We start from the raw sequence: 126585 nt of genomic DNA, 5'->3' as shown, positions 1-126585 counted from the left end.
CAAGGATAATTATTAATGATGTTCAACAGGGAGTCATTTTGATAGGCGGTAGTTGAGGATTCAATTTAATTGATGTACACATTAAATTTAAAGAATATAATTTATTTTTGTGACGTTCAGAAATGTCTTGAACATATCAAAACAGTAATTTTTAAATTTTTCCGTTCATTCAGTTATTATATGTCCATGAATCATTGTTTGCTGGACATATTATGGTAGATACGAACAACAGCTACAAGTGCCGCTTTAATGTTTTTATGAATTTTATATACATGTGTAAAAGTTTCAGAACCCAAATAAAATTGAGAATGGAAATGGGGAATGTGTCAAAGAGACAACAACCCGACCATAGAGCAGACAACAGCCGAAGGCCACCAATGGGTCTTCAATGTAGCGAGAAACTCCCACACCCGGAGGCGTCCTTCAGCTGGCCCCTAAACACATATGTATACTAGTTCAGTGAAAATGGACGTCATACTAAACTCCAAATTATACACAAGAAACTAAAATTAAAAATGATACAAGACTAACAAAGGCCAGCGGCTCCTTACTTGGGACAGGCGCAAAAATGCGGCAGGGTTAAACATGTTTTTTGAGATCAAACCCAAATGTTTTTAACATTAGCACAAGGAAATTAATAGAGTAGGGCAGTTATATTGCCTTATAGGATATCAGGTATGGACTCCTTAAAAAATTGTATCGAGTAGTCTTTTAAATGTAGATAGAGTTGTGCCTCTTACATAAGCATCTCAACTAAAATTTCATTTCTTCTGGGTTTGGCAGCGCTTGTATTCATACCACACAGCCAACAGCAAGAAGTCTAGTTATCATATTTTTGTAAACTACCTCAGTATTTAAAAGTGGCATCACACAATTGAATTACGTATCACCAGCGTAGTGGTTAGCACTTCCGTGTTGACATGAATTATCATTGATATAGTCATATTGATAAATCAACTGTTTGCAAAACTTTGAATTGTTAGATAAACTTAGGATTTTCTACCAAAGGAATAGATTATCTCAGCTATATTTTGGCAAAATTTTAGGTTCTTGATCGATGTTCTTTCACTTTCTTTTTTATTCGGCAATTATACTTTTTTTGGTTCGAGGGTAAGTGGTGAGTCTTTTTTTATACAAAACGCGCGTCTGGCGTACAAAATCGGTAACCTGGTATATTTCATGAGTTTTTTTTGCAACTAACAGGAGTATGCTACTGCTGGCGGAGATTTCCTCCCCGAGGGTATCACCAGCCTAGTAGTTAGCACTACGTGGTGACATGAACTATCATTGATATGGTCATAATTATAGATCAACTCTTTCCGAAAGTTTGAGTTGTTCGAAAAACTATGGTCTTTCTACCCCAAAAATAGATTACTGGGTCGATGCCACTGCTGGTGGAAGTTTCTCCCTGAGGGTATCCCCAGCCCAGTAGTCAGCATTTTTGTGTTGCCGTGATTTATCATTGATATTGTCATAATTATAAATTAACTGATTATAAAACTTTAAATTTTTCGAAATACTAAGGATTTTCACCACAGGAATAGATTACCATAGCTGTTTTTGACAAAACCTTACGGAATTTTGTGTCCTCAATGCTCTTCAACTTTGTACTTTATTTGACTTTTTTAATTTTTTTGCATTCGAGCGTCACTGATGAGTCTTTGATAGACGAAACGCACGTCTGGCGTAGAAATTTTTATCCTGGTATCTAGGATGAGATTATTATGAATTTTAAGTAAAAAGTCAGAAATGTAAGTCGCCGTATGAAACGGATACCATTTTCCCGTTCATTAGTGAACCTCGAAATTGACGCCAATTTGTGACTCTAATCCTCACACAGAAGTAGATGCACGGAATACGACTCCTTATCCCCACTCATGATTGAACTCACGAAATTAACGTCCGTATATACGCATTACGCATCGCATGAATGGGCTTACTTATTCCAACGCGGAATGGAAGACCCTATCTCCACGGATACAAATATCAAAAAAGGGAATACAGGAAGTATGTAACGGAGCAGTAAAGTTTTTCATATATTGGCTAATCAAAGTATCTAGATAAAAAAAATGGCGACGTAACTTTTCATTCAATCAAATCTTTTCACGTTTTATAGTCATACAAAAAATTAAAATAAAATAACTAAGTAAAATCTTAACACTCTAAGGAAATAGACCAATCGTGATTTTTTTATCAATGATATACATCGATTGACCCAATGTTCTAATTGTGACGTAATAACATTAACATCGTGACATTGGAAATGAGCAGGAAAATGCACGAATTTGAGAGTCGTCTTTATAGCAGTATGCACAATAAACAATATTTTTGCTGAACAAAATTTAGAAATGGCCTCAAAAAACTTGAAGTTGTTTATTATTGTTATCCTTTTGCTGCACACATTTTTACAAGTTTTCATCAAAACGAACATGTGTCTAAAGTTTTAGGTTGATATGACTAAAGAGACATGGTCAACTACATTAAACCAAAACTTTAATCTAGCTTAAACAAAACTCTAAACTGATCAGAAATTCATAAATTCATGATAAAATCTTTATTTGGGATATATTTCAAAAAGATAAACTCATATTAATAAAAATAAAATAAATAAGGAAATGTGGTATGATTGCCAAAGAGACAACTATCAACCAGAGTTCAAATGTAGTGGATGTAGGCAATTATAGATAACCGAAAATGAGAAAAACCTTAACCGTATAGTAGGCTATAAAATGAACCAACAAAATGTAATACAATTTAAACAAGAAAAACAAACTAACAAATAACAAAATAATTTACGAAAATAAAATATGACAGACATGAACCAACGATAACCACTAAGCTGAAAGCTCCTGACTTGGGACGGGCAAAAAAATGTGGCGGGGTTTAACTTATTTGTGAGCGCTCCACCCTTCCCTAAAACTAGGACAGTGGTGTAACAGAACAACATGAGAACAAACGATAGGTATGTAGCCAAAAATAACTAACATAAATACAAAAGAGGGACGAAAGATACCAGAGGGACAGTCAAACTCATAGATCGAAAACAAACTGACAACGCCATGGCCAAAAATAAAAAGACAAACAGACAAATAATAGTACAGATGACACAACATAGAAAACTAAAGACTTAGCAACACGAACCCTACCAAAAACTAGGGGTAATCTCAGGTGCTCCGGAAGGGTATGCAGATCCTGCTCCACATGTGGCACCCGTCGTGTTGCTTATGTTATAACAAATCCTGTAAATAGTCTAATTCGGTAAGTCACATTCGTGAAAAGGGAAGGGTATTGTAGTTACGACATAAGGAACATATCCGATATCATCTGTGAAACGGTTATTCCATAACGGTCAACCAACTCGTGATGGCGTCCGTAAAATTTACGAAGGGATGATTTCAACTTCACCATTTGGAACTCTTGGCTTAATAGCTTCCTTGTGACAAAAGCCACAAGCACTGAAATAAGAGTACTCACTGTCCCAGGTTAGGGGATGGTAAGGCGCCCTCAAATATGTTTAACCCCGCCGCATTCTGTATATACTTGTCCCAAGTCAGTAGCCTGTAATGCAGTGGTTGTCGTTTGTTGCTGTCTACCATATTTGTTTTTCGTTCATTGTTTAGTACATATATCAGGACGTAAGTTGTCTTGTTTGATTTGTTTGACATTTGTAATTTCGGGGCCTTTCATAGCTGACTACGCGGTATGGGTTTTGCTCATTGTTGAAGACCATACGGTGACATATAGATGTTAATTGCTATGTCATTTGGTCTCTGTTGGAGAGTTGTTTCATTGCCAATCATACCACATCTTCTTATTTTTATATTTGCAGTTACTAAAAGCTAGTTCAAAGCCAATTACAACTTATAAATTAATAATGTTTTCCAAGACTTTTATTATTGTCAATCAGTTGACATCCAACGAATTTTGTGTAAAGTATATAAAACAGTATGAGAACCGCATGACCTTGTCTTTGTTCTTTATTGTCCCTGTTGTATTCACGTTTCACGTTAGTTAAAGGCAACAGTAGTATACCGCTGTTCGAAATTCATAAATCGATTGAAAAAAAACAAATCCGGGTTACAAACTAAACTGAGGGAAACACATCAAATATTTTTCACGTAAATGTTACCAAATCTTTATAGACGGACGCACGCACTGATTTGAAAACATGATGTTCCTTTTCATAGGTAGGAATTTAGATATGCTATTTAAAATATACATGTATATGATTGCAATAATATATAGTTTGACCTCATCATTCTTCTATAGAATAAAATGGTGAGAGACAGAATCTTCCATTGGTGTAGTTTTTCTTTCAGGTTCTTATAATTTCGAAGTAAGAAACCAATTAATTAATTTTTTCTAAAAATAAAATGTACCCGTTTCCTCAGAAAAGTATAAGTTTCTGTTGCTGAACCACTTAATGCACTTGTATGAAGTTTTTTTAAAATGTATTTCATTCAGAATGCCAACGATGCTTCATATTACTGTTCAATAGGTTGTATTTCCGTTGTTTATCAATTGAATATTATTTTCCTGTTATCATCAGACTAACCATTTCTAAAAAAATATACAAGGAAATTATTAATTACATCAAATATATTACGACAGTTGAAAACTTTCTAACCACCATAAGGCTTGTTAATTTTTTGGCATTTTGAATATAATATAAGAATATTTTAGTAGAATAATAAGAATAAGAATATTTATTGAATCCAATTAAAGGGTGCAAATTTTTTCAGTACCCTTTGCATACCAGAACGTAGAAAATTTTCTAAATGAGACTAAATATAAATATATCAAAACCAACAAAACATAATTTTACAAACTATAGTTACATTTATTTTACTGCATTTTGGAGACGATAAATATTGTTCTCGCCTAATTTGTTGAGTGAAAAACCATAGTAGAAAAACTTGTTGAACATTAAAAATTGATATTTGATGTTCTTTACACGACTCCTGCTTGTGATTTTGTCATTATAACCACCAACACAAGAAATAGGTTATAAATAATTAAATGATATGGTTCCTAATTATTAACATGATAGCTTTCATTATGCAGGTATCAAAAGTATATACAGTTTTCGTTTCAGTTGATGAAAACTGTTCTTTTGCCTATGCCAAAAATATTTGTTTGCATATACTGGATCTCAAATACAGAACATTTTACCCTCTGAGATAGAGATTTGTAAAAATCTGGCGTCTTTTTTATATAAGTTGCTCTATTTGTTTTGGTAAAAAACAGATTTATATGTTATTTTATTTTTTGTTCACTGTAATATTTTGAGACAACTATTCATCAGAGTACAAACGAAGTGAATGTAAGCAATGATAGGCCGCACTAAGGCATTCAACAATTAGCAAAACGCATACCGTATAGTCCGCTATAAAAGGCCCCGACATGACAAAAGCAATCCAAACTACAACTGCCTGCTTTTGATAAAACAATGAACGATAAAACAACACAACATAAGAACAAACCATGCATACAAAATATAATTAACTTAACACATCATATCGGTACGAAGCACAAAAACAACTGACATAAAGACAAATCACACAAAGTACCGATTAATGTTTAATTGTTCAACTGAAAAACGAATAAATCAATGTGCAACTCCTTTGAACTAAATCAAATATGAAAATAAAAAGATGTGGTATAATTGCCAATGAGACAACTCTCCATCAGAGACCAAATGACATAGAAGTTAACAACTATAGATCATCATACGGCCTTCAACCATGAACAAAACCCATACCGCATAGTAACCTATAAAAGACCCTAAAATGACAAATGTAAAACAATTCTAACGAGAAAACTAACGGCCTAATTTATATGATACAGGGCAACAAACGACAACCGCTGAATTACAGGCTCCTGACTTGGAACAGACACACAGAATGTGGCTGGGTTTAAAATGTGTGTTGTTCTAATTTTTTTCATGATTTATACAGTCCAAACACCTCCATTAACTTTTGTAAGAAATTGAAGATATAACATTTATGTCTTTATCTTTAGATAATAAACTGGAATTTATCCATTAAAATGAGAATTTTGCTTACAACAGTATGGTGAAACTAAATTTGTCAATACCATGAAACTTCATTATAGATTCTTGAGATAAACCTTATTGTCAAATGTCTTTTCGGTAGAGGGTTGTCAATGTCAAGTTCGAAGTTTAATTTGCTGTGTAGCATGTTGATAACTTTCGATGGTTTTGTTTTTTTTTGTTCCCTACTATTCATATTGTTCCTTCTGTGATACACTACAATTGTGTGATCACGAATGGGGGACAGGTTTTACAGCACTAAGGGGGTGATGATTTAACTAAAAATGTTGCTATGAATGAATATTTGAGCTTACTGAACTGATAAACTTAGATAAAAATGATACGAATGATTTTTTTTATATAAAAAATGTATACACTAAAAACGTTTAATTAACTGAATAGAGAACAAAAAAAATTTAATTATAATATTGTAAAGACTGCACAGTACAGTCAAATGATTACTTAAATTAAGAATGTTTGTTTTAGATATATTTGGTGAAATTATCCGGTCCGATGTATCCACACATACATATATTGGAGAAACAGTTGTTTTGGTATGCAATTTTACATTTGGTGCTACAAATAACAGATGGCGTCGCTTGAGACAAATTATTGCAAAAGCATCGGACGTATATTTCGGACCTAACCACCGACGATACGATATTGTCGAACAACTAAAGAATGATGAATACAATCTTCAAATATCGGATGTGATACAATTTGATAGTGGTCTTTACTGGTGTGAAATGCAAATAGGTGAACAAATTACGCGGCAAAGGTTCACATTGTACATATCAAGCAAGTTAAACAGAAATATATTTTCCGAATGGTAGAATGTTTACCAAAATTTGAAAATCTAGGCTTCAATTTAAAATTTTCAAAGCGTTGGAATTGATATTTTCGATTTTGTTTTCATTTCTCATGGAAAAATATTCAACGAGTGATCGAACAACACATTAATTGCATAGCGCATAAGTTATGCAACAGTGTTGTTCGGTCACGAGTTGAATATTTTTCTATATTTCAATTCTTGGATTAGTTATTCTTTTTATTACATTGACTATGGTTTCAATGTATATTAATTGAAATTAGGTAGTATATGGAAGGAACTATATTTGTTTCGTTTGTACGCGTTCTCAATTCGTTTTGATGCAACGTCATTGACAATGTCTTAACGACGCCCATTGTTGCATGACGTCACATTAGTGAAATTGTCGGATTTATTTCATATGTGAAATTATTTGTTTTTGTTTCACTAGAAAATTATGGCATTTGATTGCAACCAATATAATGATTTGTTATAACTCACTCCTGATATTTCTCTTTCAAGGCAGTAGGTTCAGTTCTTCCATTCAGTATTTACTAAGATGTTGACATGCTATTAAAATTGCCATTCAAAATCAAAACTATTCTCAGATATGAATATAAAACTTTATTAATTTTGTGCGTCCGAAGCGCATCTCAAAGCCAAAGATGTATAAAATATATCCACACAATCTAATAAAGAAAAAGTTTTCATATTTAATAAAATGGTCTTTCGAAAAATCTCATTGTAAATTTATTTGCTGTAACTCGTTAAAAGCCTTTTTCTGTAACGAAAAAGGAGAGTATGCTAAATACACTCACTGGAAATGTGAGGATATGATTGAAGCTTTAAATTTTCTCCTAGATAACATATATAAAATTGAGAATGGAAATTGGGAATGTGTCAAATTTGTATACGTGTGCATGCAAAACAAATTTCTTGTGTTCTAAATACAGCACAAACAACATTTTCCAAAAGACCAAAAAAGTGAAAAAGTATATTTTAACAAAACGCATTTGACTAACAGGTCGAACAACAAATGTTCTTAAATCCTGCTGACTGCATTGGCGATTGCCAAATAAACGAATCACCGATGTAATAAATGGATCTTAATTATTAATTTAATACTAAACAGAAAACAATCAACTTGCGGAAAATTGTTTGTGCTGTATTTAGAACCCTCTAACAAGAAATTTGTTTTGCATGCACACGTATAAAAATTGCGGTTTTTATCCAACGCAATCATAGGTTTGAACGTTGTTTTCAATTTAGACTTGTTTATATTTTTTCGTTTGGGCTTGTACTATATTTGCCTTCGGGTTTATATGATCCGTTCATCTTATTTTGACTCCTCAAAATTCAAGAGTCTATCCTAAATTGAGGTAAATTGTATGGCTTTCCAAATACCGTTTCGATTCCTAACATCACTGAAGAGACATTAATTGTCGAAATCCGGATATGGTGTACAAAAACCTTTGCACCTTTTGTTTGCGGTATATCATCTTTTCCGCAAGTTTATTGTTTTCTGTTTAGTATCAAATTTATAATTAAGATCCATTTATTACATCAGTGATATATAACATTTTCAAAAAGATTAAATGAGTGAAAAAGTATATTTTAACAAAACGCATCTGACGAGCAGGTCGAACAACTGATGTTCTTAAACCCTGCTGACTGCCATTGGCGATTGCCAAATAAACGGATCACAAGATGTAACAAAATAGATCTTATCATTAATTAATTACCAAACAGAAAACAATAAACTTGCGGAAAAGATGGTATACCGCAAACATGAGGTGCAAAAATTTGTACACCATATCCGGATTTCGACAATTAATGTCTCTTCAGTGATGTTAGGAATCGAAACGGTATTTGGAAGGCCATATATTTTACCTCAATTTAGGATAGACTCTTCAATTTTGAAAGAGTCAAAATAGGATGAACGGGTCATATAAACCCGAAGGCAAATATAATACAAGCCCAAACGAAAAAATATAAACAAGTCTAAATTGAAAACAACGTTCAAACCTATGATTGCGTTGGAAAAAACCGCAATTTGTATACGTGTGCATGTATTTAGACCCCTCTAACAGGAAATTTGTTTTGCATGCACACGTATAAAAATTGCGGTTTTTATCCAACGCAATCATAGGTTTGAACGTTGTTTTCAATTTAGACTATATATATATATATATATATACAAATCTAAATTGAAAACAACGTTCAAACCTATGATTGCGTTGGATAAAAACTGCAATTTTTATACGTGTGCATGCAAAACAAATTTCTTGGTAGAGGGGTCTAAATACAGCACAAACAACATTTTCAAAAGACCAAATGAGTGCAAAACTATATTTTAACAAAACGCATTTGACTAGCAGGTCGAACAACTAATGTCTTAAACCCTGCTGACTGCCATTGGCGATTGCCAAATAAACGGATCACAAGATGTAACAAAATAGATCTTATCATTATTTATTACCAAACAGAAAACAATAAACTTGCGGAAAAGATGGACTACCGCAAACATGAGGTGCAAAAATTTGTACACCATATCTTGATTTCGACAATTAATGTCTCTTCAGTGATGTTAGGAATCGAAACGGTATTTGGAAGGCCATATAATTTACCTCAATTTAGGATAGACTCTTGAATTTTGAAAGAGTCAAAATAGGATGAACGGACCATATAAGCCCGAAGGCAAATATAAAACAAGCCCAAACGAAAAAATATAAACAAGTCTAAATTGAAAACAACGTTCAAACCTATGATTGCGTTGGAAAAAACCGCAATTTGTATACGTGTGCATGTATTTAGACCCCTCTAACAAGAAATTTGTTTTGCATGCACACGTATAAAAATTGCGGTTTTTATCCAACGCAATCATAGGTTTGAACGTTGTTTTCAATTTAGACTATATATATATATATACGCATTTGACTAGCAGGTCGAACAACTGATGTTCTTAAACCCTGCTGACTGCCATTGGCGATTGCCAAATAAACGGATCACAAGATGTAACAAAATAGATCTTATCATTATTTATTACCAAACAGAAAACAATAAACTTGCGGAATAGATGGACTACCGCAAACATGAGGTGCAAAAATGTGTACACCATATCCGGATTTCGACAATTAATGTCTCTTCAGTGATGTTAGGAATCGAAACGGTATTTGGAAGGCCATATAATTTACCTCAATTTAGGATAGACTCTTGAATTTTGAAAGAGTCAAAATAGGATGAACGGATCATATAAGCCCGAAGGCAAATATAATTCAAGCCCAAACGAAAAAATATAAACAAGTCTAAATTGAAAACAACGTTCAAACCTATGATTGCGTTGGATAAAAACCGCAATTTTTATACGTGTGCATGTAAAACAAATTTCTTGGTAGAGGGGTCTAAATACAGCACAAACAACATTTTCAAAAGACCAAATGAGTGAAAAAGTATATTTTATCAAACGCATTTGACTAGCAGGTCGAACAACTGATGTTCTTAAACCCTGCTGACTGCCATTGGCGATTGCCAAATAAACGGATCAAAAGATGTAACAAAATAGATCTTATCATTATTTATTACCAAACAGAAAACAATAAACTTGCAGATAAGATTGTATACCGCAAACGTGAGGTGCAAACATTTGTACACCATATCCGGATATATATAGGTAAAACTCGGTTTTATAACTAGATAAATTTCCCATTTGTACGACAGTTGTTTAAAGTTCCGTTGTATTAACAATATTAACAAAATTGGGTGAGAAACCATTCGAGCGTTCTTGGTGAGTCTTATGGAGATGAAATGCACGTCTGACGTACAAATTATCAGCCTTGTATCTTCAATGAGAAATTGTTACAACCACTAAGTTGATGCCACTTCTGGTGGAGGTTTCCTCTCCGATGTAACCACTAGCCCAGCGTTATCAGTAGTCAGCGTTTCTGTGTGGAGGTATTTGGCAGTGTTTGTAGCTTTGCATTGTATGCAAGAGGCGACAAGCCCAAATAGAGTTATGTAAATCAAAATTAGGTGAAATCTGAAAAACGAATGTGTTTTGGGCAGAATATCATTTGATAGATTGAAAGAAGTTTTTGATTTTCGAAACAAAATACAAGTCCTGTATAAAATAGAGGTTCATAACATGCATAGTTGTGGTCACACAAAAAGAATGATTTTAAGTCTGCACATTACTGACCACAAAATATTCACACATAACTGGACGCAGACAATGGGTGTCCTTATCCTTGCACATCAAGTCATTGTACTTTAAGTGCGGCCTTATCCTCCACATAAATTGTGATGAAATAGATATACTTATCTCCGCATGAGTGGTCGCACGTAAATGCAAACACAAAATGAACTGATGCCAACACAAAAGGACATCCCTTTCCCCGGGTGCTCAAGTTTGGAAATAAAAAGTGAAAACAATGGACCAATAGGTTGAACTGTGAGCTACTACAATTTGCAAATCTCTTAGTTTGGGTCTTTTTTATAAGTATCATTTTTGAAATTATCATATTCAATAACATCTACAATTAAAATAACAAGGTGATGTGGTATAACTGCCAATGAGACAACTATTCACTAGAGTTCAAATGAAGTGGATGTAAGCAATTGCAGACAAATGTACGGCCTTCAACAATAAGACAACCCATACCATATACTCGGCTATAAAAGGCCCCGACATGAAAAATGTGAAACAATTCAAACAAAAAAACTAACGGCCTAATTAACAACAAAACAATTCACGAAAAACAGAAATGAGACAAAAACCAGCGACTACCACTGAACCATAGACTCCTGACTTGAGACAGGCACATAAAGAATGTGGCGGGGTTAAACATGTTTGTGGGCGCTCAACTCTACCCTTACGTGAAACAGTTGTATACTAGAAATGGAAGCACTAAATGATAGTCTTTATGCAAGCACGAAAGGACATCTCTATCCCCGTTGGTTCAAATTTTGATCTGAAAAGGGAATACAGGGAGGACATACGAACAAACCTTAAACATCAAATGCAGTTAACACAAAAGATCGGTACAAGACACAAAAACAATTAACATAAAAACAATAGACACAAAGCCCCGAAATAAGAGAACTCTCTGTTACTTAAAGCTAAACGTTTGTGATAACATGCTGTCATATTCTTGAGAGTCATAAAATAAAATTTATTTCACATACAAGTGCAAGCACAAGAATGGTCTAACTAAATCTAAAAATGAATCAAGATAAAGAGTAACTTAAAATTGTCTGGTGATCGCATAGTGTGGTCCGTGAACGGTATTGTTTATACAGGCACATAATGAGTTACTGGTGAAATATATCATAAGTTTATAGATACGAAGGTATACATATCATTACAGGTCGTCTGGCATCTTGGTTATCTATACCCTTCCCTTTTTACGAATGTGACCTACCGAATAAGACTATTTACCGGATTTGTAATAACATAAGCAACACGACGGGTGCCACATGTGGAGCAGGATCTGCTTACCCTTCCGGAGCACCTGAGATCACACCCAGTTTTTGGTGGGGTTCGTGTTGCTTAGTCCTTAGTTTTCTATGTTGTGTCATCTGTACTATTATTTGTCTGTTTGTCTTTTTATTTTTGGTCATGGCGTTGTCAGTTTGTTTTCGATCTATGAGTTTGACTGTCCCTCTGGTATCCTTCGTCCCTCTTTTGGTTCGTCTGATAACGGGTTTATAACATTTATATATTATTAAGTGCAACATAGATATATATATATATATTCAACTATGTAACATTGTGCCACTGAGGAAATGCAATTGCCTAAGTAGTCTTATGTGGTCAAATTGATGAACTGTTTGGCCTAAATGATGCGTGTGTTTCTCAACAAACATAGTTTTTTTGCGGTCGTAGATCTTTAATTTATCAAAAAGTTGAGTTTGTAAAAACGTTTTGCCAAAATAGGTAAAATCATCATTTAAAAGGCCAATAATTTATAATTTCGGCCATGACAAAATTGTGACCTTTTTTCCTTTGCTTTATTAACAAAGCCATATTCTAATTCCCATAGAAAATGGTCTTCACATGATTGAAAAATTAAAAGTGCCACGTCAGTAGTATTATACACAACGCCGTGTATCAAAATGGACACTCCTATTGGTGTTGCTCGCTAGGAAAGGCAATACCGTCCTTCTAAAAGAAATTTTACGTGTATCTGTTTATTTATATAAAGGAAAAACTCATCAAAATTGCCAGGCTTACAATTTTGTACTCCAGACGAGTGTTTCTTCTTCATAAGACTAATCAGTGACGTTCTGATGAAAAAAGGTGGAAGGCCAATACAAACGATTTGAAAACAAATGAATAGGTTGGTTTTCTCTAACGTTGCTTCTTCATTAAATCAAAATGATTGCCTTTCGAATGTGCCTCATAGATCCGTTTCGAAACACAAAAGTTCTAAATTTTCCTATTAGAATCGAAATATTTCATCATGCTATGCTCTATTCTTATTTTAATATGGGAAGGCATTATATTTGTCAACCTTTGGTATAAAGATATTGACAAAAATAATACCTAACCATTAGCATAGAGCATAACATGAAAGAACTATTTTCTTAACTATATGCTATTAACCTAATGACACAAAAATCAAATTAAAAGACACCTACATAACCCATGACACAATCGGTTTAGTGTATTTGATATTCCATACTTTTCCTTTAAGGATGTTCGTTACTCTGTTCCAAAATAACATGCTTTTTAAAAGACTGTTATAGATTGATAGTATATAAATAAAAGAAACTAAAACAGTAGAAAAAATGAAGGATCCGTGTGCTTGTTTTCGAGCTATAAGCCATTGAAAATTTTGCGGGAAATGATTCTCTCTATATTTTTCATACATTTAACATTGGCACCTTTTTTCTTTCAAAAAACAATTAGAAAATAACAAGGACTTTATAAGATTTTCAAATATGGCTTTTTAAACTATGTATAATAACATTATGAAAAAAAGTAGGGGTTAGCGGGAAAAATGTACAATGGCACTACATGGATAGAACCAGAGGATTCCAAATATCTGGCAAAAATTCAAAAACAAGAGGAGCGAACATCTTTAAATGAGTGTCAGTTCTTTATTGGTCCTGTCGTATTCCCTTACACTTTTCAATATTAAGTTTATTCATATACAAATAATGTCTTCTTTTCTTCTTTATATAATATAATAAGGCATCACACAACAGCGGATTGATAATCGACTCTTATCTAACCATAAGTCATCGATTTATTTTTTAACATTTTTTCTTTGTTTTTTGATATTTGTGGGACATTGCAAAAAAGATGTTCATTTTCACTTACTTGTTCGTCTTTCATTACTGACAATAAATATTAAATTTCTAATAAAATAATTGCTGTCGGAAATAAGATCTATGCTTACAAATTGTCTCGATTGAAGGAAATTGCAATGTTTACATTTTAATTGTTGTGAAGTTATGACACTATTAAACAGATAAACGATTATCAAAGGTGTGCCATAAATATGTCACGTAAAGAAAATGATTACATAAAAAAATGCTACAAATGTACTTCGAATGAATTACCTCTTATAAAATCAAAAAATAGCAAGCCTAATATGACTTTTTTTCGAATGAGAATTATGAGGAGATAAAATGAACACTTCATAATCACATATCAACCGGAAGTCTATCTTTCATTGATTTAAACTATTTTTTCGTGAGAATTAAAAGGTTAAATGTCGTAGAGTTTGGATTTTTTAAAATTAAATTGGTAAAATCCTGCCTGAAGTTGTATATATAGTTAATAGTGTGCTTGCTGATATTCGATGTATTTTCTAGATTATATGCTCGTATCCACGTATCAAGCCGACATGGGGATCTTTCCATGTCTTGATTTGGACAACAGTTGTTACCTTTCGTTGGACAATTAAATTCGAGTATAAAGCCATCCATGAAAACTAAGAAATTGTGTACCGCACGAATGCAAGTTCTGTCACAGTAATATTGAAATTTTAAAATGAAAATAAAAAGAAATAATGTGACATTTATGAAGTTGAAAAGGAATTTGTTTCTGGTTTTATTGTATCACACTATTTGAAATGGTTATTTTCACCAACCACGAGATCCTGTAATCTGGGTTTGGGGTAAGCGGTTAAGTTAATTTTTATGTTATGTTTCATTTATGAGATTTTTTCTTTTTTCTTTTTGCTTTTGTTTTATTATATATAGTCATTTTGAGGTTACCGGAGTAATTAGTATTCCTTTTAACTTCAACCTATGTTGATCTTTTGTTTGTTTCAAAATGCAATCTGAAATCATACCTAGCTGAAGTACTGCCCCTAATATTCATTTTAAGTATACATTCACGTTAGTGATTTTAAACGTAGACGTCGTTTTATTTATTTCAAAATATTTGTTATAATTTACGGAACTTTTGGTTTAATAGCTTCCTTGTGAAAAGTAACCCTCTATCAAGAAAATCATGATAGGAAATACAAGCTCTGGAATATCGTATCAACTAGTAGACATATACTCCGTATGCAGGCGCTGCTGGAATGTTGCTACATTGAAATGGAAAGTTCACAATTGGAAATTGGAAAAACCCGCCCACCTCCCCATCCGGTTTTGAAGTTACCCTGACCTGAGTAAGAAATGGTAGGTCTTTCATTTCTTTGTATCTGGTAATTCGTAACCTCTAGATAACTTTAAGTTAAAATGATAGCAAATTACGGAGTTATCTCTACTTAGTTGTTAATTTCTAGTGCATTTGAATCAAATTATATCTGAAATAACAGTACAGGAAAAGGAAACGAATGTTATATACGTGTACAATTATACTATTGAACTTAGATTAATGTACAATTGGGCGGGTTTTTGTTTGTCATGTTCACCACTGTCTGATTCTTAGGCAGATTGACACTTAAGAATGAAATTATAAATTCTTCTACATTCAGGTCCATATGCCCCACATCAAGTGTCAAATAGTGAACAATCATATCATCAGCACATCTCAGCTTATGACCTCTTCGGAACATTTGAAGGTCCCTACTATGCATTGGGCATCTACAAAAAAAAAAACCGTAAAATATCATTTCATATCGGCAACAAAGAAGTGTTCTACAACAAATCTTTCAGTACTTTTATCTAGTTCCCTAAGTTCTATCAAAGAACTTATCATTAACATTTGTAATAAAACATATGAAAAAAGTAGAATTAACTATTATTGGAGTGTAAAATAAATCTTTGGATGTTTCAAATATATTACATGCTTTTGATGGCCCTTCGATTGACAGTTTTTACTTTTCAGCTCTTTACACTTCCCTTTCACATTATCTTTTCAATGACAAGTTGTGACGTCAGCCTATTAACCGTGGATTCTTTTTCTAAAATCAACGCTTCCTAAATCTGTCGCTCAAATGGACTTACAAAATTATATTCAATTGTTTCCTTTTGCCTAATTTCATTAAGTTAAGTAGCTAATTTACTGATTTCTGTTCACTAATGGAATTAATTTTAAAGCTTACCTTTAATTTTTGTCATTTTTATATGCCTTCACTGGGAATCGAACCCTCTATGTTAATATGTTATGTATGACTGACATCAACACATCGACGAAACCTCTCGGCTACTAATGAGTTGCAAGTTAAATGTCTATTATATATATATAAATGAACATATGATACACATCGGTACAACGGACACACCGTGCGTGTACCTTTATGTATACATAATAGATAATCGTATAGTATAAGTTGGTAGCCGCGAGGTTAACACGGTTAAGATCAATGAGTTATAGGGTCAAGTTAAAGGTAGAGCTTTGTCGGTTTAGGTTCAAATCCCTGTGTTCTTTTTGTTGTCCCTATTTTTTAGTTTTTCTTATTTTGTATGTTACTGTGGATATTTTTGTAATAATAGCGGGTTTTACCGTTTATTTTTGGATTATTATTGGCTATTTCACTTATATAAATAGAAAATGTTTACATTCAATTTGTCCATTTTTGTTTCATAAATATAGTATGCTTTCATCTGTTTTACTACATATCTTTATAAATGTTTTTTCTCAAATACCTTTGCAAGTAAATCGTGATGTGCCTAAAATTATGCTTCTTGATAGAATTTTTTGTAGCATAAATTTAAGAATGGAAATGGGGAATGTGTCAAAGAGACAACAACCCGACCATAGAGCAGACAACAGCCGAAGGCCACCAATGGGTCTTCAATGCAGCGAGAAACTTCCGCACTCAGAAATAAGCTTGAATGTATCTTATTTTGTGATATTCAGATGCCTGATAATTTAAAGACAGACGTTTTATGTTATAATTGTGTTTCTCTAACCAATTAATTGTGAACTAAGATTTAATAATGCACCGTTGAACATGATTACATGGTTATCTAAACTCCTTTATAACACCTTATAATTAAGAAAAGGCTTTTCGGTGTGAGCCAATGCTCCGTGTTGAAGGCCGTACCTTGACCTATAATGATTTACTTTTATAAATTGTAACTTGGATGGAGAGTTGTCTCATTGGCACTCATACTACATCTTCCTATATCTATTTAATTTTGAAAAGACATCAACACAATAGTTCAAGTTAGAGATACAATGAATAAGCGTTGATTTATGAAAAACAAACCGGGCTCATGGTTTCTTTTTCAAGAATCAACGCTTATTCATTGTATCTATAATACATTTCTTACACTGTAAATGAGTTTTGATGATAGTTAGTTTTGTAAACAAGTGGCTAATCAACAGAATCATTTGATAGCTTTATGACCACTGACAAGCTATCAAAATGGCAGTAATGGAGAGAGAGGTGGTTTAAGGGTAATAGAAAAGAGAAGATAAAGAACTGCAATTAAAAAAAAATTATACATCAGGGCTGCCAGGAGAAAAAGAAAGAAACAATATGTAGCTATGTAGGGAATCAAGATAAAGATAAATGTAAAAGTATTAAACAAATAAAATTATACAACAGATAATGTTGCTGTTGTGTTTATGATGATTTTAATATCAAATTTTCTAGAGTGGAATGTTTAAATTTGAATTCCTTTTTAAAAACAAAACACAAATTATGTTTTTTTTTTCAAACTACAAAAATATGAAAATTCCAGTTTGTTTAAACTACCGCATTTTCTTTGTTAGCAATTTTTATAATTCTTTCAGATAAAATAAAAAATTACAAAAAGACATATTATAATTCTAAAAAGTCCCATATGTGAATCCTGTAGACTGACCAACTGATCATTTTATGTACACAATCAAAACTTACTTTTTGGGGAAATGTTAAAAACAAAATACATGGTTTTATGTACTTAATAAATATATTCCGATTGAAAAAAACCAACTGCAATGTGTAAATTAACGTCTGAGATCATTCATAGTTAATGTTTATTAAGGTGGGCGGAGGGTTGACCATATCAGTAGCAACTGACTTACAGAAAGGTCAAATGTGATATAACTTATACCGCCAGATCTGATTTTGATGGACATGGTGTGCATTTCCTTTAAATATTTAGAATTGCTGAGATGGTTAAAAACCTAATTGATTGATGATTAATTACTAATCCTGAAGTATCCCCATGGTACATATGTAAATTATATTTATGTTTGTTTGTACTGTATTCCTGTCACGTAGTGTTGTCATTTTAATATTCTTTAACATTGCCATATAAGCGGGAGGTTTGGCTAGCAATAAAACCAGGTTCAACCCACCATTTTTTCTTAAAATGTCCGGTACCAAGTCAGGAATATGGCAGTTGTTATCAAATAGTCCGTTTCTATGTATGTTGGCGTTTGTTTTTTGTTGCAGTTCAGTGTTTCTGTTGTTCCTTTGTTTTCCTCTTATAGTTGATGTGTTTCCCTCGGTTTTAGTTTGTAACCCGAATTTATTTTCTCTTAATCGATTCATGATTTTTGAACAGCGGTATACTACTGTTGCCTTTATTTATACCCAATTGAATTTAGTGATTTCTTTGGATTAAATCTTGCATACTTAATTAAAGGTGTATGAGAGAATGAAATACAATAGGAAAAATATGAGACATCTTTTTATGAGGTTACACCGTGTTACACAAGAATCTATCAACTGGTGTGGGATGCTATGAATAACAAAGAAGCTTATTTTATTCAAACCTGAACACCACAATCTGAAACTAATTACATAATAACTGATTATGTAATAATTATGCAATAATGATTATAACCATTTGGAAGAAAAAAAATTTCTTCTTTCTATTGGTTCTTCATTGATGAATATTGTATAGCTGTATTTACGAATTGCATCAGTTTAAAGTTGTCTGATTGGGGTTGAAAAAATCTTTGTATTGTGCAACCTTAATCTACGTGAATAATTTATCAATATACGTGGTGATTAATGGCAGATCTAATTTAAACTGAAAAGTATTGACTTTTATTTTACAAATGGGAATATATGAACTAATTGATTGATTGATTGATGTTAGTGTCTAACGCCACTTTCAGCACTGTGAGATGTAAAATAACACTTCAAAAGATAAAAATGAAAACAGGTTAGGCAGATTTGGTTTCCGGTTCATATTTCTCGAATGTAGTGAACTGTTTCGATTGACATGCATTAAAGATAGACACTAGAAATCTACACAAAAGTACGTGATTTAAACGGTGTAACTTGATGTTTATTTACTTTGCCATACTGTGCAGACTTGAAAAAAACACATCAAAATTCAGGTAGGTTTTTATATTTTCTGAAAATTAAAATGAATATAACTTTTCTATGTCTAGGTTCAGCTATGCCTTAAAACTTTCCTAGATAAACCGGTTTGTTTGTACTCATCAAGATTCTGTCATGTAAAACACGACCATATTTGTAAACTCCTTTTGATGAACTTTAACGAAGGTTCTTGTTTGTTTTCTTGATTTGTTTCTACTTATCAATTAACGAAATTAGAACTTCGGTAAACTACAGTCGCCCTAATTGAGCGACAATGTAGCACACAAAAAGTTTATTTTTTTCACTTCTTGGCTTAAGTAATTTTTTGTGTAAATGAATGTGTGTTTTCAAGCTATTCTTATCAAGGAAATGTGATCCTTACTTTCGTTGAAAGGAATTAATTATTTGCATTGGCGGCAACAGTAAAATTTTGGTATCCACGTTTTCGTTAAAAAATGTCAAATAAGGAATTTTTAACACCTTTTGGTTTGAATAAATCTGAAAATAACATATGTTGCCGCAGCTTTTTTTTTATTGAAAAATACCTTCCAAGGTAATCTAGTTTCGGTATTAGTATGAACGAAAAACATCCCTTGCATAACTTTAGGCATATAACACCCCCAGTTTTTGGTGGGGTTCGTGTTGCTTAGTCTTTATTTTTCTATGTTGTGTCATCAGTACTATTATTTGTCTATTTGTCTTTTTATTTTTGGCCATGGCGTTTTCAGTTTGTTTTCGATCTATGAGTTTGACCGTCCCTCTGGTATCTTTTGTCCCTCTTTTTTGCTCATCACAAAGCGTTTTCTGCTAACCACCTCGCTATATTTACACCACCAATAGCCGACATTCATTTGTCAATATTTTAATTTTCTTTTCTTATTTATAGGGAAACAGAAAAGAAATTTACCTCTAGTTATTTTGTGGTCGTGAAATCTAGGCGGCACCCGTCATCCTTATTTACTTCCTTTTATGAGTTTAAACTTCTGCTAGATCAGCATTTATCTATTTACAGGATAAATGTTTAAACCAATTGATTAGCTCTCAGAATAAAATTGTAGAGTATTTATTTGAAATATATCGTACGTTTTCAAAAGAAGTGGCTTCCATTGATGATAATTTATCACTAAAATTAATATTGTTACAGGACCAAGTGATTTTTAAACAGAATATATTTAAGACAGGAAGTTTGTTGTTTGGTGATATGTAAGCATAAATTTACATGGTATATATAATTACTTTACGTTCACATTTATTTTTCGTTGTGGCAATTTGCAATAATAGTATATGTTCACGTTACAATTTATTGTTAATTTGAATTTGGAATCGAAAAATGTGAAAAATATCGAATTTAGATTTCGTTTTCAAATAACTGATACATGCATGTAATTTACCCGGTAGACATTTTTGTTGTACTCTCAAAAACTTTCATTTGGTCTTTCAACTATTTAACCACTAATGAGGCTTACATATATGTAGACGAAACGCGCATCTGATTTTGCTATTTGTTTATGGATTTTACATTTTGAATTTTCCTTGGAGTTCGGTATTTTTGTTATTTTACTATTTCCTGATAAAGGTATATCCACTAAACAGCTTCGGACACACGAAATTTATCAAGTGTAATTTAAATTTACACAGTTAACCGATCATACTACAACTTTTGAAATCAATTTGATGTCTAGATAACAAGTTTTGTATTGATATTATTGAGGTAACAGTAATCTTCTGCTTCTGCTTCTGCTTCTGTCAGATAATGGCCACAATTAACGAACTGATTATACTGCCATGGTTTGGTGCGCATATAAGACTGTGTAATCACTGATGTAACTGATGCATATTGATTAAACAACTAGAAACAAACAATTAGGGATTGGCATCGACGGAAAGAGAATTGGTGCATCTACATCACTAGAAGCGTCGAATGCTATGCATGCATAAACCGCCATGTGAATCATAATCATCTCCCTCATGCAAAGCTCTGATTCCTTGCCCGGCTTTGGCTATACTAGTTTGTTCTTTTTGGTTTGTAGCTCTTCATCTTTCTAATAAGCTTTGGATTTTCAAATATTTTGGCCTCGAGCATCACTAAAGAGACATCGATTGTCGAAATGCGCATCTGGTGCAGAAAAAATGGTACCGTTTATGTTATTACTAGTAGTCAAAATGTCAAGATAGGAAATAGGACATAATCGGTAAATATACAGATCACAAGACCTCTCTTATCTTAAGGTGTAAGTCAAAAAACATATTTCTATTGAGTCGAGACACAGACAGAGTCAATAGAAATATATATACAAGTGTGGTGAAATTGATCTCAATAACACTGTGAACGGCTATTCAATCAGACAATGAAAACCGTTTGTATGTTAATGTGCTTCCATAAAAAAGTTTCTTATTTTTTAATATACGGTGATATTTCAATAATCAATGAGATTCAAATTTTTGGGGCAAAAGTTTTTTAGAAGGAATTTTAAATTACCACATAATAATTGTTTTGGGAGAAAGAAGAATAATACATAGCAATATCAAACACGAGGTCAAAATTTAAAAACAAAAACGTGGACAACGTTTATCTATATATGTCCTGGTTGGCTAAAACAAAACAAAAATAATTGTATGATAACTGCAGGGGTGTTCCGGGTTAAGTGGGTGTTGTTCTATTGCCAACTATATAACTTTTACTCTGTTGTAGTATTAAAAGCGATATGGCCGAGGCAGAAGAAAGGAAAGAAGAGTATTACCTAAGACTTTTAACCTTTGTCATTGGACCAGCTACAGAAGTTCTCCAACTCTATTTCGAGATAAAAGTGTTAAACTCGTTGGATTTTTTTATATTCTTGGAAAATCACAAGCATGTCTTATTTCATGAATTATATCCATCTATTCCATGTTGTGAATGTAAACAACTTTCATTAGCGGCTCCAAGAAAAAAATGTCGTCTTACTGATACTCAGTTTGATACATTGTTTGAAACAGACGAAGGACAAGAAGTTCAAGATCATAAAAGAAAGCATGGACATACGATAAAACAATTATGTCTTTGCAGTGTTTCAGCAAAACGAACGACTTCTGTAGACTTAATGGATATCACACTTTTGGCTTCTGTTGTTAAGTCGTGTTGCAAACCTGGGTCAATTTCTGGAAACCCAATTTGGATAACGGATATTAAAAAGACAAGAAATTTCATAGCTCATTCGCCAAAAAATAAAATAACAAAGTCCGAATTCGATCAAAAGTTTGGGTTAGTAGAACAATCAGTGTTGAATATTGCAAGTGTAGTAGGTCCTGTATTTCTGAAAATGATCAAAGATCAAATTTCTATTTTTAAAAATAGCAATCTGTCGACAATTATCGACAAAGATCTAAAAAGAAATATCAACGACAGTATCTATAAGGTAAGTCAATGATAGGTACTCCTTAGTTTTGATAGTAATTTATTTTGTAAACAGATGCATGTGGATGACTTATAGAAGATTATAACATGTGGGCAGTCCTTAGTGGCAAAACAAAAGAATAATAAAAGATAAACTATAAAAATAACAGTTATGGAAAAGACGTGAAATAAAGGTTTTTTTAATAATTGATAATAAATTTCAAATAAAAATACATTTAAAAGAGCAGGTGAAAAACAAGAGAACACTGTTGAGCTTGAGAGGGAATCAAACTATAATTGTACAAGCATTGAACAGATATAATTGTACAAGCATTGAACAGATATAATTGTACAAGCATTGAACAGATATAATTGTACAAGCATTGAACAGATATAATTGTACAAGCATTGAACAGATATAATTGTACAAGCATAAAACAAATATAATTGTACACCAGTTCATGTTGTGGAAGTTACTTATGATTCGTGTACAAGATTTTCTCTGGAGAAATGTTTAAATGTGATTTCTTTTTTAAATATAAAACATATCTTTTCTAGATTATAAAAAGACACAAGATTTTTTGTGTTATATATCTGTGAGGTATGCAGCTATAATATCAGGAACCCGCTTTTTCTTCGGAAAATGCCGGTTCCAAGTCCGGAAATATGTTTTTCAGATTACGTCGGTTGATAACGTTTGATTTTGTCAGTTTTTAAAGACTTCCTCTTTTTGAATGTACCGTGGAGCTCGGTAATTTTGTCATATTTTGTTTAATGTCTATATAAATGTAGTAAAACCTGACATGAATCCTCTTAGCTGACCAATTGATCTCAGACCTGATTTTTGATGCAGATAGTGTATATGTTCATAATATATTTGAAATTAAGCTCTATTTTATTGTACGATAAGAGACGTATATCAGGAATGAAAACCTCCAACCTCTCTATGCGTTATTCAATATACGAACTATGTTAAATGTAATGTTCTCGCGTGAACAGCCTTAAAAATCGAAGTACGCCCATTTGATTTTCTTGGACGGCAAAAGCTAGAAGATTATGTAACTACTATTCCACTCTTTCTTGAGGGGAAATGAATACTGTCAAACAACTTATGCTCCTGGAGACGTTAATTCACGTTTAGCTGATTTCGATTGATTACCCCGATTTTCCAATATAATGTATTTACATATTCGATATGTTTCCTCGCTCGCGTAAATTAGTTAAATTGCAGTTATCCTTCATAAGATATTTTTAAAATAATACCCAACCAAAAATATTGACCATAATTGCAAAAGAAATGAAAAGAATATGCATTTGCATTGACCTCAATAAATAAATAATTTTAGCTGCAAAGAATGAGAAAAAGTCCTGCTTTGAAAAAACGTCGGTGTTCCCTTTCCAAATCAAATAAATATTAATAAAGGAAAACTAAAGGGTACTTGTTGCACTCCATCATGCAATGATTATCATAAATTGGCAATTTGTTTGTCTTTTCGTGACGTTGTTCAAGTTTTATCTTAATATTGTTTGTCTCTCCTGTGACATATGTTGCAGAATGTGAGATATAGGGGTGTTTTTCTAGCGATGGTGTGAACTATGTGTATCAAAAATGAAAATCACACTTTATAAATGTTATGCGTTCTAAGCGCTTTTCTGAATTAACCTTCATCAGGAACGCTCAATCCAAATATTTGCAGGCTAAAGATTAATGGTACAACAACACGTGAAGAGCTATTTGACAAAAAAAAGCTTTTTATTGCAGCTGGATAATTCATACCTTGTACACAGTTTAAGTCTGGCATATGTCTGGTGTCCGTGACTTCATTGTGATGGTTCAATAACTGCTTAAACAATATCGTTTTTATAAGTTAAAATGATTTATATGACAATAGTATTTGGTATATAGTATCTCCACAAGGTCCGTCAGACAATGTTCACTTCGTTTCATGGTACAGCGATCAGCGTAAGTGTTTCGTGATTAAGTCCGTTTTTTTTCAAATATAATAAGCAATAGGTCTATTATATATGGTATATAAAATAATTGTAGGTGTTCAAATCCGTATGGTAAGGTTCATCTGACCATGACCCGATGTCACAGAAATATTGGTTCGTATTCCGCTGACAAGAGAACAAAAATTTCATAACGCAAATTTGCAGAAATAACATTGTTATGCCAAATTTGAGACGCAATATATATAAATTATGGTGTTAGACCTGTATAACAACGGGTAATCAAATGGAGAATACCTGCCGTAAAGTTATCACATGTTTAGACGTGTATAATCAGCAAATTAATTAAATACCGGATCGTCTGAAATTCAAAATCCCGGACAAACAGAACAAATATAGAATATGAAAATAAGAAGATTTGGTATGATGGCCAATGAGACAACTCTCAAGCAGAGACCAAATGACGTAAAAGTTAAAAAAAATATAGGTCACCGTACTGCTTTTAACAATGACCAAACCCATACCGCATAGTAAGCTAAAAAGGTCAAAATTGACAGATGTAAAACAATCCAAACAAGGATACAAACGGCCTGATTAATGTACAAATCAATAAACGAAAAACAAATATGATATACATCAACACACGACAGCCATTGAATTAAAGGCTCCTGACTTGGAACAGGCACATACATAATCTGGCAGGTTTAAACATATTTGCTTGCGCCAACCCCTCCCCTAACCTGGGACAGTTGTGTAACAGTATAACATAACAACAAACTATAAAAATCAGGTGGAAAGGGTTTAACTCATCATATCGATACAAAGCAGAAAACACTTAACAAAAACACAGACCTCGCAGGAAATTTAAACATCCCCCACAACAAAAAAGACACAAAAAAACAGATCTTAGAGTACTCGCGGTTACTGGAAGCTAGTTCAAAGCCAATGACAGTCTAAAGATTTGTGCAAAGATACCGATAAAAGATAGAAATATATCACCAATATGAAATTAACTTAAATTGATAAATATTTCTATTGAACATGTTGCAGATTCTTGAAATTTTCGTAGAAGAGCAAAAAAGCACTCTTGAATCATTGGCACATCAAACAAGGAATTTGGTAGAGAATACTGAGGCAATAAAAACCGAGGTATTTAGCCGACTTGATGAACAAAAAGGTAATTCAAAGTTTGTAATCTCCAATATAGAAAGAAAATTCAGTTTGAAGAACGAGACAGCTCCACCAAATACTTTTGCAATAATAAATGTATTAGATTAATAAAGCAACAGTGACGACATATATTATATTTATATATTCAATGTATCGCACACAACCATTATACGAAACTTGAGTTTACAATATTGTCAACTGTTCTCACTTGTACATATTATAATGTAATACGAATATTTTATCAAACCAATCATCGGCCCATATAGCCACATATCTTTATTATCGAGTTTGTACTCCTAGGTGTCCTATTTTTGTTTTTGTTTAAGTTGATTTTTTGTTTGTTTTGGTTTTGTCTAACAATGTGTCATGTAATGTTTAAGAAATAATTCATGGGGGCTTGAATATATCGTGATTTTACCACGGGTTGGCCCTTTATGACAAATGTTTTACCCTGAGCGATAGTGGTAAAATCACGATATATTCAAGCCCCCATGAATTATTTCGATTCTAATAGGACAAATACGGCAATTGTTTTGGATCGAAGCGCTCTAGATGAAGGCATTATTTGCCGTTCCCATAAATAATCGCACTATTAAATTGACGTAACAGACCGGATCAAACTGAATAAATGACATGCTTAAACTAATTACAATAACATATTTAGATAGGTTTGGATGAATCTAATTATAATTGTACTTATATGTCTTATATGTATACAAAAAATGGCTTATATAACACATTTTAGCATCATTTGTTTACGTTTTCTTGTTATGATGATTTTCGGTTTCACAAGCGTGTATTTTCCTGTAAAATGCTTATATTCTTACGTCATCGTTCTATGACGCGGGAGTACGATCGGAACAGCCAAAACAATATATTCATATTTTACCACAGGTGTGTACTCAAAGCGTTTGAAGAACGTCATGTTAGAATTTTTTTTAGAATTTATATAATAGATAAATGTGAATCAAGTATCAAAGAAAAGAACCTACTTACAAAGTCGTAGTAAATATGACCACTGTTCTTTGAACAATTCAAACACCTAATACTCGGATTAATGTAGAGAGGAATATATGAAAACGAATATATTTACCTTCTTCTTTCATACCGATATAGTTTGTTGTTCTCTTGGTTGTCACTTCTACACATTGCTATACTACTTTTATTATTACAAAGTTGTTGTGTACATAAAATGCACAAAGTAATTGGTTTAATTATCTTAAACTAATTCATCCTCATGAAACGAAAAATTTGCCAAACAGTAATACCCGAAAGCCCAAATCACTAAACAATTTATAAATGATATATGGCGAAAGAAATATGCGAGTTAGAAGATGTAACGTCGTTAAATCCATGAAATAAAGGAAAAAGATAGCAGGAATCACCATAATTAAAAAAAAGTACAACGGACCACAATGATACGACTCCGCCGAACAAAAAAAACGTATAAAGAACAAAGACAAATTACAAAGTACAACATATTCCTTTTATTAGTTAGTTTCTAACAAATTCTTAATAAAATGAAGAGGCAGAAGTTTCCAAAGGGACCACCAAAACTTATAAGTGGAACGGGGACCCAATTATTTCCCCCATTACTTTAATGCAATTTTATTCAAATTAAGGGGCAGATTTTTCATACCCTATCTTCGACTGTAAAATTTCAGTTACTTTCTCATACTATTATCCCCCTTCCTGGTTTCTTGGAGAATTATTAGGGGGTCATGACCGGCATTTAAGAGAGCAATACTGTTTTGAGTATTAATAGGGTCATTTTATTAACTTCCTGGTTAAAATTGAAAATTAAATTTGGACCTTTTACTCAGACAATCATCCACCCTATACATTTCAGAACCTCTTAAAATTTAACAGACGTTGAAAGTTTAATATATACCCTTTAGATATTACAATTTTAAGCATCTTTACATAATTTTCTTCTCGGTACAATATCCCATTTAAAAGATGGTAGATTTATTAAGGGACTTCATTCGTGTGGTACTGGACTGGTATCCTGTAACTGGGATCCTATTCCAAGTGGAAGAGAGGAAGAGACGCTATTGAAATCATTGCAAAAAAAAAAAAAAAAAAAACAAAAAAAAAAACAGAAGACGACGAATTTAGAAACAACAGTCCTACAAATACTATATAAAATAAAGATTAATCATCACAAAACTCACTACAAACAGAATAGAATTAGAATCAATGAAATTAAGGAAACTAAAGAGGATTAGCATAAACCTATGGTGATGATCCCCGTCATACAGATGAAGCTTATTTCGTGTTTTATCATTATATAAATACTAAAATATATAGAAAATACCTAATGTATGTGAGGTTTTATTTTTATGATTATTTTTTTTTATATACCTGTACAAGCAGATTTAGATTTCTAAACATTTAATTATCTTTTCAAAGAGCTCACTGTTGGCATACGCAATGTTGTATTTGAGGTTAAAACATTGTGGAAAGATGAGATATCTAAGGCAACAGATCCCCCCAAAAAAGGACTTTCGCACGGTATGTGCTTTGTGTTTTAAGTTAACTGTGTAATATTAAAACTTCGTATTTGTTTAACTATGATGTTGCTATACATATATAATATCTCATACGTATATAACGTATGAAACAAACATTTTCAAGTGAACAAATAAAGACATAAAAGGACAGATTTTATTCTTAAACATTATTGTATTCCTTGGAGAATTGGCAGTGTACAACATGTGTAACCTAAAGTATGTGTCCTATGCTGGTTTGGATTATTGTATTGGTTGAATTTTGAATAAAGATATTCTTGTTAAAACTCATTAAAGATACCAGGCTAAATAAAGGTAACAGTAGTATACCGTTGTTCGAAACTCATAAATCGATAGAGATAAAAAAAAATCCGGGTTACAAACTAAAACTGAGGGAAACGCATCAAATATAAGAGGAGAACAACGACACAACAAAAACACAACATTAAAAATGTAACACACACAGAAACGAACTATAATATAACAATGGCCATTTTCCTGACTTGGTATAGGACATTTTAAGAAAAAAATGGTGGGTTAAACCTGGTTTTGTGGCATGCCAAACCTCCCGCTTTAATGGTAACGTCAAACACAACACCAAAACGACAACATCACATGACAGGACCACAATACAAATAAATGGGAGAACATATAGGACAAAGAAACACACGAATAATAGCTAACAAAAGGTACTAGGCTTAAAATTCAATACGCAAGACGTGCGTCTCAGTTAGTAAAACCTAAAACAGTTAGTAAAACCTAAAACAATCAGATTATATGTTTGTGTATTTCAATGATTTAATCATTTTCTATTATATATTGGCTGTGATTCTGTTTCAGATTATGACGTTTGCTATGTAGAATGGACACTGGCAACACCAAGTAACTGGGATATAGATGAAATCAAGGAAACCTTGGAAAATTTTTCCTCTCTGATGGGAAAATTTTTCCGTATAGTGTTTGTTTACAAGGGATCACTCGTTATTCAGACATCAGCTCAAGTACGTTTTCTGCAAAGCGACGAAGAATTTCAACTAGCTGTAAAATCATTTTTAAAAGATTTACTTGACATTTGTGATCTTGATACGGAGACCAAAACCATTGTTCAAGTAGGAATAACGATATCCAATGAGAAATTCGAATCAAGTGAGTAATGTATGATAGCAGCTAACAACCCCTGCATTCAGATTCTAGAAATGTATCGTGTACACTGAAGTTGGTATGGTAAATTACTGAAATATGTTATATGCAAATAGATGGAATATGTTTTCCTGTTCGAAAATTCACACTGCACTGCTGTTGGTAAACTATGTATATCATGTACAAATACAATTCTGATTAATACATGTGTATCCCATTCATCGTTTCTCTCACAGCAGATTGTTTCAATATTGATCTGGAAACCCTTTGTTCGGACAGGAAATACATCTGTACCTTTCCTTTTATCCTTAACATCTGCAAACTGTCCACAGAAAAGACAGTTATCTCGATAGTTGTTCTTGTGATCTCAAAACCCAATTTTCAGTTTTCTTGTGATCTAGTTCTTTTTGTTTGACAGACTTAGCATTTGTGTAGTCCCTGCGACAATCATTGTGTTCTATGTACCCAGACTTAACAACGTTAGTATCATTTCGTAGCACTCATTGATATTTCTGGCTCCTTTTTCTCTTAAGGTTACAGTTGCTCTTCCGTCATTTATGGATAATTTGCAAATAAAGCACGCGTCCATTGGTACCTGCAAAAAAGAAAACAATTAACTACTATAACAAATGCTATAAAAAGCCATAACGCACAACAACGATTGCATGACATAGTCATGAACACATATTCAAAGATATAGAGAGACTTCGTGTGTTGGTGTGTCATATGTGAGACTATACTGAGTCGAATGCAACACTTTATGATTTTGTGAGTCAAAGCGTATATTTGGATTTACCTTCATTAGGAGCGCTTAATCCCAAACATCTGAAGTCAATAATGTATAAAAGAAGCTATATAACCAAAAAGGAACTGTATACTATAGCACATTTCGTCTGAGGTCTTTGCCTATTGGAGTGGGAACCATAGTTTCTTAATATTTTTTTTAATTTATCCACAGATAATTTAATTTAAAAAAGCATTCAGTGGGGATACTCCTTTAGAAAAGGTCCATACATATATATGTTTCCAATATTTTTTTTAAAGTTTTAGCAAGTTAAAAAGGAATGTGCGTTTTGGATCAAACCTATATATATATATATATAAAAACTCGTCTAAATTGAAAACAACGTTCAAACCTATGATTGCGTTGGATAAAAAACCGCAATTTTTGTACGTGTGCATGCAAAACAAATTTCTTGATAGAGGGGTCTAAATACAGCACTCACAACATTTTCCAAAAGACCAAAAAAGTGAAAAAGTATATTTTAACAAAACGCATTTGACTAACAGGTCGAACAACAGATGTTCTTTAACCCTGCTGACTGCCATTGGCGATTGCCAAATAAACGGATCACAAGATGTTACAAAATGGATCTTTTAAAATTATTAATTTAATACCAAACAGAAAACAATAAATTTGCGGAAAAGATGGTATATATATATATATATATATATATATAGATTGCCTAACAATGTAATTTTAACACACTATTTAGTATGTAAATATAAGAATGTTTAAAATATTTACAAAATGATGAAAATAAACGCAATATTTCGCTAGACTAACTAGCTTTATCAAGCGTGCATCTATCCAGGTGAAATCGGATGTAGATGATAAGAAACTTTTGCAGCTCAATGTATATGTTGAACCTGAATTTAGCTGCCTTGAAAATAATACATAATTTGGATGAAGTTCAAGATTTTTACAAAATTTGTAGTTGAAGTTAGCAACGTCCATTGGCCAATATTACAGGATGAAAATTTAGTACACAGCATCGTCTTTTTCATCCTGTAATATTGGCCAATGGACGTTGCTAACTTCAACTACAAATTTTGTAAAAATCTTGAACTTCATCCAAATTATGTATTATTTTCAAGGCAGCTAAATTCAGGTTCAACATATACATTGAGCTGCAAAAGTTTCTTATCATCTACATCCGATTTCACCTGGATAGATGCACGCTTGATAAAGCTAGTTAGTCTAGCGAAATATTGCGTTTATTTTCATCATTTTGTAAATATTTTAAACATTCTTATATTTACATACTAAATAGTGTGTTAAAATTACATTGTTAGGCAATCTATAATTTTATTTGTGTAATTGAATTAATCTCTGTACTGATTAATCCACACTCCCATAGATTTGTATGTCATGTGCTGCTATTTATAGGCACTTATATATATATATATATATATATATATATATATATATATATATATATACAAGTCTAAATTGAAAACAACGTTCAAACCTATGATTGCGTTGGATAAAAACCGCAATTTTTATACGTGTGCATGCAAAACAAATTTCTTGTTAGAGGGGTCTAAATTTACTATATATATATAGATAATTAAATGAACGTAGTCACCTTTCATATTGGCAAACTACAAAAAGATAACTAAATAACTAACTAGATAACTAATTATTTACAATAAATGAAGCATCCAATTAAATGAATCCTGGGAAACAGAGATTCGTAAATTTTTGAGTAGTGGTCCTGGGATACAGAGACCCACAATATCAAATGTTTTATATGCTAAATGAAATATGACACCAAATGACGCATATTTAAAGGAAACGCAGCGAAATGTGCCAAATTGACCAAGGCAGTCATACATGACTGTCGGGTCAACCGCCATTAAAAGCGGGTAGAGCTGCGTAGAAGCTGTGTGCCAAATACAAAAGAATAAACGAGATATAAAGGACTCATATATTTAAACCCTTACGATAACTGAATTCAAATGCATATCAAGCAATTTCTTAATACTCATTGTGGAAAGTATGTGGCAGAAAGGCCTCTACAGCGCCTTGAATTGTGATAATTAAAAATATTATTACCAATATTAGTCAAATGTACACCATCTTGGCATATAAATATGGAATTAGGAGATACATCGGGGTATCTTATGTATTGATTGTAATATCCCCTTTGACGAATGATAAAACTAGCCAGCGAGCTGATTATCCTTTTTCTGGCCTCATTGTTGCTTCTTAGTCTGCGGAATATCGTCATGTTAATTTGGCAAACTTAAGACCACAACAATTTGATATTCAGTAAAAGAAAAGAAAATAAATTCTATTATTGGAATTTCTTTGTTTTCGATTTCTGTGTGGAGCAAGGTAAGTGAATTCCTTGAATTTTTAGATATTCCTAATTGTGGCCGCCATCGGCTCTGCTTGTAAAATGTTTAGCACAGCCCTGACAGATTGATCTAAAATTGGGATATATCTTGATTGAAAACCATTAGTCATTAAACAAGTTTTAGCATTTTTTAGTAACATTTTAACCCATTCCCGAAAAAATTTCCCCAAATTGAAATTTTTCTAAATATGCATCTAACCATTCCCATTCTGCATGATCAAAAGCTTTTGTTTGGTCACAGAGATTTTTTCGTTGACATATTTTATACCTCAATTTGAGACACATTATGATTATGGATATCGACCCAGATGATCATTTCCACAATTAATATCTCTTCATTAAAATACACCTGTGACGTAAATTTTTTGTTCAAACTCTCCATTATTTTTTAGGAATGGAGAGTTATTTTCTATTGTTCGTCTTCATTCATCCGGACGTTTTGCCCTTTGGATATTTCCATGGGCACTTTCTTAAAAAGTGCTCACCCATGGGAATAATTCTAAGGGACGTAACGCGATATTGATTGAAGATGAAATCTTACTAAAACGACTGAAACTGGATTTTTTAAAATTGTGATCGTAGTAATACAATGAACACTAAATATCTCATTATTAACAAACAGCTTTTATTTGCGAGTCGTGATTCCATCGTGTAAAATATAGTATCGTATTCACTATGATTTAAAAATATAATCCAGTTTGTTTTCCGATGCAAATCTTGGCTGAATTTTTGTCACGGATAGTATCCAAGTGGGTAAAAACGAATATTTTCCATTGAGTCCCATTCCTCTTCTGTGCATCTACAAACTATTAAATGTGTTAACTGTGTTTGAGTCAGTGATTTCTATTGTAATATTGAACACATTAACATTATTCAACAATGAAAGTAAGAGAAAAATATATTTCACATAAAGATTTGATTGTAATTTTACCGTTTAAGATATCATTTCCTTGAAATATTTTGATTTTGTACACCAAAAATCGTTTGTTTCATTTTTATATATATATAAATTAAAAACACAAAAATTACTCGGATAGTTTCTATAATAATATTGTGGTTTAATAGAATAAATAGTCCAAGAAACTGAAATGGTCAAAATGGCGTATTCGGTATTTTATTTGATTGTTCGTTGTTATAATTTGAATATAGTACTAATGACTAAAATTTGAGGGGGTATGGATAACATTTGAATAAGGCTTGTGTTAAATATTGGGCGGGGTATTTATTCAATTTTCAACAGAAACGCGTAACATAATCGAATTCATTCACTGTTGTTATATGTCCAGTGGCAAATATATCAGTTATATCGGCAGTGCAAATAAACGGCGTTACTCTTGCAATAAATGTTTAAATGAAATTAAAAGGTAGTTGTCCACTTAAGTTAAATACATGCAAAACGGAATCCAAAAATGTTTTTAATCATGCGGATTTTTGTTTCTAAAACGTTTTTGCTTCCTTTCTAATAATAGGGAAGAAACAAACATACTTTCAGTTTGCTTGTATTTCCATTTAAAATAGATGCATACACGTTTTGTTCATTGTAATTAGCAAAGGGAAAGACAAAATGTTGGGTTGTGCATGAAATACTGTTTTCTTGTTTCATTTTATTTCATTTAATAAAATGGTTTGAAATATAGAATCACATTTTGTTTTCTATATCACTTAAAATCGAGCACACCATTATGCGTTAAATAACCAATACTAGAGTATTTCATACCTGGAAATTCATTCTAGTTGTACCATTTCACTTTTTTCAGACGATTCTACATCCAATATTTATCAAACGAAAAACACACATAATCCATAAACAAATATGCATAAATATAAGTTTTTTTTTACTCTCCCGAAATACCACTTATAGACAAAGACACAAATAAATATCCTTTCAATCCCACTACAAGAAAGACGTGCGTTTCCAATGACTTATAAACATAAATCTGATTGAACTTTATTCAAGATCTTTTTATAGTAATTATTCTACTGTTCATAAATACTTCGTTAAGCGAGTAGATGGTCAGCTTGATCTTAAATTTTGCCTTCTTGGGTACAACACGGGGAAAATGAAAAGAAAACCATTACAAAATTAAATAAAATTCTTTAAAAAGTTATAATCTGAAGATTCGTTTCTAATATCTAAGGTGTATTTTAAGTTAGAGGAAGTCCAAATAACTGTCCATTCCTGGGCAATAATGGGCGTCGGTCCTACGGGCCTCCGCTCCATTATTTCCCAGGAATGGACAGTTATTTGGACTTTCTCTATAAAGTACTGTTCGGGACCTAAATATCCGAAAATCCAAAAGTGATACGATGGTTGAAAGGCTATAAAACAAAAAAAAGGAATAAAAAGTAAAGCCAAACCTGGATAAATATTCTTGAGAGATATACGTACATTCTTTAGTTTTCAATTAAGCAATATCCGTATGCAATAAGTGCTCATGACTAGGAGATTATAATTCGTATAGACGATGTACATTCACCATGAGATTTGATGTCATTTAACTTTTTAATTAAAAAACCAAAGGTGAAAAGCTGCTCCATCAACGAACAAGTAGATTCATCTTCAAAAAAGTTTTGTATATACTTTTGGATTCTAGAGGACAAATGCTATCAATTAGTATAATTTTCAGTGTAATACATTTAATTTAGAAAATAAACTTTCTTTTGAAAAAAATCTGAAGAAATTTTTAGAATTCAAATGTTTGCGTGAACACCACAAGGGTTTCACGGCTATTACATTAGCGAGTTAATACTGTCAGCAATGGGTAAATTACCAAGGAATCCTGATACTCGAGATGCCTTCATTTTTAACTTGTCGTTAAATGTGTATTAGCTCAGGCGTTTGTTTGTTTCATACTCTACTTTGTATTTTACGAAATACTAAGTATCTCTTCTCTAGGAATATATTACCTTAGCTGTATTTGGCCAAACCTTTTTGAACCTTTGGTCCTAAATGCTCATCAACTTCGTGCGTCATTTAGACCTTTTAATTTGTTTGATTCGAGCGTCACTGATGAGTTTTTTGTAGACGAAACGCGCGTCTGGCGTACCAAAGTTTAATCCTGGTATCTATGATGAGTTTATTTAAGTTGCTAACGAATCAAAATTTTTTATGACAATGTTAGGAAGGAAAATAGATGATTAAAGATTTAGTATAATTTTGCGCTCAGTAGCGGTTGCGAATGTTGTCTACCTTTTCAAGTAAATAAGGAATGGACCTAACGTAAGTGTACCCAAATTGCACATAATAGAGATTTCCAATAAAATGACTTTACTCGACATAACCGACCTAACTCAACGTATTTCGTCCTATTGCATTGAAGCATGACGGAGGGGAGCATACGCTGCATGCACTTTTTGCTTTTTGAACACGCATTTTTTGTTGATATAGACTTAATGTAAAAATCGATCCCAACTACTTTTTTTAATCTTTAAATATTTTGTTATTAAATTTTGAATGATTTTATTGACAAAAATATTTTAATGGAATACTTAAGCTATCAACTTGTAATCAAATACACCCATCATTTCTTGTCATTTCGCTTGACCCACATTTCAGTTCTTCTCAAAATGTGAATTTTAAAAACTACCAAATAAAAATTTAGCATGAAAATATTAAAATAATGAAATCCGAAGCGAGAAGTTTATCTCTTTTTTTTGTTTTTTTAAGTTTTAACGTTTAAAAAGTAGATTCCAACATACCCGAAGGTAAAAGGTGTACGCGACTAACTTAAAAAAAAAATCTATAATTTAATTCAAGATAATTTGACAGAAATTTATATCATTGATACATTTATCAAATAGTATTTTTTAGTCTTCAACTATAATAATGCATGGGACGAGGTTTTTGTCCATGTATACCTAAACGTACATTCGCAGATACAGGGGTAGAGGGCGTACTCCCCCCTTTCGATCGCCAAATAATTTTGAAAATCTCACTTTTTCCACGTTATCTATACAAATGTTTAGTATAAAATCGTCTAATTTTTTTTTCGCGTTGCTCCGCTCGGCAGTAGAAATTCAATTATCGGGAACTATGCCCTCTTTCAAATATCTTGGATCCGGCCATAATCACAAATTGTATGGCACCTAAAAGAAAATAAATGATAGTCGTTTGACTTTGATAAATACGTTTTAAAAACAACAATGTTTGAACATTAATTTAGACATTTCGCACGAGATTTAAAAGTTTAAGACTACAAACTGAATTGGATTTTTTTCCCTGGATTTAGAGCTCACATAACACGGAAATGTGATACTGGCGGGTAATCTAATGGACACATATACCGTTTCTGATGTTTCTTTTAATATAAATATTCATTTATTTAGCTATGTATAATTCCACTAACAAATAATCACGTATCTTTTACTGATAAATTATCATTACATTTTATAGAAACTACATATAATCTGCTATAATACAGTTATGAACACTAATGGTCCTACAGATACTCTGTGCTTTTGACATGACACAAATCTTGCTTTTGTAGAGTGTTTTTGTACTTTTTTATTTAATTTGTGATATGTACAAAAAAAAGAAGATGTAGTATGATTACCAATTCGACAACTCTTCACAAGAGACCAAATGACAGAGAAATTAACAACTATAGGCCACCGTTCGACCTTAAACAATGAGCAAAGCCCATACCGAATAGTCAGCAATAAGAGGCCACAAAATGACAAATGTAAAACAACTGCAACTATAAAACTAACGGCCTAAATAATGTACAAAAAAATGAACGTACAGCAACAAACGATAACCACTGAGTTACAGGCTCCTTACTTGGGAGAGTCACATACATACATAATGTGGCGGCGTTAAACATGTTAACGGCCCACTTACCTCATACAGTGGTGTAACAGTAACAGTACGAAATAATTGATTAATATTAGATAGACTGGATAATTATTCTGTATTTATTAGTTGTGGTTGTTTTTAAGATAGTGTTCAGTAGCTGTGAATACTCTAAGATCGGTACATTGAGTTTATCACGAAATACTAGTAATTGCTGTTTTTGTGCTTCGTTTTAGTCGGACGAGTCAATCCCTTTCTAACTGTTTTAATTGTGAGTAGACATGATCATTTGATAAACATACTTCTATGATCTCTATTAGCTTTAACTTGGACATTCATAAAAACTATGTAGAAAAGAGATGCATGCGCAAAATAAGTTCTCGACATAAATTGGCTAAAATATCAGATAATAATTTAGCCTCAAGCTATGATACTTACAAGCTATAATAAATACGACGAATGTTTAGCCTCAAGCTATAATACTTATGATGATGATGATACTGATGTTTGTCTTATATCTAGCGACAAATATTACATATATATTAAGGATGATGAAATGATAATAATAAGTGATTATACCTTTTTGTACATGACTAACACTTACAGTCGCATTTTTATATGCTAGATAAATCAGCGTACCCGATACAAAGACACACTTGTCTTTCTTCGATTAATCCAACACCTGCTCTTACTCGTGAATGCATCACGCTTGGTGGTGAAGCCGAAAAATCCAGTCTTAAAATAATTCGATCAGGGGGTCCAACAAAATAATTGAACTCGTAATCGAGGCTAATCTGCTACCAGTCAATCCCATATTTAATAAAAACCTGTTTATATATTTTATGCTTTATGTGCATATATTACTATTCTAGCAACACTTGTTTTGTTGCATAATTTGTTTGGTTTTTCTCCTTGTTTCTTTGTATCAAAAAGCTTAGTTTTTATTGTAAAATGGTGTTTCACAGCTTCCATTATCCTTGTGACTTGCTATTGTATTAATATCCAGTAGGCATGCAACTATTATTCTAAATAGTATAAAATATTTTTTAACAAGTAAAGATTACCCCGTTTTGATCCAGACTTCCTTACAACTAGCATCTAAGATACATACACTGATAAAATATTGTACCTACACTCATATTGCAATCACTCTGTCTGTCCGTCCGCCATTCTGTCCCGGTTCAACACATATTTTCAATTTTCTCTTCAAAAGCATTAGTATGCTTAGCATGCATTCTTTTTTCGATTTATTCCTTACACTCCGACATGTATATACCTGGATCCGTTTGGAGCGTCCAACTATCAAAAAGAGTCCAAATAGCGACTACAGTGGCTCGTGCTGTCGTCAACAATAAGCAAACACTCATACCGTATTATCAGATACTATAGTATATAAGGTATTGACTTTGAAAAATGTAAACAGTTCAAACGAAAATAAACATTTTTACAAGAGTAAAATTAACCCAAAAATGACATGAGGTAACCAACGACATCCACTGAATTGAAAGCTCCTGACTTGGGGAAAGCCAATATAGAATTTGGCCTGATTAAACGCGTTTACCAGCGCTCAACACTCTGGTGTAACAGCACAATATAAATAGAAAAAAACCTGTAAAATTCAGTTGGAAACAGCTCAACTAATCAATATTGAATTAAGCCTACATGTAAAACAATTACATTTTTATAATGAAAGACAAAGAGTACCGATCTTAAAGTACCCACAGGTACTGAAAGCTAATTCTTACATGTTAAATTACCTGAGAATATTAAACATATTTAGTTAAAAAATAATAAAAAAATAAGGAGATATGGTATGATTGCCAATAAGAAATGAAGTGGATGTAAGCAATGACAGGCAAACGTACGGCCTTCATCAATGGAAAAAAAACAATACCATATAGTCGACTATAAAAGGAACCAACTTAAAAAATATGAAACAAGTCAATTGAGAAAACTACCGGCCTGATTTTAAACAAAACAATTTATGGAAAACAAATATAACAGATATGAACCAATGTCAACAAGTGAACCACAGGCTCCTGACATGGGACAGGCACATAAGGAATGAGTGTTCAACCTCCTCCCCCTAAGCCTGGGACAGTGTTGCAACAGCAAGACATAAGAACAACCTGGAAACACCTTCCTTCAGAGAGCTTGGTTTACATATGGAATTTTTGGTCCTCAATGCTCTTCAATTTTATACTTGTTTGGCTTTCTAACTATTTTGATCTGAGCGTCACTGATGAGTCTTATGTAGACGAAACGCGCGTCTGGCGTATCAAATTATAAGCCTGGTACCTTTGATAACTATATACATATTTAAAGTAATTATTAATATAAAATGTGTTTTCAGCCGTGTATCACCTTCACTGGTGATCCTATGCATGGATATGTCGTAGAGTTTAACTTTTATATATAAATATATACCTCTAAGGCGAGACAAAAATTGAAGATAAATTTTTTGCTTAACTCAATCAATGTGTGATAGTTTTAGAATCCACTTCTTATTGGATTAGTAAGAGTTGTCTTAATCCAAAAACAACTATGACAATTTCAAGCCTAACCAATTAAAAGTACATTTTAAAAAGAAAATTACTGTAAAGACTGAAGTGGCATTATAGTTGTTTTAAAAATGTAACAAGTATATAAATTGGCATTATCGTCCTTTTTTAATCAGAGATACTTGGGGACAGAACATTTTTTTAGCCAATTACTATGTACTATAAATTGATAGTTTACTATCCACAGCGGTCAATATTTATATGCAGATTAGTCATCAATTGCTAATCAAGTACACCTTCCAAATTACAATCTATATATAACGAATTGGTGTACACATTTATTTACATTATATCTTTATTAATTACAAAATTCTTTTTTTTAATGTTGACTTTCATTTGAAAGAAAAGTGTATGTCAACTATTAAAACTTAAAGAAGTACAAGAACTGTATTAATATTTTTTATACATACACATCCCTTTGTCGAACGATTTCCCTGGGAAAAAATCGGAGATTGTAAAAAGACAAGATTAACTGCAGAAGAAGAGAACGTTTGAAATGATGCTTAATAAAGTATGATGCAATCCCAGTCATCAACTTTAACAGAGACAAATTCTGACTAACACGTTGAATTCGATATTTCTGAAATTGCTGGAAAAATCTCTGTCTAATAATAAATACCCACGGAAATTAAATATTATAAAACATTAAGAGACGAAAGGAAAAAGGGACACCAATCTGATAACGAAAAACAAAAGCATGTCAAATATTAAATAATAAAAGGTTCATTTGCAAAGTATATCGAAAAACAAAGTCATGGTCAAAACCATGATAGACGACTCAAATCAATTGTATGATAGGTAAAGATACGTGTATATACGTGGTCTCATGACAGTGAAATTTTGGCGGGAATCTCAATAATCACGTGATATATAAAAATCATGATTTCTTTCGTTTTTCATCATCTTAGAAATACTTGATATTGATAACATTTATCATGAATGGGTTTAATAGTTTAGGAATACTTAGTTAAAACTTAAGTGACGCACTTAACAAAATTAATAGGTTAGCAATAACCGGTCCCGTTACGTGCGTACGTCGAGGTAGGTACGTATGTCATTTTATTGGAAATCTCTATTATGACAGTTTTTTCACCTTCAATTATTTAAGAAACAGAAGAAAGTTTCCATTCTCTATTTATTTTGTAACTGTATCCTTATTTACTATTTAGTCCCTCAAATGTAATTATGAATCCATACTAACTCATTAACGAATAAGTTTGAAGCAACCTCCAAACAATTCAATATTTTCTAGTGTGGAGTACCAAAATAGCCCTCATGCTTAACTACACATACGTACAAATCGAATAACTGATGTTTTGTTTATTTCTCCAAATTTTTTGAACAATCAGTCAATAGTTCATACTTGTTTATGCATTTTGTATGAAATGGATGTCTGTGACATGTATTTTTTATTTCTCATTTTTAAACGTCGACTTTTAGTTGACATTGCATGCAACGTTTCCATGAATTTTAACTGTTTTAACTCGACACTTCATCTGTTGATATATAATGTGACCGTTTAGTGTATATTAGAGAAGAGAATATCTAGCTATTTTGAAAGACGTGCATAGTGTACAAATTCTTGAGTCTCTAAGATATTCGTCACTATAGTACTTTTTTGCAAAATGGGTGTTAATTGGGTACTGTTACACATGTACGGTATATTCACAAAAATTACAATCACAAACTTACGATGTTAGAGTTTGTATTGATATTCTAATATTAACATTTATTGTCATAGTTCATATAACAGGACTTAATCGTGTAAATTTAAATCAAATTACTACAATTTACATTTTAGAATACTTCGTCTCTGAAAAGAAAATGGACACCTCATGGTTAACATGCGACCCATGTTCTAGTAAAAATGTTGTATTGGAGGCAATTCAGTTTTGCTCTGAATGTCAATATAAGCTTTGTCGGCAATGTATATCAAACCACAACACGAATGCAGTCTTTTGCAAGCACCATTTGACTGATATTGGAACATTATCCTTAGAGAACTTTTGTACAAACCACGAGGGCAGCATTCTCGATTTCTTCTGTGTTGTACATGATTGCTTATGTTGTCTATCTTGCAAGATCGAGGAACATAATTCGTGTCAAAATGTGCTTCCTTTAGAAGATGCAGCAAAAGATGTAAAACATTCAGTTATGTTTCAAGACGTATATAATGCTGTATCTAACATTAGAACGACATTAAATACAGCAATCACAAGTCAAGATGTAAATATAGAAAATCTTAATGATGATGAAGCTACGATTTCAAGTCAACTTGCGAGTTACAAAACTAAAATGATTAACCGATTAGACAAACTTGAAGGAATAATTATACATGAAACTAGTGCGTTAAATAATGAACAATGTGCTAGAATTGAATCACATAAAACCAGTTTATTGCAGATTAAAAGACCAATTAAAAAGATGTCAAGGAAAATAGATCAAGTATCCAAGTATGGTTCACAAAAACAATTGTTTATCCTGATTAATAAGTATAAACTTGAAATTACTGCCTTGGAGATCAAACTTCAAAACATCCTGCCAACACTTATGACAGGAAGAATGATATTTCAACCGCAAGAAGATGTTCAAAATACCATAACATCTTTGGCATCAACCAGAATAAATACCTTGCAATACAAGGCAGATTTTAAGCCACCGAAAATTCAACAAGTTCAAGTTCGATCAGTAGTTTCTCAAATGCCAACGAAGTTTACATTAGACCGTAAAATAGAAATCAAAAGACCTGATGATACAATTATTAGAAAAATTGATATAACAGATGATAATCGTCTCCTACTATGTAGTAACTTCCACCTATTGGTATACAGTGATCGGGGCGATTACTTACAGGATTGTGAGTTGTCTGGTAAATCATGGGATATAGCTGTTATACCCGGTGAAGACAAAGCTGTCGTTACTTTACCTAGTCTGAATTCAATACAATTTATCGACATTAAAACAATGAAAGCTGGTTCTTCACATTCCATACCTGTTGCTTGTTGGGATGTCACTATTGTCAACGATAAGATTTGTGTCGGTGGGTATTTTAGCCGTGAAAACTTATACATACTTGATAAGCAAGGGAAATGTATAAAAAAAGTGAATATACCGAAGGCTTGTTATATAACAAGTTTGTATCCAGGTCCTGATGAAAGTGTTTACTATACAGATAGCAAAGCTGTAGGTAATGTAACATTGGAAGGAGAACAACTATTTAGATACACTTCAGCCTATCTCAAAGAACCAATGGCTCTTACTACCGACAAAAAAGGTAATTTATACGTGGCGTATGAAAGTTCAAATACTATTCAACGAATTACATCTAATGGAAAATTCCTTGATATCATCCTGAATACAGAAAATGATATATACAGACCTACTGACATTATCTTCAGTAATGATTATCGAAAGCTATTTGTATTGAATTGCGTCGACGATAACACTTATGTCCTCGTTTTCTCATGTTCATAAATGAGTTAAAAAAACTGCGAAATAAGTTATTCAGTAAATGTTTTGTATCAAGAAAACAAAATAAATTTAGATTTTACAACTATTTGCTTGACATAATGTTTGAAAAATTCTTAATTGATGGCACCTTTTGGTTACCAACTTCTTGTAACTTGATTGTCCCTTTGGTAACTTTTGCCTCTTTTTATAAGCATGCAAGGCCTGTTGCACATGTACAAAACTTAATGCAAACGGAATAGCATATCATAATTTTACTGTGATGTTGTTTACCGAGCCCGGAAATTTAGATACGATCCGGGAAAACTTATCGATCCTTTTAATAAACTCATTATAAAAGGTTATCAATTCAACACGCTATTTAGATCTTTGAATATTGTTTAATTGGTATAAATATTGATTTTGTTATCAGTAAATTAAAATCAAACTAAATATTATTGTTATATACATATGCATATTCAAGTCGATACCTGTATCTTGGCATTGCACAAGGTCATGTTTTTTCTCTGACTATTAATGACGTCTTTACACTAAATCCATTGAACTATCTGTAAGACGCTGCGAGTACTCTCAGATCTGTTGTGGGGATGTATAAGTACCCTGTCACGTCCGTTCTGTACTTTTATTAGATGTTTTTCTGCTTCGTATCGATCTGATGAGTTAAGCCCTTTTCAACTGATTTTTATAGTTTGTTTTTATGTTGTACTCTCCCAGGTTAGGGGAAAGGTTTTGCACAAACAAACTAGTTTAACCCCGCGCATTATTATGTATGTGCCTGTCCCAAGTGAAGAGCATGTAATTCAGTGGCTGTCGTTTGTTTCTATTTATCATATTTGTTTTTCGTTCATTGTTTTGTACATAAATTTGGCTGTTAATTTTCTCATTTGAATTGTTTTACATTTTTTCAATTCGGGACCTTTAATATCTGACTATGCGGTATGGGTTTTGCTCATTCTTGAAGGCCGTACAGTGACCTATTGTTGTTAACTTCTATGTCATTAGCAATCATATCACATCTTCTTATTTTTATAAGACAGAAATTTAAAAAAAATAGATTATAGTGAATTATGTTATCATTGAATTCGTGTTATTATTTATCTTTCATCAATTTGATCCTTACAATACATATGTTCAAGTTGCCATTAAACGTTTAGCAAAGTTTACAACAATAAATCAATCATACAATACACATTTCTGGTAAATCCACCATTGCAACATTACAAAAGTATCATTGAAAAGACCACTTTATCAAAATCTACTATTCGAATGAAATTAAACTTAGATTTACAGAATAATTTTACTATTTCGAAACTATGAATAATGCCATTACCAAATTACGGACAACGCTCAAGTTGAAGGAGTTCGATCCAATAAAGTCAACAAGTACATTTTATTTTTACGGGTTTGTAGTTACTACCAGAGAAATCCGTTTCATGCATGTAGTATCCTTCTATTGATGATTTTTCACATAAAAGAAAAATCATAACAAGTGATCTATCTAATTACAACTAAATTTCAAGGTTAAATATTATTGTCGTAACCACATGTGGATCAGGATCTGCTTACCCTTCCGGAGCTCCTTTAGATCAACACCGTTTTTTTTTGGTGGGATTCGTGTTGCGCAGTCTTGAATTTTTCGTTTTTTCGTTTTTTCCATGGCGTTGTCAGTTTATCATCGACTTATGAGTTTTAATATCCCTTTAGTATCTTCCGCCTCTCTTTTAAACATTATTTTCGGCCCTTATATATGAGTTGGCAGAAACGCTGACTATTGCTTTAAATCAGAGGAACACATTTGTTAACTTTGGTGATTTTGGTAATTGGCCTTTGGCATTTTTTTTACTTTTAAAATACTAGGTATTGAATGCATAGCAGATTAAGTGTGACGTCCATTTTCACTGAACTATTTGTCTCATTTTTGTATTACCCTTTGACTCAAATTTCTTTAACCCTCATTCTTACATCATTGACTCGGTATTTATCCTTATGTTTTTCAAATACTAACGATGTTTACCTTAGATCTCAATATTACAGTCTAAGAACGTTTTGTTCAGTAGAAAATTAAATCTTCCAGTGTCAAATACCCAATCGACGAGTGTCTTGATGGAATGGACAAATAACTGTTTAACGCCACAAACATAATATGAGACAGAGTGTGTTGACTTTGCGCAGACTGCGTAAGACAAATTTCTGAATGTGAGGGGGAGTTGAACATAGTTGACATATGTTGTATCATTTGTATTACATACACACCAAAACACACATGCAAAATTGTGTTAATTTACTTCATCAGAATCTATATATTTGATCGCCATTAAATCATCGACAGGAAGTGCTACCTATTCTGCGTCAACTAGTTGTTACTTTTTTACTACTGTCAATGATAAGATTTGTGTTTAGTGGTAGATATGATATCTTTTAATAAAACTGCAAATATACTCAAGACACCATAAAAAATTGAGGTTCAAGATGGTGTTTAACAGTTACTTCATCAAGGTCCTTAGCTAAATATTAACTGTACCGAGCAACGATTTGAAGTCCAATATCAATCGTCTTGCCATACACTTTCTGTTCCATGTTGCAAAATGATAAGTGTATTAACGACATCTTCGTTTAAGTACTTTTCGTTTAAATCTGCGTTGATCCCGGGAAAGACATATCTAGATTTTCCTTTAATATAAAATGATATCTTTAGTCTTCGCTGCATGTATACCAAGGTGAATGCGAAATTAAATCAACGTTTTGCTATACAGTGACCTGGGCCTAAACAACACAGCTAAACTTTGATAAATGAACCACAAAAATAAGGTCAGAGTCATGTTAACTTTGTCAGACGGAAGATCGTAATAATTTTACCCTCCGACAACAGAGATTGATGGTATATATGAATCAGCCTGTCTATGCGTCCATCCGAACTTACATTTGATGATGATGCTAATGATCATGATGGGATGGCTGTTTATCGTCCAGCGGAAAATTAAATGCATATTCAAGACGGGATCATGTTAATGTAATATGAATATATAACTCTGTTTTGTACTAGACAGACACGCTGAAACGGATTATAATGTGCTAGTTCACACGGAAGACATGCCATCCTACCAGGACATATTATTCTGACTCCGAGCCAACCAGTCTTTGCTATTTCTCCTTAGTACCGCCTGATTAGCAGAGAAGCAACAAATACCAATTTTAAAGTCTATCGTTTGTCCGGTAGATGTTCGAATCAACGATCTCCCGCACTCGAGGCGAAAACGATACAACAATACCACCGAGGCAGCAACTATGTTTGTGTCCTTTGTCAAATTTAACCTTACTTTGTACAATTACAAAAGAGGATGTCTAATCTTTGCACGGCTTCATTTATTATTCCCGGAGTTATGCCCCCTGATCTTTGAAAAATTTAATACAATTCAGTATGCACTTTGGGGTAGAAAATTTCTCAAATCATAACCGTGTTAATTGTAAATAAAGTTCGGTGCCAGTGTAATTATTTTTTAATACGCACAAAAGCCTGGCAACTTTGAGTAAACACTGTGGATTATAGATATAAAAATGAGATGTGGTATGATAACCCATACCTCATATATATACTAAAATGTTACTGAAAGAAAAAAATATATCAACTTCTCGATGTACAAATATTTAGAAAGATGTATTTAAACAGATGAAATTGGCATAGACATTAAGTCAGCAATGTTTTAATTACATTTTAATTTACGTGAAAGTGTCGATAATTATCAAATTACAACAAATAGTTATCCATTCTTATCGCAAACAAATAAATGTTAACGCTAAATATAAGAAAAGAGGAAAAGGCCACACAGTGTTACTCATAAGTCAATTCTTCCACTCGTCATAATCTTGCGACTACCAACTTACAAACGTTCAAACGTCGTTTTGTATTATCTAAAATAATTGTTATCAATCATGACAGCGCCGAAGCACTGTCTACTAATGCATGAGCTGAAGATACCATCGGGGATTAACAGTCCACCAAAGCGGTATCGACTCGGTGCTAGTAAATGAAAATAGCACTTTTCTTGCAAGCGAAGCGTTTTTCTGGATTAACCTTCATAAGGAAAAAAAGCTAGGGATGTATAGATTCGTAGAAACGTTAGTAGCTAAAAGAACAAAAAGGACCTAAAAAGAATAGGCAAGTTTATCTAAAGTCAACACACATATAGGGACTTACAGTCCACCAGCAACAGTATTAACCCAGTGGTAGTAAATGAAATTAGTATTTCATTACATTCTTTAGTACAAAGCATTTTTTTGTATTTACCTTCACCAGGAACGCTCAAGCCTGAAAATTTCAAAGTCAGGTATGTATAAATACTCCAATTCAATTCAATAAGCCAAATCAAATATGATATGATTAGATAAGCAAAGGGAATAATTAAATATAATTGATGACACTATTTTAGCTTTTATTTTAAGAAGAGTCTTGCCTTACTAGATATTTTGTAATACATTATCTGTTTTAAGATAATTATGTTGGTGCGATTGGAATAACACTGGATTTCCTCAAATGTATATCTGATCACCATGGATGCATGATGGATGCATGCATCGACCACCATAGAAAATACTAACTCAGTCAGAACATCACAAAAGGGCATAAGACACAATAAACTTTATAGATAAAACGACTATTCGGTATGTAAAGATATCTGACCGCAAAAATATGTCTCCAATAAAACACAAACATAATATATCGGTCAACAAATTCGTGATGGTGACCATTCAACAAAGCAATTTAGTCGTTCTCCCTCCTAACACTATTGAGGAAGAAGATATTCCATAACGGCTAAGCAGATCAGATGACCTTTGAATTATATATCTAAGTATTAAAAATAAGTATACAACCTTTTCATTTGATTGTATGTAATATGTCATGAGAGTTACTAAATGTTAATCAAATGTTACGACCAATTTTAGTAAACACTGGTCTTACGTTTGGCCAGAACGATAATTAATTAGCTATAGCATTAAACAAAACAATGTATTTAATATAGAAGTCAACTGTCTTTTGTAACACGCTGATAATTCATTTTTTTTATTTTTATCTTCAAAAGATGTGTTCGCAGCATTTTTTATCAGAATTATTTATTATTCATTGTTGCCTAGAATCGCCTTCGAACCGATAGTGATAAAATCGCTTATCCTTCTGGTGATGGCTTATATGGCAATGTTAAAAAACTTTAACTTAGCTTATTCCAAAACTCTAAACTGATCAAAGAGCCACAACTTATGGATCACAATTCTTGTTTTAGCATATATTTCAAAACGGTCACATCATATTAAACATGTGTTCTAAGTTTCACGTTTATGTTAACAAATCTTTATGAAACGGCCGGATACATGCACCGATTGGAAAACATAATGGCCCTCTTCATAGGTAGGACATAAAAATGCTAAACTGTTAAAACATATGTGTTAGTTATATCTGTTCAATTCTTTGAATTATACTTTGTATGTAGTAAGAAGTAGTTTGACCTCTCCAAGGTTTTCTCATCCTTATCTCATAAAAATAGCAAGAGACAGATGATTCCATTGTTTTAGTATTTCTTTCAGGTTCTTATGATTTCGAAGTAAGAAACTAATTGATGAATATTTCCTCAGAAAAAAACTGAAGTACCCATTTCCTCAGAAAAGTAAAGTATCTGTTGCTAAACCACTTTATGCACACGTATGAAATCTTTTTTTAATATGACATTCAGAATGCTAATGTAACTTCACATTAATGTTCAATAGATTATATTTCCGTTATCTATCAATTGAATATTATATTCCTGTTATCATCAGACTAACCATTGTTCTTTAAAATACACCAGGAAATTATTACTTACATTATATGTATATTACCACAGTTGGAAACTTTCTAATCACCATAAGGTTTGTATTTTTTTATATTTTAAATATAATAAGAATATTTTAGAAGATGAAAAAACATCAATCACTATACTGAAGTCAAGATAAGATATAGATTCAATTAGACTGATTTGGGGAAAATATAAGTCATCATTGTGCAAAGGAGTAAGACCAAGTGTTTCAACAAGGCTAGCATCTTCTACTATGCATGAAGCTATGGAGATTTCGTATATCGTCAAGTTATCGGATTTCCCATGAGACTAACTGTGCACCACTTATTGCGGACCTGTTTCTGTATTGTTATGAGTTACAATTTATGACTAAAATCAGCAAAGACCAATCGAAACAACATCTGATTCAAAAATTTAATAACACTTTTAGATATCTGGATGATATATTGGCTCTCAATAATGAATACCAAAATTTATGATAAAAGAGATGATTTTTCATTTCCTATTGTTAATTATCCATTTTTAGAAAGTGACGTTCCCGTTCGTAAATATAAATCAACATGCAGACATCTTATACGTTCAGGTATTTCACATCCAATCTTTTATGGTAATATTCTTTACAAAGCACAAAACTGTCGGTATTCACCTCAAAAGCTGACCAAACCTTTAAACAGACTTATTCAGAAGGGATATAGTTACGATACTGTTGTCAGGTCATTAAGGATTGCATACTAGTATTTTGGTATTAATATTGATTCACTCATAGGGTCTTTGCATCGGAAAAAAACACATTTATTCTAAAACCAGTTGTTGGCATGACACGGGTTATGTTCTTCTCATATATTTTATGATGGTACGAAACTAAACCCCTAAGGGGAGGGATTGTGCTTGATGAAGACATAATGTTAAAATCAGTTTAATTGAGGTCTGGAGCTGGCATGTCAGAAACTGCTAGTAGTCCTTTGTTAATTTATGTATCATTGTCATTTTGCTTAGTTTCTTTTGTTACCTATTCTGACATTGGACTCGGACTTCTTTTAAACTGGGTTTTACTGTGCGCATTGCTGTGTGTTTCTTTATTATACATTGGCTACAGGTATAGGGGAGGGTTGAGATCTCACAAAACATGTTTAACCCCGCCGCATTTTTTTGCGCCTGTCCCAAGTCAGGAGCGTCTGGTCTTTGTTAGTCTTGTATGGTTTTTTTTAATTTTAGTTCATTTATATGTTTAAGAGTTTAGTATGACATCCATTTTCAGTATACATTTTTATTTAGGGGCTAGCTGAGGCCCACCTCCGCGTGCAGGATTTAGGGATACAGTGGGGTGCTCCCCCCCCCCCCGGGTTAACTGCAATACATTTAAATAAAAATGGCGTTTAATACAACAACAAAGGATAATATTGAACTAAAGCTCTTGTGTTACTTGAATTTAAAAAAAAGTGGTTACTTCCTTGTATTGTGTCATTCATTATGAAAACCACTTCAACCTGACCGAAATCGTCAGTACAGTTAATAGATAGATTTTACTTCGCCACTCACAACGATTGAAAACTGATCTTTATGAGAGTAGTGTAAGTAACAAAATGAGCGGTCATTTTGCTTTCAATTTTTGACAATCTTGTGGTCTAGTGAGATGTATATGCATGACCAAAATAACGTTGCATGCAGTGTTTGTGTCCATGAGTGCAACACATTGAATATGTCTTAATTTACGTTCAGGATTTGACAAAATAATGAATGTTTACCTCCATTTTCGTTATATATCAGCAACTCATGATTTACCTATATAATCTTTCTGGTGTATTTGCATAATGCATTTGCTCGGAAATTTAACAGCAATAACATTTCTGACCTTTATTTCTCATTTTGTAACATGTGTGTACTAGTATATTATATCACAAAGCAATTTCTGCAAATTTTCTCAGTGACTATTCATACGAGAACGTTGAAAACTTTCTAAATGAGGCCATAGAAATAGTTTTTATATATTTAAAAACTAAAAAAAAAAATTACAGATGATAATTACATTTATCTGTTTTCCAAATTTACTGCATTTTGAAGACGATAAATATTACTCTCGCTTATTGTGTTGAGTGAAAAAAAAACATATTAAAAAAATGTGTTGATCATTAGAAATTTGAATGCGAAGTTTATAATCGACGCAAATAATACGCATTTGTTCTCTGTATAATTTGAAAAATGAAGAAAACAACTGTTTTGAGTTATTTTTTTCAGAAATTTTTACTTTTATCGTTCTTACACGTTACTCGAACTACTGCTTTTTCTTTTGTCATTTTAACCACCAACACCAGAAATAGGAGAACAAAAAAATTATGCTTTTATTCTAAACTTTACTTCATTTAACTGAAAATTATAAGTCGGTTTTTGTAACATCAAAAAATAAACTTAGTTTTCATGTTACGCGTTACATTAATATTCATAGGATAGACAATTTGTTTAACTATGCTTGATTAAGATGTCTATCTCTCGTGTAAAGTCCTACACATGAATGTTAATTGTGAAAATATTTTAGGTTTTTATATTGACAATAACTTAAATATTGAAAAACTAATTCATCATCAAAAGACTATTGTGGTTTATAAATAATCAAATGATATGAATCCTAATTACTAACACATAAAGCTTTCATTCGGCAGATACTAGTATCAAAACTATTTTGATAGTAACCTGACTTTGAACAAGGACACACTTAATGTGACGGTGTTAAATATGTTTTCTGGTGCCTTATCCTCATCCTAACCTGGGACAGTGATGTAACAGTACAACATTTATTTATGCAATTTGGCATACAAACGGGGGTTTCTAATTTGTTCATGCTTTATACAATTCAAACACGTCCTTTAACTTTTGTAAGAAATTGTAGATATAATTTTTATGTTTTTATCTTCAGATAGTATACTGGAATATATTCATTAAAATGAGATTTTTGCTTCTGGCTGTTATTCACTGCGCATTTGCAGAAGGTAATATTGTATGCATTTATGAAATATACCGATATTGCAAAGATAACTAGATAAACGTAAGATTTGTTTACAACAGTACTGTATGGTGAGACTAAATATGTCAATACCCTGGATTCTTTAGATAAACCTTTATTGTCACAGGTCTTTTCGGTTGTAGGGTTGTCAATGTCCAGCTCAATGTCCAGCTCAATGTTCAATTTTCTTTGTAGCATGTTGATAACTTTCAATGGTTTTGTTTTGTTCCCTACTATCCATAGTGTTGTCTCTTATTATTCGCTTAACGATTTTTTACTTACCAAGTTCCTTCTGTGATACACTAAAATTGTGTGATCACGACTGGGGGACAGGCTTTACTGCAAGGGGATGATGCTTTAACTTAAAAAGTTGCTATGTAGGAATACTAAAAGCTTACGGAACTGTTAAAGTTAGATAAATAAAGGCAACAGTAGTATACCACTGTTCAATAGTCATAAATCGATTTAACTGAAACAAATTCGGGTCACAAACCAAACCCGAGGGAAACAAATCAACTATAAGAGAAAAACAACGGAACAACAGAAACACTGAACTGCTACAAAAACAAACGCCAACATACATAGAAACGGACTATTTGATAAAAACTGCCGTATTCCTTACTTGGTACAGGACATTTTAAGAAAAAATGGTTAAAAATGAAACGAAGGAATTTTTTTAAAAGAAATGTTAACACTAATTTTTTTTAAGTAAACTGAATTGATAACAAAAATTGTTTTAATGAAAATATTGTAAAGACTAGACAGTACCGTCAAATGATTACTTAAATTATGATTGTTTGTTTCAGACACATTTGGTGAAATTATCCGGTCCAACGTATCAACACATACGTATATTGGAGAAACAGTTGTTTTGGCATGCAACTTTACATATGGTGCTTCAAATTACAGATGGCGTCGCTTGAAACAAATTATTGCAAAAGAATCGGACGTTAACTTGCGGAACCCTAAACGCCGACGTTATGATATTGTTGGACGACTAAAGAATGATGAATACAATCTTCAAATATCTGATGTGATACTATCTGATTCTGGTCTTTATTGGTGTGAAATGAATATGGGTGGACCGATTACGAAGCAATTATTCACATTGTACATATCAGGCAAGTTAAATAGAAATATGTTTCCGAATGGTAAAATGTCTACCAAAATTTAAAAATCTAAGCTTCAATTCAAATTTGCAAAGCATTGTTAAGTGGAATTGATATTCTCAAATTTTTCTTCATTTGTTATTGAAAATATTCAACGAGTGACCGAACAACACAGTAATTGCATAGCGCATAAGTTAATCATCAGTGTTGTTCGGTCAGGAGTTGAATATTTGTCTATATTTCAATTCTTGGATTAGTTATTCTTTTCATAACATTGACCATGAACTTACAATGTATATAAATTGAAATAAAGTACAAATTAGAAGGAACTATATTTTTTTCTACGCGTTCTCGATTCGTTTTGATGCAATGTCATCGACAATGTCTTGACAACGCCCGTTGTTGTATGACGTCACATTAGTGAAATTGTTGGATTTATTTCACATGTGAAATTATTGGTTTTTATTTCACTGGGAAATCATGGTATTTGATTGCAACCAATGTAATAACTTTTAATAACTCGCCCCTATTATTTCTCTTTTAAGGCAGTCGGTTCAGTTCTTTCAGTTAGTATTTACTAAGATGTTGACATGCTATTAATTGTCATTCAAAATCAAAACTTTTCTCAGATATGGAAATAAAACTTTAAATATTAATTTTGTGCGTTCTAAGCGTTTTACTGGATTTACCTTCATCAGGAACGCTCATACCAAGCATTTCAAAGCCAATGATGTATAAAATATAAACATGTAAAGTATATTCAAAGGGGTGAAAATTAAACCCATTACACAACTGGCACTGGATGTATGGATCTATATATATATAGCCTAGTTGGTGGACTGGTCTATGGCACTGGACACAGTGTAGGCGGTGTTACCACGATGTCACAAAGGCAGGGGTTCGAATCCCGCTGAGGGAAGAACAAATATTTACTGACGCAAATTTGGACATCTAACATTGTTGGGCTAAATTTGAAACGAAGTATATATATATATATATATATTATTATTATTGTGTTAGCCCTGTATAACCATTGGTTGTCCGATGGAAAACATCTATCGTAAAGTTGTCACATGTTTAGACGTATATATGTATTAGACCCCTCTGCCAAGAAATTTGCTTTGTATGCACACGTATAAAAATTGCGGTTTTTATCCAACGCAGTCATAGGTTTGAACGTTGTTTTCAATTTAGATTTGTTTATATATATATATATATATATATATATAGATTCTACCACTGCATCGAGTGTGAAACGATATTTATCCACTCGATATAGATTCTACCACTGCATCGAGTGTGATACGATATTTATCCACTCGAGACAGTTGAATATTCAAAATTTAACTGTCGAGAGTAGATAAATATCATATTACACGAGATTTTGTGGTGGAATCTGTTTCTCTAATGATTTTCAAACAATATGCAGGCAAACTTATTCCGTCTTATCGAATGATCTGCAAAAAGATGTGTTCTTTCTATGTGACGTCATCAGGCATGGTCGCCTTTTTTTATGCCGTCACAATAGGAAATTCAGAGGAAAGCAAGAAAATTCGACGTCATAATCGGATTTTAACCAATGAAGAACTGAGATCAAACGAACCACACGTTGATTAAATTTTTTTTATACAATGGGTGAAGAAAGGGATAAATTGACGAAGAATTAGAGAAATATATATATATATATATATATAAATGTCTAAGAATATAACTTAAACACGCTAATTAATACATTAAAAAGTTCTATTAGATTTTAAATAGAAATACGCAATATTTCGCTAAACAAATTAGCTTCATCAGGCGTGTGCATCTCTCAAGGTGAAATCGGATGCATGACAAAAAAATATTTTTGTAGCTTGAACTACACAAAATTTGAGTAAAAGTTTAACATATTTATTGATGTTCTATAAAAAAATATATGTTTCTAGCTTCAACTACATAAAGTTGTAGTAAAAGTTTAACATATTTATTGATGTTCGATAAATTGTATGAATTTCTATAAATTGTATGAATTTCTATAAATTAATTTGTATGATTTCAGGATTATAGTTTTGATTTGTTTTTAAATCTTTTTTCGTCTCTCTCATTGAGTCCATCAGGTTCAAAAGTTCGTAACTGGTGCATCCAAAATCTTTCTCTCTTTTGTCTTCCTTGTGTATCCCAATTTTGGTTTTTCTCAATGATTTGAGACAGAATTAACCAACTCCGAAGAAAAATTGTTAAGTAGAGGTCTCAATTTCTGTCCTATACCAGCCAATATTAACAACCTGCAATTGATTACAGATGTAGATCAATTTGCAAGACGTCTTCGCCTAAAAGACCATTTTAATAGGCAAAACAAAAAAAACTTACAGGAAGCGGGAATGAATGATTCTGAATATGAAAGTGATAAAGAGGACAAGTGCATCCCCAGATTTAAAAAGAAAAGCGAATGGAATCCACCAAGAAGTAAGAACGATAATTTAGAATCTTTTATATCATCTATCAAAACTGAAGTAAAATCATCAGTCAGTGGCAAACGTATATGGAATCTCTCAGAAAAAGAAAGCCAAGCCATGAACAATTTAAAAAGCCGTGATGATATTGTTATTAAACAAGCAGACAAAGGAAGTGCAGTTGTTGTGATGAACAAAACCGACTACATTGAAGAAGGGAATCGTCAGCTTTCAAACACTAAATTTTACAAACAATTAGAATGTGATCCTACAAAAGAAATTAGCAAACAAATTAATGAGGTCCTATCAGATATGAATAGCAAAATGCACATAGATGACGACACGTACGACTATCTACGCCCTGATGAAACCTGCACAGCCGGTCAATTTTACTTGCTCCCAAAACTTCATAAAGAAGGGATTCCGGGAAGACCGATAGTATCTGCCAATGGCCATCCAACAGACAAAATATCTGAATTAGTTGATTACCATCTTAGACCACATGTTAGAACAATGCCATCCTACATTCAAGATACAACAGATTATTTGAAGAAAATGGATTCATTAAATCCCTTACCAAACAACACAATTTTGGTATCGATGGATGTGTCTTCTTTATACACCAATATTCCAAAAAATGAAGGAGTAGTCGCTTGTGAACAAGTATGGAACAATCGTTAGGATAAACATCCCCCAACAGACTGTCTGGTTCAGTTGCTGAGACTAGTGCTCGAAAACAACAATTTTGTATTCAACGACCAGCACTACTTGCAGATTGACGGTACCAGTATGGTAACCAAAATGGCACCTTCTTTTGCCAACATTTTCATAGGGAGTCTCGAAGAACATATCCTTTCGAGTGTACCATACAAACCCTTGTCTTGGCTCCGTTATATTGATGACATCGACATCAAATGGAACGAAACTGCAGAACGTCTGCAAGAATTTCTCGATTTCTGTAATAACTTTCATCAATCTATAAAGTTCACATCTGAAGATTCAAATGAGAAAATTGCGTTTCTCGACACCACCATAACTTTAGAGAACGGAGTCATGACAACCGACCTTCACACCAAAAAAACTGATAAACACCAATTTCTCTCTCCGAAGAGTTGTCACCCTAAACACTGTTCCCGGAGCATTCCTTACAGCCAAGCCATCAGGTTAAAACGGATTTGTTCATCGGAATCAAAATTAAACCACCGTTTGGGACAACTCAGACAGCAACTTAAATCAAGAGGTTATAAGAACAAAAATATATCAGAAGCTTTCGGTAAAGCAAAAGAAAAAGACCGAACAAACCTACTTGAATACAAAGAAAAGACGGCCCAGACAAATAAAATCCCGTTTGTTGTTAGCTTTCATCCTGACCTGACAAATCTTTATTCTATTGTCCACAAACACTGGTGTCTTATTGAAAATGATCCTTCCTTAAAAGATCGGTCATTCTATACAAAAGAAAGAAACTGCCCAATCACAAGACATCTTTTAAGAGCAGGACATGATTTTGAAAACGTCACATTTCAAATCATTGAGAAAAACCAAAATTGGGATACACAAGGAAGGCAAAAGAGAGAAAGATTTTGGATGCACCAGTTACGAACTCTTGAACCTGATGGACTCAATGAGAGAGACGAAAAAAGATTTAAAAACAAATCAAAACTATAATCCTGAAATCATACAAATTAATTTATAGAAATTCATACAATTTATAGAAATTCATACAATTTATCGAACATCAATAAATATGTTAAACTTTTACTTCAACTTTATGTAGTTGAAGCTACAAACATATATTTTTTTATAGAACATCAATAAATATGTTAAACTTTTACTCAAATTTTGTGTAGTTCAAGCTACAAAAATATTTTTTGTCATGCATCCGATTTCACCTTGAGAGATGCATACGCCTGATGAAGCTAATTTGTTTAGCGAAATATTGCGTATTTCTATTTAAAATCTAATAGAACTTTTTAATGTATTAATTAGCGTGTTTAAGTTATATTCTTAGACATTTATATAATTTTAATTCAGTAACTGTATCAGTTTATTTTCACAAACTGATCCACGCCTAAATAGATTGGATGTTGATTGTTGCTATTTTTAGACATTATATATATATATATATATATATATATATATATATATATACAGTTGTTGGAGGGGTCTAAATACAGCACAAACAACATTTTCCAAAAGACCAAATAAGTGAAAAAGTATATTTTAACAAAACGCATTTGACTAACAGGTCGAACAACTGATGTTCTTAAACCCTGCTGACTGCCATTGGCGATTGCCAAAAAAACGGATCACAAGATGTATTAAAATGGATCTTTAAAAATTTATAATCTAATACCAAACAGAAAACAATAAACTTGCGGAAAAGATGGTATACCGCAAACAAAAGGTGCAAAAATTAGTACACCATATCCGGATTTCGACAATTAATGTCTCTTCAGTGATGTTAGGGATCGAAACAGTATTTGGAAGGCCATAAAATTTACCTCAATTTCGGATAGACTCTTGAATTTTAAAGAGTCGAAATAGGATAAACGGATCATATAAACCCGAAGGAAAATATAATACAAGCCCAAACGAAAAAATATAAACAAGTCTAAATTGAAAACGACGTTCAAACCTATGATTGCGTTGGATAAAAACCGCAATTTTTATACGTGTGCATGCAAAACAAATTTCTTGGTGGAGGGGTCTAAATACAGCACAAACAACATTTTCCAAAAGACCAAATAAGTGAAAAAGTATATTTTAACAAAACGCATTTGACTAACAGGTCGAACAACTGATGTTCTTAAACCCTGCTGACTGCCATTGGCGATTGCCAAAAAAAACGGATCACAAGATGTAACAAAATGGATCTTTAAAAATTTATTATCTAATACCAAACAGAAAACAATAAACTTGCGGAAAAGATGGTATACCGCAAACAAAAGGTGCAAAAATTAGTACACCATATCCGGATTTCGACAATTAAAGTCTCTTCAGTGATGTTAGGGATCGAAACTTATAAATTTTTAAAGATCCATTTTGTTACATCTTGTGATCCGTTTTTTTGGCAATCGCCAATGGCAGTCAGCAGGGTTTAAGAACATCAGTTGTTCGACCTGTTAGTCAAATGCGTTTTGTTAAAATATACTTTTTCACTTATTTGGTCTTTTGGAAAATGTTGTTTGTGCTGTATTTAGACCCCTCCACCAAGAAATTTGTTTTGCATGCACACGTATAAAAATTGCGGTTTTTATCCAACGCAATCATAGGTTTGAACGTCGTTTTCAATTTAGACTTGTTTATATTTTTTCGTTTGGGCTTGTATTATATTTTCCTTCGGGTTTATATGATCCGTTTATCCTATTTCGACTCCTTAAAATTCAAGAGTCTATCCGAAATTGAGGTAAATTTTATGGCCTTCCAAATACTGTTTCGATCCCTAACATCACTGAAGAGACATTAATTGTCGAAATCCGGATATGGTGTACTAATTTTTGCACCTTTTGTTTGCGGTATACCATCTTTTCCGCAAGTTTATTGTTTTCTGTTTGGTATTAGATTATAAATTTTTAAAGATCCATTTTGTTACATCTTGTGATCCGTTTTTTTTGGCAATCGCCAATGGCAGTCAGCAGGGTTTAAGAACATCAGTTGTTCGACCTGTTAGTCAAATGCGTTTTGTTAAAATATACTTTTTCACTTATTTGGTCTTTTGGAAAATGTTGTTTGTGCTGTATTTAGACCCCTCCACCAAGAAATTTGTTTTGCATGCACACGTATAAAAATTGCGGTTTTTATCCAACGCAATCATAGGTTTGAACGTCGTTTTCAATTTAGACTTGTTTATATACAGTTGTTGTATATATATATATATATTGGTTTTTTTATAATGTTTTCTTTGTTCTTTGTGTTACCTTTTCCATATAAATATCATTTTCATATCTCATATTTATGATTAATTCATATTCATAGTTAGTTCATGTTCATATTTAATTCATATTCATAGTTAGTTCATGTTCATAATTAATTCATATTCATAGTTAGTTCATGTTCATAATTAATTCATATTCATAGGTAATTCATGTTCCTAATTAATTCATATTCCTAATTAATTCATATTCATTTTATTTTCAAAGTTTGACGATTGACGTGATTTTCCCGCTTCTTATTATGAAAAATTGTATCAGATTTTTGATATTTTGTTTTGAATATCTAAAAGAAAATGCATAATACAAAAAAAGGATTGCAGGAATTACTAAAAAAAATATTGTACCAGACACATCCGAAAAAATATACGTAGACACAAATACAAATACAACGCTTCGTCCAGATAGCCGTTGTACAGGCACAAAGATGTGGTTGAATGAAGTTACGTGCACAAAAACCGCCCCTTTTGTCTTACTTCTAACATGATAACCACTAACTAATACACGGAAATAAAAGACAAGACATGATTTGGAAAGCAAGTCCAAAATGTGCTCATTTGGTCTCTTGTGGAGAGTTGTCTCATTGGCAATCATACCACATCTTCTCATTTTTATATTCACAACGAATTATATTTAGTTTAAACAAATAAAGCGCTTTTTCAAGTCAATCACCGGGTGGTAAATATTGATATCATAAAGGACTGATCAGGTGAGTTGCCGGTGCAAATTACTATTAAAATAGTTATTCTTTCGACGTGTTCAAGAGTTGCATGTATTTATTTCATACTTGTTTATTGTCCGTGTTTTCAGAAAAAATCCCTGACGCATGGAGGAAAAGTACGTAAAACATGCGTTGCTATTTTCCCTATGTATCTTAGAACAAATCGTATCGGTAGGTTTTTTTATGGAGCTATGATAGAAGAGACCATATTTGACCTAATAGAAACTCTTGAGTCCGCCGCTTCGTACGCATACGTTTTCTACATGAAATAATTCCGTTGTAATTATTTACACAAAAATGTAAAAATATGACAGAAAAATATCAAAATAGGTAGAGTTCGTGTTGCTCAATCCTTGGTTTTCTATGTTGTGTTTTGAAAACAATTTGTATTTCGTCGTTTTTGGTTTTTGCCATGGCATTGTTTTAATTCAAATGTTGTTAATACACACACACGGTGAACAATTTGAGAGAAAAAACAAGTATAAAACAAGAATAACGAAAATGGGATAAATTTTGAAATAAAATGATTCGGAGGACCTTGCATCAAAAAATGATTTGATATGTTTTTTCAGTTAATTTGTTTTTCAATCGTACAATTTCAACACCAAATAGATGAAATTCAATACAAAACATATGCCAAAAATATTCTTTTATGTGGTATTTGTTGTTTTCAATTATTAATAGTCTATTTACTTTGAAAGAGAGCAGAAGCACAACTATTATGAAACTGTCTACAGACAATATCATAACAGGTATGAATTGATACGTCTATATCTCAGAGATAACCTGTCAACCGAGCCATGCTTTCTCCTTTTCCGATTCCCTCAGTTTTCGTTTGACACCTTGATTTGTCTCTTTTTAATCAATTAACGAGATTTGAAGATCGGTAAACTACGGTCCCCTTATTTCAAGTTTTAAAAAAATACTGTTCTACTCCTCCCTTTAATTTGAGTTTTCCATTTGACCGCTATCCAACTGTATTTATACTGGTAAAAAGTAAAATAACAAAAATACCGAACTCCAAGGGAAATTCAAAACGGAAAGTCCTTTATAAAATGGCAAAATCAAAAGCTCAAACACATCAAACAAATGGAAAACAACTGTCATATTCCTGACTTGGTACAGGCATTTCCTTATGTAGGAAAAGATGGATTAAACCTGGTTTTATAGCTAGCTAAACCTCTCACTTGTATGACAGTCGCATAAAATTCCCAAGTTATGTCTCTATGAGATAAACTATAGAGATCCTATCTATGAACTAGTAAGTAAACAAAACAACACTTTTATGAAGTATCTCAACAAACGAGGTGTGGTTTTGTGAATCAGCTCTATTTACAAATTGCAACCTATACAGTAAAGTCAGTATTTCTTTTAATATTACAATATTGATTTTTACATGATTTGGACTTTGCATCTGTTATCAAGCGTGTAAGATACTGATCTCTGTTCGTATGACGTGTTTGTCCGGGGCAACCGTCACCATTTTGGTAGAGACAAACAACATTATTTTTGGACAAAGAAAATAAGAGATAACTGTATTTCACTTTAAGCTTGACGTATAACGAAGCTAGGTAAATTGATGCTTGCGACAGAAAAACAAAGTTGAACGTAAGCGCTTGTCTTTGGAAATCTTAAATTACAAATTAAGGAATCTGCCTAACTGAAGAGACATTATTTCTGGTGCAGTAAAATTTGTACCGTTAATGTTATGAGCAGTATGACGAAAGGCTTAATGTACGCTTTACAATGAAATACACTTTAACAAAAAAGGAGATGTTCAGGTGAGATAATATCTGATTATATTGTTTATGATTGATGAAATCAAATACCAATCAATTCCGAGATTCAAAATGGCGACTTACCTTAATTGGTTATAGACCTGTAAACTGGAATTTAACCCCTAAATGTATGTGTTGTCGTCCAATAAACATCGTGATTATCAACAAAAAATGCAGAAGAATAAATGTTCATCAACATGAACACCAAAATGGCAATAACAAAACAGTTAAAACCGTATAAGATAATGTTTGGTTTATGAAGCTTTTAACAGGTAAAGACGTTTGTGAACTCATGGACATGCTCAAATTCAAACAAAAATAAAATGGGTATACGTCATGAAATCACGGAATGACAACCATCAAATATCCCATAGTAAACTGATTTGCATCTAGGGACCCTTTCATTTGCAACCTTTTGGAAGCCAAAATAGTTTGTTTTGAAACAAATAACATTTATTGTAAATAAAAGACTTTTTGGCTGGAATTTCCGATAATATTGATTTTATTAATGCCATGTGTGTAAGAAGGCATTTCTTTGTTTAAGTATATCAACATGAGGTCAAGGACTGCATGTTCAATGCATGATCATCTAATTACATTATCTGATTGGTCAGTTCTTGAGATCGGTAATTAATATCAAATTTCTACATGTGCTCGGACATGCGGTCATTCGCCTTTATTTTGGGAGAGAGAAAAGATCGTTTTTGAATTTTATCTGAAAAACTGAAAAAGTACTGAAGAAAGGCAGTCATCGAAGAATCCACAGATTATAAGGTAAAAGCGAACCTTAACTATTATTCAATATATTTTTGATAGCTAGTAATTTTTAATTTATTAATTTTTATAATAGATTAGTTGCTTTTGAAACATGGTCCGGCGTGCCTTAATTTTTGGTAATTCTTTTATTCGTCGTTTAGAAACATTTACTCATGAAAACTGTGATCGAGGTTGGTTAAATTTAGGTTTAGACGGAACCGATATCCAGGTGGAATTTTTTGGTTTGGGGGGAGGGACTCTTCGCCCCGGTAATAAATGTGTTCAAAAGCAACATTATATGCATATAATTGAAGAATATACGCCACATTCGGTTTTTCTTCAGGTTGGAGGCAACGATTTATCGTCTGAAAATGAGCCCGTAAAATTAGCAAGAGATATCAGCGTTTTTGCCGATTACATAATTAATTGCTATCATGTTAACCACGTGGTTATTGGTCAACTTCTCCCGAGGTATTCCGAAAGACCGGAAACCTATTATAACAACAAGGTTTACATTGTAAACAAAGAACTTAGTCATTTACTAAAACAAAGAGATAATACGACTTTCTGGCATCATAGGGGGTTGTGGAAGAACACCCCAGATTTATTATTAAAAGATAAAGTTCATCTTAATGATGAAGGTATGGAAATATACGCTAGAAGTGTTCGTGCTGCTGTTGGTAGCCTTTCACGTACATGTAATGTCGAGCAAACTTGCGTTGCAAACTACCGTGTATGATTGTTATTACTTATTGTTCCTAATTGGAAGGACATACGAAGAAGAAGAAGCATACAATACAATTATTTAGTTATCTATGAATTATTTGCATATTATTACTCCATCACCTTAACGATTTTATAATTTAAAATATCTCTGAGTGGTTGTGCTTATATGCACATGGTTGTGACACTGGTGACATGAAAAATGTCTTATTTATATTTTATTATGGTTGGTTACATCATTTATATCAGAGTTATATAATATAATATGTCTCTGTTTATATTTAATTATTGATTATTTATTCATAATCATGGTTTATATACTATTATATTAGTGTATTATTAGTTTATTTAATCAGAGAATAAATCACGTCTTTCCCTATAATGGTTGTGTCACAATAGGGATCGATTTTGGTACAATTGAAGTACTTTATACATATTGGTTGGTTTTAAAAATTGGTTTTGGAGTATTAATAAGCATATCATAATCAAACTTAATTTTAAACATGAGTATATTTTGCTTGATATATCATCATATCAACTATGTTTAATTTGCCGGACAAGCATTTTGGTTTAAAAATTTTACTTATATAGTAACATTCTTTAAATTCTGTGATAATACAGGATTTTTATTTTTTGTTTTATGTATTTATAGCAAAATGCCAAAGCAGAAAAGCAGAACAAGAAGAAAGGCTGCTCCACAAAACCTGGTAGAGGATGTTCACGATTTAGTGGAGGAACAAAGTCAGGAGTTACCACCAATATACAGGCCACCAGTGCGGAGACGCAAGGCCAGACAAACAGCTCCTGAAAATCTGTCTGTTCCAACCGCAAATGACATTGCTGATGCTTTGTTCCTGAAGTTTCAAAGTTCTGGCGTTCAACTTGTCAAAGACAATACAGCAGTTCCAATTAATGACTTAACTGGTATATTGTCGTCATCATCTATACAACCAGAAAATTCGTCAACTACTGACTCCCAGGGACCAATGTTAGCTGTCTTTCAACCACCAGTTTCCTCAGATCCTAATATCAACACTCCTTCTGATGGTGAGCTGCTAAACTCAAATGAAGAAAATCCATATGCATGTGAAATGTTGAGACATACTATACCTTTAGATTACCATGTCAGCAATAAGGTTAAATCTGATGTTTGGTGTGATAATTATGTAAATTTTGCTCTATTGTTACCTTCTAATATTGATGATACATGTAATGAATCAACATTATTTGAAAATTTAAATATTACGATTTCAAATAGGAAACCTAACAAAGAGCTTTTGTCCATTCACCAATGGACAAATGCTTTTGATATATTTATGTCTATATATCTTGAAAAGAATTTGAGGTCTGCTAAAGCATTGATAAAATATGGTTTTAATGTACGGTCATTATGCAAGTCCTTGGGTTTCCAAGCCGCTAAATTATATGACGAGAAATTTAGGAAGATAAGGAAAATTTTAGGGTTACGATGGGATGAAATAAATGATGAACTTTGGAGATCTGCAGCTTTATATGACAGACAATCTGAATTTTCAGGTCAAAATAAGAAGTCATTTGCCAAAACCTCAAACTCAGGCCCAAATTCTTTTCATAGGAGGGCCCAGCATCAGTATCAATTCCCAAATGGCTATTGCTGGGCCTTCTGTAAATCAGGGGAATGCACATCAAAGTTTTGTAAACTTAAACACCAATGTGTACACTGCAGCAAGAAACACTGTACCCTTACATGTCCAGAGCAAAAAGGAAAACAAGCAAACTTTGTCAAAACTTCCAACACCAATAAAGGTTGAAAATTTAAAACACTTTTTAGCAGGTTATGAAACACAGTTGAAAGATAAATTGATTCATGGTTTTTCTTTTGGATTTTCAATTAATTCTTGTTTTTCTACATCCCTAAATAAAGAGATTTTTCCTCCAAATCATAAAAGTGCAAGGGAAAATTATCATGTTGTGCAATCAAAACTAAATAAAGAGATTGAAGCAGGTAGAGTTAAGGGTCCTTTTACAAAGCCCCCTTTCCCTCTCTTTGTATGCTCCCCTTTGGGTTTAGTTCCAAAAAAGGAACCCAATTCTTATCGATTAATACATGATTTGTCGTATCCTAAGGGTGACTCTGTAAACTCTGGTATTTCCCCAGAATTTTCGGCTGTACAATACCAAAACATTGAAACAGTTATAGATTTAGTCCAATCTTATGGATCAAATTGTCTAATGTCCAAAACAGATATTGAGCATGCATTTCGCTTAATTCCAATTGCTAAAAAAGATCATCATCTATTGGGTTTTCATTGGGACAAACAATTTTTTTATGATGTCTCCCTCCCCATGGGGGCTTCGTCCTCGTGTCAGCTGTTTGAGTCTTTTTCTACAGCCCTCCACTGGATTTTAAATGCTAAATTTCAAATATATGGGGTATCACACCTGTTAGATGATTTTTTCTTTGTCGGAAAAGCTGGCTCAAATGAATGCTATAGTGCATTACAAACTTTTCTTTGTCTTGCCGATAAATTGGGGGTACCCATCAAATCAGACAAAACACAACTCCCTACTACTTGCATTATTATCTACGGTATTGAAATTGATTCTACTCAGATGGTAGCTCGTTTACCTATGGAAAAAATTGAAAAAATTTTGCAATTATTGAGTAAATACAAATGTAAACGCAGTATCTCACTTAGAGAATTGCAATCCTTATTGGGTCTTTTAAATTTTGCATGCGGAGTTATCATACCTGGAAGAGCCTTTTTACGTAGGCTTTTTGACCTGACTATAGGCCATACATCTCCTCATTATAGAATCAATCTTAATTCTGATGCAAGATTAGATCTGAAGTTATGGTACAATTTTATTGAAAATTACAATGGTAAATCTTGTTTTTTATTTAAAGAATGGGTTTCATCAGATTTTTTAAAACTTTTTTCTGATGCTGCAGGTACATATGGTGGTTTTGCTGCAGTTTTTGGCAGCAAATGGTTTTCAGGTGAATGGCCACCGGAGTTAGTCGATTTACACATTACAGTGAAAGAACTTTTCCCGATTGTGTTAGCTATTGATATATGGGGCCCTCTATTGGCAAATCATAAAATACTGTTTTTAACAGATAATTCAGCTGTTGCTGAAATTATAAATAAAATATCATCTCGAGAAAAGAATATTATGAAATTGATTCGAAGATTAGTGCTAGCTGCATTAAAGTACAATATCTATTTTAGAGCCAAACATATTCCTGGAAAAACAAACGTTATTTGTGACTTGTTGTCTCGTTTTTCATTTCAGGAAGCTCATCAGATTGCTCCTTGGTTAAGTCCAACTCCTGTGGCCATTCCACCTCAATTTTTGCATCTATGACTGATAAGCTTGTTAGTGCATCATTATCTGATGCTACTGTGTCATCATATAATAGAATGCTAAGTGTGTATTCAAATTTTGGTCAGAAATTTTTTCCAGGAGTTATGGTACTTCCATCTACTCATGTCATGGTTGCTCATTTTATTTCACATTTGTTTATTCAAAATTATCAACCATCTACAATTGCGTCATACATATCAGCCATCAGTTTTATACATAAAATTAAGTTCTTACAGGATCCAACAGACACATTTTTTATTAAAAAAAATGTTAAAAGGTACAAAACAGTTGAGACATTCTGTTGATACACGGTTGCCAATAACCTATGATATTCTTGTAAAATTAGTTAAGGCTTTACCAAAAGTAATAGTTGGCATTTATAATCAAGTTTTGTTAAAGGCTATGATGTCTACAGCTTATTTTTGTTTCTTACGTATTGGAGAAATTGCAGTTAAAACTGAGTCTGAATTCTATAGAGTAATTCAAAGGGAAGATATAAAGTTTGAAAGAGTAAATGGTCATGTGAGCAATATGACAATTACTATGAAGTTCTACAAACATAGTAATCTGCAAAGTAAGACATTATCAATAGCTAGACGTCCTGAAAATTATCTATGTCCTGTTAAAGCTATTGAGGAATATCTAAGGTTACATAATTGTCCACTTGGTCCTTTATTTCGATTTAAATGTGGAAAACCTGTTTCAGGTTTTTATTTCAATTCTTCATTAAAAAGTTTGCTTAATTTCGTAGGTTTAGACACAAATTTTTATAAAGGTCACAGTTTCAGAATTGGAGCTGCGACATCTGCAGCTGCCAGAGGTGTGCCTTTAGCCTTGATCCAAAACATGGGTAGATGGAAGTCAAACGCTTTTCAACATTATATTCGACTTGATAATTTTCACACTTAGATTTAATATAATCACAGTCGCTTACTAAGTGCTTTGGTAGAGGTCAACATGGCTTGCTTTACCTTATTGTGATTCATTTTTTGTAAGGATTAACAAGACTGTTTTATACATGTTAGAATTATTTACTTTTGTAGAGGTCAACATGGTTTGCTCTGCAAATTTAAGTTTTTGCCATCAGTCATTTACTATATATGTAATGGTATTTATTTGGTTGGTAGAGGTCAACATGGCTTGCTTTACCTTTCATTTACAAGTTTCATTATATTAGTATATATTATTTTTTGCTTTGTTTATAATCTGTGTTAATGTTTTTGTAGAGGTCAACATGGTTTGCTCTACACTTTTACTTGAAATGCAAAAGTTAAAAGGTGTATATTTTATTCCATTTTGTGTGTTTTTTTTTGTTGAGGTCAACATGGCTTGCTCAATTTTTCTAGTTCTGGAGTTCCTTAAGTTGAATACAGAGTCCTCGGATGGGGATCCCTCTTGGGATTTGTGGCACTTTTTCAACCCCACCTTTGCTTATTAAAGTCATTGTCATTTATGCAGTACTATTATAATTGTTAAGATGTAAGTTGCATTTTAAATTAATTTCTGAATAAATGACATTTTACTCAACTTGTGTTTTATTAACAGCAAACATAGCTCAGACTCTTTGATCTAGGTCATTTATACAAGGTTTTCTCGTTGTTATCTGTGTCTAGGAACATTAGCTGACAAAATAACATTTATTGTAAATAAAAGACTTTTTGGCTGGAATTTCCGATAATATTGATTTTATTAATGCCATGTGTGTAAGAAGGCATTTCTTTGTTTAAGTATATCAACATGAGGTCAAGGACTGCATGTTCAATGCATGATCATCTAATTACATTATCTGATTGGTCAGTTCTTGAGATCGGTAATTAATATCAAATTTCTACATGTGCTCGGACATGCGGTCATTCGCCTTTGTTTTGGGAGAGAGAAAAGATCGTTTTTGAATTTTATCTGAAAACCCTCCCATTTCCCTCCCTTTTAAGCGTTATTATATAGGACATTTATTTTTCTTTAAACATTAATTAAGGACAATATTCATTGTATTGTTTATATACTTTGTATATATATATGTTGGTGAGTTAATTTTTTCAACTCACTTTTATTTTTGTCATTTTTATGATGTTCATTATGTTAGGGTGTGGCACTTTTTCAACCCCACCTTTGCTTATTAAAGTCATTGTCATTTATGCAGTACTATTATAATTGTTAAGATGTAAGTTGCATTTTAAATTAATTTCTGAATAAATGACATTTTACTCAACTTGTGTTTTATTAACAGCAAACATAGCTCAGACTCTTTGATCTAGGTCATTTATACAAGGTTTTCTCGTTGTTATCTGTGTCTAGGAACATTAGCTGACAAAAATAATATTTTCTTGCTTAGAAATTTGCCTCTCAAGCTTCAGTAGCAAGATAAATTACTTTACAGATGAAGAAAACATAAAAAGTTCGACGAAAGGAGTACAGATAAAAAGTTCTACGAAAGGAGTACAGATAAAAAGTTCTACAAAAGGAGTACAGACAAAAAGTTCTACAAAAGGATTACAGATAACAACTACCGTTGCCAATGCAACAGAGAAACCAACATATGATGGAAGTATGTTCGCTATTATTTTTATCTCTTGTGAATTATTACTAGTATTTTACTTTTGTAAATTTTCATTCATGAGTAGTAACGTATCTCAGTTGATAGAATATACCAGGGCATGTTCTCATGGTGGCAAATCTTTGATAGCTTCTTTTTAAAAAATTTCTCAATTTTTATAGACATGAGGATCGAGATTTGGACATTGACATACGCTATAGATAGATATAAGATGTGGTATGAGTGCCAATGAGACAACTCTCCATCCAAGTCAAAATTTATAAAAGTAAACCATTATAGGTCGAAGTACGGTCTTCAACACGGAGCCTTGGCTCACACCGAACAGCAAGCTATAAAGGGCCCCAAAAGTTACTAGTGTAAAACCATTCAAACGGGAAAACCAACGGTCTAATCTATAAAAAAACGAGAAACGAGAAACACTTATGAACCACATCAACAAACGACAACTACTGAACATTCAGAGTTTTGTTTATAAAGACCTCGTGTAGACCTCGTGATGTGTTTGTGTTTGTTTGTGCGGTGTAGCGTCAAGGACGCATCATATCTTTATAACTAAACAGAAAAGTAAATATCGAGCAAAAAGGAACCCCATAAAAAAACGTTTGAACTCAAGAGCTTTCAAAGGTAAGCACTTCCTGCATGTTTGAACGAATTTCATTGGAATGCGCTCAAGTTTTACTTAGCATGTAGACCCTGCGTAAAATTATTTACAAAGTAGTTTCATTCAGTAATTAATTCAGTATAATCATTATCCTCTGGTTTCATATCCGACTAAGAATCACACAAAAATAAATCATTTTCAGCCAGGAGTATCTGATAGTAGACTTCATTTTTAAGTTGACCATGTGACCTAATTCATTTTCATTCTGTTCATACTAGTATTTGATATAAGCATGTTTTATGGAATATGTTGTATCATAAATTTATCTCTGTTTTATATATGTACTGTTTTAAGGAATAAACAGCAAGCAAACTGTAGAGAACACCGATCCAGGTGATGCGGAAACAGTCACAAATTCGGGTATGTTTAAAAATTTATACTAATATTTTACACCTCACATCATTTAAATTTCTCATGTGAATCAGGATCTGATAACCTTTCCGAAGCATGCAACGTTCTCTTCAAATCATGGGGTTTGGATGTCTTCTTGGAATCCCCAGCCTCTTCTTTAAAGATTATAAATATTGTAATATTAAGATTTTGAAATGTTTGCTATTTTGGTTTACTGAACAATTTTGTAAGGGAGGAAAATAAATCAAATGCACAACTAAAAACAACCAGCCGAAAATAACAGCATGGCCAAAAGAAAAAACTATGAAACACAAAACACCACAAAGAAAATTTACGATTCAGCAAAAACGGTGGTAAACCTAGGTGTTCAGGATGGATAAGCATTCGCTGTTTTCTTGCCTTTCGTTTCGAAAATATATGTCTCCTCAGTAATGCCCAAGGCCAAATGTAAGTTGATTAACAATCAAAGTCATTATTACATATTTTACAATAACAGATTGCTTACAAAAAAGATATGGTTGAAAGTCTCTATGATATTGTTGGAAATATCGATCAAATATTGTTTAAATGGGTCTTACAAAAATTTGCCGTAAAGTGTGATTCATAGTAGTAAAGAAATAAATATACACTAACAGAGCACAGTGCGTCATTATGGGAATACCAATCATATAAAGGGAAAAATTAATCGACAAAACAAACAAAATTGTCAATTATAAAAACATCATGGCTTCAATCATCTCTGTGCAAGTCTATTGAGTGTACATTTCGAAAGTTTTATTACTGAAAGAGAAATAAGAGTACAGGTAAAATTACACCAGGATAGTTGAAAAACCATTTCATAAAGTAAGAAAGAGAGAAAGGATGAAAAGAATAATTATTTGGTACCAACAAATTTTTCAAAATAAACTACTTCAATCCTTTACAATAAACTCGCCATAGATACCAGCATTAAATTTTGTACGACAGACGTTTCATCTACAAAAGACTCATCAGTGACACTTGAATCAAAAATGTAAAAAAGGTCAAATAAAGTACGAAGTTGATGAGCATTGAGGACACAAAATTTCGAAAGGTTTTGCCAAATACGACTAAGGTTATTATGGTAGTTCTATTGATAAATGATTTTTTTGTATAAATTAAAACTACACACATTCAGTGTCTGCATAAGTCAATTTCAATGCCAATGATTGAGAAAACTTTAAAACACATTTTGCAAGTAGGTCGACCAAACATTCGATCTACATACCATTGTATAATAGCTCTAGAGCAATCAACTTGTGCATAACTTCTTCCTCCTTTTTATACATACGAGTAAGTTAAATGCTAACGTATATATTACTGTAAATGTTTGGCCAAATACTCGCATATAGTATAGAAGAAGAAGAATTTCTAATTATGTGCTCCAAAGGGCATAAACATTACAACATCAATAATTTTCACAATACAATACAAACAATGAGATAAAAAACAAAATAAAGAACAATTTAAGTTCTTAAAGTAATATATAGATAAAGAACCTATAATTTTAAATATATAATGCATTATAATGCAAGTGTGGTTGATATAGATCACAAACAAACAGCCAGAAATAGATATATATGGGTATATATTTCCAATTTTATAAAATGCACGCGTGGTGTATTCATTTTAGAAATTTATTGTATAAAACATCAATAATACGATAATTGTTTTTGTTGTTGTTTAGGACCGTCAGGACAAGAACAGTTTTATTATTGGTTATTAGGAGCTGGACTGGTGCTGGTATTATGTATATCGGTTATATGCAATGCTTGTCTCAACCGTAGGTGTCGAACCAAGACATGAAAACAAAAAGCAAAAGATAAGTCAGCAAGTGATAAACAGCTCAACAAGCTCCCTGGCGAAGAAGATAATAAACCAAATTCGCATGAAAAGGCCATTATGATTCAAATTGAGGAGGAATCTTCTATGTATGAATCAATTGATGAAAACAAAATGACGCATTATGATTACCCTGATCAATATGATATAAAAAATATCGAAAGAAGTCCAGGTCTACCAAAACGTCGTGATATGTTATCGTCCTCCAAACCATCATATTTAGACATTGTCGACGATAACGATTCAACTAAAGTAATTGGTTCTTTAGGAGATCTGAGCTTAAATAAATCAAAATCTACTGAATTAAGTACGTCGTGTACAAATATGTCCCTAAACAAACCACAATTAAATAACAATGCTGGTAGATTATCACCGCATTTGAATAAAGGAAATGCTGTCGGAATAGTGCAAGTGCATTCCGAAAATAAACCGGAATCTATAAATTTGACTGACGGCGACGAATCATCAGACGATTGTGACGTCACGTCCGTCAAAACAGATGAATATTTACATCCATATGTACCGCTCATTACAGGTGAAATGGAATATTTACACAGTTACACTACTCCAATAAAACAAGAGTTGTCACCAACATACAAGGCAACAAGTGCAATAGAGTCTAAAATATTCATTTCGTTAAATGGAAATCACTCAATTTCTAAAGACAATGCCACAGATCCATATGTGCCTTTGAATACGAATGAAATTGAATACTTACATACTTACACACCGATCACATCTGAGTGTACCTACACAAAAACAAAATCAACATCAAATCTCGAAGGTGTTGAAGCGCATACAAAGTTTGAGTCGTCAGGAAATGCTTTAGTTACAAATCACTCAAATTCTAAAGACGATGCCACACATTTATATGTACCTCTAAACACAAATGAAATTGATTATTTGAAGACTTACACACCGATCACGTTTGAATCTACTTACTCAAAAACTAAGTCTAGATGCGCTGAAACAAGTACTTTAGATAAAGTATCTTGCTCGAAAAACAATTTTCTAACGAATGAATATGATGACTGTTTTAGTTCCAACACTAATCTTTCAAAAGTGTAAATATTTCCTATATTTTTACAAACATGTGCACCAATTATGCAATTATATTTGTTATTGCACTATGTAAATATTGATAGCTAAATAAATTTCTTATATTGGTTGAGACTATCCCACGAAGCACTGAACAAAACGTCTTGTTCCTCTCTGAATATCGTGTCTACTTTGCGACATAACGCACGGTGTATACAAGGTTTCGACACCTTAAACACAAGTACAGCAAAATCATTGTCGATGTCACCGTTTAAAGCATAATGTCAAACCCTTCGGAAATAAATGAGAGTTTACTTAGGCAAGGGTAATAATAATGTTCAACCGGAAGTGATTTTGCTAAGAGGTTGTTGAGGACTCACTTTATTGGATGAACATTATAAATTCAAAATTTAAAAAAAAAAGATATCTCATTTTGGTAAGGACTCCAGTAAGGACTTGAATATATTCCAACGATAATTTTCTGATATTTATCTGTTCATACAGTAGTTACATATATCTTTAAGCATTGGTTGCTGGACATATTGGTAGATTCTTAATATACAGGTACAGCTTGATTGTTAGGATTTACTTATACTTGTGTAAAAGGTTGAGAACTCAATTGCTTTTTTTAAACATTATCACAAGTAGGGTAGTCATGTTGCCTTATAGCGAATCAGGTACGGACCCGTCAAAGAGTTCTATCGAGTGTTCTTTCACATGTAGATAGCATTGCGCCTCTTGCATTAGCATCTAAATAGAAGTTCATTTCGTCTGGGCTTAGCAGCATATTTATTCATACCACACAGCCAACGGACTAAATAAGTCCAATTGTTATGCTTTTATATTAAATCAACGTTATGACCCCTTCTATTCAAGAGCTTGCAGCTGCTACTAAGACTTATAAAACGTCACCAGTGTCTGAGCAGAAAGTTGATGAATCAGGGTTAAGTTAAAAAAGAAAAGGTTTAAAAAAGTTTATCTGAAGATACCAAGACCTTGCTGTTAAATATTCCATATCAACTTCACAAATAATACATGATGTTCTTTAAGTATAGATTCTATAGGTACTGACGTTGTTTATCATCTTAATTACGTGGTATAGTGTTCTTTTATTTGTCTTTGTATATTATCAACCTTTACTGTTTAGTACATTTTTTATCATATCTTTTTGGCGTGGCTCGGTATTTCTACATCCCTCCATTGTGTCATTGTGCTATGGTCATTTTTTTTTTGTGTTTTTGTCTTTCGTACTTGCTGATGTGCTTTGTCTATATGCCTTTTTGTTTTTCTTTGTTGACATTTTTGTTTGTCTTTATAGTGATTAAGATTATAATACAATGTTGACTATTGGGCCCCAATTTTTGACATTTTTACCTATTATGTCTGTTTGTTTTGTTCACATTTGTTGTCAATATAATGGAATTTTATGCGACTGTCATACAAGTGAGAAGTTTAGCTAGCTATAAAACCAGGTTAAATCCACCATTTTCTAGATAAGGAAATACATGTACCAAGTCAGGAATATGACAGTTGTTTTCCATTCGTTTGATGTGTTGAGCTTTTAATTTTGCCATTTGATTTAATTTTAAATGACACAAATGCATCAGTTATACAAGTCCCATACAACATACATAGAACCACAGTGTAAAAGAATACAGTCGTTAAAAAAAGAGATTTTCTTGCACAATATCATTTGATAGATATATCGAACTTTTGGAATTTCAAATAAATGGACGTCCTGATTCTCACACATTAGTGGCCGCATGAAATGGAATTTCTTAACCGCACACAGTAGTGGCTGAACAAATCGGATGCTCCAATGACCATACCTTCAATGACCGCACGAATCTGATAATAAACAAACACATTAGTAGACTCACAAAATCCTTTTAAAACAGTCGTTGCGTGTAAAGTCTTTAAATGCGTCCTAATTCCCATACATAAATGGAAAATGACCTTGATAGAGGTTCTTATCCCTGCATGAATGGATGCACGATATGATGCCATATCCCCGAACATTAGAGGCCGCACGAATGGACGGCCTTATGCTCGAACATTTCTCTCCCAATTAAGAGCTCAAAGTTTGAACTAAAATGGGAATACAGGCAGGATATTAAAAAGCAATAAAGTTCCCAGTCGTTTACCCGAGATATAGCAATAGGTTTCATTTTCTATGGGAGTGAGACCGTCCATTTGGTTGTGTGGGATGTATAAATGAATAATAACGTCCGACTGGAATTGGGACGTTAAGTCTGATGTTTCATGTAGGGAAAGTATAACTCTCTACACTTCAAAAGAACCTTTGTAACAATTCTTTAAGGGGTCCGTAGGTGGCCTATTGCAAGCCAAAATTTCTTTCAAAAATGCAAGATGCCATTGTTTCCAGTGGCAGTCCGAATTTCGTGGCTTTCATTCTAGATGACCAACTTTGAAGATCTTATATATTCGATTTATTATACAGAAGGAGGTACAATAAGAGCCAGTATTTGACACCTAAAATACCAATCAATCCTTTCAAAAAGTGTGTAAATTCTAATGATAAATGAATAGAATGATAAAATCTGCTGATCAGTTCAGAACGTATTTGAGTGCTTAAAATAATATTTACACATATGTTTTAGTAAAATCAGTTATGAGCCAAGGCCACACCAATAAATATCTTTTACTGGGACACATTCACAATTTTGTATAAGACATCTTGTAGCAAAATATCGTCCATGTTAAACCTTGGCACATATCTTAATATATAAATGAGTCTTATTTGGCAGTTTTGATAGCTTCGCGTGAAGCCAAAAAGTTGGAAGCCCAAAAGGAAACATGTATGTTCTACAAGTAGAACTGTGAGCTATTGCTCACCAATGGTATCACCGCTTTTAGAATTGGGTAAACAGGAAGTGGAACAAAAATGAATCTGAAAATGTTTTACACAGTAAAACACATTCACATAAAGCCTGATATAAATTTCAGGAAGCTCTTACATGTATTAGTAGTTCCGTAGAAACATGCGACGAAAATCGCATACATGGCCAGTATATTTAGGATATATAAGCATTCTGTTAACATGAAGTTTATGAGCGATGAATCTGAAACAATGTCACCCTGTAAAGCATGCTAAAATGAAGCCTGATAACAAATTTCCGGAAACAGTTATTAATACCCTTGAGAAAAAAATGTGACAGAAATTTTATAAATAAATGGGGAATGTGTCCATGGGACACAGATGATGGCTTGAATATCATATAAAGTTATAAAGGGACAAAACTGAAGAACGTTAAAAGTGACGCTACCCAAATTTGTACTTGATCTGAGTTTTGTGGTAATAAGTATTGTGTATAAGTTTCATAACATTTGGTTGAGGCAAACTTAAGTTAGAGAACAGAAAAGAAAAACTCAGCATTTTTTCCATTTGTAAAGGGGCATAACTCTTGAACAGTAAAAGTGATACCACCAAAATTCCATGTTGATCTATATTTTGTGGTAATAAGCATTGTGTATAAGTTTCATAACATTTGGTTGAGGCAAACTTAAGTTAGAGAATGGATACAATTCAGCAATTTATCTATTTGTAAAGGGGCATAACTCTAGAACGGTTAAAGTGACACCACCAAAATTCAAACTTGATCTGTGTTTGTGGTAATAAGCATTTTGTATAAGTTTCATAACATTTGGTTGAAGCAAACTAAAGTTAGAGAACGGAAACCAACTTTGGTACGTACGGACGGATGGACAGACACTTCTGTGGTTGGTTGCTGTATGCAATATTTGTTTTTTTCGTTTAATGTTTTACCATAATTCATATTTTGTCATACCGTGGCCTTATTCATTATAAGTTTTGCTTATTGTTGAAGGCTGTACGGTGACCTCAAGATGCTAAAATGCATGTCCTTTGGTTTATGGTGGATATTTGTCACATTGGCACTTCAAACTAATGATAAACTATCTATAAGTAAATAGGAAGTTGATGTACGTTGAAGTAAAAATGCATGCTCACAGAAAAGACACCAAATTTCAGGAAGCTCTTACCCATAGTTTCTGAGTAAAATGCAATAAGGTCTGCTTCATATCTTTATTTTTTCCTCGATATTGACACAGATAGATGGCTTCAAACTAGAATCTATGGCAAAATTGAATACATGACCATTATGTGTAAGAAACTTCATATGTTGGAAAACAGGAAGTTAATGACCGATTTATTTGAAAATGCATCCTGTTATATGACATACTCCCACAAATCAGGTGTTCCAATTTGTAATTTCTAAGCAAAATGCAACAAAAATTTCATGGGACAGACTGCCTGGGGTAAACCAATATAACTAGTAATATGACATAAATGAGCAGCATAAGTTGTTGTAAAATAATTATTTTTATAAGTCAAGCAATTTACAATACACTTCAGTCTTGTTTAATCAGTATCATTTTTACCCCCAAAAAAAACAAAAGTGAATTCCTGGCTTGCATACAGTTGGGAGAAGATTGATCTTATATTTTCAAATACCAGGTAAACACTTTTAAGTATATATAAAAGTCTTGCCTTGTTGGAAGTTTTAGTATGAAAAATTAAAGTGGTATAAAAAAATTTACGTCACTAATGCTTAAATGCAGCAAAGGGTACTCAGAGACTTGAACACTTCTCGAATTTGCCATGCTGAAGTTATAATCCTGTCAGTGCACCAACTCTTGTTCAATTTAGAGTTCATGCAATACAATCAGGTTTTATTTATCCTGATTAATAAGATTTATATTCTAAATGTATTTACAAAATTTCAACACTGGTAAACTACTGTTGCCCCAAATTTTCACTTTAAAATATATGTGCTTTGTTTTTCTTTTGTATTGGTAAAGGTATGAAGTATGTCCAGTAGACACAACAAAAAAAAAGGCAAAATGACTGGCAAATCGAATGATAAAGATCTTAATACAGCAGAAGCTGATCTAAACAATGAATTATATTTTGTTTAATCAACTTAATGACTGTATTTGGTTTGAGATATAAAGACAGGTAAGACAGTAATTGTATGGACCTACTTCTAGTTAGGAAAAAACAAATATTCCTGTGATTCTGTTTAATCTAATTTAACAAAGCAGTGTTTCGTTACTTATGACAATTATTCAATTTATATATTTTATCAAAGAATATACAGAGAACAGATTACACTAAAATAATTTTGTAGAGTTAGTTTATTAAAACAACAAAATGTTATTACATGATTGCAAGAACTAAATGACATATTATTAGTTACATAATGCGGTAGTGACCTAATACAATATATATATGGAATTTATTGACCCCATATATATCATATTATGTCACTACAACACCATGTAATGAATTTATCTTACCGACTATCTTAACATAAAAAGTAAAATCACAAAAATACTGAACTCCGCGGAAAATTCAATAGGAAAGTCCCTAATCACATGGCAAAATCAAATGACAAAACACATCAAACGAATGGACAACAACTGTCATATTCCTGACTTGGTACAGGCATTTTCAAATGTAGAAAATGGTGGATTGAACCTGGTTTTATAGCGCCAAACCTCTCACTTGTACGACAGTCGCATCAAATTTAATAATATTGATAATAATGCGTGAACAAAACAAACAGACACAATAGGTAAAAATGTCACAAATAAAGGTAATAAACTGCTTCGCTGAGCGCAGCTGGATACGCCCGCAGAGGTCTAACCCTGAACAGTTGGGGCAAAAATGGACACAATATTCAAGCTTGATACAGGTCTGAATTTGGATTGTAATTAAATATTTGACATACATGTATTATAGGTTTCTGAATAAATGTAGTCAAAGAGCTTGAAGTTGGTTATATGAATTGAATTTATATTCAATTAAAGATTTCTTGCTGGTGTGCAATACACTGTGCTGTTGCTCAATACTTAGTAAATCTGTTGTCAGACTATAAACAAATAAAATTTATAAAATTCTAAAGGGAGCTTACATCAATAGATATAAACAGTTCACCAAAGTTTCATACGAATTGCTGAAAGCATTTTTGAGTTATTGTCTGAAAAATGGAAAATCCCCCCTTTTTTAATGAATAAACCCCATAATTCGGAAATGTAAAATCTAAAATTTATAAAATTCTAAAGGGAGCTTACATCAATAGATATCAAAAATTCACCAAAGTTTCATGAGAACTGCTGAAAGCATTTTTGAGTTATTGTCAGAAAACTGGAAAATCCCCCTTTTTTTATGAATAAAACCCCATAACTCGGAAACATAAAATCTAAAATTTATAAAAATCCAAAGGGAGCTCATGTCAATAGATATAAACAATCAACCAAAATTTCTTGCAAGTTGGTGAAAGCATTCTTGAGTTATTGTCCGAAAACTGGAAAATCCCCCTTTTTTTAATGAATAAAACCCCATAACTCGGAAACGTAAAATCTAAAATTTATAAAAAACGAAAGGGAGCTCACGTCAATAAATATAAACAATTCACCAAAGTTTTATGCAAATTGGTTAAAGCGTTTTTGAGTTAATGTCCGACATGTTGACGACGGACGGACGGACAGACGGACGGACAGACAGACAGACGGACGTACAACGGTATACCATAATACGTCCTGTAAATGGGCGTATAAAAAGTCTAATTCGGTAGGTCACATTCGTGAAAAGGGAACGGGATTGTAGTTACGACATAAGGAACATATCCGATATCATCTATATAACAGATATTCCATAACGGTCAACCAACTCGTAATGGCGTCCGTAAAACATGTGGCATTTAGACTAGTGGCCTATCAAAGTGATCAAGTCTTCAATATAAAGAACCTACTTCCATTGGTCTATACAAAAACAAATGCCAACAATAACAACTTGTTAGCTTTTAATGTGTTTTATGCATTTATTTAAATCATTCATCATCAATTTCTTCGTTTGTTGAAACGTTTCAGATTTTTCCTCAACGCCGTGTTGTTTTTATAAAGTAATGTAACACCACTACTACATGTATTAATATAAGCCACGCCTTCTAACCCCACATGAAATATACACGGTCTCCACACAGTTGCTTTTAACATATGATATTCGTAGAAATGTATAGGAGGAAAGATAAATTACAATACTAGGATAATGAAATATATTTGCAGGAATGTCCAAATTCAAAAATTCAAACAGTATAAAATAAATAAATAAAATAAATTGCTTCGCCGAGCGCAGCTGGATGCGACCGCAGAGGTCCAACCCTGAACAGTTGGGGCAAAAATGGACACAATATTCACGCTTGATACAGGTCTGAATTTTGATTGTAATTAAATATTTGACACATAATAGGTTTCTGACACAGAATAACTGAAGTCAAAGAACTTAGAATTGGTCATATGATTTATCTTCAATTTTTTGCTTTTGTGCAATACACTATGCTGTTGCGAATTGACCCCCCCCCCCCCTCCCCTAAAAAAAAATAAATTGACCCTCCCCCCCCTTTTTTTTCAAAAAAAAAATTTTAATTTCTGAAATCTGAAATGAGAAAAAAATTGTCCCCCCTCCTCACAATATCTTTTTTACCCCCCCCCCCCCCCCTTTATTTTCACCAGCCCCCCCACCTTTTCAAAAGAAAAATTCCCTCAAGATATGGTCATAATCTCAATTCAAATTTCCAAAGGAGTTTGTAACAATAATTACCCATTTAAATACATCATAAAAGTCTTAAAATAGAAAATGACATACATAATCATGTCTAAAATTAATATTCCTGAATCAGCATTTTTAATAGTAACTTCTAAAAATAAATTGCCAGCTAATCACCTCAGGACAATATAATATTTCTTTATACATAATTTAAAAGCAGTGTAAGGGAGGTAATCCAAACTTAGCATTGTACTTGAAAGTAATTGTCCATTAACCAGGAAACCCCTAGTTTTTCCCCCTTTTTTGCCCCTAATTCCTAAATGGTTTGAGCCATTAACCCCCAAAGCCAATCCTAACCCTCCCTATGTGGTATGGAAACTTGTGATATAATTTCAGAGAGATCCATACACTGATCCACAAGTTATTGTCTGGAAACTAGAAAAACGCTTATTTGGGCCCCTTTTTGGCCCCTAATTCATAAACTGTTAGGACCATAACCCCCAAAATCTATCCCAAACTTCCTTTTATGGTTATAAACCTTGTGTTTAAATTTCATAGATTTCTATTTACTTATACTAAAGTTATTGTCTGGAAACCAAATGTCTTCAGACGACGACGACGCGATACCAATATATGATCGCAAAATTTTTTGCGGTGGTATAAAAATAAATGAGTATTGCACTAAAATACAATTATATCATGAATCTACAAGGAGTCTAATTATTTTTAAGAATCTAAGGGCTGTCTAAAGTTTATAAAAGTATATAAATATATTACCCTGTGTGTATGTTGTACTAAAAGTATTCATCAAGTGGCCAATCAGAAACACAAACCAGTAAATTACACATGCTGTCGAAAAAACAAACATTTTTGCTCCATTGAACACATATTTGTGTAAAGATACATTAACACATAAAGAATTATAGCATGAATATGACAACTATTAACGGATGATAACCAAATAAGTATTTATAATAATTTGTATTCACAACTCTGTTATTACTTTAAAAAGTAATCCTGATTGTATGACTAATAGTCAATTTGTCAATGTTTGTCATTGCATTGCTCTGTTCTAGGAAGCCGTTCTCGGTACACCTTCCAGAAGTTGTGTTCAATATATTATGGTGACAAGCATTTTAAAAGGTAAATTGTAGTTAAATTTTATGCCAGGATGAAAAGCAAGTTTTGTGTTAATCATAGGTACTGATCTGTTATCCGCTACTTTCAAAGGAAGAGTACAGACACGTTCCACTAAACCATGTTAAATCTGTTGTCTAGAGTTTATATTCCAGGATGGTATAACATAAGAATTAATTACATTCCTGATGCTACCAATACTTATTGTTATGATCCTGATGTCACAACAACTTTTATATCGTCACTTTCTCCTGAGGCAGCTACATATCTTTTCCTGAAAAAAAGAGGAAAAAAATATACAATCTGATTGCTTTAAATCATTGTTTTGTTTTACTTTAGAATTGAATACATTTTTCTACAGGTTAATTGCATGTAAATACATTGTACATAATGAATAATGAGTCTAGGATCAACATGCCAATAAAACTTCTAAAATATACACTAAATTCTTATGATAAAATATTTCAAGAACAACTCTAGAAACCAGTGCATTACACATGCAGACATGTTGTTTTGTTCATAAATCAGGCCATTGGTTTTTTTATTTGAAATGTTTTACTATTTGTTATGTCAGAGCTCTTTACAGCTTGCTCTGCAGTATGGGTTTTGCTCATTGTTAAAGGCCATGCAATGACCTATAGTTGCTAACTTCTATGTCATTTGGTCTCAGGTGGAGAGTTGTCTCCTTGGCAATCTACCACATTTTCTTATTTTACATGTTGAGCATACAGTACTTAAAAGTTGATGGAAAGAAGTCTTGGTTAATGCAGTATATAAATAAGCATGAGTTTCATATGATCACCCAACTTAAATTCATAAAACTATGGACACATCAGAATGCCAGAATCATTTGATATTTACATCTGATGCTATTTTTCAAATACACAATTTTTGTTTTAATTTTTCATTCCTAAGCTAATTATTTTTGTCAATGGGTTGCTGTATACTCCACATCTCCTTTTATTCATAACACATAAAATATTTTCTATGTTTCAATACATGGTTCTCCCTTAAAAACAAATCAGACATTTAATTTCCTTGTTAGAACTATTTACAAACTATGTCTAGGTTAGTCTATGGAAAGGTATATACTATGAAATTTAGAGCGAGGGGCTTGCCCCGAGCTCTTAATTTCATAGTATATACCTTTTCATAGACTATCCAATTTAGCAAATATTTACAACTCGAGTAATCTTTTAATTGGGTCTATTGATAGTTTATTTTGGCTGACTACTTGTATCACAGGTGTTTGTAAAACGGAGCTCATTAACGAAGTTTTGTAAATCTACTCACTAGTATCATTGTAAATATGTGATTTCCAAAGGCCCTTCAATCCAGAATGAAAAGATTATAGCTGCTGGTGTAAGTACATGTATACTGATATAAAGCGGTGTTTTGCTATACATGTTCTTCTTACATTGTAAGATGACAAAATAAATTGACCAAAAGCAGGCAATAGTTAAATTGCAGTGGAAGCTTTACATGTTTTGAAAACATTTTTTAATTTCACAGTAAAACTAAAGCTATAATAAATTTGAAACATATAGATAGTTTGTCCCCATAGACATAGTCTAGCAGATAGGCATTAAAAAGCAACTACCAATAGATCAGAGATAATAGGTTTTGTGTTTTGTGTTTTTTTTTTTTTATTATTTCAAAGTAAAAACTAAAAGATTTATCAGAATATGTTTATATATATATATATATATATATATATAGGTGGCACATTATCTTCAGACATAATCACAGTTTTTCAATTCATGACATTGTCCTGAACATGCATGAAATATTTGCCACTGGACATTAAGCAACCAATAATCAATAAATCAATCAATGCATGACGAAATAAATCACCTTCCGTAAGAAAGTTTAAAAAATTATCACCAAGTTGCATTAATTTTTCCTTCACAAGGTTTCATAGTACACACTTTTCTGTGTACAATGTAATTGCATGGATGATACATCATCATAATTTTAAGATATCGTTGTACTCTAATCAAGGTATAAAGAACCATATGTATTACCCTTTATTTAAATGATAAAATTTGCAGTTGTCAAAAACATTTTTTAGATCCAAAGATTTTAATAGCAGGATATTTAAAAATCAACGTGAAAACTAATTACAAACTATTTAATTTAATTTGGAACACAGCATTTTATTTCAAAATAGCCAGTGGCAATTTTTGTTTTAAATATCTTGATTACGATACAATGAAATCTTACCCTTGTGGTCATTCATGCGTAGTTACTTAGTACACAGGAAAAGTATGTACTATGAAAATTAGAAGGCAAATATAAGCAATTTGATTGGACGAGAAGTTGTAAGTATGTGCTAAATTTATAATTGTTAAAATAGTATTATATTTCAATTCTTCCTTATTACATTGTCTACTGAGTTTTTATCACATTGATCTTTTTAATGAAATTTCAAGCAATAAAAAGCACTTAACTACAATAAAACAGTATTCTTTACACTAAAGTAAAATGGGTCAGAAAAAGTAAGTTAAGAAAAAGGTAACACTTACCATATCACAGGATAAATATTAGCAATTTCATCTGAAGTAACTTCTTCTAAATCTACTTTCTGAATCACATGTCTTATAAACTTATTGGCAAACGTCTACAAAAGTAAAATAAAATATATTTGTCAAATGTCTATAACCTTTCATATAGTTATTTATCATTCCTTCTGACATTTACATATTTCTGCTATATAAAATTACATTATTTCTTTTTGCACAGTTTCACTGACAGGAAATAAAGAGTGGGCAATATCAGCCAAAAAATTAACAAAGGACAAGAATGTATGTATAGGCACAAATCTTACTTTTACTATTGGCATAACCCCCTTTGACCTTTTTGCTTTGTTGAATAAATGTGTGTGTCCCTTTTCAAAAGTGAGTATCTCAGCCAGCTGTATTGCCTGAAATATCCCTTTAAGTTTCATTCTGACATCATGTTCCTAACATAATCTTGAGTAATAGCATATTCATTGTCCATTCTACATAAAATATTTATAATTTTTCAAAGAGATTTATAACTTTATCGGGATATATGAAGTTTCAATTAATTTGGATCCTTGTTTCTAAACTGTCTGTCATACTCTTGGTTTCCATAGTGAAAATAATAATACCCCAAGAACAATTTGAAAAATAAATGGGGAATGTGTCCATGACATAACTCAAGAACGGTAAAAGTGACGCTACCCAAATTCGTACTTGATCTGAGTTTTGTGGTAATAAGCATTGTGTAGTAGTTTCATAACATTTAGTTGAGGCAAACTTAAGTTAGAGAACAGAAACAAAAAATTCAGCAATTTTTCCATTTATAAAGGAGAATAACTCTAGAACCGTAAAAGTGACGCCACCAAAATTCGAACTTTATCTGTGTTTTGTGGTAATAAGCATTGTGTATAAAATTCGTAACATTTGGTTGAGGCAAACTTAAGTTAGAGAATGAAAACGAAAAATTCACCAATTTTTCCATTTGTAAAGAGGCATAACTCTAGAAAGGTAAAAGTGACACCACCCAAATTCAAACTAGATCTGTGTTTTGTGGTAATAAGCATTGTGTATAAGTTTCATAAGATTTGGTTGAAGCAAACTAAAGTTAGAGAACGGAAACCAAAATTCTGACATACAGACGGACAAGGGTAAAACTTCATGCCCCCTCGGCGACGGTGGCATGAAATAAAATATGCCAATGACTGAAATAAAGGTTCTTTTTAATTTTGGTCAATTTGACATTTGCCATTTAAGGATTAGCTCTGCATTTTCAAAAGATTATGAATTTGAGAGACAGGCAGATAGAGACAGGGTTTTTTGTACTCTTAAGCAAGGGTCTGGAAACTGACTGATTGGGATTTAGGACAAATTAATTTTTTTTACAGAAATAATTTTGGTCATTTCATTGGATCAGGTTTCTTTAATGCCATTTGCACTTATTTTTGTTTTGTAATGCCTTTCCTGTAATAAAACTGCCACTCTGGTATAGTATGATAATCCTGATGGCCCTCCCAATAACCATATTAATGCCTCAGGGGAAATATTGGATAATGATAGCTAATCACTTTTTAGTTGTGATTTAATTAACAGTGATCACTAGCCCAGAACTAATATTATAAAGAAATTAAAATTCTATGACAACTTTCTTCATTACTTAATTACTTTTCAGCAAAGATAATCAGCAATTCTGATTTTAAAATCAAAACTTGATTTAATTTATGTAGAAAAAGTAATTTTTCATGAGTCAAATGTGTGCTTTATTTACTACGTAATACGCATGCGTGAAATTGTCTTCACCAGATTAGACACTTAATGCTAAAATGCACATTGATTTCATGCTAAATTAAATGAATGCATCTATTATCTGTTATATTCAAACACATTAAAAGGTAATAGAATTAACAAGAGTGCACACACTGAAATGTCTTGCCTGCTTTACTGATCACTGATTTTATGTTGATAGTCCTAAATATAAAGCTTTACTACAAGTATCACATAAACTTAACATGATCGGATCCAAGAAAATGAGGCCAAAGTCAGATGAACCATGCCAGACAGACATGTACACCTTACAATCAATCTATACATTAAATATAGTTGACCAATTGCTTATAGTATCTAAAAAACAAACTTAACCATGAAAATTTAACATTGACAAATGAACCATGAAATGAGGTCAAGGTCAGATGATACCTGCCAGACAGATATATACACCTTATAATCATTCCATGCACCAACTATAGTTGACCTATTGCTTATAGTTTAAGAAAAACAGACCAAAACACAAAAACTTAACACTGAGCAATGAACCGTGAAAATAAGGTCAAGGTCAAAATTAATAAAACCTGCCAGACTGACATGTACATCGTAAAATATTTCCATACACCAAATATAGTTGACCTATTGCATATAGTATTAGAAAATAAAAAGACCAAAACATAAAAACTTAACTTTAACAACTGAACCATGAAAATGAGGTCAGATGACATCTGCCAGTTGGACATGTACACCTTACAATCATTCCATACAACACATATAGTAGACCTATTGCTTAAAGTATCTGATCTATGGACTTGACCATGAAAACTTAATCTTGTTCACTGATCCATGAAATGAGGTTGAGGTCAGATGAAAACTGTCTGACAGGCATGAGGACCTTGCAAGTTACGCACATACTAAATATAGTTATCCTATTACTCATAATAAGAGAGAAATTAACATTACAAAAAATCTTAACTTTTTATTTCAAGTAGTCACTGAACCATGAAAATGAGGTCAAGGACAATGGACATATGACAGACGGAAATTTCATAACATAAGGCATATATATACAAAGTATGAAGCAACCAGGTCTTCCACCTTCTAAAATATAAAGCTTTAAAGTAGTTAGTTAACGCTGCCGCCGCCGAGGGATCACTATTCCCATGTCAGGCTTTCTGCGACAGAAGTCGCAGGCTCGAAAAAAATCCTGTGATTTCCTGTCAATTTGATAAACAGAACGAATCTTGTAAATGAATCCTGAATTACTCGTACTTTAGTATTGTCATGAAACTTCTGGTTTTAATTTTGTCTTCAAAATCGAAAGAAACGTTAGCAATGACCGAGAAATTTACCATTTTGAGTCATTCAAATACTTTCAATTTTAAACTGTTGCATTCCATTAACTGTTCTTGAATGTTTTTAGAAATAAATGTAAGAAAATTCATGAAGTAAATGCCATGAAACAGTCAACACAAGTTCGTTGATACTATGAATCTAGTTTGAATAATTGCAACAGTTTGAAAAAAGGGGCCTAACATTTAAGTCATCTCAAAATGACCGAAATTGTGTAAAAAAAATTCTGAATCCTTGCTCTTAACCTCAATCCAGTAAAACAAAATTGTAGCTAATAAGTCTTATTCAACTTCATACAAACCAGAATATTTTTACTTGATAAGTTATACATACCTTCCATTCATTTATTGTACTCATATCCAAACCTAGCCATATTTGGATCTCATCTAATCTTTTATCTGTCTTTGAAAAAAAATATATTTATTGCAAATTAATCATCGTAAGTCATGCTAAAAAGTTATCAAATATATGAGAGATGTGAGGAAATATGGGATAGCAAACCAACATCAAAACAAAACCCAAAAGACATCACGAGGTCTTAAATGATAGGTTAATGTCCAAATCACATGATATTAACTGGTATTTCATCCAACTTTCTATGACAGAATTATTAAAGCTCAACCATTTCCAATATCTAAAATTAATCATGACAATGCTCTGGTCAATAACTAATTACCTTCAATAACCAGCTACCGTTCCACTATCTAAAATTTATAACATCAAAGCCATGGACAATGACCAGCAACTGGAAAGTTATCTTATGTAGAACTACATACTGCTGTTAACATTAGACATATCTTATTTCTTAAAATTAAGTTTTGTGATTCAATTTAGACATAATAAAATGCTCCGCAGGGCGCAGCTTGATACGACCGCAGAGGTCGAACCCTGAACAGTTGGGGCAAGTATGGACACAACATTCAAGCTTGATACAGCTTTGCATTTGGATTGTGATTAAATATTTGACACAGCATAGGTTTCTGACACAGAATGAATGTGGTCTAAGAACTTAAAAATTTTAAATTGGACATTCACCTATTATGGTCCAATATCCAAAATCTAAATACATGGTTAGATTCAGCATATCAAAGAACCCCAAGAATTCAATTTTTGATGAAATCAAACAAAGTTTAATTTTGGACCCTTTTGACCTCAATGTGGACAAAGTTGATAACGCGGCCCAAAAATCAAAAATCTAAATACATGGTTAGATTCAGCATATCAAAGAACCCCATATATTCAATTTTTGTTGAAATCAAACAAAGTTTAATTTTGGACCCCGATTTGGACCAACTTGAAAACTGGGCCCATAATCAAAAATCTAAATACATGTTTAGATTCAGCATATCAAAGAACCCTAAGAATTCAATTTTTGTTAAAATCAAACTAAGTTTAATTTTGGACCCTTTGGACCTTAATGTAGACCAATTTGAAAACGGAACCAAAAATTAAGAATCTAAATACATGGTTAGATTCGGCATATCAAAGAACCCCAATAATTCAATTTTTGATGAAATCAAACAAAGTTAAATTTTGGACCCTTTGGACCTCAATGTGGACCAATTTAAAAACGGGGCCCAAAATCAAAAAACTAAATACACGGTTAGATTCAGCATATTAAAGAAACCCAAGAATTCAAGAATAAAACCCCATTGAAATTGGTCAAGAAATAAGCAATTTATACGAAGTATCTTCTTTTGCACAATACTGTGCAATTAAATATTTCTTGCTATTGCGCAATACTGTACAATTGACAATTTCTTGCTATTGCGCAATATTGTGCTATTGGATATTTCTTGCTATTGCGCAATACTGTGCAATTGAAGATTTCTTGCTATTGCGCAATACTGTGCAATTGAAGATTTCTTGCTATTGTGCAATACTGCGCAATTGAAAATTTCTTGCTATTGCACAATACTTATTATATAATAATTTACACATCCTGTTTGGTGTGTATTTCCTACCATATCATTATTATTTGCTTTTAAATATAAATCAGAAATAACCAACTTAAAATGGAAAATTTTAAAAGAAAAAAAAAAGGAAAAAAAAAAAATCCCCCCCCCCCCAAATTTTTTGAACCCTATTATGATTCATCACCCCCAAACTCAATCCCAGCCTTCCCTTTGTGGAATGGTACCTTGCAGTACAATTTCAGAGAGATCCATACACTTGAACACAAGTTATTGTCTGGAAACTAGAAAAATGTGTTTTTTGGCCCCTTTTTGGCCCCAAATTCCTAAACGTTTAAGGCAATTACCCCCAAACTCAAACCCAGCTTTCCCTTTGTGATATGGAACCTTGTAGTACAATTTCAGAAAGATCCATACACTTACACACAAGTTATTGTCCTGAAACTAGAAAAATGCTTGTTTTTTGCCCCTTTTTGGCCCCTAATTCCTAAAATGTTGAGGCAATTACCCCCATCATCAATCCCAGCCTTCCCTTTGTGGTATGGTACCTTGCAGTACAATTTCAGAGAGATCCATACACTTGAACACAAGTTATTGTCTGGAAACTAGAAAAATGCTTATTTTTGGCCCCTTTTTGGCCCCCAATTCCTAAACGTTTCGGCAATTACCCCCAAACTCAATTCCAGCTTTCCCTTTGTGATATGGAACCTTGTAGTACAATTTCAGAAAGATCCATACACTTACACACAAGTTATTGTTATGAAACTAGAAAAATGCTTGTTTTTTGCCCCTTTTTTTGGCCCCTAATTCCTAAAATTTTGAGGCAATTACCCCCAAAATCAATCCCCGCATTCCTTTTGTGATATGGAACCTTGTGGTACAATGTCAGAGAGATCCAACTTACACACAAGTTATGTCTGGAAGTTACAAAAATGCTTATTTTTGGCCCCTTTTTGGCCCCTAATTCCTTTACTGTTGGTACCATAACCCCCAAAATCAATCCCAACCTTCCTTTTGTGGTATTGAACCTTGTGGTAAAATTTCATAGAGATCCATTCACTTAAACTAAAGTTAGAGTGCGAAAACCAATGTGTCTTCGGACGACGCCGGACGACGCCAGACGACGACGACGACGACGACGACGACGCCAACGTCATACCAATATACGACCACAAAAATTTTTTTGCGGTCGTATAAAAATGTCAACTGTTCTATTATTTTTAATGGTTGTGTCTCATTCAAATTTACTCAACATCTCTTTTTATTCATATTCATGTTCATACACAAAATCAAAAATGTTTGTTCCTGTGGCATTTTTTTTCTCTTCTTGCTCTGCATAAAACACCAAGTAAAAAGCAGTTCATTTGTGAAGCTCTTTCCATTTGAAAATAAGAAAATTCTAAATTCAAATTTGTGTAATTTTGGTGAAACTTTATCTGTTTCCAAGCTCACTTTCTGTTAAATAAACATTAGGGATCTCCATGATCTGTTTTATGATGGTGAACCGCTATTATTAAATTATCTTCCACCATCGTAAAATGATCCCAGCCATTGTTAAATAATCTTCTGCCATTGTCAAATGATCCCCACCAATGTTAAAATGTGTTTTCATTTCGCTAGCGACAGCCATTTTTGTTAGCAATTATAATCAATTGCATGTAATTGCATAACCTTTATTGTATTATAACCCAAAGGTATCCCTTGATTACAGTTTTAAAGCCCTGACGGATATCTGGCTAAAGATAGCTAATCACCTGTACAGGTAGATTAACACACCAGACAGGAGAACACTTGATCAAGATAGATGAATAATTACATTATTAAATTAGGTTTCAGCAAATGCTAAAGAAAATTTAGATTAAAAAATGAATTTTAAAGTCAGTTACGAAGAAAAAAGTTTAACAAGTCGAACACATGCTTTATATTGACTTATGCAATCAGCATCCCCCTTTTTAAATGAGTACAAAATAAGACGTTAAACAGAACATAATTTCATACCAATTAACATGATTACAACAATTATCGATAATATTGAATCCCTTTACAAGTTTAAAAGTAAATACATGAATATTAACTGCAATTTGATAATCTGAAGAAATTTTGTATCGTAATTCCAAATTCATTTCGTAGTTTACAATCAAATCAATACATCGTATTTACATTCAGAATCAAAAGATGCATGTTGCATAGTCTATTACTATGAAATTTGCAATTTAAAGTCATTTAAACCATTTAAGTTGTAAACGTTTGCCTTCCAAATCTTTCTTCAACGTTTTACAAAACAGGTACGAAACTTCTTGTTGTTGATGCTGCAAATCGTCGATACCGGTTCATGACTTCTGAATTTGACAGTGAAAAAAAGATCCCCCGATTTTTAAGCCCTAAACAATTACCAAAATAGCAAGAAATTGACTTGAGAACCTTAACGACAGCTTGTGGTCATTCTTGACTAAGGGGGAGCCATGCAGGCTTGACATTGGAATTGTTACAAATGGCAATTAATGAAAATATTGGTTATTCTATAATGAAATAAATATAATAAGCAATATATCAGTCTGTTCACCATTCCTTACAATGAAATGGAGGAATGAAATACTTTCCATCAAGACATGCCTTAGACGCAGGGTTTTGTCATGGTGAAAGTTCCTCCATCATTAAATTTTCATCCATAGAGATCCCTGAACATCATTAGAAAAACAATGAATGTCTACTGATATTTAGTACTTGAACTTGAATTGTATATCAAATCCTGTAATCAATATCACTCTACTAACCTTTCTTAGATATTTAGATAATGAGAATTTTTCTGGCGTTTTCAAATTATATGCACATGCTGCACGTAACTTCTCTCTAATTGCACGACACATGATATACCTAAAAGAAAAAAAACCAATTATTTTTTTACATAACAGAATGAAAATTAATGTCATTGATTTCAGGTTAGAGCATCTTTATCTTTCATCATAAATTTAGTATGTTGTATGTTGATTCCTTTTGCAACAGAGTTGTTTGACACGTTCCAAGTTGTGATGGTATAATGAATGTTGAGTCGTTATAGTAATAATGGTTAGTTAACAGATTAAATTGATGTGTAAACAAACAACTCATAAACTAAAGTAAGTCAAAGGATTTTATGTTAATTCTAAGGTGAAAAGATGAGTTAACACATCAATTATCTATGTAAAAATAACCTTAATTCCTCATTATTTCTATAAAATGATGAATAATTCATCAACACATGCAGAACTATTTTGACGTCATTAAAACAGTTTGAACATGTATAATCAGTTGATATTAAGGGACTAAGATAATGACTTGCCCTGTATTAACAATGAAGGCTACCTCCAATGGACAAAGGTATATCTATTTACCCAATTTACTTTCCTTATAAGACATATAAAACAAGACAACATTGTTACGATGATTACATAAAAGAAAGGTCACAATCCTCCAAAAAATACAATATTTTTTTTATGCAATTGAAAGTGACAATCAAAGTTTACCACTGATCAATCAAAACAAAGTGAACATAAGACTGAGTAATGGAATTCACACTTCTACTGATGTGCCTCTTACTACATCCCTGTATATTTTTGCCATTTTAAAAATCAAAGTTGGTTTTGTGTTGTTTTTTATGTTGCTGGTTCACTTTCAGAAAAGTCTGCATGTTTTGTTATAAAGATTGGTTAAATAAAATTACAAATAAAATATTACCAAACTGTTTTCTTTTTCAGTAATCCAGTAACTATTCCTGTTTTATCCATAAAATATAACACTTCACCCTCGTACTGGTATCCTTGTCTTATCTGTAGAAAGTAACAAATTATATATAAGTTAATAAAATGCTTCGCTGGGGCGCAGCTTGATACGACCGCAGAGGTCGAACCCTGAACAGTTGAGGCAAGTATGGACACAACATTCAAGCTTGATACAGCTCTGAATTTGGATTGTTATTAAATATTTGACACAGCATAGGTTTCTGACACAGAAAGAATGTGGTCTAAGAACTTGAATTTTTTTAATTTACCTATTATGGTCCAATGTCCAAAATCAAAATACATGTTTAGATTCAGCATATCAAAGAACCCCAAGAATTCAATTTTTGCTAAAATCAAACTAAGTTTAATTTTGGACCCTTTGGACCTTAATGTAGACCAATTTAAAAAAAGGGACTTCAAATTAAAAATCTAAATACACGGTTAGATTTGGAATATCAAAGAATCCCAATAATTCAATTTTTGATGAAATCAAACAAAGTTTAATTTTGGACCCTTTTGACCTCAATATGAACCAATTTGATAGCGGGGCCCACAAATAAAAAATCTAAATTCATGGTTAGATTCAGCATATCAAAGAACCCCATATATTCAATTTTTGTTGAAATCAAAAAAAGTTTAATTTTGGACCCCAACTTGGACCAACTTGAAAACTGGGCCCATAATCAAAAATCTAAACACATGTTTAGATTCAGCATATCAAAGAACCCCAAGAATTCAATTTTTGTTAAAATCAAACTAAGTTTAATTTTGGACCCTTTGGACCTCAAAAAAGACCAATTTAAAAAACAGGACCCAATTAAAAATCTAAAAACACGGTTAGATTTGGCATATCAAAGAACCCCAATAATTCAATTTTTGATGAAATCAAACAAAGTTTAATTTTGGACCCTGTTGACCTCAATATGAACCAATTTGATAGCGGGGCCCACAAATAAAAAATCTAAATACATGGTTAGATTCAGCATATCAAAGAACCCCATATATTCAATTTTTGTTGAAATCAAACAAAGTTTAATTTTGGACCCCAATTTGGACCAACTTGAAAACTGGGCCCATAATCAAAAATCTAAATACATGTTTAGATTCAGCATATCAAAGAACCCCATATATTCAATTTTTGTTGAAATCAAACAAAGTTTAAATACTGGACCCTATCTTGGACCAACTTGAAAACTGGGCCCATAATCAAAAATCTAAACACATGTTTAGATTCAGCATATCAAAGAACCCCAAGAATTCAATTTTTGTTAAAATCAAACTAAGTTTAATTTTGGACCCTTTGGACCTTAATGTAGACCAATTTAAAAAACAGGACCCAAAATTAAAAATCTAAATACACGGTTAGATTTGGAATATCAAAGAACCCCAATAAATTCAATTTTAGATGAAATCAAACAAAGTTTAATTTTGGACCCTTTTGACCTCAATATGAACCAATTTGATAATGGGGTCCACAAATAAAAAATCTAAATACATGGTTAGATTCAGCATATCAAAGAACCCCATATATTCAATTTTTGTTGAAATCAAACAAAGTTTAATTTTGGACCCCAATTTGGACCAACTTGAAAACTGGGCCAAAAATCAAAAATCTAAATACATGTTTAGATTCAGCATATCAAAGAACCTCATATATTCAATTTTTGCTAAAATCAAACAAAGTTTAATTTTGGACCCTTTGGACCTTAATGTAGACCAATTTGAAAACTGGACCCAAAATTAAAAATCTAAATACACTGTTAGATTGGGCATAACAAATAAATAAATGTGATCAAAGATTTTACAAATCTAATGCGCCATACTGTGCAATTAAAGATTACTTCTTGAAATTTTTCAATATTTGAAATTTGAAAAAAAAATAATATTTGAAAAATAATTCTTTTTAATTCTGAAATCTGAAATGAGAAAAAATTGACCCCCCACAATTTCTTTTAATCCCCCCCCCCTTTTTTTCCCCAAAAAAATTCTTTCCCTCAAGATATGGTCATAATCTCAATTCAAATTTCCAATGGAGTTGGCAACCATAATTACCCATTTAAATTTACCATAGTGCTAACTTAATCTATTTTATAATAGAATTAAAAATATAGTGTCAAATCTTTCATATGGATTTTTTTGTAAAAAAAAAAGATGCAACATTTGCAGATATTTTTACTGGTCTTCCTTTATAAATATGCATTTCTTTAAACATAATTTAAAAGCAGTGTAAAGGAAGTAACCAAAACATTGTATTTGGATTACCTCCCTTACACTGTTTTAAATTATCTTTATTGTTCATTAACCATTACTTTATACATAATTTAAAAGCAGTGTAAGGGAGATAATTTCAATGATGTATTTGATTTATCTCCCTTACACTGCTTTAAATTATGTTTTGTACTAAAGTATTTGTCCATTAACCAGGACAACCTTGTTTTTCCCCCTTTTTTGCCACTAATTCCTAAACGGTTTGAGCCATAACCCCCCAAAGCAAATCCTAACCATCCCTTTGTGGTATGGAAACTTGTAGTATAATTTTAGAGAGATCCATACACCGTTCCACAGTTATTGTCTGGAAACTAGAAAATCAATCCCCACCTTCCTTTTGTGGTATTTAACCTTATGGTCAAATTTCAAAAAGATCCATTCACTTAAACTAAAGTAAGAGTGCCAAAACCAATGTGTCTTCGGACGACGACGCCGGACGACGACGACGCCAATGTCATACCAATATACAACCACAAAATTTTTTTGCGGTCATATAAAAATATTGGGTGATCATCAATATATCTTATTTACACCTTCCACCATCCAAAAAATCAAACAATTTGAATGTAGCAGATTATTGTCTGTTATGGTGATGTTTTCAATAAATCTCATAATATTTGTGCTTCTTGAAGAAAGTGTAAGAATTCTTTCATACTGTAGAAGAAATTGTTATTTGATGACTATGAAATTTAGCCTATGTTGGTTTTCAAGGACAAACAATTTAATACTTCAACTAAACATATCAGGTAATAGACTGTTATGACTTATATCTTGTTAAAGGGTGTTTGAAGAGTTTTATACCATTTCTAGATATATCAAAACCTTCCATTTGTTACCTGCTTCATTCTTGTATCCAGTTCTGACATTGGCAGTACATCATATTTAATAGTAAGAAGTCCTAAAGCTTTAGCGATCTGAAAATGATGTAGAAGAAGATACAGTTAAACTAAAATAATAAATACTGAATCTCATGTTTAATTGTCAGCAGTTTTAGACTTCTGTAAATGATGTTGTGTAAAATGTAATAGGATGAAATATTCAAACTTAACAGGGTTCCAATGATGGTAAATTTTTTTTGCGATTGATGAAGAAAAACAAAAAACAAATGGCAAATAATAATTGATAAAAAATAAGAATAAGTCATATCTATTCTCTTGTTTTTCTTTTTTTTTATATATCACACAGTTTATAAGATAGCCAATAAAAAAAAGGTATGAAACTATTCATTTTGAGCTTATCTGGCTTAAAGACCTTCTCCTCTGAAATGACTTAACTTAAACTAATTTTAACCCAACTTTACATCATTGATCCTTTGGGCTTCTAGATTCAAGTATGTGAAATATTTTTTGTTCAATCATGAAACATGACCACAATGGCTAAAAATAAAACATAGGGATAGAATGCAAATAACTGTTTAAACCAAACAACATTCAGACAAAAGGCATGATGGAAGAAAACAACTTCAATTTCTTAGCTTTAATCTTCATATAAGGGGGCGTGAACATTTGCTAAGGAACTGCTGTTATTGGTTATCAAATACAAACCTCTATGCCAAGATGAGGAGGTACAGTTGCTAAGGAACTGTTGTCAGGTGAAGGTTCAAGGTCAATCTGTGTCCAAGTTATAAATCTCATTTCTGATCTGAAGGAATAATAGAGTAATCAAAATTTATTGTTTCGAGATTTTTTAAGTCCCCACTTTATATATCTATCTTATATGACAAATATTTATGAACTTAAGCAAAAAAAAAAACACAGATTTATCCAAGTTTTATGAAGTAAATTCTCCATTACTATTCTGTTAATACTTTCGAAAAAACTGTATTCTCCAACTTTAAATAAAATAAAAGCTGTACAAACCAATAGCTTCTTTTGTTATATGGAGGGAAAAACCAATGATATGGGTGATTACCATTTCTTTTCAAAGTTCAATACCAGAAAACTACAATTACAATATAAAACTTTTCCCCATGTTTAAATTTTTTATAATTGATAACAATGATTTTGACAGCGAATACCTACTCTGACAGGTAAGAAAGTTCTTCTACATGTTGATGGTCAGGTGATAAAATCTCAAACACACCTGTGTAACCAGTGGCAACCAGAAACTGCAAAAGACTATAGTTTGATCTCATTATGCATACAAATATTTAATTCGTGAGATCTAGGAAATAGCACACATTAACACAGCCAAATCAAAGAGCATGATTTCCCTGAGGGATAAGATCGCCATTGTTTCCATTGATATTAGTATTCTTTCTCAAAAAAAAGTTCAACTGCACATGTATTCCCAATTTGATTCATTCTGAATATAGTTTTTAACTTAAAAAAATATTCAATCTCTGATATAAGTGTATATTTATACATGAACAATGTATTGTGTTTTAATTTTTGCTCTACATTTGCTTCATTCTTGGAAATTCAAACCAACTCATTTTAAAAATATTCCTTCTGAATGTTATCAATCCCACATACTCAGTGTCTTTAAATATACATTTGTACAAGCATAAATAAAATGCTTCGCTGGGGCGCAGCTTGATACGACCGCAGAGGTCGAACCCTGAACAGTTGGGGAAAGTATGGACACAACATTCAAGCTTGATACAGCTCTGAATTTGGATTGTTATTAAATATTTGACACAGCATAGGTTTCTGACACAGAAAGAATGTGGTCTAAGAACTTGAATTTTTTTAATTTACCTATTATGGTCCAATGTCCAAAATCAAAATACATGGTTAGATTCAGCATATCAAAGAACCCCATATATTCAATTTTTGTTAAAATCAAACAAAGTTTAATTTTGGACCCCAACTTGGACAAACTTGAAAACTGGGCCCATAATCAAATATCTAAACAGATGTTTAGATTCAGCATATCAAAGAACCCCAAGAATTCAATTTTTGCTAAAATCAAAATAAGTTTAATTTTGGACCCTTTGGACCTTAATGTAGACCAATTTAAAAAAAGGGACTTAAAATTAGAAATCTAAATACACGGTTAGATTTGGAATATCAAAGAACCCCAATAATTCAATTTTTGATGAAATCAAACAAAGTTTAATTTTGGACCCTTTTGACTTCAATATGAACCAATTTGATAGTGGGGCCCACAAATAAAAAATCTAAATACATGGTTAGATTCAGCATATCAAAGAACCCCATATATTCAATTTTTGTTGAAATCAAACAAAGTTTAATTTTGGACCCCAATTTGGACCAACTTGGAAACTGGGCCAAAAATCAAAAATCTAAATACATGTTTTGATTCAGCATATCAAAGAACCTCATATATTCAATTTTTGCTAAAATCAAACTAAGTTTAATTTTGGACCCTTTGGACCTTAATGTAGACCAATTTAAAAAACGGGACTTAAGATTAAAAATCTAAATACACGGTTAGATTTGGCATATCAAAGAACCCCAATAATTCAATTTTTGATGAAATCAAACAAATTTTAATTTTGGACCCTTTTGACCTCAATATGAACCAATTTGATAGCGGGGCCCACAAATAATAAATCTAAATACATGTTTAGAATCAGCATATCAAAGAACCCCAAGAATTCAATTTTTGTTAAAATCAAACTAAGTTTAATTTTGGACCCTTTGGACCTTAATGTAGACCAATTTAAAAAACAGGACCCAAAATTAAAAATCTAAATACACGGTTAGATTTGGAATATCAAAGAACCCCAATAATTCAATTTTAGATGAAATCAAACAAAGTTTAATTTTGGACCCTTTTGACCTCAATATGAACCAATTTGATAGTGGGGTCCACAAATAAAAAATCTAAATACATGGTTAGATTCAGCATATCAAAGAACCCCATATATTCAATTTTTGTTGAAATCAAACAAAGTTTAATTTTGGACCCCAATTTGGACCAACTTGAAAACTGGGCCCATAATCAAAAATCTAAATACATGTTTAGATTCAGCATATCAAAGAACCCCATATATTCAATTTTTGTTGAAATCAAACAAAGTTTAAATACTGGACCCTATCTTGGACCAACTTGAAAACTGGGCCCATAATCAAAAATCTAAACACATGTTTAGAATCAGCATATCAAAGAACCCCAAGAATTCAATTTTTGTTAAAATCAAACTAAGTTTAATTTTGGACCCTTTGGACCTTAATGTAGACCAATTTAAAAAACAGGACCCAAAATTAAAAATCTAAATACACGGTTAGATTTGGAATATCAAAGAACCCCAATAATTCAATTTTAGATGAAATCAAACAAAGTTTAATTTTGGACCCTTTTGACCTCAATATGAACCAATTTGATAGTGGGGTCCACAAATAAAAAATCTAAATACATGGTTAGATTCAGCATATCAAAGAACCCCATATATTCGATTTTTGTTGAAATCAAACAAAGTTTAATTTTGGACCCCAATTTGGACCAACTTGAAAACTGGGCCAAAAATCAAAAATCTAAATACATGTTTAGATTCAGCATATCAAAGAACCTCATATATTCAATTTTTGCTAAAATCAAACAAAGTTTAATTTTGGACCCTTTGGACCTTAATGTAGACCAATTTGAAAACTGGACCCAAAATTAAAAATCTAAATACACTGTTAGATTCGGCATAACAAATAAATAAATGTGATCAAAGATTTTACAAATCTAATGACCCATACTGTGCAATTAAAGATTACTTCTTGAAATTTTTCAATATTTGAAATTTGAAAAAAAAATAATATTTGAAGAATAATTCTTTTTAATTGCTGAAATCTGAAATGAGAAAAAATTGACCCCCCACAATTTCTTTTTACCCCCCCCCCCCCCTCTTTTTTTCCCCAAAAAAATTCTTTCCCTCAAGATATGGTCATAATTTCAATTCAAATTTCCAATGGAGTTGGCAACCATAATTACCCATTTAAATTTACCATAGTGCTAACTTAATCTATTTTATAATAGAATTAAAAATATAGTGTCAAATCTTTCATATGGATTTTTTTGTAAAAAAAAAGATGCAACATTTGCAGATATTTTTACTGGTCTACCTTTATAAATATGCATTTCTTTAAACATAATTTAAAAGCAGTGTAAGGGAAGTAACCAAAACGTTGTATTTGGATTACCTCCCTTACACTGTTTTAAATTATCTTTATTTTTCATTAACCATTACTTTATACATAATTTAAAAGCAGTGTAAGGGAGATAATTTCAATGATGTATTTGATTTATCTCCCTTACACTGCTTTAAATTGTTTTGTACTAAAGTATTTGTCCATTAACCAGGACAACCTTGTTTTTCCCCCTTTTTTGCCCCTAATTCCTAAACGGTTTGAGCCATAACCCCCCAAAGCAAATCCTAACCATCCCTTTGTGGTATGGAAACTTGTAGTTTAATTTCAGAGAGATCCATACACCATTCCACAGTTATTGTCTGGAAACTAGAAAATGCTTATTTTTGGCCCCTTTCCGGCCCCTAATTCCTTAACTGTTGGTACCATAACCCCCAAAATCAATCCCAACCTTCCTTTTGTGGTATTTAACCTTATGGTCAAATTTCAAAAAGATCCATTCACTTAAACTAAAGTTAGAGTGCGAAAACCAATGTGTATTCGGACGACGACGACGACACCAACGTCATACCAATATACGACCACAAAATTTTTTTGCGGTCGTATAAAAAGGTCAATCTGTTCTTTCTTTGGCTTTATGGCCAAAAATGTTAAAGACCTAGACGTCTTCCAAAACTGCAGAAATTTAAATGACGTTTGTGGTCAAGATACCAAATTCTACCATGTATGAAAGCTTTACGGAAAATGGTATCTAGAGTTGCAATTTACTTGTTTGGGACAAAAAGACAGAGGTCTTAATAACTTTAATCTTAAGCTATCTAAATGTAAACTGCAAATAAACAACTGAGTAAATTTATATATTGATCTACTCAAATTTTTTAACAAAACAGGAATAAAAGCAAGTAAACACATCTGATGATTACTTACATATTAAAACATGTTAAATGAATTTGACTTTTTAAAAAACAGTGAGCAACAAGTGGCATGTAGTTTCTTTCTTGCGTTGATAATATGGAAGACTCCATTTGGTCTGAGGGGTGTTCTACTTCTACTACAATTACGCTGATTACTACATTTTTTGAGTTAAATGTTGGGCATGATTTAAAATAATGCAACAACAATAACCCTAATAGCAGATAGAAATACAGAATGGATCTCTTGAGTTACAAATCAATCAATGAAGTAGGGAATCCAGAGCAACCATTTAGTCTGATGCTCTCAAGGTCAAGAAAACTATGCATGCATTTAATTACATAAACAAACTATTAGAATTATGTTTTGATTGAGGACAACATGTCAATTGTGGTATCCATTTCTTTATGGAAGTTCAATATCAAAGTTTCATAAAGGTAACATAATAGGAACACCATTTCAGTACTTATCTGACGGAAATAGTTTTATTTCGGAACCACTCTCACATTTTAACAAAACTGAGTGATTATGACAGATATCTAATAGTCATGAGCAAAACGTCAGGTACCAGCAGTAGGAGAAACTGCATACCCTTCCAGTAACTTCCTGCCTACCACCTCAGTTCATCCACGGTTTTTGCATGGGTTTGTGTTGCTCAATCTTTAGATTTATACATTAGTATTTCATGAACTTTTTTCTTTAAAATTTGGTGTTCATTTTCATCTTAGTGAATTATGAATTTTAAAAAAAACCTTGGTATCTCCTTAAATACTTTTTCACAGATAACTGAAACGCTATAGAGATATACAAAACCAAAAACATTCTCCATCTAACAATAATTGTATTGTTTTCATAATTGAATGGATAACTAGTTTGAATACAATATGTTCATCAAGTCTCACCTTACTTAATTATGATTTTTGAAAACCCCTAGGTATCTTGATAAGGGACTTTCCGATTTGAATTTTCCTTGGAATTTCTGTATTTTTGTTATTTTACTTCTTGTATTGTATTTTCACAGATAATTAAAACTGTATAAAGATGAAACAGACAAAATCAAAATAGTCCACAATCTACTGATAAATGTATTTTTTTCATTATAAAGTAGTTTACTAGTAAATTTTAATACAATATGCTATTTACAGTTATTAACTCACCTGTTTCTGTCATTAGGTGACATTTTATCAAGTGAGTTCCAAACACTCAAACAGACCTCACTGGCAATTCTGAATCTAGGCTCTGTATACCTCAATATATCTTCTACAAATAATAAATAAAATCATCTTAATGTCAGTGCAAATGTAATAAGTGAAACTGCGAGCTACAGCTCACTGATGATACCCCCGCCCAAATACTTGATGGTAAACAGGAAGTTGTTGAGTGATGAATCTGAAAACGCATCACACGGTATAGCTGACTTATATAAACCCTGAAAACAAATTTCAGAAATCCTTATAATGTAGTTCCTGAGAAAAATGCGACGAAAAATATTCATGGGACGGACGGACGGACAGACAAAGGTAAAACAGTATACCCCCTTTTTTAAAGCGGGATATAATAAAACAGTATCCCCCCTTTATTAAAGTGGGAGTATAATAAAACAGTATCCCCCCTTTTTTAAAGTGGGAGTATAATAAAATATTGTTGCAGCTAAGATACTAGTGCACTAGTCACATGACTTTTCACATTGAACAGGACTGTAAGACTATTCTCCACATTATCAAAACTACTCAAAAATGTTTGCTACAACACCATTTATATATTTAAAAAGGACAAAATTTCATATCTAAAGAGATACTGTCCTATCTTAAGAGTAAAAAGCAGATATTAAAAACAATTTTGAGCCCTTCCTGAACTTCAAAACTTTTTCGGTTACTGTAAATTCAGAAATTATTGCGATGTTTTTATGAATGGGATAAATGCATCAGTATCAGGTTCATATTACAATGTAATAATAATAAAATGCTCCGCAGGGCGCAGCTTGATACGACCGCAGAGGTCGAACCCTGAACAGTTGGGGCAAGTATGGACACAACATTCAAGCTTGATACAGCTCTGAATATGGATTGTTATTAAATATTTGACACAGCATAGGATTCTGACACAGAAAGAATGTGGTCTAAGAACTTGAATTTTTTTTAATTTACCTATTATGGTCCAATGTCCAAAATCAAAATACATGGTTAGATTCAGCATATCAAAGAACCCCATATATTCAATTTTTGTTAAAATCAAACAAAATTTAATTTTGGACCCCAACTTCGACAAACTTGAAAACTGGGCCCATAATCAAAAATCTAAACACATGTTTAGATTCAGCATATCAAATAACCCCAAGAATTCAATTTTTGCTAAAATCAAACTTAGTTTAATTTTGGACCCTTTGGACCTTAATGTAGACCAATTTAAAAAACGGGACTTAAAATTAAAAATCTAAATACAGGGTTAGATTTGGAATATCAAAGAACCCCAATAATTCAATTTTTGATGAAATCAAACAAAGTTTAATTTTGGACCCTTTTGACCTCAATATGAACCAATTTGATAGCAGGGCCCACAAATAAAAAATCTAAATTCATGGTTAGATTCAGCATATCAAAGAACCCCATATATTCAATTTTTGTTGAAAACAAACAAAGTTTAATTTTGGACCCCAACTTGGACAAACTTAAAAACTGGGCCCATAATCAAAAATCTAAACACATGTTTAGATTCAGCATATCAAAGAACCCCAAGAATTCAATTTTTGTTAAAATCAAACTAAGTTTAATTTTGGACCCTTTGGACCTCAATGTGGACAAAGTTGATAACGGGGCCCAAAAATCAAAAATCTAAATACATGGTTAGATTCAGCATATCAAAGAACCCCATATATTCAATTTTTGTTGAAATCAAACAAAGTTTAATTTTGGACCCCGATTTGGACCAACTTGAAAACTGGGCCCATAATCAAAAATCTAAATACATGTTTAGATTCAGCATATCAAAGAACCCTAAAAATTCAATTTTTATTAAAATCAAACTAAGTTGAATTTTGGACCCTTTGGACCTTAATGTAGACCAATTTGAAAACGGAACCAAAAATTAAGAATCTAAATACACGGTTAGATTCGGCATATCAAAGAACCCCAATAATTCAATTTTTGATGAAATCAAACAAAGTTAAATTTTGGACCCTTTGGACCTCAATGTGGACCAATTTAAAAACGGGGCCCAAAATCAAAAAACTTAATACACGGTTAGATTCAGCATATTAAAGAACCCCAAGAATTCAAGAATAAAACCCCATTGAAATTGATCAAGAAATAAGCAATTTATACGAAGTATCTTCTTTTGCACAATACTGTGCAATTGAATATTTCTTGCTATTGCGCAATACTGTACAATTGACAATTTCTTGCTATTGCGCAATATTGTGCTATTGGATATTTCTTGCTATTGCGCAATACTGTGCAATTGAAGATTTCTTGCTATTGCGCAATACTGTGCAATTGAAGATTTCTTGCTATTGTGCAATACTGTGCAATTGAAAATTTCTTGCTATTGCACAATACTTATTATATAATAATTTACACATCCTGTTTGGTGTGTATCTCCTACCATATCATTATTATTTGCTTTTAAATATAAATCAGAAATAACCACCTTAAAATGGAAAATTTTAAAAGAAAAAAAAAAGGAAAAAAAGAAAAAAAAAAAAAAAAAAAAAATCCCCCCCCCCCAAATTTTTTGAACCCCTTATGATTCATCACCCCCAAACTCAATCCCAGCCTTCCCTTTGTGGTATGGTACCTTGCAGTACAATTTCAGAGAGATCCATACACTTGAACACAAGTTATTGTCTGGAAACTAGAAAAAATGCTTATTTTTGGCCCCTTTTTGGCCCCCCAATTCCTAAACGTTTCAGGCAATTACCCCCAAACTCAATTCCAGCTTTCCCTTTGTGATATGGAACCTTGTAGTACAATTTCAGAAATATCCAAACACTTACACACAAGTTATTGTCATGAAACTAGAAAAATGCTTGTTTTTTGCCCCTTTTTTGGCCCCTAATTCCTTAAATTTTGAGGCAATTACCCCCAAAATCAATTACAGCCTTCCCTTTGTGATATGGAACCTTGTGGTACAATGTCAGAGAGATCCATACACTTACACACAAGTTATTGTCTGGAAGTTACAAAAATGCTTATTTTTGGCCCCTTTTTGGCCCCTAATTCCTTAACTGTTGGTACCATAACCCCCAAAATCAATCCCAACCTTCCTTTTGTGGTATTGAACCTTATGGTAAAATTTCATAGAAATCCATTCACTTAAACTAAAGTTAGAGTGCGAAAACCAGTGTGTCTTCGGACGACGCCAGACGACGCCGGACGACGACGACGACGACGCCGGACGACGACGACGACAACGTCATACCAATATACGACCAAAAAATTTTTAATGTTTGCGGTCGTATAAAAACTTGCCTTCGTTATTTCAGTAGTAATTTTTCTTCATAAAATTTTTGCAATCACATTAATTAGACTGCTCATTTTTGACAGTGGTCAAGGATTCGCATTAATAAATGCAGGCAATAATTTCTGAATTTACAGTACATCATTTGTGACAAAATGAATGGATGTCACAACACAAACAGGCAGTCTTTATTCACTGAAGTGTGCCACAAATGTTTTGTAATGTATATTTACAAAAAAATGTACCATTATTTTATTGCTTTCTTTTTACAGCAATAAATAATCATCAAAGTTTGATCAAATTCAAAACAACTATGATATTACATCAAAATATATTAAAATGCTTTCCCAAGAGCACTTACTTTGAAATGAAAGTTAGCACAAAAATTAACATTAGAAACTGACGGAGATAGTTTTAATATCAAAATGGTAAGAGCTATCTACTTCTGGTGTCAAAATATCTTCATTTTAAAATATGTCCTGTCAAAATCTTAATTTGCAACTCAAAAGCTTTCTTGACAAGGATAATTAATACAGTTTTTAACTTTATGGATGATGTCACCTTTATGATGAAATACTTTCTTACCCTTTTTTCTGAAGACCATATGAACATTCTTTGATCCTCCACACAAAACATATTCTCCATCCACCATGAAACAGCTCAGATGTGCTGCCTCTCCATTGGCCTTTCTTGTTGCTATGACACTTTCAGTTTCCTCTAATGGCTAATGTAAATGAAAAAATATAGGTTTATAAGAGACATCTTCCCCATGCATAAGCTATTTTTTTTAAGAAGGGTTAGGCACTTGACTTTTGTTTTAGATTTAAAAATGCCTGAATACCAATTTTTCTTCTTCAAGGTCTGATAAAATTTAAGAAACCTATTTCTATGAGTTTAATACATTGTTTGTGTTTGAAAATTTATAAAATTAGATATAAACAAAACTCAAAAATTTTTACTTTTTTCCTCGTCACATTTAATGACCAGGAACTTAAATTCTATAAAATTTTCTAAACAGTGTGTCCTCTAACTCCTCTTTCTACAGTACTGTTTTGTCTTTTTCTTATTAAGTGATTTTATATATCCTAATAATCCATATATTTTGTTTTTATCTCGACCTCAAACAATGACTTTTAAAAAAACAATTAAATTTGAAGAACAGGGGCGTGTTTTTTTTTGTACCTCAGTAGTGAGCCAGAAGAGATCAATTTTTGTTTTTTTGTTTTTTTTGTTCCTCGGTAGTGAGCCAGAAGAAATCCATTTCTGATTTTTTGTACCTCGGTAGTGAGCCAGAAGAGATGCATTTTTTTTTTGTTCCTCGGTAGTGAGCCAGAAGAGATCCATTTCTGATTTTTTGTACTTTGGTTGTGAGCCAGAAGAGATCCATTTCTGTTTTTTTTTTTTTGCATTGGGAAGATCTTCCAGCTCTGTTCCACCTCTTCCTTTTAAATAGGTAGTTTAGACGGCAGAGGCACATAACATTTCTGTTTTTTTGTACCTCAGTAGTGAGCCAGAGGAGAGCCATTTCTGTTTTTTGTACCTCGGTAGTGAGCCAGAGGAGATCCATTTCTGTTTTTTGTTCCTCGGTAGTGAGCCAGAGGAGATCCATTTCTGTTTTTTTGTACCTCAGTAGTGAGCCAGAAGAGATTCATTTCGGTTTTTTTGTACCTCAGTAGTGAGCAAGAGGAGATCCATTTGTTTTTTTGTTCTTCGGTAGTGAGCCAGAAGAGATCCATTTCTGTTTTTTTGTACCTCGGTAGTGAGCCAGAGGAGATCCATTTCTGTTTTTTTGTACCTCGGTAGTGAGCCAGAAGAGATCCATTTCTGATTTTTTGTACCTCGGTAGTGAGCCAGAACAGATCCATTTCTGTTTTTTTGTACCTCAGTAGTGAGCCAGAAGATTCATTTCTGTTTTTTTGTACCTCGGTAGTGAGCCAGAGGAGATCCATTTCTGTTTTTTTGTACCTCGGTCGTGAGCCAGAAGAGATTCATTTCTGTTTTTTTGTACCTCGGTAGTGAGCAAGAAGAGATCCATTTCTGTTTTTTTGTACCTCGGTAGTGAGCCAGAGGAGATCCATTTCTGTTTTTTTGTACCTGGGTAGTGAGCCAGAAGAGATCCATTTCTGTTTTTTTGTACCTCGGTAGTGAGCCAGAAGAGATCCATTTCTGTTTTTTTGTACCTCAGTAGTGAGCCAGAAGAGATCCATTTCTGGTTTTTTGTACTTTGGTTGTGAGCCAGAAGAGATCCATTTCTGTTTTTTTGTACCTCAGTAGTGAGCCAGAAGAGATCCATTTCTGGTTTTTTGTACTTTGGTTGTGAGCCAGAAGAGATCCATTTCTGTTTTTTTTTTTTTGCATTGGGAAGATCTTCCAGCTCTGTTCCACCTCTTCCTTTTAAATAGGTAGTTTAGACGGCAGAGGCACATAACAAACAATGCGTCATTTAGTCTTAATGACATTGATAAATATATGAATGCAGATATAATAGAATCTGAGCTGAGTGATAAAAGTTTTTATGGTATTGCAGCCTTAGAGGACATCCCTGTAGAGACGATAAGCTGTATAAATATAAGAACCACACGCACAATAACAGTAAGGGGATAACTATTTGATATTCTTGAGTGGGGAGGGGGGCAGGAGGATTTTTTGCAGATTTATTATTTATCTTAACCTGTCGATAATAATGCATATTTTTTCAGCTCTTACCAGGCCACCATTTAATATTCATATTCAAAATCCTCAGGTCCCCCACCCAACCCCAAAACAATAAATATCAAATGGTTTTCCCCTTATTTAACACAAACAGGTTTAAATTGATTGATTGTTGGTTGCTTATTTTTAACGTCCAGTGACAAACATTTCATGCATGTTCAGGAAAACACAAGTTTAAAAGTCAGGTATATAATATAAAAATAAGGAGATGTGGTATGATTGCCAATGAGGCAACTATCCACCGGAGTTCAAATGAAGTGGATGAAAGCAATTATAGGCAACCGTATGACCTTCAACAATGAGAAAAACCCAAAGTGTATTGTCGGCTATAAAAGGCCCCGATATCAAAAATGTGAAACAATTCAAACGAAAAAACTAACAGCCTAATTATATATAACAAAACAATTTACAAATAAACTGCTTCGCCGAGCGCAGCTGGATACGACTGCAGAGGTCCAACCCTGAACAGTTGGGGCAAAAATGGACACAATATTCAAGCTTGATACAGGTCTGAATTTGGATTGTAATTAAATATTTGACACATTATAGGTTTCTGACACAGAATAAATGTAGTCAAAGAACTTGAAATTTGTTATATGATTTGAATTTATATTCATTTGAAGATTTCTTGCTGTTGTGCAATACACTGTGCTGTCGGCAGTACTTAGTAAATCTGTTTTCAGACTATACACAAAGAATTTTCAAAATAAATTGTGACCCCCAATTTTTCTTTGGAAAATTGACAATTTCTTAAATCTTGAGAAAAAAAAATTGACACCCCCCAAAAAAATAAATCTTTTTTACCCCCCCTTTTTCCAAAAAAAATGAAAAATTGAAGAACTTTTCTTTTTAATTTTAAATCTTGAGGAAAAAAATTGCCCCCCCCTGCCAAATTTTTTTTTTACACCCCCCCCCCCTTTTTTCCAAAAAAATAACAGTTGAAAAAATTTTCTTTTTGTAAAATGTGGTACAATTCAAGAGACATCCATAGTTATTGTCTGAAAACTAGAAAAATGCTTGTTTTAGCCCCTTTTTGGCCCCTAATTCCTGAATGGTTTAGGCAATCACCCCCAAAATGAATCCAAACCTTCTACTTGTGGTATTGAACCTTGTGGTATAATTTCAGAGCAATCAAAATACTTTTACACAAGTTATTGTCCTGAAACTAGAAAAATGCTTGTTTTGGGCCCCTTTTTGGCCATTGATTCCTAAACGGTTGGGACCATCACCCCCAAAAACATTCCAAACCTTCCTTTTGTGGTATTGAACCTTTTGGTTAAATTTCATAGAGATCCATACACTTAAACTAAAGTTATTGTCCGGAAATCAAATGTCTTTTGACGACATCGACGATGACGACGCCAAGACAACGTGATAGCAATATACAACCCCAAATTTTTTTTGCAGCCGTATAAAAATCAAATATGAGCTGACACACATGAACCAACAACAATCACTGAACTACAGGCTCCTGACTTGGGACAGGCACATAAAGAATATGACAGGGTTAAACATGTTTGTGAGCGGTCAACCCTCCCCTAAACTGGGACAGTAGTGTAACAGTACAATATAAGAACAAACTGTAATAAAATGCTCCGCAGGGCGCAGCTTGATACGACCACAGAGGTCGAACCCTGAACAGTTGGGGCAAGTATGGACACAACATTCAAGCTTGATACAGCTCTGAATTTGGATTGTGATTAAATATTTGACACAGCATAGGTTTCTGACACAGAATTAATGTGGTCTAAGAACTTAAAAATTTTAAATTGGACATTCACCTATTATGGTCCAATATCCAAAATCTAAATACATGGTTAGATTCAGCATATCAAAGAACCCCAAGAATTCAATTTTTGATGAAATCAAACAAAGTTTAATTTTGGACCCTTTTGACCTCAATGTGGACAAAGTTGATAATGGGGCCCAAAAATCAAAAATCTAAATACATGGTTAGATTCAGCATATCAAAGAACCCCATATATTCAATTTTTGTTGAAATCAAACAAAGTTTAATTTTGGACCCTGATTTGGACCAACTTGAAAACTGGGCCCATAATCAAAAATCTAAATACATGTTTAGATTCAGCATATCAAAGAACCCTAAGAATTCAATTTTTGTTAAAATCAAACTAAGTTTAATTTTGGACCCTTGGACCTTAATGTAGACCAATTTGAAAACGGAACCAAAAATTAAGAATCTAAATACACGGTTAGATTCGGCACATCAAAGAACCCCAATAATTCAATTTTTGATGAAATCAAACAAAGTTTAATTTTGGACCCTTGGGACCGCAATGTGGACCAATTTAAAAATTGGGTCCAAAATCCAAAAACTTAATACACGGTTAGAATCAGCATATTAAAGAACCCCAAGAATTCAAGAATAAAACCCCATTGAAATTGATCAAGAAATAAGCAATTTATACGAAGTATCTTCTTTTGCACAATACTGTGCAATTGAATATTTCTTGCTATTGCGCAATACTGTACAATTGACAATTTCTTGCTATTGCGCAATATTGTGCTATTGGATATTTCTTGCGATTGCACAATACTGTGCAATTGAAGATTTCTTGCTATTGCGCAATACTGTGCAATTGAAGATTTCTTGCTATTGTGCAATACTGTGCAATTGAAAATTTCTTGCTATTGCACAATACTTATTATATAATAATTTACACATCCTGTTTGGTGTGTATCTCCTACCATATCATTATTATTTGCTTTTAAATATAAAACAGAAATAACCAACTTAAAATGGAAAATTTTAAAAGAAAAAAAAAAAGGAAAAAAAGAACCCCCCCCCCAAATTTTTTAAACCCCCTTATGATTCATCACCCCCAAACTCAATCCCAGCCTTCCCTTTGTGGTATGGTACCTTGCAGTACAATTTCAGAGAGATCCATACACTTGAACACAAGTTATTGTCTGGAAACTAGATAAATGCTTATTTTTGGCCCATTTTTGGCCCCTTTTTGGCCCCTTATTCCTAAACGTTTTGGGCAATTACCCCCAAACTCAATTCCAGCTTTCCTTTTGTGATATGGAACCTTGTAGTACAATTTCAGAAAGATCCATACACTTACACACAAGTTATTATCATGAAACTAGAAAAATGCTTGTTTTTTGCCCCTTTTTTGGCCCCTAATTCCTAATATTTTGAGGCAATTACCCCCAAAATCAATCCCAGCATTCCCTGTGTGAAATGGAACCTTGTGGTACAATTTCAGAGAGATCCATACACTTGAACACAAGTTATTGTCTGGAAACTAGAAAAATGCTTATTTTTGGCCCCTTTTTGGCCCCTTATTCCTAAACGTTTTGGGCAATTACCCCCAAACTCAATTCCAGCTTTCCCTTTGTGATATGGAACCTTGTAGTACAATTTCAGAAAGATCCATACACTTACACACAAGTTATTGTCATGAAACTAGAAAAATGCTTGTTTTTTTGCCCCTTTTTTGGCCCCTAATTCCTAATACTTTGAGGCAATTACCCCCAAAATCAATCCCAGCATTCCCTGTGTGAAATGGAACCTTGTGGTACAATTTCAGAGAGATCCATACACTTGAACACAAGTTATTGTCTGGAAACTAGAAAAATGCTTATTTTTGGCCCCTTTTTGGCCCCTTATTCCTAAACGTTTTGGGCAATTACCCCCAAACTCAATTCCAGCTTTCCCTTTGTGATATGGAACCTTGTAGTACAATTTCAGAAAGATCCATACACTTACACACAAGTTATTGTCATGAAACTAGAAAAATGCTTGTTTTTTTGCCCCTTTTTTGGCCCCTAATTCCTAATACTTTGAGGCAATTACCCCCAAAATCAATCCCAGCATTCCCTGTGTGATATGGAACCTTGTGGTACAATGTCAGAGAGATCCATACACTAACACACAAGTTATGTCTGGAAGTTACAAAAATGCTTATTTTTGGCCCCTTTTTGGCCCCTAATTCCTTAACTGTTGGTACCATAACCCCCAAAATCAATCCCAACCTTCCTTTTGTGGTATTGAACCTTATGGTAAAATTTCATAGAGATCCATTCACTTAAACTAAAGTTAGAGTGCGAAAACCAATGTGTCTTCGGACGACGCCGGACGACGCCAGACGACGACGACGCCAACGTCATACCAATATACGACCGCAAAAATTTTTTGCGGTCGTATAAAAATCAGTTGCAATTAGATTAACTCAAAAGATCAGTACGAGACACACGAAAACAACTAACATTAAGACAATAGACACATTTGCAGTTACTGGAAGTTTGTTCAAAGCCAATTACAACTAGTACTGAAATAAATCTTGATCTCCCAGACTAAAGTATCAATCAGTACACAACCAACGTTTTCAGTCATAAACAGTGTGAGAAACGCCATGACTTTGTATACCTTGTATATGCATATACAATTAAAGTTTTCGACAAGTGGTGGTCAGAAGGTTTTTACCATGGAAATTTTACAATAGAAATAATAGTTAGGTCCAGCAGATTTTCCTCAAGGACCAACAGGGAAAAAAAGATTTTGAGAACTCTGCAATATCTTTGCTTTATACAAAAATAATTCAGTATGGTTACTTTAAAAAAGTTTGACAGACAAGATGTTCTTTCGATCATATACCAGACAAACATTGACAAATTCTTGTCCAGTTTAAGATTATTCCTGAAAATCAAATGGTCTGATAAGCCAGATTTGTTTAGCAAAATTGGGTTAGGAAAGCATAAAAAAAAATGTCACAAACACAGAAATTTCTTCCAACCAATTTTCTTTGTTTTAACATTTATTATTTAATTAACATAATGCCATAACAGAGCACACTATTACAGTCATGTCTACCTAATCGGAACTGATGTATTTTAATTTTTCGAATAAATCATCGTAAACTTCATTAATGTCATCCAACAAATAATAAACTGTTATCACAGAGATATGTCTCGCCTTTTTGTAATTTTGATAATGCAAATATGGAAATTAAAATAGCAATACTTTAACATGTAAGTTATGCAAATATTCAAAGTCGATGAACCATGACTGAAGGTACATGGCTAAACAATCTCCATGGAATGAGATGTGCCAATGCTAATACAACTGCATACCAAATACCATTGACTTATCATAGGTCATTCCCTTTAAACAAACCTAAACACAAACATTAACTTGTAAACTATGTAAAAGTTTCAAAGTCAATGAACCATGATCAGGGGTGGGGCTATATAATCTCCATGGAAACGATACTTGCAAATGCCAATACATTTGCATACCAAATATCATTGACTTAACATTAGCAGTTCATCTTAAACTGATCTAATCACAAACTAATACATGTAAACTAAGCAAAAGTTTCAAAGTCAATAGACCATGACTGAGGGGGCAGGGCCAAATATTCTCCATGGAAATGAGATGTGGTAATGCTTATACAACTGAACACCAATTAACATTGGCCTACCACTAATGGTTCCCCTTGAACTGACCTAATCACAAACTAATACATGTTAACTTAGCAAAATTTTCAAAGTCTATAGACCATTACTAAGGGGGCGGAGCCAAATAATCTCCATGGAAATGAGATATGCCAATGCTTATACAATTGCATACCAAATATCATTGACCTACCATTAGTGGTTCCCCATAAATTGACTTAATCACAAACTAATACATGTAAACTATGAAAAGTTTCAAAGTCAATAGACCTTGACTGAGGGGGCAGGGCCAAATAATATCCATGGTAATGAGATGTGCCAATGCTAATACAACTGCATACCAAATATCATTGACCTACCACTAGTGGTTCACCATGACTTAGACCTTATCACAAACTAATACATTGTTGACGACGATGCTGCCGTCGCCAACGCCGCCGACGCCGGAAACAGCATACCTATGTCTCGCTTTTTGACTCCGTCAAGGCGCGACAAAAATAATTCTTCAATATTCAACAGCAAATTGAATTTTTGTTTTATTGCTTCTTCTACAGAATATCTCCAGAAGAAGTCCAGATTCATCTTGTTGGACTCTTCACCAGAAGACATTCTGGAGATGTACAGAAGAGACCAATAAAACACATCCCAGTGGTGGATAAAGAGTGTAGGGCTGAATGATTTTTGTTTCTGCAGATTAAGTACTTTGAGCTTGAATTCAGTTACTGTTATATTTTTCATATCTGATTTTACTGTAATTGTGGAGTTTCTTTTGTTATTCCAATGATCAAAACTAAACAGATCACTCAACACCAAGGATCCAGAAATTTTTTTCACACAATTTCGGTCATTTAGAGATGACTTAAAAGTCAGGGAACTTTTTTCAAACTGTCGAAATTATTCACACTAGATGCATAGCGTCAACGAACTTTTATTGACTGTTTCTTCGCATTTACTTCATAAATTTTCTTACCGTTTTTCTAAAAACATTCAAGAACAGTTTATGGAATGCAACAGTTCAAATTGAAATGATTTTAATGACTCAAATGGTAAATTTTCTTAGACATCGCTAATGTTTCTTTCGATTTTGAAGATGAAATTAAAACCAGATGTTTCACAACAATACTAAAGTACAAGTAATTCCAGATTCATATCCAGGATTCGTTCTGTTTATCAATGGCAGGAATTCACCGGATTTTTTATTTTATTACCTTCATAAGTGTTTGAATATAACAAATAATAGTTGCACTCTTTTAATTTAGCATGAAATCATTTTGCATTTTACAATTAAGCGTATTACATAGTAAATTAAGCACACGTTTGTGTTGTGAAAAATTACTTTTTTCTACGTAAATTAAATCGATGTTTTAATTTTTAAATCAGAATTGACAATTTTCTTTGTTGAAAAGTAATTAAATAATGAAGAAAGTTGTCAAGGAATTTGAATTTCTTTATATAATATCAGTTCTGAGCTTGTGATCACTGTCAGATGTGAATTAAAAACACAGGTAATAAAATGCTCCGCAGGGCGCAGCTTGATACAACCGCAGAGGTCGAACCCTGAACAGTTGGGGGAAGTATGGACACAACATTCAAGCTTGATACAGCTTTGGATTTGGATTGTGATTAAATATTTGACACAGCATAGGTTTCTAACACAGATTGAATGTGGTCTAAGAACTTAAAAATTTTAAATTGGACATTCACCTATTATGGTCCAATATCCAAAATCTAAATACATGGTTAGATTCAGCATATCAAAGAACCCCAAGAATTCAATTTTTGATGAAATCAAACAAAGTTTAATTTCGGACCCTTTTGACCTCAATGTGGACAAAGTTGATAACGGGGCCCAAAAATCAAAAATTTAAATACATGGTTAGATTCAGCATATCAAAGAACCCCATATATTCAATTTTTGTTGAAATCAAACAAAGTTTAATTTTGGACCCCGATTTGGACCAACTTGAAAACTGGGCCCATAATCAAAAATCTAAATACATGTTTAGATTCAGCATATCAAAGAACCCTAAGAATTCAATTTTTGTTAAAATCAAACTAAGTTTAATTTTGGACCCTTTGGACCTTAATGTAGACCAATTTGAAAACGGAACCAAAAATTAAGAATCTAAATACACGGTTAGATTCGGCATATCAAAGAACCCCAAGAATTCAATTTTTGATGAAATCAAACAAAGTTTAATTTCGGACCCTTTTGACCTCAATGTGGACAAAGTTGATAACGGGGCCCAAAAATCAAAAATCTAAATACATGGTTAGATTCAGCATATCAAAGAACCCCATATATTCAATTTTTGTTGAAATCAAACAAAGTTTAATTTTGGACCCCGATTTGGACCAACTTGAAAACTGGGCCCATAATCAAAAATCTAAATACATGTTTAGATTCAGCATATCAAAGACCCCTAAGAATTCAATTTTTGTTAAAATCAAACTAAGTTTAATTTTGGACCCTTTGGACCTTAATGTAGACCAATTTGAAAACGGAACCAAAATTTAAGAATCTAAATACACAGTTAGATTCGGCATATCAAAGAACCCCAATAATTCAATTTTTGATGAAATCAAACAAAGTTTAATTTTGGACCCTTTGGACCTCAATTGGACCAATTTAAAAACGGGGCCCAAAATCCAAAAACTAAATACACGGTTATATTCAGCATATTAAAGAACCCCATGAAATCAAGAATAAAACCCCATTGAAATTGGTCAAGAAATAAGCAATTTATAGGAAGTATCTTCTTTTGCACAATCCTGTGCTATTAAATATTTCTTGCTATTGCGCAATACTGTACAATTGACAATTTCTTGCTATTGCGCAATATTGTGCTATTGGATATTTCTTGCTATTGCGCAATACAGTGCAATTGAAGATTTCTTGCTATTGCGCAATACTGTGCAATTGAAGATTTCTTGCTATTGTGCAATACTGTGCAATTGAAAATTTCTTGCTATTGCACAATACTTATTATATAATAATTTACACATCCTGTTTGGTGTGTATCTCCTACCATATCATTATTATTTGATTTTAAATATAAATCAGAAATAACCAACTTAAAATGGAAAATTTTAAAAGAAAAAAAAAAGGAAAAAAAGAAAAAAAAGGAAAAAAAAATAAATCCCCCCCCAAAATTTTTTGAACCCCCATTATGATTCATCACCCCCAAACTCAATCCCAGCCTTCCCTTTGTGGTATGGTACCTTGCAGTACAATTTCAGAGAGATCCATACACTTGAACACAAGTTATTGTCTGGAAACTAGAAAAAAATGTGTTTTTTGGCCCCTTTTTGGCCCCAAATTCCTAAACGTTTTGGGCAATTACCCCCAAACTCAAACCCAGCTTTCCCTTTGTGATATGGAACCTTGTAGTACAATTTCAGAAAGATCCATACACTTACACACAAGTTATTGTCATGAAACTAGAAAAATGCTTGTTTTTTGCCCCTTTTTTGGCCCCTAATTCCTAAAATTTGGAGGCAATTACCCCCAAAATCAATCCCAGCATTCCTTTAGTGATATGGAACCTTGTGGTACAATATCAGAGAGATCCATACACTAACACACAAGTTATGTCTGGAAGTTACAAAAATGCTTATTTTTGGCCCCTTTTTGGCCCCTAATTCCTTTACTGTTATTACCATAACCCCCAAAATCAATCCCAACCTTCCTTTTGTGGTATTGAACCTTGTAGTAAAATTTCATAAAGATCCATTCACTTAAACTAAAGTTAGAGTGCGAAAACCAATGTGTCTTCGGACGACGCCGGACGACGCCGACGACGACGACGACGGACGACGACGACGCCAACGTCATACCAATATACGACCACAAAAATTTTTTTGCGGTCGTATAAAAAGTGATTAGCAATCATTACCCCATATTTCCCAGAGCATTAATATGGTTATTAGGAGGGCTCTCAGGATTATCACACTATACTGGAGTGGCAGTTTTATTACAGGAAAGGGATTAAAAACAAAAGATATAAGATATAAGAGCAAAATGGTGATTAAGAAACCCAATCTCAATGAAATGACCGAAATTATTTCTGTAAAAAAATAAATGAGGAACGTGTCCATGGGACACAGATGATGCCCCTGCTTGCATATCATATAAAGTTATAAAATGACAGAACTGAAGAACGGTAAATGTGACGCTACCCAAATTTGTACTTGATCTTAGTTTTGTGGAAATAAGTAGTGTGTATAAGTTTCATAACATTGGTTGAGGCAAACTTAAGTTAGAGAACGGAAACGAAAAATTCAGCAATTTGTCCATTTGTAATGGGGCATAACTCTAGAACAGTAAAAGTGACACCACCAAAATTCAAACTTGATCTGTATTTTGTGGTATTAGCATTGTGTATAAGTTTCATAACATTTGGTTGAGGCTAACTTAAGTTAGAGAACGGCAACGAAAAATTCAGCGATTTTTCCATTTGTAAACGGGCATAACTCTAGAACAGTTTAAGTGACACCACCAAAATTCAACCTTGATCTGTATTTTGTGGTAGTAAGCAATGTGTATAAGTTTCAAAACAATTGGTTAAGGCAAACTAAAGTTAGAGAACGGAAACGAAAAAATTAAGCAATTTTTCCATTTGTAAAGGGGCATAACTCTATGTTTAAGTCAGGCACCTCATCAGACATTGCCTTAAGTTTAACCTTAATGGTGTTTCCTAAGGGAAATTAGAATTAATAGCAGATCTTTTTGAATCTTTGTTAAATTTGTTCATAAATTTTCTAGAGTTTGGACCATTAAAGCTGGAAATATGGTATAAGTTTACAGTGACTTATAGGGGTCTCTCGTTTTTTTCTGTGTGTTGTTGGATTGCTAACTCTTGAACACTTGTACATTTTTGTACCTTAATAAAATATTTTTTCCATGTAGAGTTATCTCCCTGTTCTCGATCATCATCATCTCCAAGTCCTCCAGTAAACTTTTTCATAGCTTGTAAAACACACCTGACATCATTTCCTTCTTTGATTGAAATAAAACAGTTTCCTCTTGCCACCTGGAAAAATATAACTTGTGTGTAACACAGAGACCAAGTACTATAAAGGAATTAGAAAACAAACAAAGCTCTTAATACATGAATAAATTTTGGGGATTTTACAATAATTGAAAACAAAACTCAATGTTTATAAAAAATAGTAAAGAGACAATGTAAACAAAAGTGTACACGTGAAATGTCTCGCCTGTTTTACTTATCATTGAAATTATGTTAAAAGCCTGTAACATGAAGGTTTTACTACAAGTATCACATAAACTTAACATACTCAATGTTCTATGATAATGAGCTCATGGTCAGATGAACCAGTCCAGACAGACATGTACACCTAACAATCATTCCTTACACCAAATATAGTTGACCTGTTGCTTATAGTATCTGATAAACTGACAAAATTACAATAAAATGCTCCGCTGGGCGCAGCTTGGTATGACCGCAGAGGTCGAACCCTGAACAGTTGGGGCAAGTATGGACACAACATTCAAGCTTGATACAGCACTGAATTTGGATTGTGATTAAATATTTGACACAGCATAGGTTTCTGACAAAGAATGAATGTGGTCTAAGAACTTAAAATTTTTTAATTTACCTATTCAAACCGTATTATTATTATTTGCTTTTATATATAAATCAGAAATAACCAATTTAAAATGGAAAATTTTAAAGAAAAAAAAAGGAAAAAAAAAATCCCCCCCCAATTTTTTGAACCCCCTTATGATTCATCACCCCCAAACTCAATCCCAGCCTTCCCTTTGTGGTATGGTACCTTGCAGTACAATTTCAGAGAGATCCATACACTTGAACACAAGTTATTGTCTGGAAACTAGAAAAAGGCTTATTTTTGGCCCCTATTTGGCCCCTTATTCCTAAACATTTTGGGCAATTACCCCCAAACTCAATTCCAGCTTTTCCTTTGTGATATGGAACCTTGTAGTACAATTTCATAAAGATCCATACACTTACACACAAGTTATTGTCCTGAAACTAGAAAAATGCTTGTTTTTTCCCCCTTTTTGGCCCCTTATTCCTAAAATTTTGAGGCAATTACCCCCAAAATCAATCCCAGCCTTCCCTTTGTGGTATGGTACCTTGCAATACAATTTCAGAGAGATCCATTCACTTGAACACAAGTAATTGTCTGGAAACTAGAAAAATGCTTATTTTTGGCCCCTTTTTGGCCCCTTATTCCTAAACATTTTGGGCAATTACCCCCAAACTCAATTCCAGCTTTTCCTTTGTGATATGGAACTTTGTAGTACAATTTCAGAAAGATCCATACACTTACACACAAGTTATTGTCATGAAACTAGAAAAATGCTTGTTTTTTGCCCCTTTTTTGGCCCCTAATTCCTAAAATTTTGGAGGCAATTACCCCCAAAATCAAACCCAGCCTTCCCTTTGTGATATGGAACCTTGTGGTACAATGTCAGAGAGATCCATACACTAACACACAAGTTATGTCTGGAAGTTACAAAAATGCTTATTTTTGGCCCATTTTTGACCCCTAATTCCTTAACTGTTGGTACCATAACCCCCAAAATCAATCCCAACCTTATAAAAACTTATCATTGACCAATGAATCATGAAAATGAGGTTAAGGTCAGATAATACCTGCCAGACAGACATGTACACCTTACAATTGTTCCATACATCAAACATAGCTGACATATTGCTATTAGTATTTGAAAAACTGACCAAAACACAAAACCTACCATTGAGCAATGAACCATGAAAATCAGGTCAAGGTCAGATGATAACGGCTTGACAGACATGTACACCTTACATTCATTCCAAACACCTAATATAAATGACCTATTTATTGCTTATAGTCCTTGAAAACAGACAAAAACTTAACATTGACCAATTAACCATGAAAATGAGGTTGATGTCAAGGTCAGATGAAACCTGCCAGACTGACATGTACTCCTTACAATCATTCCATACACCATACATTGTAGTTGACTAAATGCAAGGGTTGGTAAAATGATCAGACACAAAAGATTAAAATAAAACTGAAACCTTTTTTCTCAGCTCTTCATTGTTGTCATACAGTTCATCATCTGGTTTCCTTCCAGCAAAGACTTTGATATCTATTATCTCCCCCTCCTTTCCATTTGGCAATACACCTATTGGAATGTCTGCATTTATCACTTTCAGATACTTCTGCTGCCTAGCCCATTTGAGCCACCTGAAATAAACATAGAGTATCCATCTCAAAATTGTTTTTCTTTTTCACTATCTAGTCTTCAATACAAAAAGAAACTTGTCATCAAAGCTTTTGCCATAAGAGTTAAAACTTAAAAGACTAATACATGTAGTACCAGTAAGATTGAAGTACAAAGTCAAGTTACTAGTATACTAGTTACTATAGGGGATCTGCTGAATCCTGTTTTTACCTGCTGTTGTGAGTGTAAAAGTGTTGAATGCCAAGAAAATCTATGCACATTTATCAGTAAAATACAGAAACTCTTAACTATGAAGAAGCACCTGACCTAGATTTTCATATTTTCATGTTATCAAGTTCGACAGTGTAATAAAAGTTTTAAAATCTTTTACCACAGACTTTATATTTATCTTTTTAATACTGGTTAATGAAATCATAATACAGTGTCTTTTGGCTGGTCATTATCGTGTGAATAGAAAATAAGATCAGAAATATAGTTATTAATTATTATAAAGCCAAGCGAGTAAAGTAAAAACACTGATCTATCATTTACCTAAATGTTGACTGCAAAAAAACACCTGAAGAATATTTATTAATGAACATTTAAACTGGGAAAATTCTTGATTTTGAAGAAGCTTCTGTTAAAATTTCATAAATTTCACAAATGTTTGAAAAGGTTATGATGTTTTAAAAACTTTAAACCTAAATTGTATCTAAATGTTAACTGCCAAAAGTCCATTTATTAGCAAAATATGGAAAAATGAAAAAAAATATACTCTCAAATTTTGCTCAAAATGCTGTTTCTTAAATCATGAAAAATGTCAGAAGTTTCATAAAAATTCATGAAGGTTTGACAAAGTTATTATTGTCTTAAAAACTTTAACTGCAGACTGAATCTAAAGTCTGACTGACAACATGAAAACCCACTGAGGCTGACAAAGGAATCTAGGATGCTTATGTCTATCCTGCACAACTTTCGTAATTGGTGAAACAAAAATGATTAAATGTTTATCACAACTTTCGTCATTGGTGAAACAAAATTGATTAAATGTTTATCCCTGCCATATTTTTGTATGTGCCTATCCAAATCCTGAAGGGGATAAATCAGTTTTAGATTTTTAGTGAACATTACCCCTTTGGTGGACAAAATACAGATTACTGTGATTCTAAGCACAAGTTTGTTTTTCTCTATCGTTAACTTGTTTAAGCACTTGCGTTATGTTTTGCAGGTTTACTTAACATACTTTACTGAAAAGAGTATGTAATGTTTAAAGTCAATGATAAAGTATGAGTGTGTTTTACTGAGTTATAATGCTTTGCTTTGTACATTTGAATGCAATTGGCAAAGATATAAAAAAAAAATATTCAGGAAACAACACATGAATAATCAGTATTTTTTATGGAGATACAAAACTGTTTCCATCATTAATTCAACTGAAATTTAAAAAAAGTAGGTGATAACTAAGGCTACCTTTTGGACATGTTGGACCCAAATTACAACAGTACAGTACAATGATTACCTATTTGATGTTTCTTTGACGTCTGTTGTTTTTTTAATGTTCTGTAAAAGGTATATAATATCGTTTGCCAACTTATTCCCATCTAATTTCTTTGTTAAATCAATTATTGTATCGTGAATGAAATCAGAGTCTTGTTCAGCTGTCCCAGATGCCATATTAGCCTCTTTTAAGTTGTGGTGTCTGGTATCCGGTCGTTCCGTCCCCAAACCGATCCGGCCCCAAGTCGATCCGGCCCAAAGTCGATCCGTCCCAAGTCGATCCGGCCCACGTCGATCCGTCCCTACGTCGATCCGGCCCCATAATAAAATATGAATTATAAGCTATATTGACTTTGGAGGATTTTGTGACAAATTTTAACAGTATAAATGGATGTCGTCAGATGTATTATGTATTTGACATATCGTTCAAACTTTGTCGGTCTGCCTGACATGTTAAACTAAAAGTATTCGATTAGTCAAATGAGTCTCTAGTCTCAAAAACTTTTAACAATGGTTGGTCACATACCACACAAGGAAAAGCCATTGTGATATTAAAAGCAAACGCATTCTGTCTCCTCTTTTATAGAAAGGATTCGGCAAATCAAACAACATTTCTCAATTTGAGAAGTTTTAAGAACTTAACACAAAAACAAAGTGTGTATGTATCAGCTTGGGGATCGGCTTGTACCGTTGTGCATGTAACTATTTGTTATTACACAGGATGAAAGACTTGTTAAGATCACAGTCAATTGGTCAAAAGAAATGCGAATTACTGCTGATTAATGTTGATTGTACTAAATTCTGTTATATACGTTTTTATTATAATTATACCCAATAATCTTGAAAACTTGTAATGAAAACATAATCAACATAGTTGTTTTAAACTCATCTAAAGAAAATATTTGTCAAAGGCCATTTTGTTTTACCGTACACCTTTTACATTATAATAAAATTCATAAACATTTATGAATTACAATTAATATATATCTTTATTTTCATTCCTTATAAATATATTTTTTTATTGGGCCGGATCGACTTTAAATATGGGCCGGATCGACGTTGGGCCGGATCGACGTGGGACGGATCGACTTGGGCCGGATCGACGTGGGGCCGGATCGACATGAAAGCGTGGTGTCTTTTGTGCTTCTGTTTCCTGTGATTTTAGTTAAATATTAAACTATTGTGTCACCATTTAAGGCATTTTCCCCCAATATTTCATCAGAATGAAGAAAGAATGTCACACAGTTGCGAAAAGGAAATATATTGTGAAACCAAGGATGAAATTTCTACCTCCAAATTAAGAGAGTTCTTGTGGTGTACACCATCGGTGGTGCGCCTGACAGAGGCAAAACATACAGAATAGGTAAGAGGCAACAGAAGGGTATCGGGTCCGTTCGCGCCCAATACACGTTCGCACCCTACCCGTTCGCACCCCACACGTTCGCCCCCTAGGTCCGTTCGCACCCTACACGTTCGCATCCTTTTTTTATTCAAAAACCTGAAAATTTTTTAGATGTTTTGTAAAATATTTTTATTTTCATAAATAAAAATTCGGGAATTTTTAAATGAAATATTGTTTTAAATTGATTTGATGATTAATTATTAAATGTTAATTATGTATGATTACTGCTAATTGGTATTTATACACAGCCTAATATGATATATATATATATATATAAATTTGTTTTACATGCACACGTATAAAAATTGCGGTTTTTATCCAACGCAATCATAGGTTTGAACGTTGTTTTCAATTTAGACTTGGATATATATAGAGCAATACACTTACCGAAACATGATTAAAAATTATTCAACACAAAACTAAAATACTGGTCGTCAGAATCTCACTTTATTTAAAAACAATGAAAAAAAATGTTAATAGCAATACATTTACCATTTTCCATGACACAAAAAAAACCTTGTCAGAATCTCACTTTATTTAGAAACAATGAAAAAATATATATTTATAGCAATACACTTACCAAAACTCGTTTACAAATTATTAAACACAAAACCAATAAAAATTGGGCGCGAACGTGTAGGGTGCGAACGTGTAGGGTGCGAAAGTGAAAGGGGGCGAACGTGCATGGGGGCGAACGTGATTGGGCGCGAACGGACCCGGATTCCAACAGAAGTACCTAAAATAAGAATTATGGTCCGTTCGCCCTAATACCTGCTCGTATAAGCTGGGACTAATATACTATCAATATATCATATTATGTCCCAGGTATAATCAAGTACAAAGGAGAAACTACAATTGAGATAATCATTTTACAACAGAAGATTAAAGATTGCTCGCCTTTTAAAATACCTTAATAAATAACAAGAGGCTGTCATATTGACAGCAAACCGGATTTTCCTGCCGCAATGATATTTGCAAATCTGGACCTAAGCTGGTTCTCGGCTGACTACTACACCTTGTTCATAGTTTGTTTGAGTGTAGCGTAATACAAGCGGATTCCAATTTAATCTGGACCCCCCAAATAGGATCAAGTAGAAAAAAAATGTTTTTTTTTGTAGGGTTCAGAAATGGAAAGGCCAAAATCAATCTAAGTATCAATTTTTGCTACTTAAAGGTCTACAGTTCAACAACGATAAAAGCTAAAATCGTGAAAATCGAACTTGACCTTCATTTTGTCAGGGAACTTTGAAAAGATTTCGTCAAAGCGTTTTCAAGTTTTGCCGCACGGACATTGTTTGGCAGCCGCCCGGCCGCCGTACATCACTAAATTGAGTAACCGATATTTTCCTTTGGAAATCCGGTTAAAAATAAGTTCAAAGGCTTTCGAGACGTTTCGGCCGTACAACCAGTTCGGCCACATGTTGTTTCGGCCACAGTACCAGTTCGGCCACAGTCGTTACGGCCACACGTTTTCATATTGTTCTAATATAAATATATGCATTTTGAAAAGGAATATTACTTAACAAAAAGCCAAAAAGTTTTGTCACGAAATGTGTATCTGCTCTGAAACGACATGACACAAGACTTTCTCATGTCACACATGAATAAGACACTAACCAAGGATTTGTCTCACTATACAAATCCTTGCACTAACCAGAGACATATAATACAATTGTATTATATGCCTCTGCACTAACTTAAGGTTTTCATTTGCTTGGATGATATATTTTTGTTATAACAGAGAAGAGAAAAATAACAATATGTCATTTGTGGAGGAAAGAAAGAATACACATTAGAAAAATCGAATCAATTATCATTTACCCATTTTTTATCCTCCTTTTTATAGTTATCTTGTTTGGTATTTTCTCAACAATTACTTGACAAAAGCATAACCAATACTTTAGATATACTAGTACATCATAGAAATGATAATCAAT

The 126585-nt window shown here is 32.7% G+C and overlaps 4 protein-coding genes and 1 long non-coding RNA gene across 8 annotated transcripts; 4 read left to right on the top strand and 1 right to left on the bottom strand.

Annotated features, from left to right (window-relative positions):
• The first annotated feature begins 19454 nt into the window (after nucleotides 1–19454).
• Nucleotides 19455–44708, top strand: LOC127702511 (uncharacterized). Of its 2 annotated transcripts, none has more exons than XM_052206725.1 (6): nucleotides 19455–19545; nucleotides 22221–22923; nucleotides 25902–26028; nucleotides 28434–28535; nucleotides 29372–29677; nucleotides 41969–44708. In XM_052206725.1, the coding sequence occupies exons 1-6, from the start codon at nucleotides 19490–19492 to the stop codon at nucleotides 43639–43641; spliced, it is 2967 nt and encodes a 988-aa protein (XP_052062685.1). In that variant the 5' UTR covers nucleotides 19455–19489; the 3' UTR covers nucleotides 43642–44708. The 2 variants fall into 2 exon arrangements, with proteins under 2 accessions (XP_052062685.1, XP_052062686.1); XM_052206726.1 differs by lacking the exon at nucleotides 19455–19545 and adding an exon at nucleotides 21680–21720.
• A 4752-nt stretch (nucleotides 44709–49460) lies between these two features.
• On the top strand, nucleotides 49461–54154 carry LOC127702549 (uncharacterized). The gene is made up of 3 exons (XR_007982482.1): nucleotides 49461–49533; nucleotides 52372–52444; nucleotides 53265–54154. It is a non-coding gene; the product is annotated as an uncharacterized LOC127702549 (long non-coding RNA).
• A 5954-nt stretch (nucleotides 54155–60108) lies between these two features.
• On the top strand, nucleotides 60109–73854 carry LOC127702533 (uncharacterized). Of its 2 annotated transcripts, none has more exons than XM_052206774.1 (4): nucleotides 60109–61407; nucleotides 69638–69805; nucleotides 70770–70835; nucleotides 72532–73854. In XM_052206774.1, exon 4 carries the CDS (start codon nucleotides 72747–72749, stop codon nucleotides 73752–73754), a length of 1008 nt encoding a protein of 335 aa, XP_052062734.1. In that variant the 5' UTR covers nucleotides 60109–61407; nucleotides 69638–69805; nucleotides 70770–70835; nucleotides 72532–72746; the 3' UTR covers nucleotides 73755–73854. Both variants share the same exon structure in this region, with proteins under 2 accessions (XP_052062734.1, XP_052062737.1).
• Nucleotides 63123–67334, top strand: LOC127702531 (uncharacterized). Of its 2 annotated transcripts, none has more exons than XM_052206772.1 (2): nucleotides 63123–63207; nucleotides 64565–67334. In XM_052206772.1, the coding sequence occupies exon 2, from the start codon at nucleotides 64569–64571 to the stop codon at nucleotides 65700–65702; it is 1134 nt and encodes a 377-aa protein (XP_052062732.1). In that variant the 5' UTR covers nucleotides 63123–63207; nucleotides 64565–64568; the 3' UTR covers nucleotides 65703–67334. The 2 variants fall into 2 exon arrangements, with proteins under 2 accessions (XP_052062732.1, XP_052062731.1); XM_052206771.1 differs by lacking the exon at nucleotides 63123–63207 and adding an exon at nucleotides 63750–63830.
• A 7442-nt stretch (nucleotides 73855–81296) lies between the features above and the next one.
• On the bottom strand, nucleotides 81297–123449 carry LOC127702525 (uncharacterized). Its single transcript, XM_052206764.1, has 13 exons — nucleotides 123269–123449; nucleotides 121604–121772; nucleotides 119438–119587; nucleotides 107004–107142; nucleotides 103121–103223; nucleotides 98031–98126; nucleotides 97554–97650; nucleotides 96846–96923; nucleotides 93698–93789; nucleotides 92758–92857; nucleotides 88404–88472; nucleotides 84978–85072; nucleotides 81297–82726 (listed from the first exon to the last, which is right to left on the bottom strand). The coding sequence occupies exons 1-13, from the start codon at nucleotides 123421–123423 to the stop codon at nucleotides 82660–82662; spliced, it is 1410 nt and encodes a 469-aa protein (XP_052062724.1). The 5' UTR covers nucleotides 123424–123449; the 3' UTR covers nucleotides 81297–82659.
• Nucleotides 123450–126585: the final 3136 nt, after the last annotated feature.

Source organism: Mytilus californianus, unplaced genomic scaffold (genome assembly GCF_021869535.1).
Source record: "Mytilus californianus isolate M0D057914Y unplaced genomic scaffold, xbMytCali1.0.p SCAF_5, whole genome shotgun sequence".
NCBI classification, from domain to species: Eukaryota; Metazoa; Mollusca; class Bivalvia; order Mytilida; family Mytilidae; genus Mytilus; species Mytilus californianus.
This window is presented reverse-complemented; position numbering and strand designations above follow the sequence as displayed.

Coding starts and splice junctions, on each gene's coding strand:
- LOC127702533 (XM_052206774.1), top strand. CDS start 72,747: ATGATTCAAATTGAGGAGGAATCTTCTATGTATGAATCAATTGATGAA.
- LOC127702511 (XM_052206725.1), top strand. CDS start 19,490: ATGTTTATTTACTTTGCCATACTGTGCAGACTTGAAAAAAACACATCA. Junction 22,924..25,901: donor TCAACGACAGTATCTATAAG/GTAAGTCAATGA, acceptor AACATGTTGCAG/ATTCTTGAAATTTTCGTAGA. Junction 28,536..29,371: donor CAAAAAAGGACTTTCGCACG/GTATGTGCTTTG, acceptor ATTCTGTTTCAG/ATTATGACGTTTGCTATGTA.
- LOC127702525 (XM_052206764.1), bottom strand. CDS start 123,423: ATGGCATCTGGGACAGCTGAACAAGACTCTGATTTCATTCACGATACA. Junction 98,127..103,120: donor TCACCTAATGACAGAAACAG/GTGAGTTAATAA, acceptor ATCAAACTATAG/TCTTTTGCAGTTTCTGGTTG. Junction 88,473..92,757: donor TATCTAAATATCTAAGAAAG/GTTAGTAGAGTG, acceptor TTTTTTTCAAAG/ACAGATAAAAGATTAGATGA.
- LOC127702531 (XM_052206772.1), top strand. CDS start 64,569: ATGCCAAAGCAGAAAAGCAGAACAAGAAGAAAGGCTGCTCCACAAAAC.